General features: G+C 38.1%; 5 protein-coding genes, 1 long non-coding RNA gene and 2 other non-coding genes across 15 annotated transcripts in view; 1 reads left to right on the top strand and 7 right to left on the bottom strand.

The window, feature by feature from the left end:
• The window catches only part of LOC140794874 (uncharacterized), an 18,641-nt gene extending 12,111 nt beyond the window's left edge, over positions 1 to 6,530 (top strand). The window contains exons 6-14 of one of the 2 annotated variants that reach the window (XM_073147139.1): positions 1 to 139; positions 235 to 375; positions 476 to 553; positions 4,294 to 4,406; positions 4,483 to 4,543; positions 5,408 to 5,575; positions 5,691 to 5,792; positions 6,056 to 6,145; positions 6,216 to 6,530. The exon at positions 1 to 139 is cut by the window's left edge and continues 26 nt beyond it. In XM_073147139.1, coding sequence (XP_073003240.1) covers positions 1 to 139; positions 235 to 375; positions 476 to 553; positions 4,294 to 4,406; positions 4,483 to 4,543; positions 5,408 to 5,575; positions 5,691 to 5,792; positions 6,056 to 6,145; positions 6,216 to 6,278 — 955 coding nt within the window. In that variant the 3' untranslated portion in view covers positions 6,279 to 6,530. The remainder of the gene's footprint in view (positions 140 to 234; positions 376 to 475; positions 554 to 4,293; positions 4,407 to 4,482; positions 4,544 to 5,407; positions 5,576 to 5,690; positions 5,793 to 6,055; positions 6,146 to 6,215) is intronic. The other variant, XM_073147140.1, reaches the window with a different exon arrangement.
• A 36,652-nt stretch (positions 6,531 to 43,182) lies between these two features.
• Positions 43,183 to 44,561, bottom strand: LOC140794582 (transcription factor DIVARICATA-like). Its single transcript, XM_073146667.1, has 2 exons — positions 44,162 to 44,561; positions 43,183 to 43,667 (listed from the first exon to the last, which is right to left on the bottom strand). The coding sequence occupies exons 1-2, from the start codon at positions 44,533 to 44,535 to the stop codon at positions 43,469 to 43,471; spliced, it is 573 nt and encodes a 190-aa protein (XP_073002768.1). The 5' UTR covers positions 44,536 to 44,561; the 3' UTR covers positions 43,183 to 43,468.
• Positions 44,562 to 63,867: 19,306 nt separating this feature from the next.
• On the bottom strand, positions 63,868 to 82,044 carry LOC140795259 (uncharacterized). The gene is made up of 3 exons (XR_012110275.1): positions 81,917 to 82,044; positions 65,396 to 65,502; positions 63,868 to 64,204 (listed from the first exon to the last, which is right to left on the bottom strand). It is a non-coding gene; the product is annotated as an uncharacterized lncRNA (long non-coding RNA).
• A 345-nt stretch (positions 82,045 to 82,389) lies between these two features.
• On the bottom strand, positions 82,390 to 85,594 carry LOC140795258 (ubiquitin-ribosomal protein eL40 fusion protein). Its single transcript, XM_073147734.1, has 5 exons — positions 85,425 to 85,594; positions 85,254 to 85,340; positions 85,040 to 85,142; positions 83,408 to 83,474; positions 82,390 to 82,570 (listed from the first exon to the last, which is right to left on the bottom strand). The coding sequence occupies exons 1-5, from the start codon at positions 85,525 to 85,527 to the stop codon at positions 82,544 to 82,546; spliced, it is 387 nt and encodes a 128-aa protein (XP_073003835.1). The 5' UTR covers positions 85,528 to 85,594; the 3' UTR covers positions 82,390 to 82,543.
• Positions 84,407 to 84,494, bottom strand: LOC140795836 (small nucleolar RNA U31b). The gene has a single exon (XR_012110368.1). It is a non-coding gene; the product is annotated as a small nucleolar RNA U31b (small nucleolar RNA).
• Positions 85,595 to 99,692: 14,098 nt separating the features above from the next.
• LOC140795257 (uncharacterized) lies at positions 99,693 to 108,263 on the bottom strand. Of its 6 annotated transcripts, none has more exons than XR_012110273.1 (8): positions 108,090 to 108,263; positions 107,916 to 108,002; positions 107,758 to 107,824; positions 107,374 to 107,661; positions 102,554 to 102,787; positions 100,473 to 100,506; positions 100,074 to 100,231; positions 99,693 to 99,892 (listed from the first exon to the last, which is right to left on the bottom strand). XR_012110273.1 is itself a non-coding variant. In XM_073147731.1 (6 exons), the coding sequence occupies exons 1-5, from the start codon at positions 108,190 to 108,192 to the stop codon at positions 102,598 to 102,600; spliced, it is 735 nt and encodes a 244-aa protein (XP_073003832.1). In that variant the 5' UTR covers positions 108,193 to 108,263; the 3' UTR covers positions 99,693 to 100,506; positions 102,554 to 102,597. The 6 variants fall into 6 exon arrangements, 2 of the variants coding, with proteins under 2 accessions (XP_073003832.1, XP_073003834.1); XR_012110274.1 differs by having other exon boundaries at positions 100,074 to 100,221; XR_012110271.1 differs by having other exon boundaries at positions 100,074 to 100,506.
• On the bottom strand, positions 101,312 to 101,393 carry LOC140795837 (small nucleolar RNA U31b). Its single transcript, XR_012110369.1, has one exon. It is a non-coding gene; the product is annotated as a small nucleolar RNA U31b (small nucleolar RNA).
• Positions 108,264 to 116,691: 8,428 nt separating the features above from the next.
• Positions 116,692 to 139,213, bottom strand: LOC140795778 (vesicle-associated membrane protein 727). Of its 2 annotated transcripts, none has more exons than XM_073148545.1 (6): positions 139,071 to 139,213; positions 126,664 to 126,857; positions 126,381 to 126,576; positions 126,182 to 126,302; positions 117,153 to 117,215; positions 116,692 to 117,033 (listed from the first exon to the last, which is right to left on the bottom strand). In XM_073148545.1, the coding sequence occupies exons 1-6, from the start codon at positions 139,100 to 139,102 to the stop codon at positions 116,890 to 116,892; spliced, it is 750 nt and encodes a 249-aa protein (XP_073004646.1). In that variant the 5' UTR covers positions 139,103 to 139,213; the 3' UTR covers positions 116,692 to 116,889. The 2 variants fall into 2 exon arrangements, with proteins under 2 accessions (XP_073004646.1, XP_073004647.1); XM_073148546.1 differs by lacking the exon at positions 139,071 to 139,213 and adding an exon at positions 126,988 to 127,326.
• Positions 139,214 to 144,179: the final 4,966 nt, after the last annotated feature.

The following is a 144,179-nucleotide window of genomic DNA, read 5'->3' as shown; positions in this document are numbered from 1 at the left end:
CGGAAGTGGCGTTGTCTCTCTCTTAGAGATAGCAAGACTTTTTTCACACCTATATTCAAATCCGAATACTAGGGGGAAGTACAATCTTCTTTTTGGTTTAACATCTGGTGGACCTTACAATTTCAATGGTACCAATAAGGTCAGTCCGGCCATTTCTCTCTCTAGATCAACAAACTATTATGTTCTTCATGAGTTGATAGAACTTTAAGCATAAGCTGTTCTATTTCTTATCAGTGGCTCAGAAGTTTTGACCAACGTGTGCGTGAGAGTATTGACTATGCTATTTGTTTGAATAGTATTGGTTCTTGGAACAATGAGCTATTTATTCATGTGTCAAAGCCTCCGGAAAATCCCTACATTAAGCAGATCTATGAAGTTAGTCCAGTGCCATACTATCCAGAAATTGGCTTTTATTTTCCAATTTAATGGAATCTATGAAATGATAATTGTTCTCTTGATGAACTACCTCTGGCAGAGCTTTTCAGATGTTGCTAAGGAGATGGGGGTTACACTTGGCATAAAACACAAGAAGATAAATGTCTCGAACTCACGAGTAAATATCTGCTCTACATTTTCCCTCAATTTGTACTGCATCAGAAACATTTTTTATATGTCAATCTATAGAGTTTTAATCTAGTATTTAGTAATCATTTAATTGTGTGAAATATGTAGAATAACACCATTAATATGTAGCAAACCATGTTCTTGTGGTTAGAAGTGCTTCTCTACTTTATCGTATGAACTTCCACTTTTTTTCATTTTCCTATATTCTGTATCTGGAATTTTGATATAATTGTTTTCTGAATTCCACGGTAATATCTGGAGGTCAACTAGCTGTAATGGATAAAATAAAGATCTTTGACAAAGTTCCTGACGTTCAATTGCATCATAAATTAAATGAAGACAGTATTATGATTTTGTGGAATCTGCAGATATGTGTCTCGACATTGCATCAGTAGGACATGCTATCCAATGATTTGTGGCTAATTCTCTGACCTATGCCACTTATCTTTTCTCTCATTTCTTTTTTCCTGTCTTCTGTATCTTTCTGGACTTTTGATAATATTTTGTGCTGATTGCACTGATTTTTGAAGCTCGACTAGCTCTGTGAGAGATATAATAATCAGGAGAGTTGTCATTACTTGATTTACATCTGAACATACAGATGCCTTCCTAGGTTTACATAAGTTATCATGTCCAATAGATTTTCATCTTTTGAAGTTACGTATGTTGGGTGAAACATAATTCTAACTCTAGAAATATACAAATTCTTTTGTGGTGCCAAGGAAATTTCCTTTGTCAACTATGTATGGCTGATGCAATACGTAGAACTACTTTGAGTTCTTTGAGATACGAGACACAAGGATCTGCTAATAAGTTTGATCGGAAATCAGAGATCATCTACTTTTCTCTCTTTATTTCTTTTCGTAATTGTATTTTATCAGCTATTAGCCAATCTTGAAATTTGTTCTTTGAGTTGCCTTCTTGCTTTCGATTCTTCTGAATTATCCAGATCACATCTTGAAAGAGAAAATATTATTGTGGCAAAGGAACCTCTATAAAGATATGAATAGGATCAAAATTAACAACGTAGTACTTCCTAATTGATTAAGTCCTCAACCTGAACCCTACTACTGATATCTAGGTGGTAGCTTGCAAAATTTCTGCATTGTTGTGTTTTAATACTACTAGCAGAGCAGCAGAGGTCAAACTTGTAGCCTCATTAGATGATTGTGCAGCCATAGAGGATCCATAGAGGATCCATAGAGGATTTAGCAGCAGGAATAGTAGTAAACAGCCCTATCCATAGCATATCTGAGCAGAAACAAAAGGGAAATACAAGTAGTAAACAATCCTATCCACAGAAGATCTAAACAGAAACAAAAGGGAAATGCAACAGGGGAGAAGAGGCATTGAGAGAGAAGTCTGTTAGGAGAAGGGGAAATACAGCAGAAATACAGTAATAAACAACCCTATATAGATGTCTGTAAGGAGAAGATTAGAGGAGTAATGTGAGAGATGAGGAGATCTTACAGTTTCTCTAATCTAAAAAATTAAAAAGCGTGAGACGTGGAAGGAGAAAAGAGATGTTTTGGTAGAGAAGAAAATGTACTTGACAGTTCTAGAAACTGATTCTCTTATGGACTGCAACAGCTTATGCTGAGGGAAAGACGAAGGAGTTGAGAGAAGTTTAGGGTTTAATTTTCGGAGCCTTATGGGAATTCCACTAGTTGAGAGGAAGCTCAAAGGAGTCCGAAGGCTTGTTGGGAGGTCCAAAGAGCTAGGCAGTCCACTAATGGATCCAACCATGCTAGGTTAAGCTAATCTAACCGTACCAAATCCAAAATGGTTACCTGGCCTAGTGACCAATTGAAAGGAAAATGGTGTGACCACAACATAGTGTGGGCATCCGATTAACCTTAGGAATTTGGATTTCTTAGCACAAACAATTGTAAGTAAATAGGTAGATCAAAATGTAACGGAAATTAATGAACAATGATCACATCAATGATATGAATCATGTGATGATTACAATGCTGCGATGTACAAAACACGCACAAGAACACACTCCCTAAACAACTGTCCAAAAAGAACAGAATGAAAACACAAATTCAGTGACAATGCATTTATGTCATTGGCTAAAAAGAAATTGGCAAACACAGATATGTATCGGATATGAGTACATCTCATATGAGGTATCCACTTCATTGATTATCACATGACTAGGGGTATATGGTCTACTCTAACAAATATTTTTAAAAAGGACTAACTCATATTCAAGATGTAAATTGCCCACATCCTCAGAAAAGAAGGGGGATCCATGACATTTAGTATTTTATGTTTTGTTGGGAGGACCTGATAGTTCCTTATTCTTACATAGACTTACAAACTTTGCTTTGGACTAGCTATCTTCATCACATCACCTGTCCTCACGTTTTTGCTTACGTTGAGAATATATGTAGCCAATTCATCCTTATGTTTCTTTCTAGTTCTATGAGTATTGGACTTCTCCTTGCAACTCAATCTTCAGTTTGATACTACTAATGGAAAGAGAAAGCTTATTTTCAGTTTACAAGTTCTGATACCATCAATTAGAGGAGATGATGAGAGTGCCATTCATCACTGTTATCACAATATACCAGAGGTCCTATTAGTTTCTTAAATATATTAGTCTACCTTGTTTCAGAGAAGCCAAACCGTCCCTCTTATCATTTGAAGGATTCTGGAAGAGAAAGGAGATAAAGAGGTCAATGGTTCAAGCATTATACTTGTTATTACAGCAACCACTTAAGTTCAAAATTTTCATGTCTTCTCACCACTTTGGCTGGTTTCACCTTGCCAGGACCAGCACTCAAGTATTATTGTTGTGCACAAAGTATAGCAAGAGTCAAATGAGAATCACCTAAAGAATTTCTGAACAGGGTTATGTCTTGCCTCCTCTTTGTCTCGATTTACCCTGCCTTGGCTAACTAATTTGTGTTATTGTTTCCTACTCATGTGCACCTATTTCATGCAAAAGTATGATCAAATACTAAGGAACTTCTTCCTTGATATGAAACTTGTAAGTTAGAAGATTTTCTGTGATGACTGGTGATGATTCCCATTGGCTGAGGCATCCCTACATTCAATACGTGAACTTTAATTTGATGAGCCATTATCGTTATAGTATCTTGGGTTTCTCTTATTTTCTTAACCTTAAGTTATCAAATTTTAGTAATCAAATAACACAAAAATCATATAATGAATTCAACTAAGGCACACTAATACTTTCTAGATGTGGTTAAGGTAAGTTATACTTCTTCATACTGCTGCTAATCTCAGTTGTATGGTTTTATGGCATCTTCAGAATGCTAAGAGCAAATCATCTTGTGGATTGGAAATTGCTCTTTAAGTATGTCTAATAGATGGAGTAATATTCCTGAAAAGCTAAATAACCTAACCAATAGGAACAGTAATGCATGGCTTGAATTCTGAAGCATGTCTTATTTCTTGAATTATTATTCAAAACTATTTGGAAGACCTTCCCCCATAAGGGAAAAAAAGAGCGTCGCAATGCATGAAGCTGTTACATATGGGAGGTATGTGCTACTTACCCTCATTTCTAAATAGGTTTTCCCTAAAACTTGAATCCATAACCTCTTGAATGCGAAGTCAAACCTTACCATTACACCAAGTGACCCCTCGATCTTTCTTCATCATAATTGTAGGAATTTTTTTGTTTGTCATTTTGTTTTGTATTATGATATTGTATCTTGTAAATTTTTAAAGAGTCAATATCTGAAACTGTTATAGGTAGCTTGGGAGCACGAACAGTTTTCGAGGTTTAGAGTGACTGCAGCAACTCTTTCTGAGCTTTCTGCTCCAACTGAACTTTTAGAAAGTGCAGGTGGTCTGCATGACACAGGGTAATGTCTTGTGAATCTTTTTCTCTTTTCTGAATTTAAAAATCCCCTTAATTAAAGCTTGAGACTTTTGCTACAGGAAATTGGTAGATGAAAAGGCAATATATAGAAGTGTCAAATTAGTTGCTGAGAGTCTTGCGGTAAGAAATAGCTCTTTTCTTTCTTGTCAGTTTACATATGCATTTTATCTGAATCCTATTTCAATTAATGAGACTCGAGGTATATTTTTTTGAATTGCATTAGCACACTCCTTTAGTATTTGCATCTTTAGTTTGCGCTAAAATTCATTAAAGAACTCTTCTTGGTTATATTTTGATAGTTTGTTTCTCCTGCTTTTTGTTGTATTACCTTCGTACTAGAAGAATTTTATAACACAGAGGCATGCATCAAATATAACACACAGTGCTTCTCTTTACTTTCATGAAAGATCTGAATTAATGTTTTGATCATCAGTTCATCACTCTCTGCTACTTCAGGGATAGTTTCTTGCATTAAGGAACAATATAGTTAAAGAAAATCTTTTCCTGCTTTCTTATGCGCTTATCAGGGAATGAATTTACTGTGAATAACTATTTATTGGCCTCTACCAAGAAGTTGAACGCAAAAACTTTACATGTGCGGCAAGCATGGTCCAAACGAGTTGATTCTGTCCATTGCAAACCTGATTTTATGTAGAATGTCATTGAGAGTCTAATTGAGACATGTAGCTATTATCCGAATCAGGAATTCATGAGACCGATAGCTAGAGCCATGAGAAAGGTGTAATTTGAACTAGGTTTGGTAAATCTATCAGATAGCAAGCTCTTGAATTACCTTATCCTTGTTTGTCCATGGGCTGGATGGTCCCACCTTATCCCCACCTCTTGCAACAGAGTTGTCGACACTGTTGCTATCTCACAGAATAACAACAGTGTCCTGAATGCAATCTACAACTTACATTACATCTTTTTTGACATTGTTGTATTGCTTTTTAAGTTTCAAAGTGACTGATCTCTGTTGTGCAGAGGCATATTTATGGGCATCAAGGAAGGAACATCGACATTTTCGCAGATAATAGTAACTTGGCTGTAAATCCTCATTACATAAGCTCATGGTTGAATCTATTGTCACGAACACCACGAGTGGCACCTTTTCTTTCTAAGAATGATCCATTTATAGCTGCACTACAAAAGGTTCTGCTGCTTCTCATCTCTAAATTTCTGCTGAATGTCTGACTATTTATCATCTCGTGTGCTACTCAAGATGGATATTTTATGTTAAGTGAAGTTTGTTTTCTTTTGGTGACAGGAATTATCTGAGCATACAGTAGAGGTGCATGTACAACATGAGGTGCTTGATGGGATTTTCACTTTCTATGATTCAACAAAAGCAAGACTAAACGTTTACCAGGTATTATGAGTATACTACTAGGCTTGTTTCCTACCTGGATTATTATTTTGAGGTGGTAAACCCCTTTAGTTTCAAGTGATTAATGATGCTGTACTTCACTGACTTTTTGTTATACTTTTACGACTAAACTTCAGAATCACAATAATGAATCTGAGTCCTCATTATCATTAACTGCTTTATTAAACTTTATTCTCATTATCATTATCTGCTTTATTCAGCTTTATTATGTTCTAGAGCAATTTATGAATGATTTTGAGTTGCAGGTTGCAGGTGTTACTTTTGACCTTCTGTTTCTTCTTGTCCTTGGGTCTTATCTAATTATTCTCTTCAGTTTGCTCGTAATTACCACAAGGGTATGTAAATTTGATTTCTGGGTTTTTCTTTTAGCAATTTCATATTATCTTTACAAGGATCTTTCCACAGGGTCTTGATGATCTCATCAACATTTTCCGGCGTCCTCCCTCACGTAAATCCAAGGCAGTGTAGGACATTGTTGCAGTTCGTAAACATAGAAGGCAGAGAGAAACCCTAGTCGTCCATATCAAGTAGATTAGTGATCTGAAGGATTTTGCAAGGGAAATGGGGTAAATTTTGTCACCCACAATCCACAAATCTATTTGTGCGAAATTTGTTTACATTTTGCAGCTGTAGTACATTTATTTTTGAAGGTAGCATTGATTAAACTAGCCTGTAACTTTGTTGCATTGGTAGTAAGTAAATAGAGGAAAATTTTTCCCAGAGGACTTAGACTTTTCTGATTAATATATATTATTTTCGTTTATTTATCCTTTTATCCCACACCCAAGGATGTGAAGATGAACTACCTGCTTAAGTCCTGTACGTTTCCAATCAAAAAACCTTGTAGGAAACACCTTCTATGCTGTCGGTAATCGAGAAAAAACTTTGGTGTTAGCTGAACTAAGCTACTGACAGCTGCCATACTTTACGTTCCTAGAGAAAATTAAGTCCCTGTTAAAGAAATAAGAGTGGAATAGGTATAATTATTTTAATTTTTAATATCAGAAGAGAAGTATTAATATTTGTATAAGCTATTCTAATATTTAGTTCAATACTAGTATAAGGAGTAATAATTATATTTGATATGACATAAAGTTAATATTAAAGTATTACAAAATAATAAAATTATATTGAGAATTGGTGATTTTTTTAAATTAAATGACGAAAATATTGTTGAGTATATGTTAAAAGTAGTAGTAATAGTATTTTTTTTGAAATAATATTATCTTTATGGTATAAATATAGGATTAAAATGCTTTGTATATCTACATTAAATATAAATGCGGACTTACAAATATATAGTAGTGCGTAGCAGTGTGTCATAGTGCATAGCATTGCATGACAATCTATTTGCTATACGGTGATAACGCAATGCGTGACAATGCGCTATAATGCATGACAATGCAGTGCGATACGCTGTAGTGCATGGTAATATGCTGTGGTAAGTGGTAATGTATTATGGTGCGTGACAATATAGTGGCTATGCAGTGCGTGGCAATACGTTGCAGTGCGTGCCAATGGGCTGTAGCTAATATTTATGTGATATGACTAATTTTTAAAAAGAAGAGAGAGGAGAGAGATGGAATCTCAACTATAGGTGAGGTAATATGTAATTAAGTGATGTCTAATCTAAGTCAATATAGTAATTATAAGTTATTATTAAATTATTTTTAAAAAGTTGTATGTAATAAGATGAGAGAGAATGATGAATTATTATATTAGAATAAGTTAAAATGTTTAGTTACTATAGAATAAGAAGGTTTATTTTAAATAAGCTTATTTTTAATCCACAAAAGTGTACTACGGCTAAGAATGTTTGGGATGTCGACCATCCGAACTAGTACAAATATGTGCAACATGTTTGTTTCCTCGGTTCACATAGTACCAAGCTAATCATTATCTAGTCAATACTTTTAACTAACAAGATGTCTCTTAACCCCTCTTTTAAATTTTATTTACTTAAATATACTGCACCTCAAACTTAATATCAAAATAATATGACACTGTAATCATAGGTAAAACATTGATAAGTTCAATGTTTTATCTTTAAATAAAAATATCGAAATTTTTTTTTAGAACACAACTATTTAGCATTTTATGTATAGAAAATGCTGAAGAGTTGAGAGTGTTTTATTGGAAAGAAGTTGTGTGTTTAATTGGAAAGAACTGAAAAAAAATTTCAAAGTAAAATTTGAAGGAGCTACAGTCTCTTTTTTGCTATTCTGAGCACACTTGGCTTCGAGAAATAATTATATCATTTTAACTTATAGAACTTTTTCATATTTTCACAATGATATATTTTATAACTAAAATTGATAACCGAGCACAAAATTATGACGTTACAATTTTTTTAACTATGATCTTTCTCGTTTAGTGTTTTAACAATAAAAAATTAAGCGTTTTATGTGTATTCACTTTTTCTAATAAATCACATAATTGTTCAGTGTTTTTTATTCAATAAAAATGCTGGTATGATTAGTGTTTTACTTGAAAAAATGCTGACATGATTAGTGTTTTATTTTTGGTCGGGTAAAACCTTTTTGGTATTAAGTTTGAGATGTAAGCCATTTCGGTTAATAAAATTAAAAACAAGTCTAGTTTGGTCAAAAACTCCAATATATTCTCTTACTTAGACTCATTACTAAGATAATGTATTGCTTACTTCTTAGTACAATTCCATTGCCATAATAGTATTAACATATCACTTAACAACACCAAAATAGTATTATTTGCCAACGTGGTTCGCCCTAGGGTTTTTTTTTTGTTGAGTAAAGTCCGTAGACAGTCCATTAAAGAGAAGTTCCAGCATATAATAAGGCCATGGTGGATCAGTCTAGTTCTAAGGAGAGTTTTTGAGGGCTAGACTGGCTAGGTTAGGAGCAACACTGTTATCGGCTCTGCTCATGAAGAAAATTTAGATAGATGAGTATACCTAACACATTCTTTAATCACTGGCGCGATAATCCAATTGGGCTCTTTAGTATGGCTGTTAATGGCTCTGACATCTATCAAGCAATTGCCATAGATAACACACTTGGTCTCAGCCCCCCATGGGAAAAGTTTCGTAAGTTTGTGGAGGAGAGCTAAGACCTTACTTTTCAGAGCATTGTTGCAACCTTCTAGAGGGATGGATTTGGAAATGCAGATGTCTCAGGCTGCGTGTTGAATGAAGATGCCAGCCCCTCCATAAGGCCCCCCTTCCACGAAGTGTCCACCCAGCATGCCAATAGATCAGGGCCACAAATTAGGATGATCACTGGGCTTGCCGGGCTAGCCGCCAAGCAAGGCAGAAGCGGGAAGTCTTGGATGACTTACCTAACATGCAGAGCAATGGAAGTAGGGAGCATGGGCTTGCCTTTGAAAATAAGGTCACAAGTGGCCCTTCCAAATGGCCCAGGTAGTGGAGAAGGCATATGCGAGTTGGACCTGGCTAAGCACCTGACGCCACTTGAGGATCCATGTTTTGAGAGAGAGAGATTGCGTGGCTCCAGCCTTAGACCAAGGTAACCAAGCAGCTTGGGCTGAATGGCAATAGAGAAGGATGTGTTCAATTGACTTAGGAGATTCAAAGCAGGCTAGGCAAAGCGCAACCTGGGGCATTCTTCTATTGAGGGCAGTTTTGACTAGAATCGCACCTATAACACATCGCCACATGAATGTTCTAACCTGAGGAATAGCTTGCTTACAACGTTAGATTGCTCTCCAAAGGTAGAGGACATCAAGGCTCGATGTAGATGCTCTCAGCTTCCTTCAGCGAGCACTTTGAACATTGAGAATGGACCTCTAGGTCCAAGACGAATAGCTGCCAGGGTGAGCCTCCTAGAACGCATCACGGATGAAGTATCTAGCTTTTGGCAAGGAGGCCTATAGGCTGTTGGGGGGTAGAGATAAGGCACCAACCAAGCTTCAGCAACAATGATTTGTTTGTCAGTTCAGAGCAACGGATACCCAAGTCATCATTGTCGATGGGCCTGCAAAGAGTTTGCTAGCTTTTTAGATAGATCCTCTTGTCTTCTCTAGTGAAGCCCCACCAAAAATCTCTCATAAGATCATCAAGTATTTTAAGGATAGATAATCTCTCATAAGATCATTGAGAATGTGGGCTTTGCTTTCGATGCAATGAAGGACATGGTGTATATAAGGACAGAACTCTAGGGTGGAGTTGATCAACACCAGTTTGCCTTGCAGAGTTGTTTAGCTTTTCAACTAATACATTTAGTTAGGATATTTTCTTATTGCATTAGTTATTTATTTTTATTAAAATAAAATTCTTGTAGGTCGCATTCGAACGCATGAGGGATCGCGTTTAAACGCCCTTGCGAATATCTGCATCAGGTTCGCAAATATAGAGAACGCATATTGTGCGTTCGAACATGGTCGGGCGAGTTCGAACGCCTGTATCGCATTCGCACATATAGAGAACGCCTTTTGTGCATTCAAATGAGATCGGGCGTGTTCGAACGTGATCGGCGGGAATCTTCTAGAATTATGGTTACTTATTGTTTTAGGATTTGTTGGCTAGCCTCTATATATATGTGGATGGTAGCCAAATTTATTATGCTATTGGAATATTGATTTCTTGCTTCTCTATCATCTATCTACTCTAATCTCCCTCCTCCCTTTTCACCATCCTTTCACCTCTACCATTGGCAAGGTTTCTCCTAACTTCTAATCTCCCTCGACTGTCGAGCCACCCCTCTTCTTTGGGATCTCGACCACTTCATTCCCTTTGTCTATATCCCTAAATCACATCCACAATCCACATTCATCTCCATACCTATTCATAACCCTAACATCCACTCCACCCGTCACTATCACCATCACTCATGTTATTTCATGTTTTCCTCCCAGTTGCAATTCGAATATGCGAAGGGCATAAATATGAAAGTTGCAGATCAGGAAGTTATGAATATAACCTGCTTAGTTTCGTAATTTTCTAACTACCAGATAATATTTGACGAATATTTTCTCACGGTTGCGCGGACTGATTCCTGTAATATATACAGATCTTGAAGGAATTGTTGCGTAGCCTATCTTTGGTTCGAGAACTTATCAAATTGGTATTAGAGCAGACGAATGTCATACCTCCATTAATGGTTGAAACAAGGAAGATGACATCAACAAGGAGACCTATGGAGAGCACACCGACAAGGGAAGAATCAATCCATGATGACCCTAACCGTGAGGCTGATTCCTTTGAAGCGACCACAACAGAACCGAGTCAACCAATGTCTATGGGTGTGAATATGGGCTTGGCGGATAAACTCAGGGGCATGTTCCAAACATTGATGCATAGAGTTGACACAATTCAAAAGCATCACAATAATTTCAAGGAATATGTCATGAACCAATTGGGTTCGTCATCTCAACGATGATCGGAGTTAAAGAAGGACCAGCGGTGGGACCTCATCGAACCGATACCCCACATGTCCAGGTGTGTCATGTGAGTGTCAATGATCCCCTCTTACCTATGCCTACACATCACCCCCACCTCCGTTACAAAACCCAAGACCAGCGGTGGTGGAACCCGAGAGGCATGTGGCACCGGTGAGCTTCGTCGATGAGGAGGATTAGCACTTTGAGGATGAGGTTGATCCCTTTGGAGATCATGACGAACGTGCTCGAGGATTTAGAGAAGGTGATCAACATGCACAAATATTTAGACCTAAACCAATGATCTTTCGCGAATCCGACAATGCTATTCGGGAGAGAACCGCACGCTTGGACTTTCCAAAATTCCAAGGCAGTGATCCAACAGATTGAGTGTTTCAAGTTGAATAATATTTTGATTGTCAAGGTACAGCGGAAGATGCAAAGGTCCAGATGGCAAGCTTTTACCTCAAAAGAACGGCATTGCATTAGTATAAATTGATTACTTATGGTGGAGGATTTACTAAATGGGCTGATTTTTATAGGAGAATTAAACGTAGATTTGGGACAGCGACATATGAAGATTTTGCTGCCACATTAAGCAAGATGGTTCAGAGGACGACCATATTAGAGTACCAAGCTGAGTTTGAAAGAGTTAGTAGTCATCGTGAGCCACCTTGGCTTGAACCGACATTGATGAGCACATTTATTTTAGGGTTGCGGGATGAGATACAGGCGAATGTTCGTGCTCTTTGTCCTACTACTCTTGAGGAGGCCGTGAGGATGGAGCAAAAGCATAAGGCTCTAAAGATGGCAGCGAAAACCAATTGGGGCAACCGAGATGGGCGGTTTGCACCTAAAATGCTGGCTGAAAATTCTACAGGTTCAAAAACAGCGACTGTGAGTACTAGACTGAAAATTCTACAGGTTCAAAGATAGCGGCTGTGAGTACTAGACCACGACCACCTTTGAGACATTCTTTCGATGTTAGAGGAGGCACAAGACCCCTCGTTCGAACTCTCACACCTGCCTAGGTGGGGGAGTGAAGAGCGAAGGGCCTTTGCTTTCGATGTGATGAGCGTTTCACCCCCGGTCATCGGTGTTTTAAATCGATCTGGAGTGTGATGCTCATTGATGGTCTCGAGGAGGATGATGAGGTTGTCGATGATAGAGAGTGTCCAGAGGAGGTCCATGAGGAGGCCGTTGTGGAGGGTGCAGAGGAAGATATCCAAGCTGAAATATCGATGCATGCATATTCAGATACTTCCGTGCCGAGGACATTACGAGTAGATGGACTCGTTAGAAAGCATTGTGTGCACATCCTCATCAATTCGGGAAGTACACACAACTTTCTAGACGAGAGGTTAGTGAGGAGATTGGGTTTGGATGTTGAATTGACCACGAGATTTGATGTTGCTATTAGAGAAGGCACGAAGCTTAGGGCAGAGAGCTTGTGTCGCCGAGTCGGTATTTGGGTGCAAGAACACGACATCATTGTAGACTTGTATTCGTTGGCGCTACGAGGAGGAACATTGTCCTTGGTACTTAGTGGTTACAAAATTTGGGACCCGTCATATTTGATTTTCGGAGCATCTGGATGAAATTTAAACAAAGATACAAAGATGTGCGACTTGATGGCATTTGGTCTTCGCTGATTCCTACGATGTAGCCTATGGTGGGGCTGCCTTATGCATATAATTTGGCCTATCTTCTTCAGTTAGGACCAGCAAGAGATGAGCCTCAAATGAGTTTAGGTACTACCATTGAATTGTCTAATTTATTAGATAACTTTTCTGGACTGTTTGAGGAGCCACAAGAGTTGCCACCGAGGAGAGTGGCGGATCATTGCATAGAGATTGTGCCTGGGGCTGCACCGACGAATGTAAGGCTATATCGGTATCCACATGTGCAAAAAGAAGTTATTTAAAGATGGTAGATGAGATGTTGGAGCAAGGCCTCATTCAACCAAGTCATAGCTCATACTCATCCCCCCGTGCTATTGGTGCGAAAAAAGGATGGGACATGACATTTTTGTGTCGACTATCGGACACTAAATGCTATTACCGTCAAGGACCGATATCTTATTCTAGTTATAGAGGAGTTTCTGGATGAGCTTGCATGGACGACTATATTTAGCAAGCTTGACTTGAGGGCTGGGTATCTTCAAATTAGAGTTCACCTAGCGGATGTGCAGAAAACTGCATTTCGGACTCCGGACGGGCATTACGAGTTTCAGGTCATGCCTTTTGGTCTCACCAATGCTCCAACTATCTTTCAAGGCCTCATGAATGGTATATTTTGATCTCTATTGCGAAGGTATGTCTTAGTATTTTTTAACGATATTTTGGTATATAGCAGGACTGAATTAGAGTATTGGTGGCATTTGGAGAACGTGCTGAATTTGTTGAAGCAAAATCAATTGAAGATCAAGAAGTCCAAGTGCCTTTGGAGAGTACCACAAGTGGAGTATTTAAGCCACATCATTTCAGCGGATGGTGTAGCGGCGGATTCTCAAAATGTTGCATGCATGACCGCTTGGCCTATTCCTACTACTATTACCGGATTGAGAGGATTTCTAGGGCTGACTGGTTACTATCGACACTTCATCGCCGGGTATGGCAAGATCACTGCTCCTCTCACTTCTTTGTTGAAGGACTCTTTTAGATGGACAGATGAAGCCACTACAGCTTTTGAAAAACTAAAAACAACAATGATGACGGCACCCGTTATAGCGCTACCGGACTTCACCAAAGAGTTCATTGTGAAATGTGATGCGTCGGGAGTTGGCATTGGAGCTGTACTAATGCAAGGAGGACGTCCCACAGTCTTCCTGACGAGCCAAGGAAGCCGCAATCAAGCTCAACCAACCATAGCGGTAAGGAATGTTACCAGAGTACCAAGAACCGCTACTGCAATGGTGCCTCCTCGAGCATCCATGAAGCCATCCCAAGATGTGAAGTACGCACCTAGAGGTCCGGGACAAGCACTCACACCTGCTCAAGTGGAGGAATGAAGAGCCAAAATCTTATGCTTTCGTTGTGATGAGAAGTTTGTACCCGGACATCACTGCGCTAAACTGATAGGATCGGTATGCTAATAGATGGATTGGAGGATGCGGAGAAAGAGTTTGCAGCTGAAGATGAAGGTGTAGCTGGACATCAAGGAGGAGTAGCTGAGGAGCGACTTACGCAGGACATGATGGCCGAGATCTCCTTCCATGCCTATTCTGAGACATCAGCGCCAAAGACTTTGCGGGTGAACGGTGCAGTCAAGAAAACCACAGTTAGAATCTTGATCGACACTAGGTCCACTACAACTTTCGTATTTCTGCCCTTCGTAGATTAGAACTGCACTTGGGACGTAAATACAAAATAACGTGGGTGATGGTGATGGTGACAGGTGGAGTGGATGTTAGGGTTATGGATGGGTATGGAGATAAAGATGGATGGTGGATGTGATTAAGGGATATAGACGAAGGGAACGAAGTGGTCGAGATCCCAAAGAATAGGGGTGGCTTGATAGTCGAGGGAGATTAGAAGTTGGGAGAAACCTTGCCAACGGTAGATGTGGAATGATGGTGAAGAGGGAGGAGGGAGATGTCTAGAGAGAAAATATGAGGCAAGAAATTAATAATCCAATAGCATAGTGAAGTTGGCTGCTATCCACATATTTATAGAGGGTAGCCAACAAATCCTAAAACAATATGAAACCCTAACAAACTAACTAAACTAGTATTCCTTATCTTCTCCGATTACCTCTCGGATTATGCTTTCATTTTGTCACAGATAGATTCCGAATCTGGAGAAGTAATGAATATAAAAGATATAGATCTTGAGGTTGGCGACCTTATCCAATTGATTTGATATTATTTGGATAGATGTAGAATATTCTACGAATATTTTCCCAAAGTTGCATAGAGTTGGATTTAGCTAATTAAATAAAATCCTAACCTACTAAGACTCTAACTAAATCAAATAACCAAATAAGATAATTAGACTCAATCCATTGAGCCTAATCTCCTTTTGATGGGATCCAATTTGATCTGATCTGTATCAGTTAGTAATTGCCATTTTTGAATTGTTTGGTTAGCCTCTAAAGGTCCAATTTGATCTGATTTGTATCAGTTAGTAATTGCCATTCATTATTGAATGAATTGAGTTTTGCCTTGTCTCCTACGTCTTCTTCACTCCTGTTCTCTCATTCCCCGGCGTCGCCGCTTCTAGCCTCCCCCGGCCAATCACCCTAGTCCCTTAGGGAGGCCCACTCCTCCCCCTTCTTCCAATCTATCTATCACTTTGTCCTAACCCTTCCATCTCCACGTACTCACCAGTGCCACCGCATTAATGCCGGTCCACCAACCTTCACCAACACCAAGGATCTCATGCCTCCATCCACGGATCCTAAGACGAACTCCCTAACGTTCCTTTACTAATTTGACGATATCTCAAGATTCCATCGTCCGATTCGCGTAAAACTTGATTTGTTGGAAAGATATTTTCTAGGGCTAGAACATAAAATTTCACATCAATCTGACGGCTGAATCTTTCTGGATCTAGTTTCAACGTTCTGTGTCGATCCCTGTCCAGATCTGAAAATTAGAATAGATCGAGCCTTGGCCAAAAGGGGAGATCATACCAAGCTGGTATCAGAGCCACCATTCCTCGGACACGCACTTCCAATGACGACAACCAGAGTCATGGCTGCACGATGAGATGAGGAAGAAGAGATTCTCCCAATAGAGGAGGGGGAAACGGTTGCGGGGACTTCCACCCGCGGAATCGCCCGACCAAATTGGAATACGAAAGAGCCTAGGGTTGAAGCCATGTTTGGGTCTCTTTCTGAACAAATGGCCATCAACAACCATATGATGATGGAGATGATGCATGAATTATGGGCGACAAGGGAAGCCATAGTGAACGGGAATGGACCATCAACCCCCCAACGCGAGTCCACCCCTATGAACCCGCCGCCACCAGTTCAAAATTTGCAACCACAAGAGCCTCTACTGCCACCACCGTATGGGCAGAGACAAGCAAGGATGGTTCCACCCGGCCTAGTTGCAGGTGAGCCCATCTGATGAGCGAACCACTATGGAGATCATCTTGGAGATCTAGACCCGTGGGCGGGGCAATACGAACCAGAATTGCGTCGAGTTAACCAAAATCGAAGGAGAGATCATCAACCATTCATGGTGCATCCTCCTCCGGTTAGACAAGGACCTGGATATGATCCGGATCAAGACAACGGTATCCGTGGGCAAATCGTGCGTCTCGAATTCCCTAAGTTCAAAGGTGGCAATCCGATCGATTGGCTGTATAGGGCGGAACAATTTTTCGCGTACTAGGGTACAGCGGAAGAATATAAGGTGACGCTTGCGAGCTTCCACCTTGAAGATGTGGCGCTTCACTAGTTTCGAGCAGCCAATGCCCATGAGGCTACTAAAACTTGGGCCGACTTTTGTGCCGATATCATGAGACGATTTGGAGCATCGAGGTATAAAGACTTTGATGCTCTCCTCTCAAAGACGGTGCTAAGGACCACGGTTGGGGCATACCAAGTAGAATTTGAAAGGATAAGTAAGCGATGCCAACTCCCATAGACGGATCAGCAAGTTCGATCTGACCACTAAATCTTTCGGGATCTATTTTCAAAGTTCCGTGTTAGATCCTGTCCAGATCTAAAAATCGAAATAGATCGAGCCTTGGCCAAATGAAGTTAGGAGAGACTTCGACAAATAAGGGATATTAGAAGTTAGGAGAAACCTTGCCAACGATAGAGGTGGTAGGTGGGTAAAGAGGGAGAAGGGAGATTAGGGTAGAGAGAAGATAGAGAGGCAAGAAACTAATATTTTAATAACTTAATGATTTTGGCAGCCATCCACACCTTTATAAAGGCTAGCCAACAAGCCAAAATAACAATAATTAAACCTAATTCTAGTGGACTCCCACTGATCACGTTCAAACACACCCGATTGCGTTCGAACGCATAAAAGACGTTCTCTATCAATGCAAACCTGATGCAGACGTTCGAACGCACTCGATCGCATTCGAACGCGCATTTCACACTCTCTGTTTTTGTGAACCTCGTGCATGCATTCGCAAAGGCATTCGAATGCGACATTTCCGCGTTTGAACGGGACCTACATGAAATTTATTTTAATAAAAACAAATAATTAATGCAATAAGAAAAGACTATAATAAGGTGTATCAGCCCACCACGCTACCCTCACCTTGCCCTCAAGGTATAAAGTCAAGGAAACGATCCAAGATATCCCTCTCCAACTCCTATGTCACCTCATTGGATGGCTTGCCAAGCCACTCAACTAGAATCTCAATCTCTAATATGGTACTATTACATCATCGATGCCTAGCAAGCACGTGAACTAGCTCTACGATTCTATCTCCTCTAATGGCTCTGGTAGTGCTGATCCAACGACCTCAAGATCTCCAATGTGCTCCCTCAGTAATTAAACATGAAAGACATGATGCACTCTCGACCCCTTCGGCAGCTCCAAACAATATGCAACCGGACCGATACGCTCTAATACACGAAACAGACTAAAGTACCGATGTGCTAACTTTGAGTTACGCATCAGATGCAAGGTCACCTATCGATATGGTTGTACTCTCACAAACACTCAACTGCCGATGTCGAACTCTTGCTCTCGATGGCTACTATCATAAACTTGCTTCATGCGGTTTTGAGTAAGTTTAAGATGGGCACGCAACCTTCTCAATGTGGCGTCCTTGTCCATCAATGCTAAATTCACCTCCGTCTGATCTGTAGATGCCGCTAGATCATAAACTCGTAATGTCAGAGCCGTGCACCCATACACCACCTCGAACGGAGTCATGTCACTGCTGCTGTAGTAGACGGGGTTGTAAGACCACTTTGCCCATGGTAAGAACTCCAACCATCATCTCGACTTCTCTCTAACAAAGCACTGCAAGTACTGCCCAATACCTCGATTGACCACCTCGGTTTGGCCTTCCGTCTATGGATGGAAGGCCAAACTGAAGTACAATCGAGTCCCCTATAATATGAAAAACTCAATCCAAAAGTCACTCATAAATATATGATCAGGATTAGAGACAATTGTGCGTGGCATGCCATGTAACTGAGCAACATCTCTAACAAAAATTTTAGTCACTGACCTGGCTGAAAATGAATGTGACAATATAGAAAAGTGCGCATACTTGCTCAATCTATCAACCACCACAAAAATAATGAAAAATCACGTACTAGCAGAAGACCTTCTATGAAATCCATAGAAATATCTTCCCAAACACAGTCTAGTATTGGTAGAGGGTGTAGTAATCTGGCCGGTTTCATTGTGGTTGCCTAAGCCCTTTGATAAACTTCGTAAGCACGGACAAAACTCCTCACATCTCGCCTCATTCCTTGCCACGTGCAACTCTAAGATAACCTCCTATAATCCTCAAGACACCCTCATGACCAGCCTCTAGAGTTTGTTAAAAGTGCTCCAATAATTTCTGCCGCAATCCATCATTTACGGGCATCCGAATGCATCCACGGTCCAGCAACAAACCGCCTTGATTCTCCAACTCTAGATGGCGCTCCGGATCATCCAACACCTCCTGTAACAATCTTAAAACATCCGGGTCAGATGTACATGCATACCTTAGCTCGTCATGGAAGGAAAATGGAGGAGAAGAATAGGTTGCAAGCTTGGCGATATTGGGTTGGCGTGATAGTGCATCCGCCGCTCTATTTTTCATTCCCTTCTTGTATTAAATTTCATTATCATACCCGAGCAATATTGTTACCCATCTCTGCTATGCCGGAGTGTGAATACGCTGTCCCATAAAATATGTAAGGCTCCTTTGATCGGTTCGGATAATGAATCGTCTACCGATCAAATAAGGCCTCCACTTTGTCACCGCATGCAGAATTTTTAACATCTCTCTCTCGTAGATCGATAATTGATGATATTTTTATGATAAGACCTTGCTAAGAAAGGCTATAGGACATTCTCCTTGTATTAATACAGCTCATATGCTAACTCCTGATGCATCACATTCCACAACGAACTCTTTGGTAAAGTCCGGTAGAGCTAGAACGGGCGCCGTCATCATTGCTGTTTTTAGTTTTTCAAAGGCTGTAGTGTCTTCATCCGTCAATCCAAAAGAGTCCTTCCTTAGCAAAGAAGTGAGAGGAGTAGTGATCTTGCCATACCCAGCAATGAAGCGGCGATATAGAAACCTTATTTTTATCTGAATTGTTCCGCCCTATATAACCAATCGATCGAGTGACCACCTTTGAACTTGGGAAATTTGAGACGCACGATTTGCACACAAATACCGTTGTCTTGATCCGGATCATATCCAAGTCCTTGTCTAACCGGAGGAAGATACACCATGAATGGTTGATGATCCCTCCTTCGGTTTTGGTTAACTCGACACGGTTCCGATTCGTATTGCCCCACCCAATGATCTAGATCTCCAAGATGATCTCCATTTTGGTTCGCTTGTCGGATGGGCTCACCCGCAACTTGGCCTAGTGGAATCATCCTTGCTTGTCTCTGCCGATAGGGTGGTGGCAGTAGAGGTTCTTGCTAGTGCAAATTCTGAACTGGTGGCGGCGGGTTCATAGGGGTGGACTTGCGTTGTGGGGTTGTCGGTGCATTCCCTTTCGCCATGGCTTCTCTTGTCACCCGTATTTTCCACATTATCTCCATCATCATTTGGTTATTGATAGCCATTTGCTCGGAAAGAGACCCAATCATGGCTTGAATGCTAGTCTATTCAGTATTTAGATTTGATCGGGCAGTTTCGCGAGTGAAAGTTCCCGCGGCCATCTCCCCCTCCTCTATTGGGGATATCTCTTCCTCCTCATTTCACCATATAGCCATAGCTCTGGTGGTTGTCATCGAAAGCATGTGTCCAAGAAACGTTGTCTCTGATACCACTCTTGATACGATCTCCCCTAGGGATAAGGTTCGATCTATTCTATTTTTTAGATCTGGGCAGGATTTGGCATCGAACTTTGAAATTTTTTTTCAGAAGTTTCAATTGTCGAATCAATGTGAAATTTTTATATGTTGTAGTCCTGGAATAGAGCTTTCCAACAAAGCTAATGTCAATCAAATCAAACGGTGGGATCTCGAGATATCATCCGATAACTAGACAAACATCAGGGAGTCCGTCTATGGATACGTGGATGGAGGCACGAGATCCTAAGTGATGATGGATGGTGGTAGACTGGCGGTAATGGGGTGGCACCGGTGAGTAAGTGGTAGTGGAAAGATTATGGATGATGGAAGGGTTAGGGCAAAGTAATAAAGAGATTGGAAGAAGGGGAGGAGTGGGCGTCGAGGGAGGCTAGAAGCGACAGAGCTGGGGAACGAGAGAACGAGAGAGAAGAAGAAGAAGAAGACTAGGGAAAACTCAACTCATTCAATAATCATTCCTTGGTTGCCATCCACATCTTTAGAGGCTAACCAAACAATTTAAAAATGGTAATTATTAACCCTAGAAATAGTGGATTTTTGTCGACTGCGTTCGAATGCGCTCAATCGCGTTTGCGTTCTCTGTATTTGCAAACCTAATGCAGGTGTTTGCAAGCACTTTCGAACGCACCCCACCCGTGTTCGAACACGACATACAGAAAACTTATTTTTTCCCTGAAATAAATACTAAAATAAGAATAAAAGACACCCCTAACGTGTATCGATGCTCGAGACAATATGGGTGAAGCCCGAATCGTTTCATGTCGGCGACCCCCAATCGAACCTAGCCGCCACCGCCCCCCATGCACCCTGTGGCGGTGCCCTAGGCTGAATTACAAATTCAGCCCTACGGTTTAGGTTAGGTTATTGGAATGAAGGAGATGAAGCGCACGATTTTTGAGGGAGGCTTTGTGTGAACCTATTTGGAACCCATGAACAAGACCTTGAGAATGAGTTCAAGCCCGAGGAAGAATGGTGGTGGAATGAACTGGTAGGCCTGCATCATCAGATTGAGCCGAACCTGCGTGCAGCACGAGGGTGGCATGAGCCGAACCCGTGGGCCTATGACCCATAAGACTAGCCTCAACCTTAAGGTCACTTCGCCCGCGAAGACAGACCATATTTTGGGATCCAAGCTCGGACTGTCAAACTTGATTTCCCAAAATTCTCTAGAGAAGACCTACTAGACTAGACCTATCTAGTGGAGTAGTTTTTAAAGTACCATAGCCCGCTCGACCAACAGAAGGTCCAGCGAGCCTCATTCCAATTGGAGGACATGGCGATTAGGTGGTACCAATCGGCTGAGCAGACTCAACTATTCGAGTCTTGACAATACCTTGCGGATGCGATTTGTGCTCAGTTCGGTCCGACCTAGTACGATGACTTTCAAGCCATGTTGACTAAGCTGACTCAGTTAACAATAGTTCTAGCTTACTAGGAGGAGTTCGAGCAGATATGCAACTGAGTCACTAACTGGTCTAACTTGGCCATGAAGAGTACCTTCATTAATGGTCTGAGGCCTGACATTCAGGCTGAGGTCAAGGCTTTGAGGCCCACTACTTTTAACGAGGCCTTCTCCTTAGCTGTTTTGATGGAGTCCAAGTTGAATAAGTTGAACTAGATCCTCAAGGAGGAGAGAAGAAAGGCGGCCCAAGCCCATGACCCACTAGAGACGGCATCTACCCCGACTTAGCCTGCACCAATGGCTCAGCCTAACCGATAGATGATCATGCGCCGCTTTGTTCCCAACGACTTGGAAGAGTGCCAAAGAAAAGGCTTATGTTTTTTACTATGATGATTGATATACCCTCGGTCATAAATGCAAGCGTCAGCCAGCACACATCATCTTCCTAGGTGGACTCGAGGAAGACGAACCCGAATCCACTAATTGGCATGACAAGTTGTATGAGTACAAGAATGTGAAAGACTAGACACCTTGAGGACAAGGTGTCGGAAGTGTGGTGGGTTATTACGATCCGACCACATGGGTTAAGTCAAGTCAAGTCGAGTTGAATCAAGTTAGTTACTTAGCTTTATCTTTCTGTTTTAAATTTTAAATAAATCAGATAATCCGCATATGGATCCAATCTTCTAGGGATTTTACTCCTATAAGTAGAGGTGGATATGTGTTGATAATTATAAAAATGGGAAGAAATATGAATTTAGCATGTTATTATTTTCGTCCTTATCTTTTATCTAGCTTTTAGATCGCTTTATCTTTTTAGGAGTAGATTATAGCCCAACCTTCCAAACCCTAGCCACCTCCTACCTCCAGCAGCCACCTACAATACGGCCATCCACTACCACCCTAGGCCATCCGATGACCGCCGCAACATCGGATATTTACCGTACTGCCCTCTCTAACCTATCTCCACTCTTCTACTTTTAACTTTTCATCTCGACCTCCGATTTAAGTGAAACTAGAGTCATTAGAACCCTAACTCATGAGCCTACCTCCACCTAAATTTTCATAACTTTCTTACATCCAGATCAGTCCAGATCTAGTTCGCAATAATTTTACTATCCTCCAAATATGTGGAAAACCAACCTCTTTGGATTATTTAACATTGGAATTGGTTTTTATCTAGGCTTAACCCATCTTCTCCCTCCACCTTCCTCCTTCTTAGAATCCAACCCGAGTTCTCGTCTACGGCCGAGGTTAATCCTCCGTCGCTTCTCCCTCCTCCCTCTAGTGACTAGCCATACTTGGAAGCTCCCTTCTCCTACCTCATCTAGTTCAAAGCACTAATCCATCCACCATACCATAATCATATCCCCATAAACCTGACCACATATTCCACATCCACTCTACTACCTCTTAACCTTTGGTCATTGTTTTCTATGTAACTTTCGATCTACAACTCTGATCGATGAGATTCTAGTTGTGTTGGATTCGAAATAACATATTTGAATCTCATATCAATCTAATGGTTGGATCGATCACAGTTTCCTTCGCAAGTTCCGTGCTAAATTCTGTCTAGATTATCAAAGTGGATAGAAAATCATCTTCACTAAAAACAACCGTAACACAAACTCAAAGCATATTTTGTCATACGCTAAGAGTATCTCTGAAGATATCATATCCTGCCATACGATAAAGGTTCTTAGTAATAATCATACAATGTCATATGTTAATGGTATATCAATGATAGTTATACTCTATCATAAATTAAGAGTACAACCATTGGCTACCACTATACTCTATCATACGCTAAGATTATGTTCAGAACTATTTTGAACGAGACATTGTTCCAACAATCATATCACATATATATATATTCATGATTTTCTTATATATGATAGATCACATGCATGTATCCACTATGATAACAAGTCGCATATTAGGGATTTAGGTGGTAAATAAGCCAAAGAAAATATGATACAATGCAATCTCCAACCATATAGCCATCACATGCCTACTAATGCTACAAATCAACTTGACAAATAAAATATGCACAAGATCCATTTGTAATCATTTCTAAAACATCTGCTTACTCACGTCTGAGATCCAGCTAACAAATAAATGATAAAATATGCTCAACTATAATCATATTTATATAAGATCACATACTCATGTTGGAGGCCAAACAGAGTGCGTACATATAAATATATAATATATTTTAGGGTTAAATATATTTTACCCCTATACTTGTGCCCAAAATCACTTTACCCATATGTACTTCAAAAAGTTTCCCCATTAGTGGCCACTGAATAGCCGCTGGTGGCCACTCAACAACCAGCCTCTCGCTGGCGGCTCAATTCCCCGTTGACCACAAGCTTGGTAGAGAGAGAGAAAGAGAATGGTAGAGAGAGAAAAGAGAGGAGCATAGAGATAGAGAGGAAGGAGAGGAGCTCACCAGCGAGGAGGAGGTTGACAACAATTCTTCCCAGCGGTCTGCGGTGGAGAGAGAGAAAGAGAAAATTAGAGAGAAGGAGAGAGCGGGGGTGGTGGCGTTGTGGCAACAGAGTGGCTAGTGGGCTTAATCCCACATCCACATGCCATCGTGATGTCAATTGGTAGGGGCTCAGTGGGGGTGCATGGCACTTCCACAAGATATGCTTGCATTGTATGTTAGGCACGATGTTGGCCACAGCTTAGCCAGTCACATTGTGCCTAACCAATTTTTTTTTAAAGCTTGGGTTATTACATTAGTGCTGAAAATATGCTTGCTAAAATAAAAAATCTTCTGCTACAATTGTTAGAAATTTGTTGCAACATTTACTGAAGAGATCTTGTTGAAAATCTGCAACTTATTGGTGAAGATCTCGAAGGAAATATGTTAATGGAGATCACATTTGCTGCTGCTATTACTGTAGATCAACTATATTTTGAGAGGAAAAGAAAAGAGAAATATTTTTCCAAACCCATTCCTATTTGGCAGAAGAATGTGAATAATGGATATAGTTTGATTCCTCAAATTGACTTTCAGTGGATGAGAGCTGAGTTGAGTCAATTAGTATTAACCAATTAGCTTAAATGACTAAGCCCAAATCTGGTTTGAGCCTAAGTTTGACAATTTTTAGTGATTCAATGAGACTTAATTGATCAAAGTTCTACATATAACTGACACATTAATTAATTAAAATAAAATATTAACAGTTGTATGATTTGGACATAACAGATATGATTATTATAAATTTAACAAATACCCTCAAATCTAGATTTTTGTTAGTCATCGAGCAAAACAGAAGAACAAAGACTCAAATAATTCAGAAAAAAAATTCACACTTTGACAGACATCGCGATTGTATTCAGTGTATCAAAAAGCTTGTAAATGCCATAGCTATCTCGTGAGGGTTTATTGTAAATTTAACCATTAAATTTATTGACTCAATTAAACAAAACAAAAGGAAAGAATATGAGACTCAAATAATTAAAATTTTAAAAAGAAATGACAAAGTCACCTAGAATTTGCTTGTTATTGATTATATGATAACATTTAACAAAACCAACCTAGGAATATTAGCAATTACATCCACTCAGATAAGCTAATCTCAAACTTTGCACTTACTCAGAAGACCTCATATTAAGAACAAACACAAGTAAATAATAGTAAATTTTTGCAAAGCAGACATAGCTAGGGTCAAAGAATCTCAAAAATATAGGCAAAGTACTCAATTATCTTTCCATTCAACATTTTATATACACTAAAACCTCATTGAAACCATTCATTCTCCCAAAATTATAATTAAAAAAAAAAAGCATGCTAAAATTAAACACAAGGAAATAAATTTAGATCTAAATCACATTAAAACACTAGGATATAAATGTATAATATGCTTTAATACGACCTTAAGTTTCTCATTAACTTAACTCAAAATTTCATGTATGGTCCTTGTAGTGAGGATTCCGCCGATAGATTAGCCACTAGGTGATGAGATACCCCTCAGGCATCACACCTCAAACCAAAAAGACGGTTTACAACTAGCAACCATGAATTAGAGATAGTAACTCTTCCTTCTTATGCGAACACTTTCGGAGTGCTTATGCGAAGACACGGTTACTCAATAGAGACACCATTGCTTTAACACCAATTATAACATTTTGCATTTCAATCAATTGATATATTTATCAGTAGCATATTATACATTCAACCTACATGTAATCTAAATAATTAGCATATTTCTCCTAAATAATTAGCATAAAACTCTATGATTATAGTCCAAGAATTACTAAGAATATAGAGATTTTACACTAATCTTTGCATTTATTTCAGAAACATAATGGTTATAAGACTACATTTTGATGATTGCATCACTAAAACACATGTCCCATTAGTTTGTTTTTTCAAATAAGTGTCTAAAAGTAGAATGAAGAAAATATGATTTATGCTTCGCTTAATCAAAACATCACTTTGTGATTGATCTCTATTTTCTACCCAAATTGACTCTGCTAATTACCGCTTCCTCCTATCGAATACTACACACATAAAAAGAAAAATAAAAGTTCAAATAACAATGTACAAAACCAATCTCTAGCAAATATAGAGATCAACCATGATAATTACGCTTTCTCTATTTCTAGGTTGTATAATTCTAAAAATACTTTAAGCCTTTGGCCATTCATCTTAAATACCTCACCATTGTTAGGGCTTTCAATCTCAACAGCCCCATAAGGATTGATAGTGTGTATAATAAAAGGGTATGTCAACTTACTTCTCAATTTCCCATGAAAAAGATGTAAATGTGAATTATAAAGTAGGACTTTTTTATCAAGGCTAAAAGATTTTCCAAAATGTGTTTATCATAATATTGTTTTATCCTATCCTTATAGTTTTTTGTATAGTCATTAGCATCATTTCTAATTTCCTCTAACTCATTCAATTGCAATTTCCTATGAGCTCCCCCCTTATCAAGATCAAAATTGAGTTGCTTAATAGCTCAACAAGCACGATACTATAACTCTATAGGAAAATGACAAGCCATACCAAACACCATCTGATATGGGGACATCCCAATAGGAGTTTTAGATGTAGTCTAATATTGTAACAACCCAAGTAGGGTTAAAAAAAAAACTAATGCTTGATGGGCACGACGCGACCGGCCACGCTGTGGCCGGCCTCGTGCCCAGCATGCTGTGGTGCGGTGGGGGTGCCACGCACCTCCACCGAGCCACTCTTCTCCACGTCGCGGCGATGCGTGGAGGTGGGACCCGGCCCACCGGCCACTCCGCCACTACCGCGTGACCCACTTTTCCTCTCTCTAATAATCTCTCTCTCTTCCCCGCATTCTCTCTCTCTCTCTCCCCCTCTAGTCCGCAAACAATTACCAACTGCCAGGAAGAGCCACCGTTGGCCCTTTTGTCCATCGGTGAGTCTCTCTCTCTCTCCTTCTCTCTCCTTCTCTCTCTCTCTCACTCTTGCTCTTCCTCTTTGTTAGTTGCCGTTCGAGACGCTAGAGGTTTGAGTTGCCAGCGAGAGGTTGGCCACTGAGTGGCCACCAGCGGCCGTACCCCTCCTCTGCGGCCTAACCCTCTTCCCCGCTTCTCCTTCTTCTTCTTCTTCTTCTTCTCCTGAGCCCAACACTCTATATAGTTTATATATATATATGTACATTATTGATTTCTAATTATATTTGATTATGTTATTAATTATTCAATTATTTTAGTTAATTTAATGTATTTAATTTATATAATTAAATATAAGTATATCATAGTTAGTAAATAATTCTAATTATATCATGTTTAACAAAATACCTACAATATAAATTACTATTTTAATCCTAGGTAGGTAATAGTAATTATTAGGGTTATGTACCTATATTTTTTTTCATAATTATTTACAGTAACTTAATTCTTATTTTCTTAATTATCAAGGAGAATAATAGGCAGATAATTATATTTTAAATACACTATTAAATAATATAATTATGGTTAATAAATAACAAAACAAATATAGAAATGAAGAGTACATAATTACAATAAGAAACTATCTTTTTGTTGGGTTAATTTTAATTAATAGAAAGACTAACATTATTTGTTATAAATAATTTCAGATCCCAACCCCCATGTTCAAAACCCCATGGACTTGGTTATCGAGGCTTGATCATTATCGTAGCAGCGTGAACGAGTTGTGATTGGATATTTGCAGTGGTGTGAGTAGTCTTATCCCCTAGACGCTCATACACTTAGTTAGGATCTTTTCTTATTGCATTAGGTGTTTATTTTCATTAAAATAAAATTCTTGTAGGTCGCGTTCGAACGCAGGTGGAGTCGCGTTTGAACGCTTGTGAACCCTTGTGAACGTATGGTATAAAATCCAAAGATTTATGTTTGGTTAGATTCATTTGTGAAAGAGTAAAATGAATGAGAAAGATAATGAATTGTGTTTGAACCATTGATTAAGAAAATAGGATAAAGACTTAGCTTAGTAAGTAAAATGGACTTTTTTTTGGGGATAGAGGGACTTGAACCCTCACGATTTCTAAAGTCGATAGATTTTCCTCTTACTATAAATTTCATTGTTGCCGGTATTGACTAACATGTAGAATGGGACTCTGTCTTTATTCTCGTCCGATTAATCAGAACGCCTTGTGAATGCTCGTGAACACCTTGTTAACGCCCGCGTTTGTGAACACATTGTGAACGCGTTTGTAAACACCCGCATTTGAACGACTTGTGAACATCTGTGTCGCGTTCGCAAATCCAAAGAAGGGGCTTTCTGAGTGCGTTCGAACGCGATCGGGTGCGTTTGAACGCGATCGACGGATTTCCTCTAGAATTAGGGTTTCATATGTGGATGGGAACCAACTTCATAATGGAATTGAATTCTTAATTTCTTGACTTCTATCTTCTCTCTAGACTCCTCCCTCCTCCTTCTTCACCATCCTTCCATCTCTACCGTTGGCAAGATTTTTCCTCGCTTCTAATCTCCCTCGTTTGTCGAATCACCCCTCTTCTTTGGGTTCTCGACCACTTTGTTCCCTTCGTCTACTTTTCTTAATCACTTTCACAATCCACCCTCATCTCCATACCCATCCATAACCCTAACATCCACTCCACCCGTTAGCACTACCATCACCCACGTTATTCCGTGTTTTCGTCCCTACTATAGTTCGAATTTGTGAAGGGCCAGATTAGGAAGTTACAGATCTAACTCAATTAGTTTCACAATTTTTTGACTATCGGAGAATATCTGATGAATATTTTTCCTCGATTGTGCGGACTAATTTCTGTAATAAATTCAGATCTTAAAGGAATCTTAGCGTAGCCTATCTTTGGTTCCAGATCTTATCAAATTGGTATCAGAGCCTAACAATTAATATTAGAGCCTAACAATTGGTATCAGAGCAGTTGAACCTCAGACCTCCATTAATGGTTGAAACAAGGAAGATGATATCAACAAGGAGACCTATGGAGAGCACACTGACAAGGGAGGACTCAATGCACGATGATCCTAACCATGAGGTCGATTCCTTTGGAGCGACCACGGCAGGACCGAGTCAACCAAGGTCCATGGGTTTGAATATGGATGAACTAAGGGGCATGTTCCAAACATTGTTGCATAGAGTTGACAATGTATAAAAGGATCACAATGAATTCAAGGAATATGTCGTGAATCGATTGGGTTCGTCATCTCCTCGATGACGAACGGAGTTTCAAGAAGGACCAGCGGTAAGACCCCAAAGAACTGATACCCCATAGGTCCGCGTGCGTCATATGAGTGTCAATGATCCTCTCCTACCTATGCCTTCACATCATTCTCCACCTCCGTTACAAAACCCAAGACCGGCGGTGGTGGAACCCAAGAAGTGTGCGGCACTAGTGCGCTTCATCGATGAGGAGGATTGGCACTATGAGGATGAGGTTGATCCCTTTGGAGATGGTGATGGATGTGCTCGAGGATTTAGAGAAGGTGATCAACATGCACAAAGATTTAGACCTGAACCAAGAATCTTTCGCGAACCCTACAATGCTATTCGGGAGAGAACCGCACGCTTGAACTTTTCAAAATTCCAAGGTGGTGATCCAACGAATTGGGTGCTTCAAGTTGAACAATATATTGATTGTCAAGGTACAATGGAAGATGCAAAAGTCCAGATGGCAAGCTTCCACCTTCAAGGAACGGCATTGCATTGGTATAGGTCGGTTATTCATGGTGGTGGATTTACTGGATGGGCTCAATTTTGTAGGAGGATTACATGCAGATTTGGGGCAGCGGCATATGAAGATTTTGCTGCTATATTAAGCAAGATGGTTCAAAGGACTACCATATTGGAGTACCAAGCTAAGTTTGAAAGAGTTAGTAGTCGTCGTGAGCCACCGTGGCCCGAACGTATATTAATAAGTTCATTTATTTCAGGGCTACGAGAGGAGATACAAGCGGATGTTCATGCTCTATGTCCTACTACTCTTGAGGAGGCCTTTGAGAAGGCTGTAAGGATGGAACAAAAGCATGGGGCTCTAAAGATGGCAGCGAAAACTAATTGGGGCAACTGAGATGGGCGGTTTTCACCTAGAACGTCGATTGGAAATTCTTTGGTTTCAAAAATAGCGGCTACGACTACTAGACCACGACCACATTTGAGACATTCTTCCGATGTTAGAGGAGGCACAAGACCACCCGTTCGAACTCTCACACCTGCCCAAGTGGAGGAGCGAAGAGCGAAGGGCCTTTGCTTTCGATGTGATGAGCATTTCACCCCCGGTCATCGGTGTTCTAAACTGATCGGGAGCGTGATGCTTATCGATGATCCGGAGGAGGACGATGAGGTAGTTGATGATGGAGAGTGTCCAGAGGAGACCCATGAGGAGACTGTGGAGGAGGGCGTGGAGGAGGATATCCAAGCTGAAATATCGATGCATGCATATTCAGGTTCTTCTGCGTCGAGGACGTTACGAGTAGACGAACTCGTTAGAAAAAATTGTGTGCATATCCTCATCAATTCGGGGAGTACACACAACTTTCTAGACGAGAGGCTAGTGAGAAGATTGGGTTTGGATGCTAAATGGACTACGGGGTTTGACGTTGCTATTGGAGATGGCACGAAACTTAAGGCGGAGAGCTTATGTCGCCGAGTCGGTATACGGGTGCAAGGACGCGACATCATTGTGGACTTGAGGAGCCGTAGGAGTTGCCACCGAGGAGAGCGGCAGACCATCGCATAGAGATTGTACCCGGGGCTGCACCAGCGTACGTGAGGCCATATCGGTATCCATATGTGCAAAAAAAAGTTATCTCAAAGATGGTAACTGAGATGTTGGAGCAAGACCTTATACAACCAAGTCATAGCTCATACTTATCCCCCGTGCTTTTAGTGCAAAAGAAAGATGGGACATGGCGTTTTTGTGTCGACTATCGAACACTAAACGCTATTACCATCAAGGACCGGTATCCTATTCCGGTTATCGAGGAGTTGTTGGACGAAGCTTGCAGGGGTGACTATATTTAGTACGCTTGACTTGAGGGCCAGGTATCATCAAATTAGAGTTCACCCGGCGGATGTGCACAAAACTGTATTTCGAACTCCGGACGGGCATTATGAGTTCCGAGTGATGCCTTTTGGTCTCATCAATACTCCAGCTACCTTGCAAGGCCTCATGAATGATATATTTTGACCTCTCTTACAAAGGTATGTCTTGGTATTTTTTGACGATATTTTGATGTATAGCAGAACTAAATTGGAGCATTGGCGGCATTTGGAGAATGTGCTGAATTTGTTAGAACAAAACTATTTGAAGATCAAAAAGTCCAAGTGCCTATGGGGAGTACCGAAGGTGGAGTATTTAGGCCACATCATTTCAGTGGACGGTGTAGCGGCGGATCCACAAAAGGTTGCATGTATGACTGCTTGGCCTATTCCTACTACTACCACCGGATTGAGAGGATTTTTAGGGCTGACTGGTTATTATCGTCGATTCATCGCCGGATATGGCAAGATCGCTGCTCCTCTCACTTCTTTGTTGAAGAATGACTCTTTTAGATGGACGGATGAAGCCACTTTAGCCTTTGAAAAATTAAAAACAACAATGACGACGGCACCCGTTCTAGCGATACCGAACTTCACCAAAGAATTCATTGTTGAGTGTGATGCATCGGGTGTTGGCATAGGAGCAGTACTAATGCAAGAAGGATGTCCTATTGCCTATCTTAGCAAGGCTTTATTGCAAAAATATCAATAATTATCGACTTATGAGAGAGATGTTGGCAATTCTGCATGCGGTGTCAAAGTGGAGGCCTTATTTGATCGGTAGATGATTCATTATCCAAACTGATCAAAGGAGTCTTCCATACTTTATGGGATAGTGCATACACACTCCGGCACAGCAACGATGGGTCACAAAATTGCTGGGGTATGATTATGAAATTCAATACAAGAAGGGAACTAAAAATAAAGTGGCAGATGCACTATCGCGCCAACCCGATACCGCCGAGCTTGCAGCCTATTCATCTCCTACCTTTCCCTTCCTTGATGAGCTGAGGTATGCATATACATCTGACCCAGATAATTTGAGATTGTTGCAGGAGGTTATGGATGATTCGGAGCGCCATCCCGAGTTGGAGAATCGAGGCGGTTTGTTGCGTATTGGTCCGGTTGCATATCGTTTGGAGCTGCTAGAGGGGTCAAGAGTGCAACCTGTCTTTCATGTTTCATTATTGAGAGAGCGCATTGGAGATCATGAGATTGTTGGATTAGTTCTACCAGAGCGATTGGAGGAGATAGAGATCGTACAACCAGTTCGAGTACTTGCTAGACACCGACGACGACATGGTACCAAATTGGAGATGGAGATTCTAGTTAAGTGGCTTGGCAAGCCATTTGATGAGGCGACATGAGAGTTGGAGACTGATATTTGGAGCATTTCTCTGACTTTTCACCTTGAGGGCAAGGTGGGGGAAGCGTGGTGGGCTGATACACTTAGTTAGGATCTTTTCTTATTGCATTAGGTGTTTATTTTCATTAAAATAAAATTTATGTAGGTCGCGTTCGAATGCTTGTGAACCATTGTGAACACTTTGTGAACACCTTGTGAATGCCTTGTGAACGCCCGTGTCTATGAACGCCCTATGAACGTGTTTGTGAACACCTGCATTCGAACGACTTGTGAACGCCTATGTCGCATTTGCAAATCCAGATAATGGGCTTTTTGAATGCGTTCGAACACGATCGGGCGCGTTCGAACACGATCGGGCGCGTTCGAACATGATCGACGGGAATCCTCTAGAATTAAGGTTTCATATTATTTTAGAACTTGTTGGCTAGCCTCTATAAATATGTGGATGGCAACCAACTTCATATTGGAATTGGATTCTTGATTTATTACCTTCTATCTTCTCTCTAGACTCCTCCCCCCTCCCTCTTTACTATCTTTCCACCTCTACCATTGGCAAGGTTTCTCCTCGCTTCTAATCTCCCTCGTTTGTCGAATCACCCCTCTTCTTTGGGATCTCGACCACTTTGTTCCCTTCGTCTATTTTCCTTAATCACTTCCACAAGCCACCCTCATCTCCATACCCATCCATAACCCTAACATCCACTCCACCCGTTACCACCATCATCACCCACGTTATTCCGTGTCTTCATCCCTGCTACAGTTCGAATCTGTGAAGGGTGTAAATATGAAATTTGTAGATTAGGAAGTTATAGATCCAACTCAATTAGTTTCATAATTTTCTGACTACCAGAGAATATCTGACGATTATGTTTCCTCAATTGTGTAGACTGATTTCGGTAATAAATTCAGATTTTGAAAGAATCTTAGCATAGCCTATCTTTAGTTCCAGATCTTATTAAATTGGTATCAAAGCCTAACAATTGGTATCAGAGCCTAACAGACGCCTTTCTCAAATTAGGTTATATTATATATTATGTACATACATGTTTTGGATTCTAGTATGATTATATGACTTTATCTAGAGATAATTATGGTCGAACATATTTTTATCATGCATAGAATTAGGCTGATCTTGGATATGAGTATGATGATGATAAATAGAGATGATTAGAGATGATTATACTGTTATAATTTTATATGAAGATGATCTTCTAGTATGAGTGTGCATGTGATAGACTAGTAGGAGTATGCATGTGTTAGATACATAGTTGGAGTCTACATTGCATCATTTTTCTCTTAATTCCTGTTTCACATAAATTTCTGTTATGCATTGCCTCATTATCGCCCTAGATATATGCATGTGATCTGGCATTTAGAAGGAAAGCATGAAATATGATTAATAGGATAGTTAATAGAAAGCGTGAGAATACCCGAGTAGGCGCCAGGGTTAGGGGTTCCTGAAATGATGATTATGGTCGCTGATATACGATATCTCATAGCCCATATCCGAGGTCAGTTGAGTCTGTGCGCACAGACAATCGGACATATGTCGTTCGCTAGAGCATATGTGGCGAGTTATCCTCACGATGTTTTTATCAACTATGTGGGTGCCCGGTCTGGATAGATGTTGATACCCTAGCAGGTGGCAGGGTATGATTATATTTGAGATACTCTTGCGGGTCGCGGAGTATGCTCTGAGCCTTCATACATGATAATGAGACCGGGTACCGGGTGTTGACTGTGCACGATAGTCTAGTGTAATGATGGTATACCGAGATGTCAGTATTGATTGTGATACAAAGAATTTCACCTGATTATTGAGTAATTATCATAATTTATACACCATTGCATTTGACATCATGACGTAGTCGGCATGCATCATGTGTCATATTTGAGAGAGAGTTATGATGATAGTATGACATGGAGATCTATTTATTCATTGTCGAGGATTATATACTTCTATCAGTTATGACATGTTATTTACTTTTCAATTATGTATTATTGAGGAACATTCATATACTCATTCATAACATAATACTCTTTCTGATTTATATTATCCAGTACTTAATTTATTCTCTGTTTGGCTTCACTGATTCGAAGTAAGGTCTATTCACTAAGCCTTTAGCCCATGACTCTCTTTGTTTTCTCCTTTCCAAAAACCCAGGTGAATAAAAGGAGTAGGATACTCCCTTAGAGATTTTGCCGATGAGTGAGGAGTAGAGTGTGGTTAGTGTTATATGCCAGATAAGTTATCTTATCTGATGTATTAGGGACATCCTCTAAAGTGTGTTAGTATCCTTGTCTTATATTTTAGCAGATAACTTTGTACTTATATAATTATGTATATACCACCGTTGTGTATATGTGGTTGTGAAAAACTCTTAATGATGTGTTGTGGCCTGTGTGGGGCCCAAGTAGGGTTATCTATATGCTGTTGACAGTTAGACTTGAGTTATTCTTAATTTAAATGTTGTGGATAAAATTATGATGTTGTTACAGGTTTATTTGATTGTCAGTAACTAACAAAATGGTTAGGTGCTATGCACGTGTCGTGTGGGCTCGTGCCATGCACGTGTTTAGGGTTCGGGTGTTACAAATATGCTCACAATGCATCACTAAGCCTTAAAGATCAATAGTGGGGTTAACCTTCTTCTCCAAAATTCTTTTGATCTCTCTATTAGATATCTCGATCTGGTCACTAGTCTAAGGGTGACAGAGAGTGGCAACTTTATGCATGACAAAATATTTAAGCACAAGTCTAATAAATACTTGATTGCAAAAATGCTTCCCCCTATAGCTTATAATGGGACGCGGCGTACAAAAGCGAGCAAAAATATTGTCTTTTGAAAACTTCATTACAACTTTCTGATCATTCGTTCTACAAGCAATGGCTTCAACCCATTTTGAAACATAATCTATGACAACAAGAATGTACTCATAACAAAAAGAATTTGAAAATAGTCTCATGAAATCACAAATTTTAATAATTAAAATCGGATTGAGCGGAACCACATTCCTCTTTGAAATACTTCCTGGCTTTTGACATCTCTCTCAAATTTTGCCATACTTCTGAACATCACAAAAGATGGAGCACTACTAAAAACTGAATAAAATTATAGACACGTGGATATATATATATATATATATATATAAACCCTAAGCATGACTTCTAACCCTTTGCTTAAGTTAAATATGTGAAATAATAATCAATAAATAAAATAAATATGAAAACCCAAGACTTTTACATGGAAAAACCCCAAACCGAGTAAAAAAGTAAGATCCAAACTTAGACCAAAACTAATCACTAAAACTTATAGCAGTTAACAAGAAGCTTATAGATCACACGGCAATTCCCACAACTCAAACTATACCAACATTGTTGGCTAGACCCAGCAACACACTGCTTCCCGTGATAGGTTTTCAAACTTCAGTGACCCTTGAGGTTAACCCTTGAGGTTGATCATTTGGTCTTCGTGACACACGAGACATAGTTCTTCTAGATATGTAGATATGATAAGACAAGAATGATTCAATAGGTTTTGTCTAAAGTAGAGAAGTTATTTCTAATTAATAGTCTAAAAAGGATGATCGCAAAATAATAATCGACGATCTTAAAAGATGATGTTAAACTGGATACTTTCAAGACAGCTTTCACATTAATCACATTGTAGCTATTTTTATTAATCCTTTTACCAAGGAGAAATATTAGGAGTGTAAAACTAAGTCAAAATATCAAACAGTGAATGTCAACCTAATAAATAAGATATCTAGATTACACTCTATCAGATAATGCTCACACAAAAATTAAATCACAATAACTATAATGGATGAATGAGCATAGAAGTAATATCCAAGAGTAAATAAGATACTTAGAGATAATATACCAAATATTAACACAAATAACTATGACTCTCATGAAAACTCTTTGATAAGATGACTACATGTCATAAGAGTCACTCTATTTCAATAAGTGCATCAAAATTTTTAACTTTCTTATTCTTTTTAAATATAGCAAACTATAATCCAAAGAAAAAATAAAAATAAGAAACCCAATATAATTAAATCTAAAACAAATCATAAAATGCACAAATGAGCAACCATCGAAAAATAATCTAGAACTAAAAACTCAGATATACACAAAGCATATATCTAGAGAATATAAATAAGTAACTAAACTCCCCTAGCTAATATATCCCACTAAGGGATCACTCAACGGCACCACTCCTAACGAGTGCCAAAATGTCTTCTTTTTCAATCCAAATTTTTCTAGTTTTTAACCCATAATAAAAAATATGTTTATGTTTTTGTACAAATTTACAATGTGGCTTAATATGTATTTAACTCCACAATAATAACAAATAGTAATATAAATTCTACCCTTAGTTCTATTCCTATATATCTTTGCATTCATATTATACTTCTCATTATATTTCTTAATATTTATCTTATAATCGAAATGAGAAGTACTAATGTGATGACAAGATAATTTAATAAAATTATGAGAAGAATATACATTACATTGCACTTTTGGAGAAAAAATATTTGATTGTTTGCCATCATATCCTAACCCTTCTTTTTCTTTTCCCTTCCTTTGTGATCCAAGGATTTAGACTCTATAGTAAATTTGTCAAGTGCAATTTTAGCATTATGTAATTATTATCAAGACACCTGATTTTTTTCCAATAAACTCTTTTTAAGAACAATTTGCTCATGCATTTAACCTCCAAATTTAATTTAATCTTGTAATAAATAATTTTTAGAAATTAAAGAATTTGAGTTTAAGTTAGTGTTATCCATTTTTTTTTACAGCTTTAAATTTTCTTATTTGAGATGCTCTATAATTTTCTCTTTTGGATTCAGAATCATCATAATTAGATTTATCAGTAATATCCCAAGTGTTCGTCAAAAATTTCTTAAATTTTTTTTATGAGAAGTTTCATGATATCAAGGTCTAACTCACAATCCTTATCAGACTCCTCATCTTCATCAATAATAGTGGTCAAGACGTGGTTTTAGACTTTCAATGTTTATGATGAGAGGACTCAAAGATTTACAAGTTGCCTACAAATTGTTCCACTTTCATTGAGTCTATGTCCTTAATTTTCTCAATAATAGTGACTTTGGCCTAAAACCTTTCGGGCAAAGATCTAAGAATTTTTCTAACAATTCTATTCTCAAAAGTTCTTTCTCTTAGATTAAAACTTGAATTCACAATGTCACTGAGTTTTGCATAAAATTTATCAAAAGATTCGTTCTCCTTCATATGAAGAGTTTCAAAACTTGTTGTCAGCCTTTGTAGCTTAGGTAGCTTGACAACAAATATCCCATGATAAGTAATCTCAAGGAAAGCCAACAAAATTCATCCGGAGAGACATAATAGAATATAGCATTTATTGTCTTGTTATCCCAATGAACTTTCTCATCTACTTTATTCCATATATCGGCTGGCTTTTCGATAGTTTTTGTAACACCCCTGCCCGGCACGGACACGTGCACACCCACGCAGGCTCGTCACGCGTGGCGCACGCGATAGGACGGGCGGGGCTCGTCGCATACAGATACACTCCTGTGCACATACAATTATGACATCATCAAATACTACATGCTAATATATCCATGCTCACATAATCCAATACCAAATAAATCATATTATTAATCAAATAAATCTGTTAACAGATGAATATCCAAGTCCACAATAATATACACTAGACTACTACAAAATCTGGTAGGACCCACCCACACAAGCCACGATAAACCATCAAGATACAACTAAATAATTGATACATGAGTACACTATAATCTGACATATATTATACAAATTATCATCTGATACAATAAATGACAAATATAACAAACAATGATACAACTCAATTCTTATACAAACTATCATCTATACCGTCCCGCACCTATAGCTCACCTCATCAATCTAAAATATTTTATCGGGATATCTCAGGTCACTATCACGTACCACAAATCTGAGAGGGTTAGAAAATAAATAAAGAGTCATGAGCAAAAGACTTAGTGAATAGACCTTAACCCGAATCAGTGATACCAAATAGAGAATAAATCATGTACTAGATAATATGAATCAAAAAAAGCATCATATCATGAATGAGTATATAAATGTATTCTTAATAATCTATAAATAAAAAGTAGATAACATGTCATAACTGATAAAAGTATGTAAATTTCTATGTCATACTATCATCATAACTCTCTCCCAAATGTGACACATGATGCGTGCCAACCATGACTATGCTATGATATCAAATGTAACTATATATGATGTATATTTACCACTCGATAATCAGGTAATCAGATGATAATGAAATCATATGCATTTCTCAACATCTTAGTCATCAATGTCATCTCTATATGTCATCATCATACTAGACTACTGTGCATAGTCAACACCTGGTACCCGGTCTCAACATCATATCCGAAGGCTCAAAGCATACTCCATCACCCGCAAGAGTATCTCAAATATAACCATAGCCCGCCACCCATAAGGGTATCAATATCCATCAAGACCGAGCACCCTCCTAGCTGATAGAAACCTCGTGAGAATAACTCGCCACATATGCCTTGGCGAACGGCATGTGTCCGAATGTCTGCTGCGCACACATACTAACAACATCGGACGTAAGGCCAATAGGATCGCGACTATGTTGAGCGATCAATCATCTCTAGGCACGCCCTAACCCTCGCGCCCACTCGGGTATCCTCACGCTTTTTATCAACTATCCTATCAATCACATTTCATGCTTTCCTTTTAAATGCCAGATCATATGCATATATCCAGTACAATAGCAAATCAATGCATAATAAGAATTTAGGTGGAACAGAAATAAAGAGAAAAATGATGCAATGTAGTCTCCAACCATGTATCTAACACATGCATACTCCCGCTAGTCTATCACATGCACACTTATGCTAGAGATCATCTCGGTATACAATCATAACAGTATAATTATCTCCAATCATCTCTATATATCATCAATATACTCATATCCCAGATCAGCCGTATCAAATGTATGATAAAATATGCTTGACTGAAATTATCTCTAAATAAAGTCATATAATCATGATGGAAGCCAAAACATGCATGTACATAATATATAATATATCCTAATTCGAGAAATGCATCTAGGGGATAAGACTACTCACCTCTAATCAAAAGACACAACTCACGTATCCCTCATATTCGGTAACCGAGCGACAACTCGTCCTCACAAGGTCCACGGGGCCTCACATAAGGGGTTCGGGATATAAAAATATTTAAGTAGCATGAAGTTAGCCGTTTATCTAATTAAAATCTTTGTTAGGTTTTAGAATTTCTACTTATCTTTATAACTAGCTAGATTTTTAATTATAAATAAAAATAAAAAAATATAGATAAAACCTAATTATAGTTAAATTATATCTTGATTAATTAGGGACTATGTAGTCATTACTTTATAAAATAATAAATAAATTCATAAGCCTAGTATTTTATTTGTTACAAAATAATCATGTATAATAAATTATTAGAATTACTTAAAATGTATCTCATAAGAATATTAATATATAATTTGATAATTATAAGTTACAATCTATATATTAATCTAATAGAGAAATAAATAATAAATATAAGTATTACCTATATTTATACCTAATTAATCATTAATTATATAAATTATAATTAATAATAATCACATTGAAGAATATATAATAATCTAATATCTGAATAATCTATTTGCATTAATTAAGAAGGAAATACCTAAATGATTAACATAAATAAAATAAAATAATATAAATAAATAAATAAATCAGTGCTAGGCTCGGCCCAACATTGCCTGCTACAGTGCTGGGTCGAGCCTAATACTGTGCAAAAAGAGAAGGAGAAGAAGTTGAGGAACAAGAAGGAAGAAGAAGAAGAAGAAGAAGAAGAAGAAGAAGAAGAGGAGGAGAAGGAGAAGAAGGGAGGAGGGGAGGGAAGTGCAGACCCGGGCTGGCGGGGAGGGCACCGACAACTAGTGGCCAGCTAGCTGCCGGCCTCTCGCCGACGGCTCGGCTCCGACGACCCCGAGCCCAAAGCAAGAAAGATAGAGGAAGAGAGAAAGGATGAGAAAAAGGAAAGAGGGGGAAGTGACAGACCTCACCGGTGGCGGCGACGGTTTTAGAGGAGGTAGCGCCGGCCGGCAAGCCGGCAGGGTGGCAGCGGTAGTTGTTAGAGAAAGGGAGGAAGAGAGTTTGAGAGAGAGAGGAGAGTGAGCGAGAGAGGGAGAGAGAGAGAGAGACCGAAAAAGAGAGCGAGAGAGAGATATATAGAAGGAGAAAGAGAGGCGGTGGAGGGGAAGGAGCAGCAGCGACGGTGGGTGCGTGGCGCCTCACCATGCAAGCTGCATGGGCACGAGGCCGGCCACAGTGTGGCCAACCACGTCGTGCCCAATTTTTTATTTTAGGGCAAGTTGTTACAGTTTTATTTTCCATTCACTACCGACAACCGAATTCTTTCATCTATGGATTTTAAATATGCATGCATCCTAGCCCTTCGATAAGCATAGTTTCTCCATCTAATACGGGAGGTGCTCTAATTGAAAATGATGATTGTCCTACAAAAATGTACATGCCTAATAGATCTCTCTCTAAATTAAGAGAACCTACTCTAATACTAATTGTGAATACTTAGACACGAGTATGTATTTATAAAAATCCTAGGCATGATTCCTAATAATTTTCTTAATTAAAAAATACAGACTAATAATCAATGAAAAAAGCAAAGATGAACACTAAGAGTTTTACATCGAAAAATCTCAAACTAAATAAAAACCACAAATCAAAACTCTGATCAAATTAATCACTAAAACTTATACTAATTAACAAGAAACTTACAAATCACTCGTCAATGACATACTACATCATGTGAGAAGTTTCGAAACTTTAATGACCCTCGAGGTTAATCCTTCCATCTCAGCCCTCGAGATGTAATTCTTCCAAATCTAATATAAATACATTGAAACAAAAATGATTCAACACGTTCCATCTAAAGTAGAGAAGTGATCTCTAATAACCTAAAAAATTATCTCAAAATAATAATTGACGGCCTCAAAAGATGATCTTCAAATAATGATCGACTCAAAAGATGATCGCCAAATAATAATCGATCTCCCATTTAGGGTTAGATTAAACACCTTTATATACCTATTAGAGATAAGATAAGTATCTTTTAGAGATAAAGTAAATAACTTTTTTAATTAATACCGACATCCTCTAAGGTTAGGGTATCCCAAAGGTAAGACCAAATCCAAATGAAATTAAATCAAGTCTCACAGAATCCCAAATATTGCAAAGTTCTACGATCCCATTCGAGTACACACCAAACCCGTTCGAATGGCCAAAAGTGTTCCACTATATGTGTGAACGTGTTGCGAACTAGGATGTATTTGAACGCCTCCAAACGTTTACGCACTGTGAATGCGCTATGAATGCACTAACATAAATATTTTAAATCTTAAAAATCTTCAAACTAAATCCTATCAAAACTTGTAGATATGCTCATATATATGTATAAAAACTTAGAATGTGACTTGCGGATGATCAAATGCTATAATCAACAAAAAGAGATAGCATTAGTGCTATGAGTAGCTAAAAAGAAATGGATAAAGATTTACTTTCAATGAAAGAAAGAAGACAAAGAAAATTAGTAAATATAATTACAAAATTCATAAATTAACTACAAAATTTGTAAGTAAAAAATTCGTAAATTTACTACAAAATTCTAACTCACCGATTTTTTTTTAAATTTATAGTTAATTTTAAAATATTATAAATTAACTATGAAATACGATAAAAAAAAGAAAGAATGAGAAGAGTGAGATAGATACTGCCCTATTCAAACTTTTAGAGACATTTGCAACATAGAGTAAGTTCTTGTGAGAGGAAACCAAACAATTTGAATAAGCAATTCTCTCTTTTTAAACGATTGATTATAGAGCTTCTAGTTTTTTAACTAATCTTAATTATCTAACCACTATCTCTGATTATTTTTTATTTTATTAATTAAAAAGTGATTAAAAAGATTTATAAAAAAAGATAAGGATTATAAGATAGAAGAAGAAAAGGTAGCAGCAGAAAAAGAAAAGAAAAGAAAATAGTACGGGTCACTTTTGTCTATTTTTATATTGTCTTATCAGATAGTACTGAATGACTCACTTTTGTCTATTTTTATATTGTATAGTACTAAACAACAGAAGAGCAAATTTGAATGAAAAAAATATAACTCGGATGCAAAGAAACCAAAAAACGAGTTTGAGTGACACAAAAATAAAAATCTACCTATATTTTGTGCAAATTTCCTGATGTACGCTGTTGCATAAATATAATATTCTAAATTTCAGATATGAAAAAACTAACAGGAGGTTCATCATGACCTTATTTGACCTCCTAATTGAGGCAGAGCTGTTTATTAGTATCTATTAGCAAAAGTGCCATCCCAAATGAAAGCGGTATAGAATAAAGCTTCCACTTTACTCTAGCGCCGACTTTAGACCTGGCGGACAAATTAAGACAACCGGATGGAACTTGCTCGGTTGCACCACGCGCCATGATCAAGATTAGTAACGTTCATGTACAACTCGTGGATGGCATGCTTCAAAGTATATTTTAAACTTAAGCTAAATCAATCACTTGGCCTCCAAACGAACACTGGAAATAGCCTTAAAACTTAAACAAAACTCCTCAGCACTCTAAACACATCATAGGATGCATGAGGGAAGATGTAAGGATGCCAAGTTGCTAACTCCATCAATTACAACAATTATACAACCACAACGTTACCATCAAGCAGAGTTTCAAAGGCAAGGGTTTTCTGTACAATTACTCAGTCATATATTCCCTTTTCTTTCCTCTACCTTTCTCTATTCTTTTTCCCCATATCATAAAAACAGAGAGAAGGAAAAAAAAAGAAAAAAAAAAGAAAATTAACTGATGTGACCAACTGCAGAAGAACTTCATGCAATCGGGGCTGCAGAAGATCCTGGTGATCAATCCTTGTTAATTAATTAACTAAGGATTAGTGATGTCATGGATGCTCTTCCTCTTGGACTCCTTCCCGCCGCCACCGTTGTTTGCGTTCTGGCTCCGGCGAATGAAGTACTTTTGGGCGTGGCTGGCCACCTGGGTCGGCGTCCGGGTCTTCACCGACCACCTCGATATGTTCCTCCAGTCTCCCTTCCCGTACTTCGCTAAGCCCTCCAAGAACAACCTGCATCACATCAAAGAACGATATATGCTTTGAGATTCGCGGTGATGCCCACTTTAATAATTTTGAGGTGACAATGACACCCATGCTTATATATATGCATCGGAGTTAATCCCTTCCACTGATGCATATGGAGCAAACCTTGAGGACTCCGAATGGTGAGTCTTATTTCGCCAAGTTTTTAATTAAAAAAGGAAAAAAAAAAAGACAACAGAGCTCGTATAACAATCGACCTTCTTCTTTTGTCACCTCGGCTAAAGAGACTACTTTGCCAAGATTTTATTTTTAAATACTATCCATCCTCCTTGAAATAGAAAAATACCACACATAATAATAATATATTTTAAAAAAAAACTATGACTCTGAAACCAAGTACGCTGGTCTCGAAATCTCCATAGCAGCCAATCGTTTAAATAATTTAATTCTCCAAAGAAACAATTTTTTTATTATTATTTTATTAAAAGAGAAGAAGGCAAACAAAGGACAAAATTACTCACCTATGCTCCTCCTCCGTCCACGGCACTCCTCGCCTCCTTTCCTCCGCCCTCGCCCTCGTCCTCGCCGGAATACTCCTCTCCTCCTCCTCCTCCTCCTCCTCTTCTCTGCCGTCGTCTGCATAAGGCGGTATCTCCACCGCCCCCTTCTCGATCATCTCGAGATCCGCGAGCAGCGTCCGATACCTCTCCCACACCTCTCCCTGGGTCCTCCCGGGGACCTGATCGGCGATCAGCGACCATCGATTCGGCGTCCCGTCGGGGTATATCACCAGAGCGTTCTCGAATTGCTTGTCCTCCCTTTTGCTCCAGGAAGAGAAAGCCATGGAATTTTTCCAATAAGACCAACTTCTAATTAAGAAGAAGTAATAAAGCATGTATAAATATGAGTAAAAGAAGGGGGTGAAGTGAATAAAGAAATGGAAGGGTACACGTTTTAATTGTTCGCTGACAGCGTGAGTTGGATAAGTTTACACGCAGTGCATGCACCCGTGTAAGTCATACATGCTGATACTTGTAAAAAAAGAATATTATTTGGTCTGGGTACTAAACTGCACCACGATAGGTAGTGATGACTTGTTTCATTCATTGATGAGTTTATGGTTATGGGTATGAGTAAATGGAATAGAACACGTCCATTGCATCTGGGACTACATGTTCATGCATCATGCATGCATAATCCAAGTAAGTGAAGAATTATTTTAGTTGTCTAGGAATTGACATTTACAGAGCTAGCAAAAGAGAAAGCACTACTGAACGGGCGCAGATTCGGTGATTCGCATTTATCCTCTTTAATTTTTTACACAAATTACAAAGGAGTTATAATAAGATTTAAGCAAATCTCAATCCTTATCAAACATGGTGTTATTTGAGGATCTCCTAATGAAAAGCGTATGAACTATGATAAGTCAACAAAGAAGGGTGCAGAATAAAAATTTGCCTAAAAAAACAGAGTGAATCACAATTATATGCTTGTTTTATATGATCTATTTATTCGTTCAGATTCCCCTACTCTTAGACCTATTAGAGGGTTTGTTTGCATTTTATACATTTCCTTGTGCAAATGTCATCAATCCTTCAGAAATGACAGCCAGAACTTGTGAAAAAGAAAAATATATCCAAGAATGATTGCGAATAATTGGTCCGCGTAACCTGAAATGGAAACATCCACCAACTCTCTGAACAGAGTTGCCGAACTCATTTCTGGCGTGATCTATGAAGACATCAATTTTATTGCACCAAAAAAAAAACCCTGCTGTACAGTGGCAGCGGAGCTAGGAATTTTTACGGAAAAGTAAGATTATAAAGTTTCTTCTATGAAAAATATATTAAATTATATTTTTAATTATAGAAAATGTAAATTATATAATTTTATTAGTATTAACCAAAGTTTTATGTCTACGATAATAATAATAATAATAATAATAATAATAATAATAATAAATCAGATAATCCCCATGTGGATCCGATCCACTAGAGATTTTACTCCTATAAATATGGGTGGACATGTGTTGATAATTATCATTGGAAGAAATCTGAATTTAGCCGGTTATTATTTTCGTCCTTATCTTTTATCTAGCCATTACCCATTTCCCCATCACATTTTTTCTAAGTTCATCTCTAATGCTCAATATGGCATGCCCTGGCCATAATGACTAGTGTCTAGACTTTGCTTCCTAGAATAAGTAATTCGAGAAATACTTGCCCTTGAGAAGATTAACCCACAAACTTTTCGGCTCAGAGAGCAGTCTCCAAGCCAGCTTGAGGACCAAATGCCATGCTTGATGATAGAACCCCGGATATGAGTGGACTATGAAGCACCAATTCTTGGTTCTAAATCTCTTTTGTATAGGTATGAAAACTGGCAATGTCTCAAGGAGGGGATTATGGCCTAAAGAAATTACAGGAAGATGTAAAACCCTGGCTGTTGGAAATAGATTATACCATGAGGGGATATTAATACTCGATTGAGATGTTCACATATGAGACTATTGAATGCTCTCCTATTTGATCAGGAGACGTTAGCCCAGAGAAACCCAAATCCAATAGGCCCGCCTTGTTGATGCATTTAGCGAACCTTTTTGCTTGAGAGAAAGAACAGCGAGAGGCTAATCCTTGTTGCCCTAGAAATTGAGCACAATAAATAGTTGCTTTCACATGAATCTAGTATTAAAATTTATCACGATCTATTTATTTATTAATAAATATTTTAATGTGTTGATTTTGCTTCAACAAAATTTCAACTAATTACTATACTCTTTGAGCCAATTAGGATTAAATCGTCGATATATATACCAAAGTTTATTTTAGTAAAGTTATGATTAATTAAATGACATTGACCCCTTTGTAAATACTCCCTTCTAATTTCTAGTCAAATATTCTAGTTCTTAATCCAGGATCAGATGGAAAAAATTTTATATCAATATTTTGATGGCTTCTTTTAATTTGTTTGTTTCATTATCACCAATTTTCCATTTGATCAATCATAATTGAAATAATGAGCTAACAATAGTAGGAGAAGAATCAGTTGGATAAAAAAGTTTAATAACTAATCATAACAATTATATGTATAAAAAGTAAGTACTTGGTATTATTTGCGTTTAATGCAATGGCTTTAGAGAAGAAAAAGTTATTATCTTGTACATGGGGTTCGGGGATTCCATTTCTTTGAATATAACAGTGGGGATCGCTATTTAATCAAAAAGAAAATTTTACAAATCACACATTATATTTTATCTATTTTATAAGTCACACTTTGTCTTTAAGAATTTTATAATTGACTCTTTTTTTTATTAATAATTTTTATTTAACACTCAGGGTTATCGTGATCGGTACCAACAAAGAAATATTCTATTAATATACTAAATATTTTATAAAATGTCTAAATTACCTTTATCTCATTCATCATCTTATTCTCTCCCATCTTCTCTATCGGATTGCTAGAAGAGAAAGGGGAAAGGAGGAGAAGGAGAGGGGAGGCTAGGGAAGGTGGCAGTGGCGGTGACCACGAGAGGAGGTGGTTGGGGGGAAAATGAAAGAAAATGATGGAGGGATAAAGAAGTAGGGTAGAGAGATGATGGTATTTTAGTAATTTAGTTAACGTTAGTTAGCTAAAATAATATCAGGGCTATAATAGCCAGTTTTCATACCGGATACCGGTTCCAAAACCACATTACGTAAGAAAAAAAGTATATTAAATAAGAAGATTTAATTACGTGTGCCTAATTTCTCAATTTTCTTATTATACCCTTGAAGATCTTAACTATTAGATCTTCATCAAACTGATTAATAAACAATTAACTTTACGATACGGAAGAAGTGCTCTACATTTTTTTTTTCTTCCGTTAAGATTTCTCTCTTAAATATAATTATGCCTTAATTATAGAAGATATTATTTAATATTAAATAATTTAAATTTGATTATTTGGAGATAAACTTCAATTTAAATATAATTCTCTATCTCTATCTATTAAAATTTAATTAAAATCAATCTTAAACTAATAGGAGATATATGTAAATAATCAAAAATAATCAAAAAGATAAAATGTAATTAAACTTTCATCAAGTTAATTATAAAAGACATTAATACCCTTATTTTGATATATATACATTACTCTCAGTTAATGATATATATGTCTTTTATTTGATAAAATATTAAGATAATATAATTGTCAAAAACTAATGTGTAAGATTATATATCTAAAAAAATTACCTACTGAACCGGTAATATCTTTCATTCCTATTATACCCTTAAAAATCTTAACCGTTAGATCTTCATCAAATTGATTGATAAAGAATTAACTATATGGCATGAAAGAAATGCTAAAAGAAAATTGATAAAGTGAGGGTGGAAGGTTGTGCATGGTTGGAGGCCTCTTTTTCTCTCCCTCTGTCTCCATCACTGTAGCTAGTATTTAAGTCTTACCAAATTTAATTCTCTTATAAATATTGGAGTTGCTAAATAGGTTGACATACTTGTCTAATTTGGTATATACCAAGGAGGGCTTGTCTTTTTGTTTAATCTATAACTTATAAGTTCCTAAAAATAAATAAATAAAATACTCTTACTTATTTTTAAAAAATAAATCAATAAGAAAAGGGAAAATAAATAGGAAAAATCTGACTATTGATAAGTTTTGTGTGCTGTTGTAAATTGATTGATTCTGGACGGTGAAGCCGATATCCTGTCATTGGAAAGAAAAAATTATTGCCCCTCTAGTAAATATTTTAAATTATTTTATGAAAATTATTATAATTTTTTCTAGGTAGCTGTATAGGTTTTTGTAGGTAAATTAATCTTAGATAAGTCGTTTACAAAGTAGCTCCCTCTGTCGGTGACTAACTAATAATTTAGGACAATTTTTCTTCAGGACAGTAGGACATTAACATCAAATGGGCGGATCAGAGATTTACCTTAGACTCCTACTCACTGATGTGGCACTTATGGAATAATAGTTATAGCATTTTGATAAATAATTTACATATTATACGAAAATAGTGACAATCTTTTTCCACTCAGTTAAAATTACATATGATTTAAAAGTTGGAAACCCTTTTGTCACTCGCAACAATCATAGGAAGGAAAGCCATTAATTATGCTGGGGAAGTTGTCGGGTGAGCGAAACATTCTTTACAAAATAAATTGGCAGTGGAATCTACAGGGTGTGACGAATAGAAATACAGCGGCGGTCGACGGGTGGTGCCGATGTCGGCGAGCGGCCGCGAATTATTTTAATTCTCGGCCTTTTGCGTATCGAGCTGCCGCCACGTGTCAGCCGCCTTTCTGTACGGATTCGGAGGAGGACGTGGCGAACTAGGAATTGGACTCTGACGTGGCCGGTCGAATCCACTGCACGCGGAGTTGGGGTGTTTTACCAAACTAGTACTCTTTCAAATATTATTTACTAATTAGGTTACACTTCAAACTTTACTAATTAAGTTACACTTCAAACTTAATAAATATAGCATTTTACTTTTAGATAAATTCACCGTGTACTCTTATTAGTAAAACATAAATTTTATCAGTTGATTTTATTTTATAAAAAAATGCTAAAAAGTATAGGGCTTTATTAGGGAAAGATAATTCTATTTTTTTTATATAAAATACTAAACAGTTAAGCATTTTATTGTTAAAAAATTTGATGTCGTATTAAGATATCTAAGCTACTCAATTTTCAAGATCATAACATTCTAACGAGTAATTTGTTTTGAATATATGATATGACATTACAAAGATGGAAGAGAAAAACGAGACTTCAAACGAGAATAGGTAAATATTTTAAAAACTTGTTTAGAATATTATAACTTATTATCTGTTTTGGTCACAAAATATATCATCATGAATATATAAAAAGATCTATAGGTTAGGATGACATAATCATTCTCTATAGTAAATTACACTCAGAGTAAAAAAAAAGGAAAATAGCTTCTCTAAATTTTAATTTAAAATTCGTCCACTATTTTGCTAATAAAACACTAGATTATTTATCATTTTGTAAAAGGTAAGATGCTTTTATTAAAAAAAATTTGGTGTTTTCATCTAAAAGTAAAAGTGACAAACAATAAAATAGACATATTTTGATATTAAATTTGGGTTGTGTTATATTTAGGTAAATAAAGTTTAGGAGAAGGCTAGTTTGGTCAAAAACTCTGAGGTGTTTTTTTTTATCGAACTAGCTTTTTTTTTTAAAAAAAATTTATTTACTCAACTAGACAACACTCCAAACCTACTGAAGCCCTAAATAAAACATTAAAACGTATGGGCGTTTTACTTTTAGATAGAAACATCGAAATTTTTTTCTAATAAAATTTTAAAGTGGTCAGCATCTTATGTTTTAGAAAATGCTAAACAATTATAAAATTTTATTAGAAATTTAGATGAGCTACCGTCTTTTTTTATTTAAATGGACTATTGGTTTATAAAGTTATGACCTACGAAATTGAATAGTTCACCTCTTAATAAGATGCTGAATAGTTTAGTATTTTTTAACAATAAAATATTTAATTATTCAATATTTTATGTGTATCTTTTTTTTTCTAGTAAAGCGCTGAATTTTTCAGTAAATTTTCTTTCTTTTGATAAACATCTATTAAGATTGGCATTTGACTTTAAAAAAATGCTTATATGATTAGCATCGGGCTCATCTAAAAGTAAAACACTTAATAGTTCAGTATTTTACTTAGGACTATGATTAGGGGTGAAAATGAATCGGATACGGATCAGATAGTGCTTAACCCATATCTAGATCTATATTTTGAGTTCTGATACGGATAGAGGATTAAATCTTAAATGAATGCTATTTTGAGTTCTGATACAAATAGAGGATTAAATCTTAAATGAATGCAGATCAAACTTTAAACGAATTATTACCTTTCTTTTTAAGACAACTAATACAAAATATTAAGAGTTAAAAAAAATTTACATTTCAAATACATATAAATTTAGCAAAATCAATCTCTACAAATAATATAGAACACCTTATTATTAACAATATCAATATTTATTCTTTAAATAAATAAACTAAAAATTATAAATTATTCAAAATTATGTAGGTAAATGGATATCTGGTATCAATATATGTATTAAAATTATGTCTGATCTGTATTTGTATTCGAGTTCTTTATTTTGTATTCAAATATTTTTTAAAAATTCTATCCGTCTTCGAATCCATATACGAGTTAGATAGAACCTTTTCACTTTAGCTACAGTAAAATAAAATTATTTTGGTATTAAGTTTAGGGTAGGGTTTTTTTTAGTATAAAATTAGAAAAAAAAGGAGAGGCTAATTTGGTCAAAAACTTCTAATTTGGGCATCACGTGTACGAAAGGTGTACGGTGACGAGGAGCTCCGGAGATTCGGTTGATAGCGATCGATGGGATGATGTGATTCCAGCAATCGATCGGCCTACGTGGGCCTCGGTTACGCCACTAACTTGATCGACGTCGTTGCCAAGTTTCATTGGACGAGGGTGACGTACGCTATTTGAGGGTTGACAGGGAATCGGATCTGTATATTGGACTGTGAGGACGTGGACACGTGGTCTAATGGCCCACATTATATATATATATATATATATATATATATATATATATATATATATATATACATGTTTGTGGGCCAGGCTGAGCTAAGATCGTAGACCACTAATACGTCTCTAAGTGGCTTTAGCCTTTAGGTGGTCAAAGAATCCAATTAGGAATACACCTATTTGCGACCTACAAATCCCCTTTCTAATATATCCTTCGGCTTTTTTCACGTAGATAGTCACCTTACTTTGGGCCCTTAAAAAAGGTTTGCTGGCACTAATGCGAGGCTCGTGAGCTAGGCTTGATTACAATTTGAGTTTGATTTTTTTTAACTAACTAATCAAGCGGGGTCCATCCAAACTTAGCTCGCTTGTGCTCAGTTCAAATTAGCTTGATATATATTGTCTATTTTATAATTTATATTAATGTCTTGCAGCACGGTTATGTCGAATCCTAGGTTTTACAATTTAATCAATTTAATTTTATAGCTCAAACCAAATTTTATCTAAAAAATTGAGCTAGCTAGATACCTAGAGAGATCATCAAGCGGACTAGGCCTACCGAGCTGGGCACTGTTTTTGTCGGCTCGCCTATTACCATCTGTCAACTCGTGAGAGAGTGAGCTGGCCTGGCCGGCCTCCGCCTCTTTCCTCTCTCGCTCTAGCTTCTTCTACCACCGGGCAATGGGATATTGATGTGGATGACCAGCTCCACAACAACGACCAATGCAGCTCGCCGAGGATAGAAAGATGGCCGCATCTAGCGTGACAAGAGGGCCTCCTCATTAGCTGCTCACCCTAAATCAAAGCTCTAGTCGGTAGAAGTCTAAAAGATGTTAGAATCTAATATATTTAACTATTTTAAGATATTATTTGAAGAAATAGTTAATTAGATAACTATATAAGCATATCATTCTAGGCCGTTAGATATTTGATGGAAACCACTAGTGTGATCTGACGGTCTAGAATCACTAATCTGAGTGACACTGAGTATTCGGGACGGGCGAGCAAGCTTTTGTGAGGTCTGATGGACGGGCCAATAGGTGGGCTGATAAGGCTTCGGACCAGGCTTTTGGGTTGATCCGATGGATGAGCTGGGCAAGCAAAGGGCTAGCCTGTGGTGCCCATTGGTAGTTCGGGCTCGGGCCAAGCTGGGCATGGGTGAGCTAGGCCGCTCGATCAAGTCTATTGATACTTGGGCAAGTCAAGCTCGAGCCCATGTTTGCTGGCTTGGGCTCAAAGTCAAGCAAGGGACCCCTTATCAGGGATATTTACTATTTTGACCCTATATTTTGGTTTTACTATCTCAAAAATTGTCCTGATATTAGTTTTCTTATTATTGAACCTATGGACTTCCAAAAGCACTGGACTCCTAAATTAGTGTTATCGTGGATGCTTCTCCTATGCGTCTCCTTCTACGATTTTAGCTTCTCGCAATACCTTTCCAATAATTTCTTTCATATAATTGTGAGTGTAATTTACGAAATATATCTTAATATTCGTAAAATATTAACAAGAAAGATCTATAATGTAAGACAGAATTTGAGTTTCATTCCTAGTAAATATGCTATTCCTAGATCTAAAAGTCCACTAAAATACAGTATCACGTTATAATCTGAATCTATTTTGGACTTAATTAGAATACAAATTTCAAGCCAAATGATCTATTTGTTTTGTGATATAAAAAGAAAATTCAGTTGCATCTCCAATCGCAGGTTGGATGAATTTTAAATGTATTTTACCTCCTTATAATTTAGATAAAAGTTATTTAAACCTGTGAGCTTTCATTTATATCATTACGTCTTCTTAAAATTTGTTACATCGTTTTTTGCAATAAGTGAACAAAAACTCCTACCATTAATGTATTTAGAATGTCTTATAAGAGCATGATTATATATGAAAGACTTAAAATATGTAAGAGTTGCAATCAAATAAAAGTGTTTGCTTTGCTTCTCGATTTCTGGTTATTTACTTATCTTTAAGTTTTCAATGAAAAGTCTTTTCTCCTAAATTAGAATTAGCCTAAGATTTTCAAACTTTTCATCTGATTGCAACTATAAAATGTCATTAATGGTGAAATAACTTCTTGGGGAGAGAATTTTCAAGATGGTATGTGAGTTAAAATAAAAGTAAAGTGGTTTTTGTTTTAATTAGAAATATCATTTAAGATTAAAAAAAATGAATATTGCAGTTTATATTGAAAAAACAAAATCTAACAGTTGCAATTAAATCAAAAATTCGGAGAGTTTAGTAATACAAAAAAATTCGAGAGGGTAAATTGACTCTCATCCTAACAAAAGGGGCATTAAATATATTCAACCGAAAAAAAATCATATAATATAACGGGAACAAATATTAACGGAAATTTTAAAAAAAAATTGCTAACTTCTCTTTTAAACTGCAGCATTTAGACAATATGAATTTTACTGAACTGCAGCTCTAAATTCATTAATAACCCTATGGATTGGAAAAGAATATTCAAGGTAGCGTAGTGGTTCAAAAAAACGTTCATGCGGCACAATAATTTATGTTCAATCTGCAACAAATTTACAAATAAAAAACACTTAGATTGTCAAATTTGAATGGAAAACCTAATATTCAGTTAAAAGTTTAGGAGGTTTAGTGTGATAAAAAAAGAAGTTCATGGAGTAAACTGATTTTGATATAACATACATTTAATTCAAGTTTTTTTAGAAAAATCATAAAAATGAAAAAATAAGAAAAAAATAAGAAAAAAATTGGTAATTTGTGTTCCCTCATCTCTCCGAGCCATTGTTCTCATCTCAAGAATTAAAAACAAAACGTGAGGAGATCGAAGTACAACCAAGTGTCTTGCTTCCCGCACTTAAGTATGGTATATAGTATATCTTGTCAATTCACTTCTCTGAGGATAGAAGTCCGAATCCTTCCCAATGACTCATGAGATTGTATATTCGACTCTAACGCTAAATAATTTGTTACGATCGTCTTTATTGAAGAAGATTGTCTATCGAATTTGTTAATCTGGATAGAACTCAATATGGAACTTGCAAAGGTAATAAGAATTGATCCTACCGTTGGAACAATATGATATTCAGATATGTTGTTCCTCTAGAAGTTAGGAATCCAACGCAACTAGAATCTCGTCGATTAGGTTAGTAGATTGAAAGTTATGTAGGAAACAATTATTGAAAGTCAGGAGGTGATGGGATGGACGTGAATTATTTGGTTAGGGTTATAGGATATGACAATGGGTATGGTGGATGGGTTAGTGCTTTGAACAATATGAGATGGGGGGGGGGTGTGGTTGGTCGCTGGAGGAAGGAGTGAGAAGTGGCAGAGGATTAACCTCAGTCGTAAATGAAAGCTCGGGTTAGATTCTGAGGGGGAGGAGGGAGAAGTTGGCTCAAGCCTAGATGCAAAATAAGTTTTAATAATTTATAATCCAAAGAGGTTGCTTTTCTACATATGAGGCTAGCTAATCATCCAAAAATTCTAAACAAATACCATTACGACTCAACTTAGTTGTCGCAGATGTGCGAACGTAAAATTAGGTGTTCAAACGACCAAAACCGGTTCTCTATATGTACGAATACGAATAAGGCATTCGAACGCCATCTATTGTGTTTGAATACACCTGCTAGAAACTATCTTATTTTTCTAAAACATAAATAAAAATTTGATACAATTTGAAGTGAATTAATCTTGTCTACTATGCATCTAAATAAAAAACCGCAACAATCCACCACGCTTCTCTTATCTTGTCCTCAAGGTGCAAAGTGAGGAAAATGGTCTGTCAAGTCATCCTTCATCTCCCATGTCGCCTCGTCGATTATCCACCCATGCTGCTCTATTAGAACCTCATTTTTCACGCTCTGGTGGTAATCTCTTTCGCTCCTTAGAGAAGACCGATCTGTGATAGACGAGCAAAATCATCAGCTACACCTACCTGGTGTGTCTTCTCAAGCTCGGTAGGAGCCAACTGCATCAAATAGGCTTGGTCAGTGATGCTCGATAAGGCTTGAAGTGGCTGCAAGACTACTCCCTGATGCGGTTGAATACCATCAAAGCCACACTCTCCTACCATTGTGCTTGAAGGTAAGGCACATCTCACCAAAATCCAAAGTAACTGGCCCCAAGCTCTACAACCACTGTGTCCCCAATACAATGTCTGCCTCTCGGTGTGCAATTAGATACAAGTCCATGACAAAGGAATGCCCTTGGATTCACACTTGAATATCCCTACAAATACAGTCAGCTCGAAGCATCGACCCATCTCCAATGAGCCCAATCTTTTGAACTAGTCGCTCATCTAGGAAGTTGTGCGTACTCCCCATGTCAATGAGGATACACACGGTATGCTCCCTAATGATGTCATCCACCCGTAGGGTCGTCGACAATGTCGCAGCTCCTAAGTAGGCATGTAACGAGTTGCCTGCTCGTATTTCCACCGAGTCTAACTCCTTTTTGGTCACCAGCTATTGCTCATTCTCGTGTTATTCGCTAATAGCTACCTCATCCTCGGGCACGTCCTCCTTGATCTCCATCAATAAGCACCACTGAACTGGTTTGTGATACACTTAGTTAGGATCTTTTCTTATTGCATTAGTTATTTATTTTCATTAAAATAAAATTTATGTAAGTCGCGTTCGAATGCAGGTGGGGTCGCGTTCAAACGCCCTTGCGAATGCCTGCATCAGGTTCGCAAATACAGAGAACACATATTGTGCGTTCAAACACGGACGGGCGAGTTCGAACGCCTACATCGCATTCGCATATACAGAGAACGTCTTTTGGTGCGTTCGAACGCGATCGGCGGGAATCCTCTAGAATTAGGGTTACATATTGTTTTAAGACTTGTTGGCTAGCCTCTATAAATATGTGGATGGCAGCCAACTTCAGAATACTATTGAAATATTGATTTTTGCCTCTCTATCATATATCTATCCTAAAATCCCTCCTCACTCTTTACTATTCTTCCAACTCTACCATTGGCAAGGTTTCTCCTAACTTCTAATCTCCCATGACTGTCGAGTCACCCCTCTTCTTTGGGATCTCGACCACTTTGTTCCCTTCATCTATATCCCTTAATCACATCCATAATCCACCTTCATCTCCATACCCATCCATAACCCTAATATCCACTCCACCCGTCATCACCACCGTCACCCATGTTATTCTATGTTTTCATCCCTACTACAATTTGAATCTGCGAAGGGTGTAAATACAAAAGTTGTAGATCAGGAAGTTGCGAATCTATCCTAATTAGTTTCGTAATTTTCTGACTATAAGAGAATATCTGACGAATATTTTTCCACGGTTGTGTGGAATGATTCCTGTAATACATTCATATCTTGAAGGAATAGTTGTATAGCTCATCTTTGGTTCTATATCTTATCAAATTGGTGTCAGAGCATATTAAATTGGTATCAGAGTAGGAGAACCTCTAATCTCCATTAATGGTTGAAACAAGGAAGATGACATCAACAAGGAGACCTAAGGAGAACACACCGACAAGGGAAGACTCAATCCACAATGACCCTAACTGTGAGGCCGATTCCTTTGGAGCGACCACGGCAGGACCGAGTCAACCAACGTCCATGAGTGCAAATATGGATGAAGTTAGGGGTATGTTCCATACATTGATGCATAGAGTTGACTCAATTCAAAAAGGATCGCAATAATTTTAAGGAATATGTCATGAACCGATTTGATTCGTCATCTCCTCGACGACAATCAAAGTTTCAAGAAGGACCAGCGGTGGGATCTCATCGAACTGATACCCCACAGGTCCAGGTGCGTCATGCGAGTGTCAATGATCCCCTCTTACCTATGCCCACACATCATTCCCCATCTCTGTTGCAAAATCCAAGACCGGCAGTGGTGGAACCCGAGAGAAGTGTAGCATCGGTGCGCTTCATCGATGAGGAGGATTGGCATGTTGAGGATGAGGTTGATCCCTTTGGAGATGGTGATGGACATGCTCAAAGATTTAGGGAAGGGGATCAACTTGCACAAAGGTTTAGACATGAACCAAGGATCTTTCGCGAACCCGACAATGCTATTCGGAGGAGAACCGCACGCTTGGATTTCCCAAAATTCTAAAGCGGTGATTCAATGGATTGGGTGTTTCAAGTTGAACAATATTTTGATTGTCAAGGTACAGCGGAAGATGCAAAGGTCCAGATGGCAAGCTTTCACCTCCAAGGAACGACATTGCATTGGAATAGATCGGTTATTCGTGGTGGAGGATTTACCGGATGGGTTGATTTTTGTAGAAGGATTACACATAGATTTGGGACGGCGACATATGAAGATTTTGCTGCCACATTAAGCAAGATGGTTCAAAGGATGACTGTAATGGAGTACCAAGCTGAGTTTGAGAGAGTTAGTAGTCGTTGTGAGCCACCTTGGCCCGAACCGACATTAATGAGCACATTTATTTCAGGGCTGCAGGACGAGATTTAGATAGATGTTCGTGCTCTTCGTCCTACTACTCTTGAGGAGGCCTTTGAGAAGGCTGTGAGGATAGAGCAAAAACATAAGGCTCTAAAGATGGCAGCGAAAACCAATTGGGCCAACTGAGATGGGCAGTTTGCACCTAGAACGCCGGCTAGAAATTCTGTAGTTTCAAAAACAGCAGCTGCGAGTACTAGACCACGACCACCTTTGATACCTTCCGATGTTAGAGAAGGCACAACATTCGAACTCTCACACCTGCCCAGGTGGAGGAGCGAAGAGTGAAGGGCCTTTGCATTCGATGTGATGAGCATTTCATCTCCGGTCATCGATGTTCTAGATCTATCGGTAGTGTAATATTTATAGATGGTCTTGAGGAGGATTATGAGGTTGTTGATGATGGAGAGTGTCTAGAGGAAGTCCATAAGGAGGCCGTTGAGGTGGGTGAGAAAGAAGATATCCAAGCTGAAATATCAATGCATGTATATTCGGGTACTTCCGCGCTGAGGACGTTACGTGTAGATGGACTCGTTAGAAATCATTGTGTGCACATCCTCATCGATTCGGGGAGTACACACAACTTTCTAGACGAGAGGTTAGTGTGGAGATTAGGTTTGGATGCCAAACTGACCACGAGATTTGACGTTGCTATTAGGGACGGCACAAAGCTTAAGGCGGAGAGCATATGTCGCCGGGTTGGTATACGGGTGCAAGGACACGACATCATTGTGGACTTGTATTCTTTGGCGCTGCGAGGAGCGGACATTGTCCTTGGTACTCAGTGGTTGCAGAGTTTGGGACCCCATCACATTTGATTTCTAGAGTATGTGGATAAAATTTAAAAAATGAAACATAGATGTGTGGCTTGATGGAGTTCGGTGTTCACCGATTCCTGCGATGCAGCCTATAATAGGGCTGCCTTGTGCATATGATTTGACATATCTTCTTCACTTAGAATCAGCAGGAGATGAGCCTCAAACGAGTTCAGGTACTTCCATTGATTTGTCTAATTTATTAGATAACTTTTCTAGACTATTTGAGGAGCCACAGGAGTTGCCACAGAGGAAAGCGGCAGACCATCGCATAGAGATTGTACCTGGGGCTACACCGGCAAACATGAGGTCATATTAGTATCCATGTGCAAAAAGAAGTTATCTCAAAGATGGTAGTTGAGATGTTGGAGTAAGGTCTCATTCAATCAAGTCATAGCTCATACTCATCCCCCATGCTATTGGTGCAAAAAGAGGATGGGATATGGCATTTTTTTGTCGACTATCGGGCATTAAATGCTATTACCGTCAAGGACTGGTATCCTATTCTGGTTACTGAGGAGTTGTTGGATGAGCTTGCATGGGCGACTATATCCAGCAAGTTTGACTTGAGGGCCGGGTATCATCAAATTAGAGTTCACTTGGTGGATGTGCACAAAACTGCGTTTCAAACTACGGACGGGCATTACGAGTTCCGGGTGATGCCTTTTGGTCTCACCAATGCTCCATCTACCTTTCAAGGCCTCATGGATGATATATTTCGGCCTCTCTTGCGAAGGTATGTCTTAATAATTTTTGACGACATTTTGGTGTATAGCAGGGCTGAATTAGAGTATTAGCGACATTTGGAGGATGTGCTGAATTTGTTAAAGCAAAACCAATTAAAGATCAAAAAGTCCAAGTGCCTATGGGGAGTACCACAAGTGGAGTTTTTAGGCCACATTCTTTTGTATGCATGACCATTTGGCCTATTCCTACTACTACTATCGGATTGAGAGGATTTTTGGGACTGACCGGATATTATCAATGCTTCATCGCCAGATATGGCAAGATCACTGCTCCTCTCACTTTTTTGTTGAAAGACTCTTTTAGATGGACGGAAGAAGCCACTATAGCCTTTGAAAAACATAAAACAGCAATGACGACGGCACCCATTAGCTCTACTAGACTTCACCAAAGATTTCATTGTGGACTGTGATGCATCGGGTGTTGGCATAGGAGTTGTACTAATGTAAGGAGGACGTCCCATTGCTTATCTTAGCAAGGCTTTATCACAAAAATCTCAACAATTATCAACTTTTGAGAGAGAAATGTTAACAATTCTGCATGCGGTGACAAAGTAGAGCCTTATTTGATCGGTAGACGATTCATTATACAAACCGATCAAAGGAGTTTTCCATACTTTATGGGACAGCGTATACACACTTTAGCACAGCAGAGATGGGTCACAAAATTGTTGGGGTATGATTACGAAATTCAATACAAGAAGGGAACGGAAAATAAAGCGGCGGATGCACTATCGCGCCAAACCGATACCGCCGAGCTTGCAGCCTATTCTTTTCCTATCTTTCCCATCCTTGACAAGCTGAGGTATACATGTACATATACCGACCGGATTACTACAATCTTTACCTATATCTGATTGTGTTTGGGAAGATATTTCTATGGATCTCATAAAGGGTCTTCCGCTGGTATGTGATTATTCCGTTATCTTTGTAGTGGTTGACAGATTGAGTAAGTATGCGCACTTTTCGGCATTGTCATATCCGTTTTCAGCCAAGTTAGTGGCTAAAATTTTTGTTACAGATGTTGCTTGGTTACATGACATGCCACGCACGATTGTCTCAGATCGTGATCGTGTATTTATGAGTGACTTTTGGATGGAGTTTTTTATATTGCAGTGGACTCGATTGAAATTCAGTTCGGCCTACCATCCATAGACGGACGGCCAAACCGAGGTGGTCAATCGAGGCATTGAGCAGTATTTGAGGTGCTTTGTTGGAGAGATGCCGAGACGATGGCTGGAGTTCTTATAACACCGCCTACCATAGTAGCATTGGCATGACTCCATTTGAGCTGGTGTATGGACGCATGGCTCCGACGTTATGCATTTATGATCCAGTGGCATTTACAAATTGTACGGAGGTGGACTTAGCTTTGATGGATAGAGACGCCACATTGAGGAGGTTAAGTGCTCATCTTAAACTTGCTCAAAATTGCATGAAGCAACTTTATGATCGTAGCCATAGGGAGCAAGAGTTTGACATCGGTAGTTGGGTGTTTGTGAGGGTACAACCGTATCGACAGGTGACCTTACATCCGATGCCAAACCAAAAGTTAGCACATCGCTACTTTGGTCTATTTCGGGTGTTGGAGCATATTGGTCCGGTTGCATATCATTTGGAGCTGCCGGAGGGATCGAGAGTGCATCATGTCTTCCATGTTTTATTGCTGAGGGAGAGGATACCAAGATCGTTGAGCCAGTTCGTATACTTGCAAGACGCCGACGACAACATGGTACCAGATTAGAAATGGAGATTCTAGTTGAGTGGCTTGGCAAGCTATCCGATGAGGCTAAATGGGAGTTGGAGACTAATATCTTGGAGCGTTTCCCTGACTTTTCACCTTGAGGGCAAGGTGGGGGAAGCGTGGTGGAACGATACACTTAGCTAGAATATTTTCTTATTGCATTAGTTGTTTATTTTTATTAAAATAAAATTCCTATAAGTCGCATTCGAAAACAGGTTCGGTTTGCCTAATAGATTTGTTGGAAAGCTCTTTTTCAGGGCTACAACATATTAAAATTTCACGTCGATCCGACGACAGCATCTTTCATGATCTATTTTCAAAATTCTGTCACATCACATCCAGATCTGAAAATCGGAAGAGATTGAGCATTGGCGTAAAGGGGAGATTGTATCAATTTGGTATCAGAGCCACCGTTCCTCGGACAAATGCTTCCTATGATGACAACCAGAGCCATGGCTGCACGGCGAGATGAGAAAGACGAGATTTTCCCAATAGAGGAGGGAAAAATGATTGCGGGGACATCCACCAGCAGAACCGCTCGACCAAATCTGAAAACGGAAGAGCGTAGCGGTCAAGCTATGTTTGGGTCTCTTTCTGAACAGATGGCCATCAATACTCGGATGATGATGGAGATGATGCGGGAAATATGGGCGTGGCCAAAACCTTCTTCAACAAGCATGGGGAGCCCTCCATAGCATACCCAACATCCTCCACGGCCTCCCCATTCCCCACAAAAATAAGGGAGAGTTCGGCTATCCAGCAAGATCGAGCTTCTACACCCCGACCCATGGTTAGCCACAATGAATCACCACCGACTATAATGGAATCCTCAACCATCGTAGCAGCCCTCGGAACCACCACATTTTCCCATGTACCAGAGACCTGGCCGACAAACTGTGAAAGGCTGGCTGCATCCTTCCCAATCTTTGCAGAAATGGCAAAGAGTCCAGCTTCAAGGCAGCAGTTTCCTCCAGCGAGCTCGACGATTGGAAAGGTTCTTTCGACGTCAGAACGAAGTTCTTCAATGAGTCGACAACCGTGCGAACCACTATTGAATGGAGGAAGACTACGCATGGTCGCTGGATATCCGTCATCAGGAATCATCATCAGTGGTGAGGGAGATGATTCGGAACCGTGAGTTCCGACACTTGGGCCGCCTTACATCACCTCCCTTTGCAATCATGGCAAGTCGGCAACTAGGAAGAAATCGCGTATGGCCTCCAGCGGTCAATCGACGGTCGACTGCAACAGCGTCATCACCGGAGATGACGTTGCAGCTCCCTGTCGAGCTACAACTCGAAGAAGAAGGCTGCGATCTTCCACCCACAGCAACACCGGCCACTGATAGCCTCGTAAAGACCTCGTTGGCTGCTACTTTTCTCATCCAAATGGCCGAACGCTTCCTGCCATGGCTGCGACTAAATGAAGAAGAAGGAGATGAAGATTTTGTTTTTGTCAACCTTAGCCTTGCACATCAATCAACCACTGCCACCCCAAGAGGGACCTCATCAATAGCTATTTTCATATTCCAGACCGTCGAAGGCTCCATGTCGTGGCTGCGACGAGACAGAGAAGAAGGAGATAAATATTTCATTTTTTTGGGCCAACTTCGGCCTTCCATCGCCGCCAATTGCCGCCACACCGCCGGGAACCCTTCCAAAGCAACTACTGAAGGTGGTCACTACTCAGCCATGGCTGCCACGTGCCAAGGCAACTCCTATGGCAACGACTGATGAAGCGGGAATTATGGGAGAAATATTAGGGATTTCAATTTTTTTTTGAAAACCCTAAGTGGTTAGAATTTCAAGATGGCTACATGGTTGGGCTTGACCAAGTTGAATTGCTAGACATAAGCTAGGTTGGACCTAAGAGCCAAAGAGGTCAAGTCAAGTGTGAGTCATCTCTGGACTTGGGGACTCAATTAAGTCAAATAAGGGATCTGATCAAAAACCCTCTACTTGACTTAAGTCGAGTTTGCTTGTACCAAGATACAATTGACTTGGATCCTAATCCATGGGTAGAACAATTATGAGCACAACCAACAGTTAGTTCAGCTGGTTGAACCTAACTCAAGTCACTAGGTGGACCTAATCAGGATCCACCAACTACATCTAACTCGACCTCCCGAGCGTAATCGGATGCAGCAAATTTCTATAGCTGAATTGACATTGAGTCAGTTGGTTCGACCACTCGAGACCAAGTGGACTCAATGTAGACAGACCCGAATCCCTCATTGGGCTAATAGGAGTACAAGTATCCATGCTCAACTAAGGATGACCCACTAAACACAACAAGTTTGACTCGAGTCACCTTGAGGACAAGGTTGCCGAAGCGTGGTGGATTGATACAATTTGGACTTCACCAATGTCGTCTCGAGCATGGATACACTTTAGGGGTGTCTTTTATTCTTGTTTTAGTGTTTATTTCAAAAAATTGTTTGTGAATGCCTGTATGTTGCGTTCGAACGCGGGTGGGGTGCGTACGAACGCGTTTGTGAACGTCTGCATCAGGTTCGCAAATACCGAGAACGCAAAATGTTCAAACACGATCGAGGACGTTCGAACATGATCGGCGAAAATCTACTATTTTAGGGTTAATAATTGTCATTTTTGAATTGTTTCGTTAGCCTCTAAAGGTGTGGATGACAACCATGGAATCATTATTGAATGAATTGAGTTTGCCCTTGTCTCCTTCGTCTTCTTCTCTCTCGTTCTCTCATTCCCTAGCGACGCCGCTTCTAACCCCCCTCGACCGGCCACTCACCCTAGTCCCTTATGTAACGCCCCCGCCCGGCACGGGCACGTGCACGCACACGCGCCCACACGGCACGCGTGGCGCACGCGACAGATCGGGAGGGCCCCGTCACGCACAGATACACTCCTGTGCACATACAATCATGACATCATCAAATAACACCTGCTAACATATCCATGATCACATAATCCATCGCCAAATAAATCATACTATTAACCAAATAAATCTGTTAACACATGAATATTCACGTCCATAATAATATACACTATACCACTATATAATCTGGCAGGACCCACACAGGCCACAATAAACCATCAAGATAGAACTAAACAACTGATACACGAGTGCTATGAAATTTGACATATACTATACAAATCATCATCTGATACAATAAGGTACAAATATAACAAACAACGATACAACTCAATGTCTGGTTAAACTATTTTCTCTACCGTCTCGCATTAATATCTCATCATCACTCTAAAATATCTTCTCAAGATATCTCACGTCGCTATCACGTACCACAAATCTGAGGGGTTAGAAAAGAAACAAAGAGAGTCATGAGCAAAAAGCTCAGTCAATAGACCTTACCCCGAATCAGTGATGCCAAACAGAGAGTAAATCATGTACTGGATAATATGAATCAGAAATAGTATCATCTCATAAATGAGTATATGAATGTGTCCTCAATAATATATAAATGAAAAGTAGATAACATGTCATAACTGATAAAAGTATATAATCCTCGACCATGGGTAAACAAATCTCTGTATCATACTATCACCATAACTCTCTCTCTCAAATATGACACATGATGGATGCCGACCATGACCACGTTATGATATCAAATGCAATCATATATGATGTATATTGACCACTCGATAATCAGGTAACCAAATGATAATAAAATTATATGCATTTTTCAACATCATAATCATCACTGACATCTCGGTATAATATCATCATACTAGACCACTATGCACAGTCAATACCCGATATCCGGTCTCAACATCATGTCCAAAGGCTCAGAGCATACTCCGCCACCCGCAAGAGTATCTCTAATATAACCATACCCCGCCACCCGCTAGGGTATCAACATCCATCTAGACCGGGCACCTACATAGTTGATAGAAACCTTGTGAGGATAACTCGCCACATATGCCCTAGCGAACGGCATGTGTCCGAATGTCTGCTGCGCACATAGACTAACGACCTCAACGTAAAGCCAACAGGATCGCGACTATGTCGAGCGATCAATCATCTCCAGGCACGCCCTGACCCTCGCGCCCACTCGGTTATCCTCACGCTTTCTATCAACTATCCTATCAATCATACTTCATGCTTTCCTTCTAAATGACAGAGCAAATGCATATATCCAGTACAATAACAAGTCAATGCATAACAGGAATTTAGGTGGATAGGAATCAAGAGAAAATGATGCAATGTAGTCTCCAACTATATCGTCAACACATGCATACTCATGCTACAGATCAACTCGGTAAACAATCATAACAGTAGAATCATCTCTAATCATCTCTATATATATCACCAATGTACTCATATCCCAAATCAGCATAATTGAATGCATGATAAAATATGCTCAACTATAATCATTTCTAGATAAAATTATATAATCATTCTGGAGGCCAAAACATACATGTACATAAATATATAATATAACCTAATTTGATAAAGACGTCTAAGGGATAAGACTACTCACCGTCTGATCAGAAGATACAAACCATGCATCTCCCACGTCCTTCAGGTAACCGAGTGACACTCATCGCTAGCAAGGTCCACGGGGTCTCAAATAAGGGGGCTCGGGATCTGAAATATTTAATTAGTATGATGTTAGGCGTTTATCTAATTAGAATTAATTCAATTAAAATATAAAGGTTTATTAGGTTTAGAATCACTTTTCTTTATTTTTGATTACATAACTAGGTCTATAATATAGATACGATTCAAATATTATAATTCTTTATTATAAAATGTTAGTTATAACATAAGGAGAAGAGGCATGTTTTCTTTTATATGAGAGTATTTCTGAATATATAATTATAAAATAAAATAAATGGCTAAATAAGTATAGACAATGTCTAATTTTAATTAATTTTATAATTCATACACTATCTTAATTAATTAGGGACAACGCAATCTGTAATCGATAAAATAATAAATAAATAACTAAATAGACAGTATTTTATTTGTTGTAGAATAATTATAAAATTAATAGAAATACTTAAAATATATATGATGGGGATATTAGAATATAAATCTAATAATTATAATTTACAAATCTATCTATTAATCTAATAGATAAGTAAATAAATAAATAAATATAAGTATTACCTATATTTATACCTAATTAATCATTAATTATAAAAATTATCATTAATAAAATTATATTGAAGGATATATAATATTATTAAAATAGTTAATGTCTAAATAATCTATTTGCATTAATTAAGAAGAAAAATACCTAAATAAATAACATAAATAAACTAATTAAATCTACCATCAGTGCTGGGCCGAGCCCAACACTGTGCAGAAAGAAAGAGAAGGAGCTGAGGAAGAAGGAGAAAAAGAAAGAAAGAAAGAAAGAAAGAAAGAAGAAGAAAGAGAGGAGGTGAGGGAGGAGGTTGCGAACCCGGGCCAGCGGGGAGGGCACCGGCTCCGACGAGCCCAACCTCGGGCGAGAGAGAGAGAGAGAGAGAGAGAGAGAGAGAGAGAGAGAGAAGGAAAGAGAGGGGGAGTGAGAGGTCTCACCGGCGATGGCGACGACATCTCTAGGGAAGGTGTCGGTATAGAGAGAGAGAGTAGAGTGAGAGGGTGGCCGAGAGAGAGAGAGAGAGAAGGCGGTGGAGGAGGAGTAATGGCGGCGCCGGGGCCCGCCGTAGCCGGTTAGCTGCGGCAGCGGCCGCAGGCGCATGGCGCCCCACCAAGCTGCATGAGCAGCTGGCATGGGCACGAGGCCGGCCATAGTGTGGCCGGTCGCGTCGTGCCCATAATTTTTTTTTTTTAGATTGGGTTGTTACACCTTAGGGGCGGCGGCCCACTCCTCCCCCTTCTTCCCTATCTATCACCTTGCTCTAACCCCTTCCATCATCCATAATCCTTCCATCTCCACTTACTCACCGGTGCCATCCCATTATCGCCGGTCTACCACCATCCATTAACACCTAGGATCTCATGCCTCCATCCACGGATCCAAAGATGGACTCTCTAATGTTTATCTACTAATCGGACAATATCTCGAGATCCCACTATCTGATTCGCCTGAAACTAGATTTGTTGGAAAGCTCTTTTCCGGGGACTACAATATATCAAAATTTTACATTGATCCAATGGCGGCATATTTCAGGATTTATTTTCAAAGTTCCGTATCACATCCTATCCAGATCTAAAAATTGAAAGAATCGAGCATTGGCCTAAAAGGGAGATCATATTAGGAAGTTGGGCTTGGATGCTGAACTGACCGCGGGGTTTGACGTTGCTATTGCAGACGGCACGAAGCTTCGGACGGAGAGCTTGTGTCGTCGGGTCGGTATATGGGTACAAGGATATGACCTCATTGTGGACTTGTATCCGTTGGTGCTGCGAGAACCGGACATTGTCCTTGACACTCAGTGGTTGCAGAGCTTAGAACCCGTCACTATTGATTTCTGGAGCATGTGGATGAAATTTAAGCAAGGAAATAAAGATGTGCAACTTGATGGCATTCGATCTTCGCCGATTCCAACAAAGTAGCTGATGGTGGGGCTGCCTTGTGCGAGTGATTTGGCCTATCTTCTTCAGTTAGGACCACTAGGAGATGAGCCTCTAATTAGTCTAGGTACTACAATTGATTTGTCTAATTTATTAGATAAATTTATTGGACTATTTGAGGAGCCAAAGGAATTGCTACCAAGGTGTACGGCGGACTATCGCATAGAGATTGTGCCCAGAGCGGCACCGGCGAACGTGAGGCTGTATCGGTATCCACATATGCAAAAAGAAGTTATCTCCAAGATGGTAGCCGAGATGTTGGAGCAAGGCCTCATACAACTAAGTCATATCTCTTACTCATCTCCCGTGCTATTGGTGCGAAAGAAGGACGGGATATGGCATTTTTGTGTCGACTACCGGACACTAAACACTATCACCGTCAAGGACGAGTGAGCTGCTGGACGAGCTTGCAAGGGTGACCATATTCATCAAGCTTGACTTGAGGGCCAAGTATCATCAAATTAGAGTTCACCTGGCGGATATGCACAAAACTGTATTTCGGACTCCGGACGGGCACTACGAGTTTCAGGTGATGCCTTTGGGTCTCACTAATGCTCCAGCTACTTTTCAAGGCCTCATGAATGATATTTTTCGGCTTCTACTGCGAAGGTATGTCTTTGTATTCTTTGACGATATTTTAGTGTACAGTATGACTAAAATGGAGCATTGGCGGTATTTGGAAGATCTGTTGAATTTGTTGAAGCAAAACCAGCTAAAGATTAAGAAGTCCAAGTGCCTATAGGGTATACCACAAGTGGAGTATTTAGACCACATCATCACAGCAAAAGGAGTGGTGGCGGCTCCTCGAAAGGTGGCGTGCATGACCCTTTGGTCGATCCCTACTTCCATCACAGGATTGTGAGGATTCTCGGGATTGATCGAATATTATCGCCACATCATCGCCGGGTATGGCAAGATCGCTGCTCCTCTTACTTCTTTGATAAGGAAGGACTCTTTTAGATGGATGGATGAAGCTAGTACGACCTTTGAAAAATTGAAAACAGCAATGACTTCACCAAAGAGTTTGTTGTGGAGTGTGATACGTTGGCAGTTGGCATAGGAGATGTACTTATGCAAGGAGGACATCCCATAGCCTTTCTTAGCAAGGCTTTATCACAGAAATCCCAACAATTATCGACCTACGAGAGAGAAATATTAGAAATTCTTCATGCGGTGACAAAGTTGAGGCCTTATTTGATCGGTAGGCGATTCATTATCTGAACCAATCAAAGGAGCCTTCCATACTTTATGGGACAGCGTATTCACATACCAGCACAGTAGAGATGGGTCACAAAATTGCTAGGGTATAATTATGAAATTCAATACAAGAAAGAAATAGAAAATAGAGCGGCGGATGCACTATCGCGCCAACCCGATACCGCCGAGCTCGCAGCTTATTCTTCTCCTACTTTTCCTTTTCTTAACGAGCTAAGGTATGTATGTACATCTGACCCAGATATTTTGAGATTGTTACAAGAGGTGTTGGATGATCCAGAGCACTATCCAGATTTGGAAAATCGAGGCAGTTTGTTGCTAGACTATGGGTGCATTCAGGTGCCCACAAATGATAGATTGTCGCAGAAATTATTGGAGCACTTCCACCAAACTCCAAAGGCTGGTCATGAGGGTGTATCACAGAGTTGCACGTGGCCAGGATTGAGGTGAGATGTGAGAAGCTATGTCTGTGCTTGCGAAGTATGTCAAAGGGCTAAGGCAACAACATTAAAACCGATCGGATTACTTCAGCCTCTACCGATACCAGACCTTGTTTGGAAAGATATTTCTATGGATTTCATAAAAGGTCTTCCACTGGTACGTGGTTATTCCGTTATTTTTGTAGTGGTTGATAGGTTGAGCAAGTATGACATTTTTCTGCATTGTCACATCCATTTTCGGCCAAGTGAGAGGCTAAAATTTTTGTCAGAGATGTTACTTGGTTGCATGGCATGCCACGCACGATTGTCTCGGATCATAATCATGTATTTATGAGCGACTTTTGGATGGAGTTTTTCATAGTACAAGGGACTCGATTGAACTTCAGTTTGCCTTACCATCCATAGACGGACGGCAAAACTGAGGTGATCAATCGAGGCATTAAGCAGTACTTGCGGTGCTTTGTTGGAGAGATGCCGAGACGATGGTTGGAGTTTTCATCGTGAGCGGAGTGGTCTTACAACACCGCCCACCACAGCAACATTGGCATGACTCCTTTCGAGGTGGTGTAAGGTCGCACAGCTCCGATATTACGCATATATGACCAAGTGGCATCTGCAGATCTGACAGAGGTGGACTTAACTTTGATGAATAGAGACGCCACATTGAGGAGATTGTGTGCCTATCTTAAACTTGCTCAAAACAGCATGAAGCAAGTTTATGATCGCAGCCATCAGGAGTAGGAGTTCGACATCAGCAGTTGGGTGTTCGTGAGGGTGCAACCGTATCGACAGGTGACCTTGCGTCCGATGCAAAACCAGTTCTATTGCAAATCATTTGGAGCTGCTTGAGGGGTGTTAGAGCGTATCGGTCCGATTGCATATCGTTTGGAGCTGCTTAAGGGGTCGAGAGTACATCCTGTCTTTCATGTTTTATTGCTGAGGGAGCAGGTTGAAGATCATGAGGTCGTTGGATCAGTTCTACCGGAGCCATTAGAGGAGACAGAGATCATAGAGCCAATTTGTGTACTTGCTAGGCAACGACGACGTCATGGTACCAGATTAGCAATGGAGGTTCTAGTCGAGTGGCTTGCAAGCCATTCGATGAGGAGACATGGGAGTTGGAGACGGACATCTTAGAGCATTTCCCCAACTTTACACCTTGAGGACAAGGTGGGAGAAGTGTGGTAGGCTGATACACCTTGTTATAGTCTTTTCTTATTGTATTAGTTATTTTTTTTATTAAAATAAATTTTATGTAGGTCATATTCAAACACGAAAGTGGGGCGCGTTTGAACGCCTTTGTAAATGCCTACATCAGGTTCGCAAAAATAAAGAATGCGAAATGTGCGTTCAAACGCAGTCGGGCGTGTTCGAACGTCTACATCAAGTTTGCATCAATAGAGAACATCTTTTGTGCATTCAAATACGGTCAGGCGTGTTCGAACTCGATACTCTACCCTAATCTCCCTCCTCTCTCTTCACTAACCAGCCACCTCTATCGTTAGCAAGATCTCTTATAATTTCTAATCTCCCTCGTCTGTCGAGTCCTCCTTCTTTCTTGGGATCTCGACAACTTCTTCCTGTTCGTCTTGATCTCTTAAACTACATCAACCATCCACCCTCATCTCCATTATCATCCATAACCCTATCATCCACTCCACTCGTCATCACCACCATCTGATAGGGTCTATGATACCAAATTGATAGGCTCTGATACTAATGATAGGGTCTCCGATACCAAATTAGTAGGTTCTAATACCAATTATAGGCTATGGAACGATCTCTTTAAGATCTGAATTTATTGTAAGAAGCAGTCTGTGCAACCGCGGAAAAATATTCACCAAATATTCTCCCTTAATTAAAAAATTACGAAACTAAGTGGAATCAATCTATAACTCATTGATCTACCTTTTTCTTCACAGATTCGAACTTAAACTAGGACAAAAGCATGATATATTACGGATGATGGCGATGGTGATGGTGATGGGTGGAGTGGATGTGAGGGTTATGAAAGATAATGGAGATGAGGGTGGATGGGTGATGTTGTTTAAGGGATAAAGACAAAGGGGAAGAAGTGGTCGAGATCTCAAGGAAGGGGGAGGACTCGACAAGCGAGGGAGATTAGAAGTTAGGAGAGTTCTTGCCAACGGTAGAGGTGATAGGTTGGTGAAGAGGGAAGAGGGAGATTATGGTAGAGAGAAGATAGAGAGAATAAACCAATATTCCAATAGCATAATAATTCTGGCTGTCATCCACATCTTTATAGAGGCTAGCCAACAAGCCAAAATACAATAATTAACCCAAATTCTAGTGGACTCCCGCCGATCGCGTTCGAATGCACAAAAGGCATTCTCTTTCAATGCGAACGCGATGCAGGCATTCGAACACGGCGTTCGAACGCGGTCGGCCGTGTTCGAACGCACATTTCGCATTCTATGTTTTTGCAAACCTAATGCAGGCGTTCGCAAGGACGTTTGAACATGACCCCTTTCACGTTTGAACGCGACCTACAGGAATTTTATTTTAATAAAAATAAACAACGAATGCAATAAGAAAGGACTCTAACAAGGTGTGTCACCATCATCCGCACTTTATCGTTATTTTGTCCCAGTTGCATTTCGAATCTACAAAGGGCATAAATATGAAAAACGTAGATGTAGGAGTTTTGGATCGATCCCACTTAGTTTAGTAATTTTCTGATTATGGAATAATATTTGGTGAATATTTTCCCTCGATTACGCGGACTGTTTTCTGCAATCAATCCAGATCTTGAAGGAATCGTTCCGTAGAGACCTATCAAGTTCCCGGTCCTCCATATTTGCTCCTTCCTCATTCGTCTTAGATCACATAGAACTCTGGACTGATTTGGACATATGAAAATTAAGAAAATTTAGGTGGTAGCAGCTTCATGAGTTAGAGTTCTATGGCTCTAGTTTCACTTAAATCGGAGGTCGAGATAAAAAGTTAAAAATAAAACAGTAGAGATAGGTCAAAATAGGATAGAACAGTAAATATTCGACGTTGCGGCGGTCGTCGGAGGGTGGTAGACGGCCAAGGGTGGTGGTGGATGGCCGTATTGTAGGGTGGCTGCTGGAGATAGGAAAGTTGGGATATTTCTACGGCTATGATCTACTCCTAGAAAGATAAAGCAATCTAGCGGCTAGACAAAAGATAAGGACAAAAATAATAACTTGGCTAAACTCATATTTCTTCGATTCATCATTATCAAGACATGTCCACCCCTATTTATAGGAGTGAAATTTCTAGCAAATCAAATCCACATGTGGATTATCCAATTTATTTGAAATTCAAAATAATAAGATAAAGCTAAGTAACTAACTTGACTCGACTCGACTGGACTCGACTTAACGCAAGTGGTCGGATCGTAGCACTTCACACGGGAGCAATTGCCATGGAAGGGACTCGACTCATATAACACGGCTCACTACACTGCTATTGGGATGAGCCCTTTTGAGACTGTCTATGGACGCATGCCCCCAACATTGCGATCTTATGACTGACCGAGGGCATCTGACCATACAGACATAGATGAGGTGCTAATGGAACGGGATGAAGTACTCAAGCCGCTCAAGCTTCACCTAACAGAGGCAAAAAACCGAATGAAGCAAGTGTATGATCGCAAACACCATGATAGAAGCTATGAAGTTGGCGATTGGGTCTATGTTCGACTCCAACTGTGTATCAGCAAATCTCATAATGAACCATTCAGAACTAAAAGCTAGCGCATCGTTTCTTTAGTCCATTTAAGATTTTAAGGAAGATGGGAGCGGTTGCATATAAGTTGGACTTACTCGAGTCATCCCGAGTTCACCTGGTCTTCCATAAATCTAGCTTGAGAGCCCGAGTTGGTCCAGTTGAGCAAATTGCGTGATACGATCTCCCCTTTTGGCAAAGGTTCGATCTATCCTGATTTTCAGATTTGGATAGGATTTGACAAAGAACTTTGGAAATAGATCCCGAAGGATGCCGCCGTCGGATCGACGTGAGATTTTTTATATGTTGTAGCCCTAGAAAATATCTTTCCAATAAATCAAGTTTCAAGAAAATCGGGAAGTCTGTCTTGGGATCCATGGATGGAGGCACAAAATCCTTGGTAATGGTGGAGGTTGGTGGACTAGCGTTAATGGGGTGGCACCGGTGAGTACATGGAGATGGAAGGGTTATGGGTGATGGAAGGGTTAGGGCAAAGTAGTAGATAGATTGGAAGGAGGAGGAGTGGGCTGCCCTAAGGTAATAGGGTGATTGGCTAGTCGAGGGAGGCTAGAAGCGGCGACGCCGAGGATCGAGAGAATGGGAGAGAAGAAGACGAAGGAGACAAGGCAAAACTCAATTCATTCAATAATGATTCCATGGTTGCCATCCACACCTTTAGAGGCTAAACCCAACAATCCAAAAATGGCAATTATTAATCCTAAAATAGTATATTTTCGCTAACCGCGTTCGAACATGCCTGATTGCATTCGAATGCATATTGTGCGTTCTCTGTATGTGCGAACGCGATGCAGGCGTTCACAGGTGCGTTTGAATGCGACGATCGAACGCACATTTCGCACTCTCTAGATGTGCGAACCTGATGTAGGCGTTCACAAGCGCATTCGAATCCACTCCACCCGCGTTCGAACGCGACATACAGAAAACTTATTTTTTAATAATTAAACACTAAAATAAGAAACAAAGACACCCTTAAAGTATATCCATGCTTGAGACGACATCGGTGAAGTTCGAATCATATCAATTCACCACGCTTCCACAACCTTGTCCTCAAGATTTGAAATTAGGGAAGCGATCTTTGAACTCTGACTCAAGGTCCTCCATGATTTGATCCTCTACATTAGTTCCCCACATATCTAAAAATAGAGGAAGGGTTGATGCTAAAAAGGAGGCGAGCTCACTTGTGTCCGGTTGGCACGAAAGGGCATCGGCCGCTCAGTTCTCGATCCCTTTTTTGTAGACTAGTTCGTAGTCATACCCAAGGAGTTTCATGACCCACCGTTGTTGTGCTTGGGTGGGGTGTGCACACGTTGCTCCATGAAGTAGGGTAAGCTACACTGGTTCGTGCGGATAGTAGTTGGTCAATCAAGTAGGGTCACCATTTGGTGACGACGTGTAGAATTGCTAGCATTTCGCAGTCGTAGGTGGATAGTTGTCGCGACCGGTTTGACGTGCATTTGATGGTACATCTTTTGGGTCGATGCGGATTTGATGGTACCTCGCTCTTAAGTCAAGTTTGCTGAAGTAAGCCAACCTTGTAAGTTCATCCAGCAACTCCTGGATCACCGGTATTAGGTATCGGTCTTTGACGGTGATCGCATTCAAGGCTTGGTAGTCGATGCAAAATTGTCAACTCCAGTCTTTCTTCTGAACTAGTAACACCGGCAATGAGTAGGCACTTCTACTCGATTGAATAATCTCTTGAGCATTTCCACCATCAATTTGTTGATCTCCTCATTCTAGACATGCGAGTATCAATATGGTCGAACATTTGCTGGTTCAGCCCCTAGAATGATCTGAATGCGTTGGTCGTGTCGATGGGTCGACGGTAGTCCTCGAGGCTCCTCGAAGAGATCCTTGAATTCCCGCAGTAGTTCTTGCATGTCAATGGGTATTTTCCTCGATGGTGGATGTTCTGGTTCAGCAGCAACCATTTGTAAGAGTAGAGCTCGATCCCCTGCACATGGAAGTCCCAATAGTGGTTGCAACGTCGGTTCCCATTCAACAGCACTCTTCGACCATTTCTCTGAAATGTAAGTGTGAGGTTTGAAAAATCAAATGTTATGGGCTCCAAGCTTTGAAGCCATTGGATCCCCAAGACAATGTCGGCACCTCGCAAAGCTAACGCATTTCGGAGGAATGGTACCCCGCTCTTAAGTCAAGTTTGCTGAAGTAAGCCGACCCTGTAAGTTCATCCAACAACTCCTCGATCACCGGTATTGGATACTGGTCTTTGACGGTGATCGCAATCAAGGCTTAGTAGTCGACGCAAAATCGCCAACTCGCATCTTTATTCTGAACCAGCAACACCGACGATGAGTAGGCACTTCTACTCGGTCGAATAATTCCTTGCTCTAGCGTCTCCACCACCAATTTGCTGATCTCTTCCTTCTAGACATGCGGGTACCGATAGGGTCGAACATTTGCTGGTTCAACCCCCGGAATGATCTGGATGCGATGGTCGTGCCGACGGGTCAGCGGTAGTCCTCAGGTTCCTCGAAGAGATCCTTGAATTCCTGCAGCAGCTCTTGCATGTCAGCGGCTATTTCCCTTGATGGTGGATGTTCTGGTTCAGCAATAGTCATTTGCAATAGTAGAGCTCGGTCCCCTGCACATGGAAGTCCCAAAAGTGGTTGCAACGTCGGCCCTTGCCGCGGTTGGTTTCCATCCAGCAACACTCTTCGACCACTCCTCCGAAATGTAAGTGTGATGTTTGAAAAATCAAATGTTATGGGCCCCAAGCTTTGAAGTCATTGGATCCCCAAGACAATGTCGGCACCTCGCAAGGCCAACGGATAAAGATCCAATGTGAAGTTTAGCCGTGCACCTTCAATTCCACACCTCCACAAATAAAATCTGCCTACAATGTGGTGCCATCGTCAATCGTCACGTCGAACCCTTCTGTGGGTTCCAACTCGAGCCCAATCTTCCTAAGGAGCCTCTTGTCAATGATGTTGTGGGTGTACCCAGTGTCAATCAAGATTCTCACTGTTGTTTTCTTGATTACACCGTTCACCCGCAAAGTCTTTGGCGCGGCTGTCCCTGAATAGGGGTGGAGGGAGATTTTGGCTATCATGTCCTCCACGGGTTGCTCCTCAGCTACTCCTCCTTGCTGTCCAGCCACCCCTTCATCTTCATCTGCCATCTCATCCTCAGCCTCCTCCAATCTGTCGATTAGCATCACTGATCCCATCGGTTTAGTGTAGCGATGCCCAGGTACAAACTTCTCATCACAATGAAAGCATAGGCCTCTGGCGCTCTTCGTTCCTCCACTTGAGCAGGTGTGAGTGCTCGTCTTGGACCTCTAGGCGCATACTTCACATCTTAGGATAGCTTCAGAGGCACTTGAGGAGGAACCATTACAGCAACGGTTCTTGGTACGCCGGTAATATTTCCTGCCGCTATGGTTGGTTGAACCAGATTGCGACTTCCTTGGCTCGTCCAATTCTATTTCAGGTGTAACTTCATGGCCCGATGTTTGTCTTCCATGAGCACTGCATCTTCGAAGGCCTCCTTTAAGGTTCTAGGCCTTAAAGCCCTCATGTTGGCTTGTATGTCTCCCCGCAGCCCGGAGATGAAGGTATTGCGAAGTTGCTGATCCGTCCATGGGGGTTGGCATCAGCTACTAATCCTCTCAAATTATTCTTGGTATGCCCCAACCGTGGTCTTTTGCACCGTATTTGAGAGGAGAGCATCGAAGTCTTCATACCCCGACGCTCCAAATCGCCGCATCATATCAGCGCAAAAGTCAGCCCAAATTTTGATAGCCTCATTGGCATTAGCTACTCGAAACCAATGAAGCGCCGCATCTTCAAGGTGGAAGCTCAAAAGCGTCACCTTATATTCTTCCGCCGTACCCTGATATGCGAAGAATTGTTTCGCCCTATACAACCAATCGATCGGATCACCACCTTTGAACTTGGAGAATTCAAGATGCACGATTTACCCACGGATGATGTTGTCTTGATTCGGATCATGTCCAAGTCCTTGTCTAACTGGAGGAGGATGCACCAATAAATGGTTGATGATCCCTCCTTCAATTTTGATTAACTCACCGCGGTTCTAGTTCGCATTGCCCCGCGCACGAATCTAGATCTCCAAGGTGATCTCCATAGTGGTTCGCTCGTCGGATGAGCTCACCTACAATTGGGCCTGGTGGAATCATCCTTGCTTGTTTCTGCCCATAGGGTGGTGGCAGCAAAGGCTCTTATGGTTGCAAATTCTGAACCGGTGGTGGCAGGTTCATGGGGGTGGACTCGCGTCGTGGGGTCGATGGTGCATTCCCGTTCGCCATAGCTTCCCTTGTCACTCATAATTCCCGCATCATCTCCATCATCATCTAGTTGTTGATGGCCATTTGTTCAGTGAGAGACCCAAACAAGGCTTGAAAGCTAGGCTCTTCCATATTCTGATTTGATCGGACAGTTCCGCGGGTGGAAGTCCCCACAACCGTTTCCCCCTCCTCTATTGGGAGAATCTCTTCTTCCTCATCGCGCCGTGCAGCCATGGCTCTGGTTGTCAACATAGGAAGTGCATGCCTGAGGAACGGTGGCTCTGATACTAGCTTGATACGATCTCCCCTTTTGGCGAAGGTTCAATCTATCCCAACTTTTAGATCTGGATAGGATTTGATACGAAACTTTGGAAATAGATCCTGAAGGATGTTGCCATCCGATCGACACACCCCAGAAAAAAGCTTTCCAACAAATCAAGTTTCAGGCGAATTGGATGTTGGGATCTTGAGATATCATCCGGTTAGTGGAGGAACGTCGGGAAGTCTATCTTAGGATCCGTGGATGGAGACACAAAATACTTGGTGATGGTGGAGGTTGGTGGACTGGCGAATTGGATGTTAGGATCTTGAGATATCATCTGATTAGTAGACGAACGTCGGGATGTCTATCTTAGGATTCGTAGATGGAGGCACGAAATCCTTGGTGATGGTGGAGGTTGGTAGACTGGCGTTAATAGGGTGGCACCGGTGAGTACGTAGAGATGGAAGGGTTATGGGTGATAGAAGGGTTAGGGCAAAGTGATAGATAGATTGGAAAAAAGGAGAGGAGTGGGCCGCCCCCTAAGGGACTAGGGTGATTGGCCGGTCGAGGGAGGCTAGAAGCGACGATGCCGGGGAAGGAGAGAACGGGAGAGAAGAAGATGAAAGAGACAAGGCAAAACTCAATTCATTCAATAATGATTCTATGGTTGCCATCCACACCTTTAGAGGCTAACCAAACAATTCAAAAATGGTAATTACTAACCCTAAAACAGTAGATTTTTGCCAACCGCGTTCGAACGTGCCTGATCGCGTTCGAACGCACACATCGCATTCTATGTATGTACGAACGCAATGCAGGCGTTCGAACGCACATTTCGCACTCTCTGTATGTGCAAACCTGATGCAGGCGTTCGCAAGCGTGTTCGAACGCACTTCACTTGCGTTCGAACGCGACATAAATAAAACTTATTTTTCTATGAATTAAACACTAAAAAAAGAATAAAAAACACTCCTAAAGTGTCCATGCTCAAGACGACATCGGCGAAGGCCGAATCATATCATGGAGATTCTAGTCGAGTGGCTTGGCAAGCCATCCGATTAGGCAACATGAGCGTTGGAGACTGATATCTTAGAGCGTTTCCCCAACTTTGGAAATAGATTATGAAGGATGCTGTCATCAGATCGACGTGAGATTTTGATATGTTGTAGCCCCGGAAAAGAACTTTCCAACAAATCAAGTTTCAGGCAAATCAGATGTTGGGATCTCGAGATATCATCCGATTAGTAGATGAATGTCGAAAAGTCTATCTTAGGATCCGTGGATGGAGGCACAAAATTCTTGGTGATGGTGGAGGTTGGTGGACTGGGGTTAATGGGGTGGCACCAGTGAATACATGGAGATGAAAGGGTTATGGGTGATGGAAGGGTTAGGGCAAAGTGATAGATAGATTGGAAGAAGGGGGGAGTGGGACGCCCCTAAGGGACTAGGGTGATTGGCCAGTCGAGGGAGGCTAGAAGCGGCGATGCCGGGGATCGAGAGAACGGGAGAGAAGAAGATGAAGGAGACAAGGCAAAACTCAATTCATTCAATAATGATTCCATGGTTGTCATCCACACCTTTAGAGGCTAACCAAACAATTCAAAAATGGCAATTATTAACCCTAAAACAGTAGATTTTCGCCGACCGCGTTTGAACGTGATGCACATTTTGCGTTCTTTGTATGTGCGAACGCAATGCAGGCGTGCGCAGGCGCATTTGAACACGGCGTTCGAACGCACATTTCGCACTCTCTGGATGTGCGAACCTGATACAGGCGTTCACAAGCGCGTTCGAACGCACTCCACCCGCGTTCGAACGGGACATACATAAAACTTATTTTTTAATAATTAGACACTAAAATAAGAAACAAAGACACCCCTAAAGTGTATTCATACTTGAGACGACATCAGTGAAGTCTGAATCGTATCATTGTGATAGAACTACCCGAGCCCGAATTAGAGGCAGTTGAGCCCACCCTAGAGAAGGTCCTAGCACAAAGGAGGGTCAGACACAAAGGATGAATAGTCATAGAGGTGCTGGTTAGCTAGGTTGATTAGACACAGGAGCAAGCCACATGGGAATCTGAGGCATCATTGATGGTATCTTGGATTTGCACCTTGAGGACAAAGTGAGCAGAAGCATGGTAGAATGATGTGATTCAGACCACACTGAGTCATCTCGTGCATGGATACAACCTATGGGCCTTATTTCTTATTTTATTTTAGTTGTTTTCTTCATAAAATAAGGATTTTGGATGTCGCGTTCGAACTCGGGGAGGTCGTGTTCAAACGCCCATTGCAAACACCTGTATACGTTCACATTGGAATAGAACGCAAATTGTGCGTTCGAATGCACTTGACCCCGTTTGAACGCACGCGTGCGAACGCCTGCATACGTTCACAACGATAGAGAACGCAAATTGCGCGTTCAAACGCGCTCAACCCCGTTCGAATGCGCTCGGCGAGAATGCACTGTTTCTAGGGTTATTACTTGTTAGTTTGGTTAGTTAGGTTAGCTTCTTAAGATGTGGATGCCAACCTAAGGGATCATTATGAATAAATATTGATTTTCTTCTCTTTCTTATTTACCCTAACTCTTTTACCTCCTCGTTCAAGCCCTAGTCGTGTGTCATATCGATGCCAGATACCTCTAATCCCTCTCGATTGTTAAGTCCTCCCTCCTCCTTGGGATCTCGACCAACTTTTTCCCCCTCATCTTTATCCCTTCAACACCACATGCCACCAAATCCATCACCATTATCACCACCTTTATCACCATCATCACCATCACCCATCATCTCCACCTTCACCACAATATTGCATATTTTCGCCCCAAGTGCAGCCAGAATCTATGAAGGGCATGAATATCAAATACGAAGATTAGGAAGATACAGAACGATCACCATTGGTTTCGCAATTTTCTAACTACGAAAGAATATTTTGAGAATATTCTTCTCCGACTGTGCAGATTGCTTCCTTGCATCAAAGCATGGTCAAGAATGGACGCACGATCCATAACAAAAACGGTTTAATCATGTCCATTACACACATAAATCAAGAACGCAACATAATTATTGTAAAAAAAAAGAATTTAGTAGCTTGGTAGCTTAGTTCAACGGCTCAACCCGATTAATAACTTAACAATATTGTTGACTTAGAGAAGCAGCTTAGCAAAACGACGACTTGGAACAATGTCTCAACGTTGTTTAGTTCAAAACGATAGTTCAATGATGACAAAGCTTGAATCTTAAACTAGACAATTTAGTATATTTACTAAAGCTTTAGTACATAAATATCTCTATATCTAAAAGAGTTCACTTTGTTTAGCCCATATCTACTATTCGGGTTCTTAGATGATTAGAAAAAATATGGCCAAGTAGAATGCTTCATGAATAGTTCTATTAGTAACTATATACTTTGGTTAAATACATTTGTGAAAGCAATTCCAAGAATTTGGAGCCCGGTGCTCCCTCCAACTAGGCTCCATTGGAGCTAGCAAAAGTGGGGCTCCAAATAAATAGAGCCCGGCTTCATTCTTCTTTAAGTTTTTTAAAAATTTTAAATTTGTCAAATAAGTACTGCATTCAACAATGTTAATTCCCTCTATATTTTTTATTAAATAATCTAATTAGTTAAACTAAGTATATAATTAATTTTACTAATTAATTTTTAACAAAATTAGTATCGTTGAAAAGGTCTAATCGAAACCTTTAAAATGAGTCTAATATTAAATTACTTTTGAGCTAATTAAAATTTTCCTAATATAAATATTAAAATAGCATTTCGAAACTCAAAATATCTCTCTATGATCTCCCTATGTCGTGCAAAGGATTATTGTTCAATTAGTACCATAAGTATTCGATTAGTGATATTTTTAATTAATGACATGTAATATTTATTTTAATATTTATTTCGTGTAATATAATTTCGATGCGTTTAATTAAAAAATTAGTAATTTAAAATTACTTTTGAAACTATTAGATATTAGTCTTATTTTAAAAATCTAAATGAGAGTTTTCTAAACATATATTTGCATAAACTGAACCAACAATTGGGATAAGCACGAAAATTAAAACTTCGATAAATACAGATACACCCAATACATCGAAACTCATTGCCCATTATTAAAAAATAATAATACTAAGATGACATATTAAGTAATTTTAAATATATAATATATATATATATAATTATTATTTTAATAAATGAAAATTAAAGCTTCGATAAATACAAATACACCCAATACATCGAAACTCATTGCTCATTATTAAAAAATAATAATACTAAGATAACATATTAAGTAATTTTAAATATATAATATATATATATAATTATTATTTTAATAAATATAGAGCACGGTGCGTTCCATACTCCATATTTGGAGCGTGAGAATCGATTGGAGATGCTATAAAGAAATTTTGTTTTGTTTTGTTTTCTTTTACAAATTTTGTTTTGTTTTCTTTTCTTTTACTATGCCCCTCCGCACTTTTGACTATACTGCAACAAAGATGGCAAAATTACTTACTGCAACAAAGACGAAAAAATGACTTACTGCAACAAAGATAACTCGAACTCTGTTAAACGACAAAAATAAACGCTGTTCCACATTCAGTCCAAGTGCTCCATTCTTCCATCTCCTAGTTTGGGTCCCTGACCACCAATGCCTAATCCCTATATACTATCAAAGTAGAGTTTCCATCAGCGAAAATTTAGAACCATCAGTGGAGTTTCTTACTTGCTTTGCAAGAAATTTTGATTTCATCTTCATAACAAGAGACTCCATTCGCTATAATCAAGATACTTAACAACATAATCTTAACTAATAATTAAGGTACTTTGGAAGCTTTATATAAGAACATCACAAGCGAGATGTTTATTGACCAACCCAGGGAGCATTCTAAAATCGAAGAACACTGGGGTTGGCATGGTCGATTAACATCCAAAAAAGGAAGTTTCTCTTGGAAGAAAAAATTACCAGACCATAAAAGGTAAAAATGAGCAAAAAAGAGCCAGCGGGCTGAGAAATAACAAAACACCAGTACATTATCCAACAATATTATCCAACAATATAACTACACAAGTTAAACGTTCAAGTGAAATAGCAAAGGACAGTAAGTAATTTTTAAGGCTAATCCATTTTCAACTCTTAGCTACGGAGGTTGATCAGGAAAAAGACCGTCTACTTAATCTTCTTCTTGGGCCTCAGCTGCAAAATTATAGTAGGGAGGTCGTTTATTAGATTCTCATATTTAGAGATAAGAGAAGTAGATATGCTTGCAATGTTCAGAATATAAAAATAGAGATAAGAATATCCTTATCAGGATAACATCAAATTACATTACTGAGGAATAGAAGTGGTTAAGTTGGCACTTAAAAGACTTAAACTACATAAAAATGTAAAAGGTACATTGAAAACTTGATATGATAGTGCAGTTTCTTACATTCCCCTAGAATAAGTTCTGTCAAAAATTAATCTCATTGTATACTAACAGATGGTGCACGTTGTGATGTTTTTAGATAGTTTAAGGGCAAATTGTATACTTCCATGCTCGGGAGTGTAAAGTAATGTATAGATTATGATATATGCAATAACAAAGTTCATCACCATCTCTATTTCTCCACAGTAGGGGTATGAAAACCCACAAGAAGCAACTAGCCAAATTGTGTCTGATTGCCATTTAGCTAATAAGTCTATGGATATAGGAAGCTATATAAAAGACAACAATCCCATAACGCATAGCAACGATACAGATTACACTGACAGTTTAAGCTGTGAAAATGTAGTTTAACCTTTTTATTATTTACACAAGGAAATATCCTTCTAGAAAAAAATACTGTAAGTAAAAAATTTGAATAGAGTTTGGCTCTAATACTATCTTATGAAATGATTAAATTCTACATGTATCAAGTATCAACCATTAAACAGAACTTGAGTAGCAGAGATGATAATCTTGAGTTAATTTATCGGATCTCAATAGTGTGAGATCTTACATGATAATATGAATGAAATTAAAGAGTTAACGAGAACTGAAGGTGGTTTTACCTGGTTGCTGTGACCACATTTCTTCTTACGGCAATTCACAGCCCTTGGATGTAACCTAGCATAGCACCTACATCAGAAACAGATTGTTACCTTGTGGAAAAGAAAAGGTCAGAAAAATGGGGACTGGAACATAACAACAAAAGAAAGAGGTTAAAATAAAAGGAACACTCATAAACAGCAATAGAGTTCTACATTTACTAATACTCAAAATTGCCACAACACCATATAAATAGAGAACAATAGTGATAATTCAAAGCTGAACAATTCAACACTAGACCACCTAAACAAGCAAATGTAATTCATCACTGAATTGATAAGTGTAATTCATTCTTCAGTTTTTATTACTCCATGCAATTGATGACTCAGTAGCATACACAAGAAACAACATAAGCAAGTCGCAGTAGGAACTATAAAAAAAACTTAAAATATTGAATTGATGTACAGTCCTATAAAAACAAGATCAACACTGAACCAGCAGAAGAAAAGCTTCCAAAAAACTCAATTAATAAAAAAATCAATAACTAATGTTTTGCAACAAACCTAACCAAAAGGAACTCGGAAAAAAATATGAAATAAAAGATACTGACAATTCAAAGCAAGAAATTTGGCAGTTAAACCAGAACCAAATGCATTTCTTACTTGACAAATGTATTCAGGAGTTTTACAATAAAATCTGATTGCAATTCTATAGATCTGGCAAAATTTACACTTTGAGAGAAATAAAACCAACCAGAAAAATATATGCTAGAATATTAACCAACAGACAGTAATGTTTTATGGAATAACTGCTCACCGTTAATCACATGCCCAATTGATAACCATCCTAAGTACTATAATGATGAGTATATGCAATTATGCCACGTCAACTGAAAATATTGGCAAATTAGTTAATTTGTTAAACCAAAGGTAGATTGATTTTTGAAAAAATGCCAAAAGTATATTAAAAAAGAGATACCAGATTCACAGACTAAATTTCAGCAAAGATAATACCAATAAAAGGGGTCAGATAAAACTGTCAGTCACCATTGTCCGCTAGACAATTAAACAGATCAGAAGACTAGGGCGACATTAACACATCATCATACTCCATAAGTCGTCTCATGAATTGACCATGTCACGAAAGGACTAAAAATGAGGCAACTTGGGAGAACCAGAATTTTGGGGCCCATGGCTGATCCAAACTGAGCAGATGAAAAATCTAAGAGAATACATAATGCTATCAAAAGCTCATTTAGTTGGGTTATCAAGATTTATTTTGTTAACTAACATTTCCATTCATGTTCCACCCATGAAAATCAACTGCGACTAAATCAAGAGCAGATGATAAAGTTAAGGGAGGGAGTCTCTATATTTGGACCGATGGAGACCTCTATAACATTTTTATCGTCTGGAGGTAATAAACCACAGTTCCAAGAAGACACAAACTTCCAACCAAAAACAAATTCTACAATAATTTTACCATAAATGTTACAAGAACATATTTATAACATGAACAAATCCAAGATCACCAAAGAAACGAAATAAAAAAAAAATCTTTGCATTAGAACAAACTTTACATTAAAATAGGAAGTCAAAGCTAAAACAATTAAATATTCGGTAAAGATATAGGCAGAAGAGATCGAGAGGACATACTTTCTGCAGATCATCTTATCTTGGTTGTACTTCCGAGCCAAAGCCATGAGCGAGGGCTCAATAATCCCACCCCTAAGCCTCAGCACAAGATGCAGAGTCGATTCTATACCACAACAACAACCAAAAGATCGTCAAGACCTTAATATACCAAAGTAAAAAAGGCAGCTAAAATAAAATAAAGAACTGGAAACCAATCAACAACTGAAAAGGAGACCTTTTTGGATATTATAGTCGGCTAGGGTTCGCCCATCCTCGAGCTGCTTCCCGGCAAAGATCAAACGCTGCTGATCCGGAGGAATCCCTAGAAAAACAAGAGAAATGCATCGGATTTTATTAAAAGGAAGCGAGAAAGGAGATCGAAGTGGAAACCGGAGCGAATTGAGACCTTCCTTGTCTTGGATCTTGGCCTTGACATTGTCTATGGTGTCACTGCTCTCGACCTCGAGGGTTATGGTCTTCCCCGTTAGGGTTTTCACGAAGATCTGCATCGTTGCGAATCTTCAGCTCTGGGTAAACCCTAGGGATGCAAGAAGAGGAGGATTTTATAGTGGCATTGGCTTGGCGGCTGGGCGTTGTTAGGGTTTCTTTCGAGGCGGAAATTACGTAATTACCCCGAATTAGATTTCGGGTCCGATCCAGGCCGTTTCGGTGGAACATAACTGATTGGATGGGACCACATGACACCATTGGTTGGAGATTTAGGAGGGGTCTCATGTTGTTGCATTTACAAATTTTACAAATCAATCATATATTTTATCTATTTTATAATTCACATTCCGTTTTCGAGGATTTTGTAATCCTATTTAACACCCTAGGTTAACGTGAACAGTATCAATAAAGAAATATTTTATTATAATATACTAAATATTTTTATAAAATAACCAAATTACTCTCGTCTTATTTATCCTCTTATTCTCTCCTCATCTTCAAAAGAGGAGGAGGGGAAAGAAGAAAGAGGAGGAAGAAGAGAGGGAAGGTGGTGGTGGCGATAGGAGTAGACGGTTAGGGAAAAATATATATAGTTATCAAAATTGAACCGAACATTGATTATGCTGAGTTGGTCACTAAAGCATTCATTATTGAAAGGCTTTTAGAGGAAGCTAAGTTGGAGAGAGAGAGCAAGAGCAAGCCAAAAGACAAAACCAAGCCTTTGCAGCCGAGCAAACCAATCAAGCAAGTCAAAGAATGTTAAGCCATTTGAGTAGTGACATCATACACTTAGTTAGAGTATTTTCTTATTACATTAGTTATTTATTTTTATTAAAATAAATTTTCTGTAGGTTATGTTCGAACGCAGTTGGGGGCGCATTCGAACGGCTTTGCGAACGCCTGCATCAAGTTCGCAAAAATAGAGAACATGAAATGCGTGTTAGAACGCGGTTGGGCGCATTCGAACGCCGCATTCGAACGTCTGCATCACGTTCACATCGATAGAGAACGCCTTTTGTGAACGCGATCAAGCGTTCGAATGCGATCGATGGGAGTCCACTAGAATTAGGGATAATAATTGTTATTTTGGTTTGTTGGCTAGCCTCTATAAAGGTGTGGATGGCAGCCAAAATCATAATGCTTATGGAATATTTTTTTCTTACCTCTCTATCCTCTCTTTAGTCTCTCTACCCTAATCTCCCTCCTCCCTCTTCACCAACCTACCACCTCTACCGTTGGCAAGGTTTCTCCTAACTTATAATCTCCCTCGTCTATCGAGTCCTCCCACTTTTTTGGGATCTCGACCACTTCTTCCCCTTCGTCTTTATCCCTTAAACAACATCAACCATTCACCCTCATCTCCATTAGTATCCATAAACCTATCATCCACTCCACCCATCACCACCACCATCATCCGCATTATATCGTGTTTTCGTCCTAGTTAAAGTTTGAATCTGTGAAGAGCGTAAATACAAAAAATATAAATGTGGGCATTACGGATTGATCCCATTTAGTTTTGTAATTTTATAACTATGAGATAATATTTGTTGAATATTTTACCTCAGTTGTACAGACTGCTTCCTACAATCAATCCAGATCTTGAACGAATCGATATGTATCCTATCATTGGTATTAGAGCCAAGCGAACCTCAGACCTCTATTAATGGTGAAAACAAGAAAGATGGTATCAACAAGGAGATCAATGGAGAACACACCGACAAGAAAAGACTCAATCCACGATAACCCTAACTATGAGGCCGATTTATTTGGGCGACCACGGCAGGACCGAGTCAACCAACGTTCATGGGTGTGAACATGGGCTTAGCGAATGAACTTAGAGGCATGTTCCAAACATTGCTGCATAGGGTTGATGTAATACAGAATGACCATAATGCTTTAAATGAATATGTCATAAACTGATCGGCTTTGTCATCTCCTCACGAAGATCGGTGCCTCAAGAAGGACCAGCGGTGGGACCACACCAAATCGATACCCCACAAGCCCAGGTATGGCATGTTAATGTCAATTGCAAGGAGCTCAAGTCTTTTAGAAGATTGATTTGAGATTTGGTTATAACCAATTAAAAATCAAGGAGGAAGACATTACTAAAATAGTGTTTAGGACTCGCTATGGTCACTATGAATTTTTTATTATGCCCTTCAGACTCACTAATGCACCAACAACATTTATGGATTTGAGGAACGGAGTATTTAGGCCTGAATTAGATCATTATGTTGTTGTCTTCATTGATGATATCTTGATCTATTCTAAAAACAAGAAGGAACATGAGGAACATTTGAGGACTATCCTTCAAACTGAGAGAGAAGAAATTATTTGTTAACTTAAAAAAATATGAGTTTTGGTTGGATAAAGTATCTTTTTGGGGTCATGTGATTAATAGAAAAGGAGTATGTGTTGATCTAAAGAAAATTGAAGTTGTAATGGATTAGCCTACACCTACCTTTGTAACAGAAGTGCATAGTTTCTTGGGATTAGCTATGGACAGATGATTGTGAGAATAGCTTTTAGGAGCTCAAAATAAAATTTCAGCACCAATCCTTTCACTCCCAATAGTAGGTGGCAATTTCATCATTTATAGTGATGTTTCACAGTATGGATTAGGTTGTGTACTTATGTAGAATGATAAAGTCATTGCTTATGCATCCCAATAATTAAAACATAATGAAAAGAATTATCATAACTTGGAGTTGGTGGCAATTATTTTTCCTCTTAAAATTTGGCATCATTATCTTTACGAGGAGAATTATTCTATCTATAAAGATCATAAAAGCCTTAAATATATATTCACATAGAAGGAGCTAAATCTTAGACAATGGTAATGATTGGAGTTAATAAAAAACTATAATGTTAGCATAAATTATTACCCAAGCAAAGCAACTATAGTGGCAAATGCTCTAAATAGAGAATTGTCAATGACACTTATTTCATCGCTTACAATTTAACATCACCTTTTAGAGGATCTTAGACAACTTGAGGTGGAAGTAATATTTGAAGCTTTATATGGCCAACTTACAGTTAGATCTACACTTGTAGACCACATCAAGGTAATGCAATAAAAAGACACTCAGTACAAAAGGATCAAGAAAGAATTAGAGGCAAGTAAAGTACCTAAATTTTTAGTATTTGCAAAGGGATTACTTAAATTTTAAGGTCAAATTTGTGTTCCTGCTAATGAACAGCTGAAGAAAGAGATTTTAATAAAGCTTATAATTCAAGTTTCAATATCTACCCTTGAAGCACAAAGACATACAAGGACTTATGAGAGCAGTTTTGGTAGAATGGTATGAAAGGAGCATCACTAAATATGTAGCTCAATGTGTTACTTGCCAGCAAGTTAAAATTGAATGCCAAAGGCCTACGGTAAAGTTGCAATCTTTGTCTTTACTAGAGTGGAAATGGGAAAAGATCACTATGGATTTTGTTTTAAGTTTTCCTTGTACTAGATCTGGCAATGATGCAATATGGATAATTGTAGATTTTGACTAAGTCAACTCATTTTATTGCTATCAAGATGACTCATTCTCTTGACCAAGTGGCCTAGATTTATATAAATAAAACGATTAAGCTATATGGAACACTAATATCTATTATATCTAGTCATGATCCAAGTTTCATATCTAAATTTTGGAAAAACTACAATCAACCTTGGGGACCCGCTTGGATTTCAGCTCCGCCTACCATTCACCAACAGACATACAATTTGAGAGAACTATTCAAACACTTGAGGATATGTTAAGAGCTTATTCCTTAGAATGGAAAGATAATTGGGACAATTACTTGCCATTAATTAAGTTCTCTTACAACAATAGTTACCACTCCAGTTTAAGTGTGGCTCCATACGAGGCTCTTTATGGCCATAAATATAGATCACCACTTTGTTGGTTCTAAGTTGGTGAGAGAAAATTATTAGGACTAGAATTAGTCCAACATGCTACTTAGAAGATTTCTACCATTCGACAAGAATTATTAACTGCTCAAAGTCGCTAGAAAAGTTACGTTGATAATAAAAGAAGAGAATTAGAGTTCGAAGTGGGTGAAATTTTGTTTAAGAGTCTCACTTTCAAAAGGAGTTATTAGATTTGAAAAAAAATGAAAGCTAAGTCCTTGTTACATTGGGCCACCTAAACTAGCAGAAGTATAGAAAATATTTTTCATGTGTCTATGTTGTGGAGGTACGTATCTAATTCAGACCATATTATTGATTATGCACCCCTCCAAATCTGCAAAGATATGACTTATGAAGAAAAGCTTGTGAAGATTTTATATAGCATGAATAAATCACTCCATGGGCATGTAGTACCTCTTATGAATAAATCACTCCATAGGCTGCTACAGTACTTTTTTTTTTAAATTTTTGTTTTTTTTCGTTTTATTTATTTATTTATTTATTTATTTTGCAGAGCTCTTCCTCATGTGGTTTTTTTTTGTTGGATTGATCCTCCTACTTCTTCGAGGGGTAAAGACATTGGGAATGCTGAGATCGCTTGCTATGGGAATGCTGAGTTAATTAAATAGGTTGAGATCCTACGGGCAGACAAAATAGATCTAGAGAGAATGCTTGTGCACATGGAAGAGGGATACGAGAAGATCTGCAAGAAAAATGATAATTTGTTAAAGAAAATAGAGGCCGGAAAGAAGAGAGAAATGAAATTAAAATATTTGTGTCTTATTTTGGTTACATTAGTTTTAGTAATGTTTGTTAAGTAAGAATAATAGTTACATTGTATAGCTCTATTGATGACTCTATTGTTAAAATCTAAATGAATGAATTTTATGTGAAGCTTGCTGTATAGCTTTCTTGAAGAATAGTAATTAAAATTTGAATGATGGATGAATTTTACAATTACTACAACAACCAATACAGTCTGGCTGTGATGAAATTCATTTGTTCAGATTGCTACAACAATCAATACACATTACAACTGATAAGCAAATGTCTAAAGCATTGCACAACCAATAGACCACGACAAATCCATGAACAACTAATATAGTCATAGATAAACAAGTGCATAATCCAATTAAACCACCAAACAAGCTTCATATAATAATACTCTAAACACATGATGCATTCAAAAATGCTCATGATTGACCAAAATACCTCATGAGTTAATTTAATATAAACAAATTGCTGAGTTAACTTAGTATAAATAAGTGATATGATTCAGACTTCATCGATGTCGTCTCGAGCATGAACACCTTATGGGTGTCTTTTATTATTATTTTAGTATTTTATTTAGAGAAAAATAAGATTTCTGTAGGTTGCGTTCGAACGCACCCACCCGTGTTCGAATGCGCTTGTAAACGCCTGTAGGCGTTCATAAATACAGAGAACGTATTTGGTGCGTTCGAAAGTGTTCGACCCCGTTCGAATGTGGTCAGCAAAAATCCACTATTTCTAGGGTTAATAATTGTCAATTTTGAATTATTTGGTTAGCCTCTTAAGGTGTAGATAGTAACCAAAAAGTGGATATCAAAGAATTGAGTTTTTGCCCTAATCTTCTTCTTCTCCTTCTCTCCTGTTCCCTCATCCCATAGCTCCGCCGTCTCTAGTCTCCCTCGACCGGCCACTCACCCTAGTCCCTTAGGATGGCCCACTCCTCCCCCTTCTTCAAATCTCTCTATCTTCGCCCTAACCCTTCCACCATCCATAGTCCTTCCACCACCACCTTCATTACCGGTGCCACCCCATTATTGTAGACCTACCATCTCCATAATCCACCTAAGGTTTCATGGCCCTATCCATAGATCTAAAGAATGAACTCCCTGATGTCCATCCACTTATCCAAAGATATCTCTAGATCTCGCCGTTCGATTCAGCTAAAATTAGATTCGTTGGAAAACACTTTTCCAGGGCTACGACCTATCAAAATTTCTCATTGATCCGATTACTATATTTCTAGGAATCCTCTTCTAAAGTTCCGTGCAAGATCTTGTCAAGATCTGAAATTGGGATAGATCAAACCTTAATCTAGAGGAGATCGTATCAACAAGTTGCTGAGTTCACTTAACACAGACAAGTATACAGTCTCAAACAATCTAGTCTCAAACTCAGACAAAATAGCACAAATAATTTCTAAAGTTTTGTCTGGCTGCTTGTGTGGGAGGAAGTCCTGTTTGGTTGCTTTGTGTTGGAGGAAATCCTGTCTGGCTGCTTTTTGTGGGAGGAACTCTTGAAATAGTAGAAGCTGAAGAAGTTCTGCCTCGTTGTGATGAAAATACTCCATCTCTAATTCTTCTGAATTTTTTGTCCTCCTAAAAATATTGAACCAGTAACAATTTACTAAAAAAGTTGAACCAGTAATAGTTTTACTAAAAATTGAAGAGTAGTAGATCTTACTAGATGAAGAACCATCTTTCTCTTTACTTTTGGCACATTTACAGATGTAGGAACACTACTTGGTGGACTAGTAGCTGCTGGAACACTACCTGATGGACCACTAGCTGGTCCACCACTAGCTGCTGGAACACTAGCTACTCCACCACTGACAGATGCACTAGCTGGTAGACCACTAAATTTCTGAGCATAACCCAGTAAGTGAAATATGACGGTATAGGAAAAAGGTAATTATTGTACAGAAATAAGTGAAAGTGATTACTTGTCTCTTTGTTGATTGTCCACATGTCCTTACATTATGTCAATGTTGATTGCATTTCTTACATCTTAATGTTGTAAAATATTTTCTAACTCTAAGGGGGGTTTTTGGCTCATCTATTGCAATGGTGCCTCCTCGAGTCATATTATTGAATCTTGGCAAGGATCACAATAAAATGAGTTACTCTATTTCACACTTACCTGAAATTACAAATTAATCTTGGTATTCTTGAAAGACCAAAGAAAGGTTCTTTTAGATTTGAATTGTTACTAAGTCTTGGATCCCTTCTACGCTCTCGGATAACCTGATCTCACCAATGAAATATTCTTTGCATTCAAATCGTCTTGGGGTCCCCAGCAACCTCTCATTTTGGAATTGTAACTCTCTAGGCCGGCTTGAGGTTAACCTTGCTAAGATGCATGTTGCCATCTCGAATCTAGAAAGCAAAGAAAGAGCTTCTCCTATGTGTGAGGATGGTAGCCATTCCCTTACTCTTCTTAATCGGAGATGCATAGCCCTCCTTAAAGGGGCAGAGCAAGGCTAAGGTGAATTGAATTTAAGATGAATATGCTATTTAAATATCTGCTAAAATTAGAATCAACAAAATTTTATTAAGAGATTAGATTTTTTGGAAGTTGATTTATTATTGACTCTAATAAAATTAAGAATGAATTTGCTGACTTTTACACTTTTCTTTGAAATGTTGATTCTTTTGTTCAAAGTTTGGAAAATTGCCCCCTTACCTATGCTTAATCTTCATTGCCATGATGACCTTCTCAGACCTTTTATGACTACTAAGGTGAGATTGGTTGTGTGGTCTATGTTGGCAAGCAAGGCGCCTAGTCTCTGATAGGTTTTCCTGTAAATTTTTTTAAAAAATATTGGGATATTATTGTTATTGATTTAGTTGATGTTCATTATTGCTTTCAATTTTGTGATTTTCTTCCATCCAATTTGGTGAGGGCAAACATTTTTAACTTTTATTCTCAAAAGTGCTTGTCCGTCTAAGGTTGTTGAATACAAACCGATCTTTCATTGTAATGTTGTTTATATGATCTTGGTTAAATTGTTAGATAATAAATAGGATGAAGTCTCTCTTGACCGATCTGATTGGGTCCAAGTAGCCTACTTTTGTGGTAGGATGCCACATCCATGACAATATTATGATGGCTCAGGAGGTGATGCATTATATTTTCTCTTATAGAAGAACCATTGATAATTATATTATTATTAAGATCAATTTAGAGAAAGCATATGATAGAATTGCTTAGAATATTATTTTCAATGTGTTGAAGCTTACGGGTTTTTTCAGATGAGTTCATTAAAAGGATTCAAGCTTGCATAACGAATGTCTCCGTTGCAGCTTTTATTGACAGATCTCCTTCATAGTGATTGTGTGGGTACTCTGATACTGGGGAAGGAGACCATATCTCTCCTTATTCAATTTGATTTCTTAGGCCCTCAACTGCTTTGATTAATGTGGTTGTTAATAATGATAAGATTATACCTTTCTCTATTTGTGAATTTAAGCTCAATCATTTGCTTTATGTTGATGATTTGTTAATTACTATCAAGGATAAGCCTAATTCCTATATTGAGTTAATGCATGTCCTTAATTTATTTGAGAATCTTACTAACCTAAGGATTAATGTCTATAAATTTGTCTCTAGGCTTTAATGTCTCAGCCTCTCTTGTTAGTACTCTTGGGATGAGAATTTGATATGTTTCTTTTAAATACTTGGGTGCTAAGATTTTTCCTAACCGCCTCTTAATTCATGATCATGAGAATCTTCTCGCCTGTATTATTCAATAGATGGCAAGGTGAAAAAAGTAAACTTTACCTAAGCTGGTCACCCTTCTTTTATCAACTCTTTCCTCAACACTATCCTAGTCCACATTTTATCTTTCTTGAGGACTCCTCTTACTATTATTGTGGATAGAATTCCTGAAACTGCTCGACAATTCTTTTATCTAAAGGTGCTAGCCTGTAACCTCCATCTTATCGGTTGGGACAAAGTGGTCCAATCTAAAAATCATGTTGGGTTTGCTATTAGGGATTTGTGCCTACTATGAACTTCCTTGGTTACGAAGAAGGTCCTCCCCCTATTGAATGATCATAATAGCTATTAGGTTAGGCTGGTTTAGGCTAAGTATGGTAAAGCTCGCCCATGGACATCCATGCGTAAACCCAATTAAGCTTGGACATATACCATACTTGTAAGGGTTACTTCAACATTGTTCAACATGGCAAGTTCACTTTTGTCCTCTCTGATTCCTAGCTCACTCTTATTCCGTTGGACGAGTAGCATACTTTTGTGAATGTTAATATGTCTTTGCACTCCGAGAGAGTGTCTAATCTACTCAAAGATTGCACTTGGAACGAAATTTTTGATTATGCACATGTATAGGGTAGAGTTATGTGAGAAAATCTTCAATATTTATATTCCTCTATTGAAAGGTAAAGACTCTTGGATCAAGGCCCTAAATCCATTCAGCCTGGCTACGGTTAAGTCAGTATATACTTACCTTAAGAGTCTTAAGTCCCCTGCTCTCTCCATGTAAGGGTTGGAAGGCTCTTTTGAAATTACAACCCTCTTACCATAAATTAAGATTTTTCTATAGACTTACATTAAGTGGGTTGGGATTGGTTCTAATAAGGATTGTCCTATCTTCAAGAATAAGGAAGAAATTACCTCTCATGTGTTCTTCTCCTACTCTTTCACCCAGACTCTATAGAATGTGCTCAATGGAATCTGACTCATTGGGCAGTTGGACCCTAGATGGGTCCTGGCTGCTTGAGAATACTTTACTACTTGGCCACAATAGCCTCTTGCTGCTTACGGTAATTAGTATTTTATTATGTCAAATATTGAATTACCAAAATACCTCATTTTTAATTATATAAAAGAATTGCCTAACTTAATATGGAATAGAACTCTAGCCCTTGTTTATGAGTACTTTGAGAATCTGGCTCCTTACTCTAACGAGTTCCACTCCACCTCACTTTATCCACTAGGAACTCTCTCCTCTCGGGTTCCTCAAGCTTAACATTGATAGTTTATATTTGGGTCCCAATGATTCCAATCGGGCGAGCATTATCTTGCGTTCCCTCTCCATTAGGCTCCCCAGTTATAGCCGATAGTGCGGTTTCTACACCTCCTTGCTCGCTATCGAAGCTGTTGGTCTGAGAGGTCCCCCCATATGCCTTCAACACCGAGGCATCTCTCATTTCCAGATCGAGATTTGTTTACTGCTCCTAGTTAATACCATCAATGGATTTTACCCAACTCCTTGGACTATTGCTTCCATTATTGACAATTACAAATATTTATTATGCTTTTATTATTATTTTATATAAACTATATTTACTACGAAACTCATAAGTCTGCATACTGACTCACAAAATCAAGTAGAAACATGGCTTTGACATTATTTGGGAAGGGTCCAACCCTGCCCCTTAGTAAATAGTTTGGCTACTTATGTTAGTAACACTCTTTATAACTATGGCGGCTAATTAATATATCTTTATTTCCTTAAAAAATAAAAAAAGGAAATTTTAATAAAATTTATAATATTCCTTTTTGGCTACTTAACCAAGTAAATATGCTTTATTTTATATTATTAATTTTTATTAGCTTTAGTACTATTACTATTATTGTAATAATTATTATTATTACTATTTTTTCAATATATTATTAGTTGCCTATTTAGATTTGTTCATTTACTATCTTTTATTACTATTATTACTATTATTATTATATTCTTACTCATTCTAGGTTGTTACAGTATGGTGATGCGAACCAGGTTAGATCGAGTCATATCAAAAAGGGAGATTGAGCTCAATGGATTGAGTCTATTATCTTATTTGACTATTTGGTTTAATTAGAGTCTTAGCAGGTTAGGATTTTATTTAATTAGCTAAATCTAACTCTGCGCAATTTTGGAAAAATATTCGCAGAATATTCTATACATAACCAAATAATATCAAACTAGTTAGATAAGGTCTTCAACCTCCAAATCTACAACTTTGATGTTCATGACTTCTTCAGATTCAGAATCTAGCTACAACAAAACGAAGGGTTAATCGGAGAAGATAAGGAAGACTAGTTTAGTTGATCTGTTAGGGTTTTAACTTAATTGTCGGTTTGTTTGGATTTGTTTGGAGTTGTTTAACTTAGTTGATGAGTACCTAGGGTGAGCTTCTATATATATGTGGTGGAAATCCTAATTAGAGTTGTATAATGATGATTATTGGAATTGGCTTTAGCCTTATCTCCTTCTCTACCTGACTCTAGCCATTAGCGCCCTCTCTCACCTCCTTTCTTCCACCGCCTAAGTCTTTGATCGGCCTCTTCCAGCCTCTATCCCCCCTCTTTCATAACAACTTCTCTTCTTTCACACCAAAAACTAACCCTAGCATCCATCTAGCCATTGGAGGGCTATCAAACTAGGATCTAAGTTTCAGAACCGTTGCGGATCGGATTATGCCGGTTTGTAACAACTGGTATCAGAGCCAACAATCCTCGGACCATCATGGCTACTACAAGATCGAAGGTAGCAAATAAAATGAGCGAGCAAGGTATGGAGACAAACCACACGGCTCTGTCAAGATCGCCATCTCGACAGAGCTCACGAGGTCAAACGAAAGGCCCTCCCGATCTCTCGCAAACCCTAATGCTCATGGCACAAACATTGTTGGAGATCAAGGCGATCCTTGTGGACACGAACCAAAGTCATCCAAGGCATACACCTAATCATACCAACCGTGGGGAAGGTAATCAAGGCGACACACTAACGAGAGCAAGCGCAGCCATCAAACTAGATCAAGCCATGGCAACATGGGTTGAACTTGCACCGAGGGCACCTCCACAACATGACGAAGGACCACTAAGGTATACATCACCATCAAAAGAAACCTTGTTGCCCACACTGACAACTAGGAATTCCAAAGCAGTCGTCAGCCATCACCAATTGCCACCCGAGCCATTGATTGAGGGCATTAAAGCTTTGAAAAATATCAAGGATCTGATACCTCGACGGCCCGATCCTGTGGTCATGGCTGCCTATCAAGTTTTTACCGATCTAAAGGACAACCTCCTCAGCCCATAAGCAATGTGCCAAAGCCTAAATAGATCAGCTATTGCGCGAGGCCTAGACTAGACTCGAGCTTACGTTGGATTGTGGGTGAGTTAAATCTTAGCCTTGGACTAATTGGACGAGCACCAATCAGTGGGCTACATTGTGTTACACTTGGCCGAGCCATGGCCTCCTCCACAAGTCTTGCGCTCTTGGACTCGAATCAGATGTTGGTGGGAACGATTCAGCAAATACATAAGGTTTGTAAACTACCATGGACACCTTGAGGACAAGGTGGTCAGAAGCATGGTGGATTGATCCGAACCAGGTTAGATCGGATCATATCAAAGGGCAATTGGGCTCAAGGGATTGAGTCTAATTATCTTATTTGGCTATTTGGTTTAGTTAGAATGTTAGCAAGTTAGGATTTTGTTTAATTAGCTAAATTCAACTCTGTGCAGTTTTGAAAAAATATTCACAGAATATTCTACACATATCCAAATAATATCACCTAGTTGGATAAGATCTCTAACCTCGAGATCTACAACTTTGACTTCTCCAGATTCGGAATCCATCTACAACGAAATGAAGGGTTAATTGGAGAAGATAAAGAAGATTGGTTTAGTTGATTTGTTAAGAGTTTTAATTTAATTGTCGATTTGTTAGGATTTGTTTAGAGTTGTTTAACTTAGTTGATGAGTCCCTAGGGTGAGTTTCTATATATATGTGGAGAAAACCCTAATTAGAGTTGTATGATGATGATGATTATTGGAATTGGTTTTAGCCTTATCTCCTTCTCTACCTGACTCTAGCCATTATTGCCCAGCCTCTATCCCCCGCTTCTACAATAACTTCTCATCTTTCACACTAAGAACTAACCCTAGCATCCATCTAGTTGTTGGAGGGCTATCAAGCTAGGATCTAAGTTTCATAACCGTTGCAGATCAGATTAGGCCGGTTCGTAACATATGGGTACCAAATTTCAATGAATATTTTTATAGGTATGCTTAAAATTCCAAAACGTGAAGGATAGATAATTTTTAGATAGTATATACTAAAGACATATAACCTGAGATGAATCAAAGTTCACAAGATTACCTCACAAAAATAGAGTGCATGTCACATTTAGAATAATAGTAAAACAAAATCATTGGTATTGGTGTATAAGTAAAAGTCCTTCTATCACTAATAATATTTTACTTGTTGAAAAATTGAAACATAATTTTTGACTATTAGTCAACTATTAATAAAGAAAATAGAATTATATTTTTAGCACTCTTATTATAATATAAAAAAATTAAAAATAATACGTCTTTGTTTATTGCATATAGATTAGAAAATGTTTGCATTGTTGATATTAAAGATATTTTTTTAATATCAAAGATTTGTTTGCTATAAATGATAATGGTTTTCTATGATATAGAAGACTTGCTCATTCTAGTATGGATTTGATTCCAAAACTTATAAAATAAGAGCTAGTTATTGATCTTCCAAAATTTAAATTTGAAAAGAATAAGTTTTGTGATGCACGTCAAAAAAGAAAATAAATGAGCTTTTCTTTCAAAATAAGAATGTATTAAGTGGGTTGGTGAGGTGATCTTGGTATGTTTGCTTGCTGCTATTAGTTTTTGTGTCTACAAATATTTTGTGATGAAGCTGAGTCACAGGGGTTTTGTTAAAAGAAAAGAGAGTAAGAATGTGATTTCTAATTATTGCATATGGACCCCTAGTCTCGATGAAAAATAATATATATATATTTATTATTGATAATTCACATAGAACATCTTGCTTTTCAAATTATATTTTTAGACTTATAAAAGCTTTATATAGTTTAAAATAAGCACTTAAAGTATGCTAGAAAAGATTAAGTTTCATATTGATAATAGTTTCACAAAAGAAAAACTATGGACTGCTATAAAATTAAAAAATTATGACATACTTATTTTTGATGATATTATATTTAGTGCTACTAGTGAAAATTTGTGCAAATTTATTTTAAGTGTTTGTAAGATGAATTTGAGAGGAGCGTGATAGGTAAGTTAAATTTTTTTGCATGAACTCGAAATCAAGCAACTAAATGATGCTATCTTCATCAACCATTCAAAATACACAAGAGATTTGCAAAGGTTCAGAATGAAAAGTGTAAAACCAATTGGAACTCCATTCAGTCCATCAACAAGGCTAGAGAAATATCATAATGGTAAAAGCTAGTAGAGAAAAGAAAGTACCGATGTAAGATGGATATCATATTTAGTGCGTATATCTGTGCTAGATTTTAATCATGCCCAAACAAATCTCTCGCAAAAATTATAAAAATTAGAAACATTTAGTTTGAGGTATTACTAATTTGGAGTTACAAACCTGTCCTAGGGCTTAGAGTTTCGAGTCGGGCCAATCTAAGAGAGGCTAAGCCCAAAGGAATTAGTGACGGGTCAAGCTCAAGTCAGCTCAATTCACCAGACGAAGAAAGTTCCTCTTTCCCTCGTTGCAAGAGATTATTAGCAGACAATCAAAAGTAGCAACGATCAATGGACTAAGAAGTAACGAAAGACCACTAGATTATCCAGAACAGCTTCGCTACAAAAGCCACTGCAGGGCTACAACAACTATACAAGCCAAACGTTCAAGTGAAACAATAGCAAAAGACAGGAAGTAATCCATTTTGAACTTGCAGCTAAGAAGTTCGATCATAAGAAGCACCCTAGTTCTACTTGATCTTCTTCTTGGGCCTCAGCTGCAAAATATCGTCAGGAAGGTCCATTAGATTCTCATTTAGAGGTAAGAGAAGTAGAAATGCTAGCAATGTTCAGAATATAAATATATAAAAAAATACCTTATCGGGATAGTATCAAGTTACATTCCTAGGAAACAAAAGTGGACAATATGCCCCTTCAACTATATAAAAATGGAATAACCTGCTTGCAAAATTTGTTGATGTCGTAGTGCAGATTGCTAAAGATGGGAGCATGCCAAATTGTATGTTTCAATTCTCCAATGATGATGATATGTGTAATAGCACAGGCAGATCTGTTTCAAACTTTTATCTCATTTCCTTCAGCAAACCTAAAAGCAACTAGCCAAATTGTATGTGCCAATTGACATTTAGCTAATAAGCTCGTGAATATAAGAAGCTAAACAAAAGATATGACAAAGCCAAATTGAGAGAGAATAAAGCAAAAGCAATAGACTATAATGCAATACATAGTCATAATTCAAGACCTGAAAATGTAGTTTAGCATTTTATTTTTTAAGCAGGCCAATATCCTTGTAGACGAAACACAGGAAGTCTACAATTACCATATGAAAAATTGTACCTGTGACCACGTTTCTTCTTACCTAGCTTAGCACCTACAATAATAGGATACGGTTACCATATGAAAAAATAAAGGCCAAAAGTTGAACCTAAAGAAATGACGTTCAAAAGAAAAGAACCCTCATAAACAACAAGAGTTCTATATTTAACAGTACTCAAAATTGCCACAAAACAACATATAAAATAAAGAACAAACAATAATGATAATTTCAAAGCTGCATCTTCCAGCGACAGCCAGCTAAACAAGCATATGTAATCCATCTCTAAATTGATAGAGTAGTTCATTCATTCTTCAGTTTATATTCCACCATGCAATTGCTACCTTTAACATTAAAGTACGCATCAGAAATGAATACAAGCTAACATTTACAAGTAGCAATACCAAGTAATAAAAAATAAAGAGATCTAAATAGTTGAACTAACGTATGGTGAATATAAAAACCAGATTAACGCCAAATCAGCATAAGCTTCCCAAAGAACTTGAATATAAAATATAAAGTAAATGATTGATAATTCAAAGACAGAAATTTAGCAATTAAATTTGAACTGACTGCATCTAGTACTTGACAAATGCATATACAAATTCTGGTCACTGTACAATAATATATGATTGTCATTCTATAGATCTGGCAAAATATATGCATTCGAGAAAATAAAATGAACCAGGAATATGTTTGGAATATCAACCAAAAGAGGATGATGTTTTATGGGATAATTGCTCACCATCAATCACATACCGATTGAAAATTAGTTAATTTGTTGAACCAAAAGAAAATTGATATTTGAAAGAGATACCAGCACCATTACATTAATTTCAGGACAGGTTGTACAAATAAAAAGGAGTCAGGTAAAAATGTCGGTCACCATCATCTGTTAGACAATAAACGGATTGCTGGGGCGACATTAACAGGTCATCATACTCCATGAGTCATCCCATGCATTAACCATGTCACAGAAAGGATGAAAAATGAAATAACTTCTGAGAATCAGAATTTTTAGGCCCCATGACCCTTCCAAACTGAGCAGAGGAAAATTCTAAAGGATACACAATGCTAACAAGAGCGTTAAGAATTTAAAAAATAAATGCCTTTCATGTTCATGTTCCACCCATGAAAATCATCTGCTTTTGAAACAAGAGCAGATGACAAAGTTAAGGGAGTTTCTATATCCGGAACCATGGAGACCTCCATAACATTTTTATCACCGTGGAGGTTACAAACCACAGTTCCAATAAAAAACAAGTTACATTACATTCCAACCAAAAATGAATTTATAGTCCTAAATTTGCACTATATATTACAAGTTCACAACTTATTTCAAACATGAAGAAAACCAAGATAAATAAATACAAATTTAGCATTAAAACATACTTTACTTAAAATAAAAAAAGTCAAAGCTAAATTAAATGGAAGTAAACTTTAGATTGAGAGAATAGCTTCTTTTTTAGATTTTATATGGAAGTAAATTAATTTAATCCATTTAGTTATTATTAATTTCTAAACTATAGAATTTTTTATGTATTTTAAAATAGTTTTTAGAATTTTTACATAACTAAAAATAGTCCAATATCGAAATTCAATATTGGTGGCCGAAATGGCCGATAGCTGATAAAACCAATAAGTATCATTTTTTTCAGGATCCCAAGTTTTGGAATCTTGAAAAAAAGTATCACCTTGTCCAACTCGAGGCATGTCTGCTTATTCATATATTTAAGGGCTGTTTGGTGCTTATTTCTAGAGGTACATATGTATTCAGAGATATAGATAAATTGATTAAAAACTTTGAATTAGCCATTGTGATTGGAACTTCTTACATCATGAAACAAAAGCTCTTATGTCAATGTATGAAAATAAATAAAATGAGTTTCTTTTGAAGCAAAATGTTGCAGCATATATACCTTTTGAGATTTAGAAAAATGCATCTTATAAATGAGTATATCATCAATATGTCAAACACAATGACATGTTGAACAATGAGATGAATCTCATTACCCCAAACCTACAAACATAATGACCTTAATTGACTCTAGCTAAAGTGTTCAAAGGCTAAATACTCAGAAGCAAGAAATTCAATTCGCATTACCACAAAGGAGAAGATCAAATTACTCTTCTAAGTAACTCAATCTTCTATTCTGGATGAGTGATATCATGGATGCTTCTCCTCTTCATCTCCTTCTTCTGCGCTATTTGCTCTTGTCGAATGAAATATTTCTGTGCATGACTTGCTACTTGGCATGCTGTTTTCGTTTTCACCCCATTTCTTGCAATATTTTTCCAATCACCCCTTCCATATTTCTCTAACCCTCGCAAAAATGCTCTGAAATGAATGATGAAAAACTATTTTGGTGAAGAGAAACCAACCCAAAGTTTAGTAAACAAAATCTTATCATTCCTAAAATATTAATAAAAAAGTTTTATAATACAAGTTAGAAGTTGAGTATTCCTAGTTTAGTTAGTACACTATAATAAAGTATTAAACCGATGGATACAAATTTCAAACCAAACAATTTATTGATAAGGCTGCATGAATTTTAACTGCATTTTACCTCCACATAGTTTGGACGAAAAATTATTTAATCTCATAAACTTTCATTTGTATCACTATACCCTCTTAAAATTTTAACAGAATTGCAACTATAAACATTGTTGATAGTAAAATGACTTAAATAACCTTGCTTCTATAAAAAGAAAATTTAGGGTAAAATGATTTTTGTTCAATTTAGAAATACATTTTAGGATAAAAGATACAAAGATTGTAGTCTAGACTAGAAACCTTAATAGTTGTGATGTATTTAACCAAAAAAAAAAGAACTTGAAAAAAAAAACAACAGGAAAATGTAATTGGAAAAAAAAATTGTTAATTTCTAGTTTAATGGCGAAACCACTTACATAATCTTGCTTCTATATTGATTGGGAGATGATGTTCAAGATGGTCTAGTGATATAGAAAAGAAAATTCAAGGGTAAATTGATTTTTGTTCAAATTAGAAATGCTTTTTTTAGGATAGAAAGCACAAATATCAATATTTTAAAAAGCGGCCGCGGGTGGCAGCCTAGCGCCTAGGCGGAAGGCGGGCGACAAGACGAGTGACAAGGCGGTCTAGCATTTTTAATATAAATAAATAAATAAGTATAGTATATACAGAAATTTTAATAGTGCACTAAACCAAAACACTAAATAACATAATCACATTGGCTAATTGCTTATTAGTGATAACTGAATAACTGAGATATCTATTTACTAACTCTAGTTTATTCACATGAATCACATTTCAAAATCCTCTAATCAGAAATTATATACTTAAATAGCAGGCAATTAGTAATTCCCCCAATTAATAATGCATGACAGTGAAAAAAAATTCCTTCTCGGTAATCTTAATTCAATAATTCATAAAGCAATTAGCAATTAACTCCTCTAAATTGGTTAGTTTTATTAAACCCGGTCGATTATAAAACCCGACCCGCTCACTAATAACCGCATCTCGACTTGGCGGGCCAAAGCGCTAGCTCGCCAAGTCAGGCCAGGCAGCCCACCTAGCACTATTTAGCGCCTAGGCAGCCCGCCAAGGCACTTGGCCGCCTTTCCGACGCCTTTCAACATGGCGGGGCGGCCGGTGCACCGCCCTGCCATGGCGGCCGCCTTTTTCGCTTTTCAAAACAGTGACAAATATTATACTTTGGACAGAAAACCTAATAGTTGCAACCAAATCAAAAGTTCTGAGTTTAATAGTAAAAAAATGTTCAAGGGCTAAATTGACTCTCGTCCTAACTAGAGGGGTGTAAAATGCATTTTACATAAGAAAACTATAAAAAAAAAACTTCTTAACTTCTTTTTAGAGAGGAGCATTTTGATTAGATAGCTGCACAAGGTCATATAATTTATTAATTTATGATGGAGGAAAACAGGAAGAGAAAAAAAGAGAGTTACATGCATTATACCTTGTGCAACAATAAATGTTATTAATAATCCTATAGACTAGAAAGAATGTTCAGGGCGACTTAGTGATAAAAAAAAATTAAAAGCATGTTCATGGGGTACAGTAATTTTTGTTCGAGCTTACAACAATTTTAAATATTTTCTGTATAAAACATATTTAACTCAAGAAAACCATGTAAAAAAAGAAAAAAATATCAAAAAGAAGAAAAAATATTTTAAACTTGTGTTCATAGTCTGTCCAAGCCAATGTCCTCGAGTACAACCAAGAGGCAAGGGGGCCTGGTCCCACATCTATTAATTTAAAGTATGCATTATACAATATACCTTGTCAATCCACTTCTTGTAAAATAGAAGAATGTGCTCCTTTCACAATGGAAAATGGTGAGTTGAGCACTTCTACAATAATTAAATTAGGAAAATTTTATACTTTTGGTTAAATAAACATTAACCATTTACTTTGCATGAGAATCAATTTACTCCGTAAACATTGTTTCATATTGTTATTCACTCCTGGACTTTTGACAAATACAACTTCGTTAACAGAGATGACAAAATGATTTAAATAACTCTGCTTCTATATATATATATATATATGAAGAGAAAGTTCTAAGTGACCTAAATGATTTAAATAACTCTGCTTCTATAAACAAATATATATATATATATATATGTGAAGAGGAAGTTCTAGGTGACCTACTAGTGCAAAAATAAATTCAGAACTTTAATCAAACTAGTAACGATTTCTAAGATAAAGAAGTAGCATGGATGCCATTAGTTTTGGACAGAAAACCTAAAACTTGTACTCAAAACTTTAGGGGTCACAGTTGATACAAAATAAATTTCAGAAGTATAAAATGATTTTCATCCGAAGTATAGGGGGCTAAATGTATTTAACCTATATACTTTTCATCATCTCTATTGCATTCCTCATCTAGGAATAGATTCTAGTACTATTCAAACTGACAATATTTTTTAGTATACAAGACAAAGTATATGAATTTTGGATGAAAAATATTAACAATTACAATTCAATGAAAGGTTCAGCAATACAAAAAATAAGTTTGAGGTGGTATACTAATTTTCATGCTAACTAGTAACTACATGGGCATAAAATATATTAACCCAGAAAAAGTTATGAAAGATTAAAGAAAAAAATAAGAAAAGTTGCTCCTCATCTATCCAAGCCATTTCTCTCTTCTTCCTTCACTTGCCACCAAGGCGGATGACCGGATCCATATAGAATCAAGGGGGCCATCACAACCGAATCCATATGAACTTAAGAAGCATGTGCCCTGCACAATAAAAAATGGCCTTGGCCCTTTTTCACCTAGTTTTATTTATTTCAAGAGGGCATGATTACTTCTATAATAACTCTATTAGTAACTATATAATTTTTCACCAAATAGTTTCCCTATCTAGGAGTTACATGTTTTACTCTTTTCAGGTGCTTAACAAAGTTGTATTTTCCTCTTAAGTCTTCTGATCTAAACCTTGTTATATAAGTTTCTAGAGTTAAATTAAAGGGGCAACATTAATCTATATGGAAAATCAGATAAAGTTCAGGATAGATTAGCCATACAAAAAAAAACGGGGTGATTTTTGTTAAATTGCTGTTTAGAATAAGAAAATAAGAAGACTACCGATTTTGGATGGTAAACCTATCGAAACTACGAATTATCCAATAGGAACCTAAGATTCCTAACAATAAACCAAATCCCCTACATGATTAGCTACTGTAAATCTCTAGTAATAAATAGGAACACACTCCCATAGATTTCCAAAATATATAAATTTGTACTATATTTGGATAGAGAGAGAAAAAACAAGAAGAAAATTAGAGAAATAAAGATCCCTTTCTCCTCTATTAAGTTCTAAAAATTAGTGATATGGTCGAACTAGAAACACTTCTTCACTTTTTAGGGTAAAAAATACAAAAGTTAAGGTAAAAAACACAAAAGGGATGGGGGCATAAAATGTACTTAACCCAAAAAAATGAACCATAAAAAATAAAAGGAAAACAATTAAAAAAATGAGAGTTGCTTAATTGTGATCCTTAATGCTTGTTTGGTTGAGAAATAAAGGACCCTTATCTATAAATGAAGGATTCCTCATTTATGGTTCGTAAACAAACACCACCTAAATCTATTGTAATTAATACCATTATTAACATTCTCATAGTAATAGTAAGGCCATAGATACCATACCTCTTATCTATATTTTCCTATTCCAACTTGGAGTTGAAATAAGGTAGATGAGACTTAACCGAGTTTAAGATTAATATAGATATTTACCAAAATACTTCTAAAAATAAAGAACATCTAAACTCTTTCAAAAGCATTAGGTTAATTTTTATATATAGCCTACTCATCCTCCTTATTTTACATTTTAACAATCAAATATCTCTTTATCCATGACACTCTCTATTCTATTATTGCAACCAAACAAAGTAACTAACTCCTTTAAACCATGAAATAAAAAATAAGTATAATACTATTTATGAATTACTTTATTCTTCAACCAAACAAGGCCGAGTGTTTCTCATTTGCCCATTGTTCTCTACGATCCTACTATCTTCTCACTACCTTGGGGTCCCCTTACTATCAAAATCGCAAACCTCCCCAACCCCTTTTCTGCCTCCAACATTTTGAAGCCATGCACTATACACATTATCATTCTAATTCCTGTAATTTTCCTCTTCCTTGCTCTTCTTTTCTCGGAGTTTTGGAAAGAACAATGGTAAATCTTAGAGGAACTCTTTTTCTCTCTTTCTCCTTAAATCTCTACTAAAAGTTATATCTTAACATTTTATTTTTCTTAATGATTAAAAAAAAGATTGCGAGAAGAAATTACTTTTCGTGCTAATTATATGAGAATAATATATTTAACCAAAAAAAAAAAGAAAACCATGAGAAGTTATAAAGCAAAAAATTAAAAAAATAATAACAGAATAAACAAAAACTTGTTTACCTGTGTTCCTCTTCTGTCCAAGCCACAGCTCTCCTCTTCTTCCTCGTCTCACTACTTTGCATCCCATCACCACTTGGTTGGTAACTCGCAGAACCCGGCTCCACCCCATGCTGCTGTTCTTGTTCTTCTTGTTCTTGTTCATCTTCCACCTCCATCGTCACCTCCACCCCTGTCTCGTCTACGTAAGCCGGTAACTCCACCTCCCCTGCTTCAATCATGGCTACATCATGCGTTAACTCCGCAAAAAATTGCATCACCTGCTCTGAACTCCACCCGTGGGGTTTCGAACTTCACTTCAAATAAATAGAATCTTAGAACTAATACAAACTTTACTTTAAAATAGGAGATAATAGCTAAAACTTCGGCAGATATAAGAGGACATACTTCCGAACCAAAGCCGAGTTCTCAATAATCCCACCCCTAAGCCTCAGCACAAGATGCAGAGTCGATTCTATACCACAACAACAACCAAAAGATCGTCAAGACCTCCATATACCAAATGTAAAAGGGCAATAAACCAATCAATAACCGAAAAATGAGACCCTTCGGGATGCTGTAGTCGGCTAGGGTTCGCCTATCCTCGAGCTGCTTCCCGGCAAATATCAAACGCTGCGGGTCCGGAGGAATCCCTAAAAAGACCAAGACAAATGCATCGGATTTTATCAAAAAGAAGCGAGAAAACAGATGGAAAAGCAGAAACCGTGGAGATTTGAGACCTTCTTTGTCTTGGATCTTGACTTTGACATTGTCTACGGTGTCACTGCTGTCGACCTCGAGGGTTATGGTCTTCCCCGCTAGGTTCTTCACAAAGATCTGCATCGTTGCGGATTCCTCTTCAAATCTCGGTAAACCCTACGGATGCAAGAGGAAGAAGAAGAGGATTTTGGCGCGGCATTGGCTCGGTGGCTGCGCCTTTTATAGTTTCCTTCGAGGTTGGAATTACGTAATTACCCCTAATTCGCTTATGTTAAGATAATCCAGCCTGCTTGAGCTAGGCTCTTATTTGGTACGAATCATTGGATCAACTTGAAATTAATTTTTAGCCGAGCTGCCGGCTCGATCAAGCTAAGATTGATAAGACTTTGATCCTGATTTATTTATTTATTTAATAAATTTTAGTTTAGTTTCATATTTAATTTAATTCATAAACTGTAGACCATTCAAGATTCAATTCTCTAGATTCAAGTTAAACTTATTCAAACTTGAATTAAGCTTGCTTGAATTTGCTTATCAAGCGGCTCAAAATAGAATGGACTTGAATTGAATCTAATTAATACAAGCTTGATATTTTACGTAAGGTTTGAAACTAATTTCATAAAGCTTAAACAGAGCTCAACTTGATATTATATTGCATTATACATGCACGGATACAATTTTCTCAAATACATTAAATCAAATGACTTCGAAGCTTTTATGTCAAAAAACTCTGGATATGAATTCGATGCCGGTGGAATGTTAGTGTTGAATATATGTTATCTCGTCGATCGTGCACATCCAATGACTTTGATCCTCATAAAATCCGATGGCTCCCATATATTTCCTTTCGAGTGTGATCGATATCTTGGCATACATACGATAATACACTTGCATCGGCCCAAATGAATCAACCTCACTAAGTACTCACTCGAAACTTTTAGCTCAAAAATAATTGCAGAATTCTATTTCATCCTTTAAACTTGGGAGTGTCCTAAGATTGAAAATGCCAAAAAAATAAAATATTGTTTCTCTAAAAAAATGTTTGCTCACTTTATTGATTTTGATTGGAAGCTATGTAAACAAGTAATTATTTTTTGCTAATTAGAATCTCTACACATTGATGTTGCTATTGCAAATGCTATAATTGGATGCCTGATTAGTTTTTTTTTTGAAGGGCCTGTAAACCAATTTCATTAAGTAGAAGGGGTACAATCAAGACTTAGAGGTAGATTAGTCCATCCTATACTAGTATATTCTCGAATGGCTAGACCGGCAAGAGAGTGGGCCTTGGTATTGTTACATTTGCCCATAAAGGCTACCCTAATAGAGGGGATAGAAGAAATCCACCTGAGACATTTTTGAACTATCGGACAAATGGTCCAGTTGATACAAGAATTTTGATCGTTCACAATTTTAATAATCTTTTGAGAGTTTGAAATGACCCAACAGTCTTCATCCGCAACATAAGTCTGCATAGCCTTGAGCTCACATAGAAGAGCCAATGCTTCCCCATGAAGGGCGCTCAAGCAATTGTCTAAGTAGATGGCTTTGCCCCTAATGAATCGATCTAGATATGAGCTGATGAAGAGTCCTATACTGTTAGGTTTTTATTTGTTGGCAATTGTGTACAAAATATTCTAAGTGTATTTTTTTCATGTATATGAGCTTTACACAAGTCTAGAATATCTCTGGTTTGAAGAATTGCAAGATTATTGGAGAAAAGCCGTCGAGTTCACACCGCGTTCACACAGACCGAGAGCTGCATTCACAAACGCATTCGAACGCAACCTGAAGAATTCAAGCTGTCACGTTCGAACGCACTCGAGCCCATTCGAACGCACCAATAAAGTTTAAGAATATTGGACTTTCGTGAGTACGGATAAGACTCGGATTTAGCTCTATCTTGAAGATCATGAGTACGGATAAGACTCGGATTTGACTTTATCTTGAAGATCATGAGTACGGATAAGACTCAGATTTTGCTCTATCTTGTACTTTCGTGTGTACGGATAAGATTTGGATTTGGCTCTATCTTGTACTTTCGTGAGTACGGATAAGACTTGGATTTGGCTCTATCTTGGAGATCATATATAAGGATTGTGAAACCCTATCTCTAGGGTGGTTGAAGAAGCATTATTGAAGGAGACTTCTTGAGACTACATTGGTTCTTTAACTAACAAGGTTTCACTCATTTATAAGAATTTAATCTTTCGTCTTAAGGGCTATCTAGACAAAAGATCAATCTCGAGAGCTACTGAGATTGGACTTCAATCACAAGAAGCAGTGAATCGTGGGTTCTAGCGATCAAGACTGAGAGGAACAAAGTCGTTTGGATCGACGGGTTGTTTTGTGAGTCAATCTTGTAACTGCTACTATTCTAGTGATTGGTTTTGATCCGAGTTTGGATCCGTGGTTTTTTCCCGTTTGGGTTTTTCCACATTAAAATCTTGGTGTTCATCTCTACTTCCGTTCTTAATATTTCTACGAACTTTTACTTAAGCGAACGAGTGATGTAATTCGCATAGGGAGACCACTACTTTAGTTCATCTACTTTGGCACAAACGTCAACGGGTTGGGCTTGTTATCTCTAACAATGACATTGTTTCTAGCTTTCCAAATGTATCAAAGAAGACAAAAAGCATACTCAAGCTGCTTCACCGAGATCTAGCCTTGTAATGAAAGAAATGGTCCAACCTGGTCCATGGTTTCTCTAGCTTCAGACCAAGGCGGGAGTGAAACCAAGCTGGCTTGGCGAATGGGCATCTTAGGAATAGATGTTCTACTATCTCAGCTACTACTAAGCGATAGAGGATGTAGGTGGGGTTAGATTTAGGGATGCGTTTATGAATTGTCGCTTTGACTGGAAGTGCATCTACTAGGGCTTTCCAAAGGAAGGTCATCACTCTAGGAATAGATCATTTGGTATTCTAAACCATTTTCCAGAGGCACTTCTGATCAGCGAGGAGGTGGAGCTGAGCAAACTTGTAACGCCCCCGCCCGGCACGGGCACGTGCACGCCCACACAGCACGCGCGGCGCACGCGACAGGTCGGGCAGGGCCCGTCCCACCCAGATACTCTCCTGTGCACATATAATCATGACATCATCAAATAAAACCTGTTAACCTATCCATGATCACATAATCCATCACCAAATACATCATGCTATCAACTAAATAAACTTGTTAACATACGAATATCCAAGTTCATAATAATATACACTAGACCACTACATAATCTGGCAAGGCCCACACAGACCACAACAAACCATCAAGATAAAACTAAACAACTGATACACGAGTGCTATAAATTCTGATATATACTATACAAATCATCATTCGATACAATAAGGCACAAATATAACAAACAGCGATACAACTCAATGTCTGGTTAAACTATCTTCTATATCGTCTCCCATCAATAGCTCACCTCATCATCACTCTAAAATATCTTCTCAGGATATCTCAGGTCGCTATCACGTATCACAAATCTGAGGGGTTAGAAAAGAAATAAAGAGAGTCATGAGCAAAAGGCTCAGTGAATAGACCTTACCCCGAATCAGTGATGCCAAACAGAGAGTAAATCATATACTGGATAATATGAATCAGAAAGAGTATCATGCCATGAATGAGTATATGAATGTATCTTCAATAATATATAAATGAAAAGTAGATAACATGTCATAACTGATAAAAGTATATATAATCCTTGACCATGAGTAAACAAATCTCCGTATCATACTATCATCATGACTCTCTTTCAAATATGACACATGATGCATGCCAACTATGACCACGTTATGATATCAAATGCAATCATATATGATGAATATTGACAACTCGATAATCAGGTAATCAAATGATAATGAAATCATATGCATTTCTCAACATCATAATCATCACCGACATCTCAGTATAATATCGACATACTAGACCACTGTGTACAGACAACACCCGGTACCCGGTCTCAACATTATGTCCGAAGGCTCAGAGCATACTCTGCCATCCGCAAGGAGTATCTCAAATATAATCATACCCCGTCACCTGCTAGGGTATCAACATCCATCCAGACCGGGCACACACATAGTTGATAGAAACCTCGTGAGGATAACTCGCCATATATGCCCTGGCGAACGGCATGTGTCCGAATGTCTGCTGCGCACACAGACTAACGACCTCGAACGTAAGGCCAACAGGATCGCGACTATGTCGAGCGATTAATCATCCACCAAGCGCGTCCTAACCCTCGCGCCCACTCGGGTATCCTCACGCTTTCTATCAACTATCCTATCAATCACATTTCATGCTTTCCTTCTAAATGACAGAGCAAATGCATATATCTAGTACGATAACAAATCAATGCCTAACAGAAATTTAGGTGGAATATGAATCAAGAGAAAATGATGCAATGTAGTCTCCAACTGTATCGTCAACATATGCATACTTATGCTACAGATCAACTCGGTAAACAATCATAACAGTAGAATCATCTCTAATCATCTATATATATATCACCAATGTACTCATATCCCAAATCAGCATAATTGAATGCATGATAAAATATGCTCGATTGTAATCATCTCTAGATAAAATCATATAATCATGCTGGAGGCCAAAACATGCATGTACATCATATATACTATAACCTAATTTGAGAAAGGCATCTAGGGGATAAGACTACTCACCGTCTGATCAGAAGATACAAACCACGCATCTCTCACGTCCGTCAGGTAACCAAGTGACACTCATCGCTAGCAAGGTCCATGGGGTCTCAAATAAGGGGTTCGAGATATGAAATATTTTAGTATGATGTTAGTCGTTTATCTAATTAGAATTAATTCAGTTAAAATATAAATGTTTATTAGATTTAGAATCACTTTTCTTTATTTTTGATTACATAACTAGGTCTATAATATAGATACGATTCAAATATTATAATTCTTTATTATTATAAAAAGTTAGTTATAATATAAGGAGAAGAGGCATGTTTCTTTTTATATAAGAGTATTTCTAAATATATAATTATAAAATAAAATAAAAGGCTAAATAAGTATAGAGGTGGTCTAATTTTAATTAATTTTATAATTCATACACTATCTTGATTAATTAGGGACAACGCAGTCTTTACTCAATAAAATAATAAATAAATAACTAAATAAACTTAGTATTTTATTTGTTGCAGAATAATCATAAAATTAATAGAAATATTTAAAATATATATGATGAGGGTATTAAAATATAAATCTAATAATTATAATTTACAAATCTATCTATTAATCTAATAGATATGTAAATAAATAAATAAATATAAGTATTACCTATATTTATACCTAATTAATCATTAATTATAAAAATTATCATTAATAAAATTATATTGAATGATATATAATATTATTAAAATAGTTAATGTCTAAATAATCTATTTGCATTAATTAAGAAGAAAAATACCTAAATAAATAACATAAATGAACTAATTAATTAATTAATTAATTACATCTGCCATTAGCGCTGGGCCGAGCCCAACACTGTGCAGAAGGACAGAGAAGGAGCTGAGGAAGAAGGAGAAAAAGAAAGAAAGAAAGAAAGAAATAAGAAGAAGAAGAAGAGAAGAGGAAGAGAAGAAAGAGAGGAGGTGAGGGAGGAGGTTGCGGACCGGGGGCGGGGGGGCACACCGCCGCCGGCGCCCAGCCCGGCCGGCGCGCCGCGCGGCTCGGCTCCGACGATCCCAACCTCGGGCAAGTGAGAAAGAGAGAGAGAGAGAGAGAGAGAGAGAGAGAGAGAGAGAGAGAAGGAAAGAGAGGGGGAGTGAGAGATCTCATCGGCGGCGGCGATGGCTCCAGGGAAGGTGCCGGTATAGATAAAGAGAGTAGAGTGACAGGGTGGCCAAGAGAGAGAGAGGGTGGCCGAGAGAGAGAGAGATTTAAAGAGAGAGAGAGAGAAAGCGGTGGAGGAGGAATAGTGGCGGCACCGGGGCCCACCGCGGCCAGCTGGCCGCAGCCGGTTGGGCTGCGGCAGCGGCCGCAGGCGCGTGGCGCCCCACCAAGCTGCATGAGCAGCTGGCATGGGCACGAGGCCGACCACAGTGTGGCCGGTCGCGTCGTGCCCATGAAATTTTTTTTTTTTTTGGATTGGGTTGTTACACAACTTCCTTTAGATAGCGAGCAGTACGTAGACTTGCAAGTGAAGGCTCTTGACGGCTTCGGCATCCAGACTAGTTTGTTAAGCGATGAGATTGTGGCTAGGCCGATGTAGATATTGAGAATGAGCCTAACAATATTTGGAGGAAAAACTCTTCTAATCAACTCCAGATTCCAACCAAAACCCCTAATAAGATCCTGAACCTTGCAAATGCCATTGGGGAGAGCAAGGTCAGATAAGTCTGTGTGGGGGAGCTAAGGTTCTTTAGTGATCACAATGCATTTGCCATCTCCAACAATCCACGTGACATTACCCTTAAGGATCTCTTACAGTTTCAAAAGAGCAAACCACATCCAAGTTGATTCATTTCATAACCTGGCCATCCCGAAGGAAGAGTTTTGAAAATACTTGGCTTTGAGAAGAATAGCCCAAGGGCTATTTGGCTCGTTTACCAGTCTCCATATAAGCTTGAGAACCAGGCTCTTATTTGTCAGCTCCGGTGTGCGAATCCCAAGCCCCCCATTGGCTAACAGACGACATATGAGGTCCTAGCTTCTATAGTAAATGTGTGATTGTCCTGGCTTGAGACCACTAGAAGTCCCGCATTAAGCTTCTAATTCTGCTTAGTAGAGTTTTTGGAAAGATGGTGGCATCCATGAAGAAAACAGGAATAGAACTTAGGATAGATTTGATTGGAGTAAGTCTGCCAGAATAAGAGAGCATTCTAGCTTTCCATCTTGATAATTTGCTTTGAACATTGCTTACCACAAACTTGAAGGCTTCTAATTTGGATTTCGGAGTAAGAAGGGGACAGTCGAAGTATTTTTCACCAGCTTCTAACTGTTTCACTTTTAGGTAAGAGTAAATTTGAGAGCGTTGAGCTCATATTATGGTCGACTTCTCTAAGTTAATTGTCTGGCCAAAAAAGTTACAGTACTGCTCAATTGTGCTCCTTAGGTTGGTGGCATCCCGAGTCGAGGTTCTATAGAATAGTAGGAGATCATCAACGAACATTAGGTGAGAGACTTCAGGTGCTCCTCTTGCTAGGGTGATGTCGTGAATGTTACCTAGTCGAGCTTCCTCTAACAGAGACAAAGATGAGATATTAAACACTAAGATAAAGAGATATGGGGATAATGGGCATCCTTGTTGAAGACCTCTAGTGGGCAGTATTCTTTCGCATGGTCACAATGGCAAAGGATGATGAGGTGATGCAGCTCATGATCAGATTGGAGAAGGAATCAGAGAATTTGTATAGCTTTAAACAATTATGTAAGAATGGCCACTCCATTCTATCAAACGCCTTAGTTAAGTCGGCCTTGAGGATGAAGCTTCCCTTACTGCTCTTCGAGGTCTTGAATTGATAATCTACATTTGTATGATATTGATCATTTTCTTATTAAATTGATTATTATTTCTTATTTATTATAGTATCAATATTGTTTTAATAAATTTTTATTACCATTATAATAGGTGGCTTCATGTGTTGAGCTCAGGTTCCTTGATTCATGTATTAGTTTTACGTTTATATTTGGTTTGAATTAATGTGATACAATTGTCTTGGTTAATTTGATCAGGATAGAAGAGATTCAAAATGATGATTTGTTGTTAGAGAAGTTGGAACTTAGAAATGAAGATGTATTTGCTGCTTTTGATGATATTGAGGGATGTTAGATTTGTTCAATTTAAGAACTATGTTTCTATCTCAACTTAGTAGAAATATTTTTGTTTAATTTAACTTTCTGACACAATTAAAATGTTGCTTGTAATTTATATTGGTTGCTTGTTTTTCTGACACAATTATTTTTGTTATTTATAATTTATATTTTGGTTGCTTGTAGTTTTCTAACACAATTATCACTATAACTAATATTTAGTAATATTTATATATTTATAATTGAATTACATTGTATTCAAACTTAATTTGAGCTTAATTCAAACTTAAATCAATTCAAACTTGATTCAAGCCTAAATCAATTCAAATTTGCTCAGACTCGAAAATGACTTGAATTGATAAAGCTTAAAATTGCTAATTGAGCAACTCGTTTATGCTCGAGCTTGGCTCAAGTTTAAAATAGGTTCGAATTAAAATTATTTCAATTCAAACTTGATCACAGAGCCAAGCTTGATCAAGCTCTGCTCGTTTACACCCCTATCTGTAAGCGAGTAAAATATATTTTCTCCATTTGTTTTAATAAAAGGAAATATAATCCACGAAATGAGCAACGCTTTTGCCTCCTGGCAACGATTTATAAGGACGTTGCCACCAGCAATTCTTCAATAATCCATCAAGACATGAAATAGAGAGAGCAAATATGATAAAATAATAGAAAAAGAGAACCAGAAAAACTAGCTGACCCAAGTCATTATAAATCCTTGAAGCTGCACTAGAAACTTGGTGAGGTTTAGGAATATATAAAATCACCTTCACACTTTCAGCATCTAAGTTCCAAGTGCTAAAAGAAATCCAACAGATACACCTTGCTATGTCTAGTGAAATTTCCCTTATAGGTTGGAAGCAAAATACAACTTACATTTGAATCATGTAGCACACTAACATATTAACATCACCTGACATCATATACATAGGGCATCAACTAACATATTAACATCACCTGGCATCATATACATAGGACATCATTCACTTCTAGTATAAATAAAAGACAAGAACCCATAATTCTCTCGTTAGCACTTGAATCCCCTGCAAGTCATTAACCAAACAACAAGTATGAAGACAATGAGAGCACCCGCCACCATTAGCTTGAATCTGAGGTTCTGAATCCACATCTTCCGTCGAAGCTGCCTGCCATGCCTCTGGAAGCTATCCGCCTGAAGGAAACCAAGAAAGACAAACAAGAGTAATTCTTGAAATTAATTTCCTCTTTCTTAACTTTTGCCTTATAAGCAATAAAGGATCAATTTAAACCAATCCTCAAGCATAAAGATACCTGAAACTGTAAGTTTTCAGTCTTATCCACCAAAAGCTCAATCTTCTCCCCTCGATCAAGAACCTAATCAAATTCAAGCTATTTTAAATCATCACATCATAAAATATATCGATGCAAACATTCAGATATATTTCTAACTTTCAAGTACTTATTTAACAGTTTATCTGATTGAATAAAAAAAAAGATAGCTTTTACTAATTCACTAAATGCAGCATTTACAAACTCCCCTGCTAATATCCAAAAAGGGTTCAGCATCACCTGAACAAACTCACAAAGTACTATCAATCTTACAGAATGATGTCAAAGTGACAAAACTATTATTCTAAATGATAAACACAAGTACTACTCATGAGTCTTAAACCTCCAGCAAAAGAATCTGAGATTACCATTACCTCAATTCTTTATTGACCACAGTGTATTAAAAGGCAACCACGAGTGGCGGGCGATCACCCCACGACCTAGCACCTACGCGTACAGGTTTAGCATTTTTAATATATAAAAAATGATAAATAATTATTTATAATTATGTTATATACTAAAATAGTATATATAAATTTTTTAATAGTCCACTAAACCCTAAAACCTAAACCTAGCCCACTTTCCACCTCAAATGTGGGCCCATTCAAGATAAATAGCTCTCTTTCCATCATCTGACTCCATCAAGCCCACTTCCCAAACAAACTGCTATGTACAACTAGGCAACAAACCTCCAACAGAGTAAAAGACAAGTTTTTAAAGTTGCTAACGGGTAATGGGTTGGTCAGCTAACAAGTAAGCAACTTGAAACAAAACAAAAACCCTCAATCTCTTCTTCTCCCTCACTCCCTCTTCGATCTGAGCCCTAAATCTCCCCTCCCCCCCTCACTTCCTCTTTCGATCACTCCTTTCACGAGCAACATTAAGCGGAGGTGGCAAGCAGATGAAAGCGAGAAGCGAATGACAACGGGTAACTCTCAAACTTATCGTTTCTTCTTCTTTTTCTTCCCTTTCACTCTCTTTCTTTATTTCTTCTCTTTCTTCCAAATAGGGCATAAACAAGCTGAGTTTGAGCAAGCGGGCTCTATCTCAGGCTCGGCTCAAAATTAATTTCGAGCATAGCTTGGGATTTAGGCTCTGTTTAGCCCAACTCAAGCCGAGCGTGAGCTTGAATTGAGCTGAAGTCACGCCAAGCCAAACTGAGCCCGAGCTGTGTCGAGCCTAAGCCTCAAACTAGGGTTATTTTCAAGTCAACTTGAACCAAGCATATTATTCAACTTGAGTTGGACCGAGCCCAAGCTGCCAAGCTTTAAAATGAGCGAAGAACTATTCAAGTTGAGTCAAAAACTATTTAGTATATATATAATATTAATAAATATTATATTTGAGCTGAGCCAATTGAGCTTGAGCCTAAGTAAGCTAGCTTTGACTCAGGCTCATCTCGAAATTCAAATCGAGTACAAAAATAAAGCTCAGCTCAAGCAGAGTTGAGCCAAAACCAAGCTAAGTTCGAGGCGCTCGTTTATTTTGACACCCCTACTTCCAAGGTGGTGGAGATCCTTGCCATAGATCCGATCCAACGCCTTAGCGACCACAGACCTACCAGGCAACATAGCAACGTGCCAAAAGAGCCATGGCAGCCCTCTCGCCTTGTGCCAGCCGCATTGTCGGATGGCGGGACGGCCGATGTGGTGGCCACCAAATCTGCCTTTCAAAACACCGATCGACCACAACGGGGAAGACAACGAATCAATTACAAACTAATATCATTGGTGTGTTTGGTTTCTGATGAGTATGAGGGTGCAATTGTATATAGGATTCAGTTATTCATTGGAATCTTACAAACTGCCGAATACACACATTATATCATACAAGATTGACCCCCACCAAATTCATTTCAGGGCTGTCTGGAAGTTTGTATTTCAAGATGCTGTATTTGTACAAGCAGCATATATGATAAAATCAACAGCAGCTAGAAATATTCATCAAATCTCTCTGAATAATAGTAAAAACTACATATCTAACACTTTCTTTCATCATAGAAGGTTATAAACCTATATTTTGACATCCAGTTAATTTCAGTGGATGTCAAAATACAGCATATGGACCTTAATTGACACTTCAAGATACAATTTTATAGGACTTATAAGCCAAATAGTTATTTAAAAATGTATAGTAATGCAGCATCTGCAAACACATTGCATCAAACCCCTTCACTGAACATAAAAGTTTGAAGAAAAATGATAATTCTCTACTTCATTCATCTGAAGAAGAGAAACAGGTTACTTGAGCTCATCTGTATATGTTTGCAGAAAACAGTTCCTATAAACATAGGAAAAAGAAGCACCAGTGGTGTCCCTATTAGTATTAAACTTATCTGACCTACGTTGATGGATTCTAGAGATTGAAAACGAATACAACGAGCAATGGAAGTATAAGGAATCAGTTCTTTGGCTCATGATGGGAAGTATATCTATTTCTTCATGACAGGAACTTTTCCTTTGCAAATGGAGTTCTCAGCAGGAGTTTTACTTCATAGGGATTGATAGGTGACATCATGTGTTTGTGTCTTCAATATTTAAATTGTATAACTGGTACTTATCTGAAGAGCTGAACCGCGAAAAGCAGTGACAGCCTAATCATAACACTAATTTTCTCCTCCTAGATGTCACATACTAAAAGATGAAGCACGCAATTCAAAGCTCAAATAAAATCCATGCTCTCCCTTCTGGCATAAAAATCCAAATGTCATAGAGTTGTTTTACAGCCTTCCTAGCTTTGTTTCTCAAATATATGTAAGAAAACAAAAAATTATATTTCCAAAGTGTAAGGACATCTCCTACTGGACCCTCCTCCGTAGGCATAAATCCAGATCTACAATAAAATTTCCAAAATGCTAGTAATGTACTTCACATAATATTGAAATTTGCACTAAAGAACAACTAACAGTACATCTGCCAACATAAAGCATAATGTGCAAAAATCTAGATCAAAACTTGTCATTAGATCTCTGGCAGAGGATTTTGTAGAGTTCCCCACCTAGAAAGTTGTATGCTGAGTGCCTAAGCGAAGAAAAATTAGTCAACTTTTAATTACGTATACCTTTGTCTTATTACTTGTCGTGAAATCCTTTTAATTGGCATTTAGGTCACATAAGCATGTGCACATGCATGTCTTTTGTGCCTAAAGTTCCAAGGACACATACAGTTCTCCAAGATACCTCCATCTGCTCTTACATTTCAAATATTCTCCAAGTTACAAATACTTTCTATGAATAAACTCCATCGCAAGTAAAAGGAAATTACAAGAAATGTATCTAATCACCTGTGCAGCTGATAATGTGATCTTTAGTACAAATGATCTATACAATCTTCGGACTAGTAGCAACTGTGATAGTGCCAACTTGTATTTCTCAAAGTTAGTTCTAGTTGTCCTATAGATTTCTGAAGGCCTAGAATGCCACAAGGACCCTATAAACAATATTGTATATCATCAGAGTATCTAAAGGAATTAAAATAGTGAAAAAGAAGAATACAAGAGAAGGTAGAAGAGAGAAGAACTTCACAATGGTGGGGAAAGAAGGAGACAAGCATGTCATGCAGCTATTGCTTGAGTAACACCACACTTTTCTAAAAAGTGTTCCATGTGCCTGCATATGCAGCCATATATTCCTTGCTAGTCCCTATTCTTAACTAATGTAGGACTTGCAAATAGGGGTGAAAACGTTTCGGATTTTATCCGATCTGCTATCCAACCCGGGTCGGATCGAATATGGGTCAAAATACTTTACCCAGTCCAGATAGGATACAGATACGACGAATAGCTTAAAATATCTGGATCCAGATCCAGATATGGGAATATTATATTTGTTTGGATACGGATTCGGATATTAGATATTCGTTTACCCGTATACTATATAATATTAGCAAACATCTAACCTGTAAAAACTAACTGACCCGTTAATATAAAACCCTCACCCACCCACCATAGCTTACCCTAACTCCTAAATCGGTCTCATTCCCTTTTCACCATCAAGCCGCATCAATCTCAAAGACTCAAATCCACCCCTATTTCTCTCCCTCACTCTCTCCAGCGATCGGTCGTCTCCCGCCTCTCTCTTCGACGAATCGCGTTGCGGGTACTCCACGATCGTTATGCCGTCACCTCCTTCCCCTTCTCCTTCAACATGTCGCAGCCAATCTTGGAGTGGCAGAACCCTCCGGTCACCACCATCGTCAGCGGGTACCACTCCGCCTTGATCTCTACCGCATAGGCTGTCACATGCTGTCGGGTGATTCCGATCTACCTTCGACAGGAACGCCTTACAAATCCAGTTCGTCCTCTCCATTGACACCAACAATACTCCTCGAACCATCAACTCCAATGACTCCAACGACTCCCACGCCATCCTCATCTCAAGCATGCATTTTTATTTGGCTTTCATTTCAACCTTATATATACACATTATTTCTATAATGTCTATTTTTAATTTTTAGGAGTAGTTCTAATTCAATCTGTACATAGGTTGAACTTAATAGTTCTAATTTTTATGAGTAGTTCTAGTTTGTAGGAGTCGTTTTTTAAATCTTCTCAAGTTAGGTCTCCATGATTCTGTCTAATATCAAACTTCATCTTGTCCATTTGATGATACAGTTACTAAATTTAAGTGAAGTTTACTCTGTCTCATAAGAAGTATTAGATTTAACTCTGTTCTATTTGCATCATGTTCTATTTACATTATACTTGGACATTATATTATAATTTTCTGTAGTAGTTAGAACATGTTTTGAGAAATTTATTTCTAAGATAATATAGTTGAGAATTTTTTTATGGCATCTATAATTTTTTAATGTAGTAGAGAAAATTATAATGGCATCTATAAGTACGTTGGTTCAAGATGACACCAGTAATAGTGTTACTCAAGATGATTGAACAAATAGAAAAAAATTGACATCAGATGTCTAGAATAACTTTGATAATGCTGAAGTGATAGAAGTAATCAATGGAAAACAATGAGCAAGTGCGAAACAGTAGCAAATTTTGTCAAAAATGATTTAATGGGGAAAATTCTATGAGAATGATACACTTGAGGTACCATTACAAAAATAAGCATGGTAGAGAAAGAGGACAATTGTTACTTAATCTTGCAAGAGTCAGAGAAGATGAAATTTTAAAGATACCAATATGAAGAGGAAGTACAAAAAAACTTCTAACAACAATAGTTATGCATGAATACCCTTTTTTTATTGTAGAGTATGGTATTTTCTTAAATTTATAAAATCTAAATCTCTACAACCTGTTTTTCCAACAAAGTCACGGATTACTATTAGAAAAGAGGTCTTGGAGTTATATATTGAGTAAAAAAAGAATGTATATGATATGTTTGGATCACTTTTATATTGTATCAGTGCTACTATAGACAGAACAAGAATTATTTGTGTTACAGTATATTTCATTGAAGATAATTGGAGAATTAAAAAAAAATGTAAATTTCATACATTTAGAAAGAAGATATACATGATTAAATCTATGTTAAACATTTCTAAAGAATATAACTAAATGGAATATTGATGGGAAACTATTTTCCTAAACTCTAGATAATGATTATGCTAATGATGTTTGTGTTAGAGACATGGTTAGTCAGGTCAATGATCAATAATCTCTTGTTTATAGTGGCATAATTTTTTATGTTAGATATGTCATGCATATTATCAATTTAGTTGTGCAAGATGGTTTGAAAAACAAAAAAGGATGCAGTAGAAAATATTTATTGTATTATCTTAATTCTCACAAATTTACCTTTGCAATGGGAGAATTAAAAAGAGAGCAAGGAAATTTAATTTAGATACCAATAAAGCTCTTTTTATTGATATATCTACAAGATAAAATTTCACTTATTTGATGCTTAGAGATACTATAAGAGGCTTCACTGTGCTGATTCAATTAAATTTGTTGCATATTCAACAAATGAGCAATAGGATAATACTAGAATATTATGCAAATGTTTGAAAACCTTTCATACAATAACTAAATTACTTTTAGGAACTTTATACCCAACAGCTAACTTATTTTTGAAATAATTTTTGTGATATTCAATTGCAAATTAGAGAATGGTGCATAAGTTTGGATGGACTTGTTCTTTCTACGACAAGATCAATGAAAGAGAAATTTAATAAATATTGACGACAATGCAATCTTATATTAGCAGTGGCTTTATTTCTAGATTTTTGATATAAAATGAGTATTATGAAATTTTACTTTCCTCAAATTTCTTCTCTTGGTGGTGTTAAAAAATTTGAGAAAGTTCATCAAGTCATAAAGAAGTTGTATAATAAATATGCATCTAAATTTTCATATCCTTTTGATTATGATGTAAATATAAGCATTAGTGAAGTTTTTTAAAATAGTGAGGTTGTTCTTAATGAGTTTAACGAGGATAGAAATAGAAGATTTGAGCAATTTTTAATTGAAAAATCTCAAGATCACTCAAGAAAGATTAAGATCTATATATTGAGGAGAACTCACTTTTATGGCAACGGAATAATATTATATTTGATATACTATCTTGATGGAAAATAGAAAGTGCAAACTATCATATATTAACATGAATTGCTCGTGATGTGTTTGCAATTTCAGTTGCCCCAGTTGCCTCTAAATCTGCATTTAGCACAAGTTGTCGAGTAGTAGATGATTATCACAGTAGGTTGGATCATGAAGTCATGAAAGCTCTAGTATCCACTGAAGATTGGATAAAATTTACAAGAAAAGGTAATAGTTGTTTCATTTCTTTAAATTTTGTAAATTAGTATTGAATACTAATTTCAATATATATATATATATATATATATATATACTTTTTGCTTATTAGAACAAGTAGCATCAATTATTAAGGATGTTGAAGAATTTGAAATATTCGAACACATTTCAGATTTTGACATACGAGGCATGTTCACTAGATTAAAAGTAATGCAATTAATTTGAATTGCATTTGAAATTGTATGAAAAATTAAATGTATTACTTGATATGTTTCAATTCATGGATTTTTAGTTCAATGATTAAATTAATGTCATATATTTATTTCTGCGGATCCTCTTTAAAGTGTATCATTGCTAAATTGACTTGATTGAAGATTAGAAAAATATGAAATATCATGAAATTGTAGTGAAATTGATGGTCACTTAAGAATATTGGTTTTTTTGTAATATCTAAGTTTAACTATTGTACTTGCATTATTTTTTGAGCCTTAGTTTAGTATGGTTATTATTACTATGCAAACAAGGTGCTCTTTTTTTTATTATATCTAAGCATGTATATCATGAAAAGTATTAAAATTGTAGTGGAATTGATGGTCACTTTGAAATGTTGGTTTTTTTGTTATATCAACAATTTGTTAGTTGATTTTGTGAGTTTTCCTATTTATGAGTAGATCCTAGTAATAGATTTATTTTGTATTCATTTCCGCTTAAAATTCGATTTGTATTCATGTCCGATTAAAATTCGATTTGTATTCGTATCCGATTAAAATTCGATTCATATCTGATTCGTATTCATATTCCTATTCGTTTAATATCCAATCCATATCTATTTAGTTAAAATATGGTTTTACATTTTGCTACCCGTCCAATATCCGTATCCGTATACGGAGCAAATATATGGATCCAAATGTGGTTTGAGTATTATTCAATTTGTATCCGAACCGTTTTCACCCATACTTGCAAGTGACTAACTAATGCCTTAGTCTCTTTTTTTTAACTATAATTGTTGAGACATATATAAGTCCTTGTATACAGTAGTCTCTATATTGCTTTCGACTTGGAATTTGCATTGCATATATTTATCAATATAGATACATATTAAATATCAAATGCATATGCACCCATATAATGCATACATACTATGTGCTCTCTTCTTCCCCCACATGCCACGGGTGCCATTTATAGCATTGTCGTACCATTAAGTCATATTAAGGAGAGAGAAGCGAAACATATAGGAGTTGCATGGTCCTATTGTGGGTGGGAAGAGACTTGAAATAGGGATAGGCTAGGATTTTCTCTACGATTGACAAATATTTTATTAACTGCTGTGGCTCCACAACGAAAAATATGTTAAGACTCCTAAAAAGAGTTATGATAGAAAATCCTTTTGAGTCCAATCAAGGAAATATGACCTAGATAGCTCTCCCTAGCCCGAATCTTAATTGGCTCCTAGACAATGGTTTATTCCATTTCCATAATTAATGGTATTAAATTTTCTTTTATATATCGGATGTATTTTCTATAAAAAATTATATATATTTTTTAAAGTGTCTTATTTGGTTGCAACTCCTAAATCTAGGAGATTAGATTGTTATTTTGTTTTTAGATAAATTTTGATAGAATTTGGTTGATCTTTAACTTAAAAGACTCCTAATTTAGCTAGATTAGTTTATAAATTCAAGTTATATTCAAGTTATGATTTGATGTAATTTCCTCATGTCTATAGAGGTAACGGAATTCCAATAATAAAGAGAAAAATCATGAAAAGTTGAAAATTACCATTCTTGTGGAGGATTCAAAGTTTATCTCTTTCCCCTTTCTCCTCCTCCCTCCTCTCTTTTGTGGTGGATTCCCTACTTTCATCTTTCCCCAACAAGATGAGTTGATCTTCTTTCCCCCAAAACTAGGTGGGTTAATTTTCCTTTTCTTATGATTTCCTCAATTATCTTCTATCTTTCCTATCAATCTAATTATGCTAGTATGGAAAGAGTACTTGGAGTCAGAAAAGCGATTCACATAAATCCTATCTTTTCTCCTTGGAGGCGGGTGTAGGTGTCTCCTTATCTTTTCTCGTCCCTAGGCACATCAATAACCTAAATAAATTGGTGCGGATAACCTCAATTTAGACCAATCCAACTAGTAAAATTTAACTACCTTAAGATGCCCAAGTAAATAAAAAAAAATCTAAATAAAATGAAAAGAGATATTTCCAATGAAATTGGGCCTAACTGAGCAAGATGAACAATGGGTAAAATTCTTGTTAGTGAAAAGTAAGGGCACAGAGTTAGCATCCACACCTTCTCAATGTTATCCATCATTATTCCTTTAACCTCCATGATTTGAACTTTCAGCTTGGATAGCTTGCTCATCTCTTCAGGATGATCTATGCAATATTGCATGTGGTCCTTTAGTCTTGGACTGTTCCAACAAGGAAAGAGGTCAGTTCAACCCAAAACTCACACTGCAAAACCTAGACTAAAAAGCTTTTCTACATACCCAAATTCCCGATCAAGATTATAAGCAATGCTAAACCTATCTTCAAACAGATCATCATCCTCATCATCAGCAAGTGGATGAGAACCTTTAGCTCCGATGCTCGATCCATAACGCTGCATGAAATCATCTTTAATGCGCTCAAGAAACACAAACGGTATGCTCCTCCCAACCACTTCACCGGCTACAACAAGGAACACTACACAAACAAGACGCAACTAATCAAACACGCAATATGGCATAAACAACACAAAGTAAAGAAAGATGCCACTCCATAAGGCCATACCAAATCCTTTATCGACAAGGAAGTTAAACGTATGGCCATCGCACGAGTAAGTGAATTTGTTGATATTTGGGGGCAGTTTCTGTAGGCATTGGATGGCAATGGTACTAAAATTTCCCGAGAAGGAGGTGTGCTCGGCCAGAACAACAGTGCCTTTGGCCACAAAACTATATATCAACGGTTGCATGTTCATATCTCTGATCAATATGAAGATAAAGATCCAAACTTTAGTACTCTAAGCATTATTTAGCAGCAAATCTTCATGACATGACACAAATAATTCATGCAGATACTCAAATCACACAGAAAAGAGTTTATTTAACCTACCACCTATAAACAACACGCGATCCGACAAAAAGGGAGTAAAGTGGACTAAAATAAGAGTAAAATTGGTACAGATTTGGTCAATCGTTGCGTTGGGTGTTGCAGCAATTTGTCCAAATTAGAAAAGAAGAGCGGAAATTTATCAAATTAAGAGAAAAAGATCCGCAAGAAAAGTAGCAAGGAAGAGAATCGCAAGTGAGATCGAGAGACAGAGAGGAGCTTTGGGGCCCTACTCCGGAATCCGGATTGCTTTGTTGCGAAGGATACTATTCTACAGTTATTAACTCTTTTCTTGTTAACTAATCCGATGAGGAACCAAAAGTGCTCATAATGACTCTATCTAATTACAACCTTGCCCTCAATCACATATTTATTTCTTTGAAATTGAGAAACAGGATTAAATTCACTTTCACCCCTATAATTTAATAATTTTATAATTATATGTAAACTAAAAATATTATTTTTTATTACAGTTGATTAATCTATAGGTCGAATTTGAGAATACTTATTAGATACAAAGCTTTATAAAAATTAAAAAAGTTTTTCAATATATTTAAAATAATACTGATCAGATTTTAAATAATAAAAATATAATATAAATATATATTATACTTAAAGTCAACTCGTAGATAGGTCAAATTTGAAAGGTAAAATAATTTAGAACTAGGGAAAATCTGAAAGTCGAATAGGAAAGGAAACAAATAAATATTATATGATGAGTCTTTTCCGGTAGGAAATTTAAAGCTTATAACCTGTGTATATTTTGAATGGTAGTTAAGAAAGACGAGATCAGATGCCTGGGTTCTTTTATTATTTTACAAAAAGGAGGGGTTTGCAATGCATCGGGATTGTTTAGAAAAGAGCAAGTTGAGGTACCAATAATTAAAAACAAAACTAAAAACGAACTTTTTATGCAACGATATATGTGATTTGGGTATTTATTTGAAACATAGAGAAGAGTGTAATAAATAAGAAGTGATTTGTATTAGTAGAAGGTAAGTGTGTAATAAATAAGAAGATAGTAACTATTAATTTAGTGACATGACATATCACATGTTACATGGATGTTCGATACTAATATCTCTTTTTTGGTCTAATTATTCTTTGGGTGATTTGCACCACAAACTAATTTCTTTTTTTTTTTTAATTTCTATCCATTTTGGTTTACTTTTCACACTTTTACGCACTCCAAGTATGGAATTACTATAATACCCTCTTATATCTATTCTAAGAGAATTAAAAAATCAGCATCTCACTCCAGCGTTAAGTTTGAGTTTTGTCTTTTCTACTGTAATACTTTTCCATGGTAAATATTTATTTTTTATTTTTTGTGAAATCATGAGGCAAGTATGGAGATTGCTAAAATGTCCTCGGACTTCTCTATTCTTCTCTCTACAATAACATAGCAACTTCTATTACATTTAACCAAAGCAGCTAATATGGCTCTATAAAAGTGGAACAAGTTAGGATTTTATTAGAGGTTAAGTAGTGTATGTCACGAGTTAGCCGAAGAGTATTTGGATATACTCGAATATGTTTATTAATTCCTGATCTTTAAGGAGTTTAGTTATAACTAGCAAGTTTTTATCTTATGCTTTTTGTTCTATTTAGGAGAATGCTCTTGGAAATAAAAGGTAGCAAAATATTTAGGGATCATTTTATTTATATTACGTATCAGATCTAGATCGATCTGGACGTAAGAAAATTAAAGTTTTAATGGCTTTAATTTTATGTTAATCGAAGGTCAGGGTGAAAAGTTAAAAATAAAACGGTGGAAGAAGGTTAGAATGGGACATAAGTGAAATATCTGATGCCGCGACGGTTATCGAAGGGTGGTGGAAAACCAAGGGTGGTAATGCACAGCTATATAGTAGGGTAGCTTGTGGATACAGATGGTGGCTAAAATTTGGGTGCTTTGAATGAATCTAAAATTAAAATTTATTCCTACAAAAATAAAAACAAATTATCCTAACTTGTTATCTTAGGAGCTTCTAAGGGCCCTCATATAAGCCATATATCTAGATCACCCATTACAAGCTCTCCTTATTTTATGTGAGCATCACCATCACCAAGATAGGCAATCAACGTGAAACAGATCCTTCATCCCTTCTAGTGAAAAGACAATATCATAACCTTTTATAGGTATCAGAGCCCTCAAATTAATGATTGGATAATAATTAGGGGTGGAAAATAATGACCCTATAACTTGACACGATAACCCGACTCATAATCAGATTTGAGTTTAGTTTAATCAGGATATATATATATGACCCTATAACTTGACACGATAATCCGACTCATAATTAGATTTGGGTTTAGTCTAATCGAGATATATACATAACTTTTAACCTAACCTACCCTATCTCACGCTCTCACCATCTCACCCAGTTGCCTCCACCTAATCACAATCCTTCCCTCTCCACCCTCATCCTCTCCTCTACACTACCTCTCACTCTCCACAACCGCAACCTGCCCTCCCCAATGCTACCTCTCACTCTTCTCCCCGACCCTCCTCTCTGGCAACATATCTACTCTACCCTCCTCCCTTAGCTAACTCTCACTCCTCTCCTCCCCCCTTTCGCTACCTCTCACTCTCCTCTCCAATAGTTCATCAAGAGCAACCTCCTCTCCAACAACATCCTCGCCCTCCCTTCTAATCAGGCTCTTCCTCACCTTATTTTCCTCAACAAATTCAGAGATTTGAGGACCACTAAAGGAATAGCCTCCTCTGCGGCATCATCCTGACCCTCCCCTCCTCTCTCTACTACCTTTCTCCTCCAACTGCCTCTCCATCTTTGGCCAAACTGATCACCTCTCCTGCCTTGTCTTCCTCGATAGACTTGGAGCTCACCACCAGGGGACCTAGCTCTTGGAGCCTCACCTTTACCGATACCTTGATCTCCATAGACGCTTCACCAACTATGACGATGCCTCCATCGCTCGAAGCCAAGCCAATTAATCTTTTTACTAAATATTGTTGTAATATTGTAAATATGCTAGATTTGTGATATTCTTTTTTGTTAGTTTGGTTAGGAAATTATGGATGCATTCTAAAATTTTTGTTGTACAAAGTTATAGTAATCTTGTAAACAGTGAAGTGTTTTTGTAAATGGTGTTGTGTTAATTGGTTAATTGTACTTTGTGTGTCGTGTATACGAGTTAAATGGGTTAAAAGAGTAGTGTCAAGTTAAGTAGGTTATATAAAAATATAACTCATTTATTAAACGGGTTATGTTGTGTTACTCGTTTAATAATCGGATGGTGTTCGTGTCTACCAAATGTTACTCATTTATTAATTGGGTCGTGTTCGTATCAAAATAAAGTTGACTCAAACTCGAATCCTACTCGACCCAAATCTAACTAACCTGATCTAATTGTCACCCATAAGCATGATGTTGCCTCATCCAGCAAAGAAGACAATTCTAGATTGAACAAACTAGAATGTGATGTGCATTCTCTTTGTGTTGAACTAGCTTGTTTAAGCTCCATCCTACAAAAGACTAGCTTAAGGAATAATGTAATTCCGGAAAGGGACCTTTATTCTACAATCGAGAAAATTGCACCAAGAGATCACACATTTTACATCAGAATCACGTATTTCTATACCTAAAGTGGCCAGGCTAGATTTTCTACTCTACAACGGCAAGTGATAATCCAACTAGCTGGATTTGCCATAGTAACAACTCTTTTAGTATGAAGACACTATAGAAGTTGATAAGATAAAGCTTGTTGGGTACTATTTGAAGGGCAAAGTGCAAAAAGATCATGTTACTTGGAACATGCTAAAAGAGACATTACATGCTCGATATGGCCTAGCAGATTGTGAGATTTCTTTAGCAATCTTATTAAGCTTCATCAAACGAGATTTGTTTGTGATTGCCAAAAGCATTTTTGAAACATTACCTCTAAATACACGTGCCTCTCACATGGGTAAAATCCACAAGATTTCCATGTGACATGTTGGTCAATATTTATATTTAATATACAGGACAAAACCTAATATTTTTACAAATAAAACAAGCTAAATGGAGTCTAAATTATCACAGGCCACAATAAGTCCCAAAAATATATATACATACACCTTAGCAAGACAAATGTCCATGCAGAGGCTACAATCCATATAACTTACTGTACAATACTAAAATAAACAAAAAACCATAATCAGATCTTTACCATTTCCTCCAAAGTCTCGGGATCTACTAATTTGAAAAAAATATTTTCATAAAAAAGTGGTGAGCATAAAGCCCAACAAGTATACATCTCTACAATCTAAAAATAGAATAAAGAAGGATGTCACATGATACATATGTATGCCAACATGATCATGGTAATATGTCCATGCAACATATTCATATCAATAATTCACATGTATTAATAAAAGAACACATGATATGTATAATTTAAGCTATCAAATTATTTATATCAAGCTTACATTGAGCCATAGCCATAAATTATCATAACATGCTCAAAGAGCTATCTAACACATAATAAACATAGGCTCACACATCATCTCAAACATCAAGGAGAGAGACATCTAGCGGTAATGCTGCCTGTACATGCCTAGCGATGCCGTATATGATTTGTTGTTTGTGGCCATCGACTAAGTACCCCCAGTCATAAGCCTATATCTCAACTCTATCATCAATGCTCTAGGAAATCATCACATATAGCAAAATCGTTACTTGTAGCTGAATCATTGCATGTAGCGAGATCATCGCTCATAGCGAAAACAAGAGCACACTACTCATTGACGCCCTAACCTTGCATCATCGAGTATTGCTAGGTCTATGATCTCTATCTCTCAATCATAATTTTAAATCACCTAGTCTAGTCTTCGTACTCGGCAGTGTTACACCTACTTAGACCAGCGCAAGCTTGTGCTTGATAGTCCTATCCTGACCTCACAACCTTAGGCATTGATCGATATAAATATATGTAATAAATATACACTCTGCTCCCTAATCCTAGGCTGAGCAGGTAAATAGGCATTGTGATACACTTAGTTAGGATCTTTTCTTATTGCATTAAGTATTTATTTTTATTAAAATAAAATTTCTGTAGATCGCGTTCGAACACAGGTGGAGTCGCGTTCGAATGCTTGTGAACCCTTGTGAATGCTTGTGAACGCCTTGTGAACGCCCGCGTTCGAATGACTTGTGAACGCCTGTGTCGCGTTCGCAAATCCAAAGAAGGGGCTTTTTTAGTGTGTTCGAACGTGATCGGGCGCGTTCGAACGTGATCCATGAGAATCTTCTAGAATTAGAGTTTCATATTATTTTAGGACTTGTTGGCTAGCCTCTATCAATATGTGGATGGCAATAAACTTCATATTGGAATTGGATTATTGATTTCTTGCCTCCTATCTTCTCTCTAGACTCCTCCCTCCTCCCTCTTCACCATCCTTCCACCTCTACCGTTGGCAAGGTTTCTCCTCGCTTCTAATCTCCCTCATCTGTCGAATCACCCTTCTTCTTTGGGATCTCGACCATTTCGTTCCCTTCGTCTACTTTCATTAATCACTTCCACAATCCACCCTCATCTTCATACCCATCCATAACCCTAACATCTACTCCACCCGTCACTACCACTATCACCCACGTTATTCCGTATTTTTGTCCCTACTACAGCTCGAATCTGTGAAGGGCGTAAATACAAAAGTTGTAGATAGGAAGTTACAGATCCAACCCAATTGGTTTCGTAATTTTCTGACTATCGAAGAATATCTGACGAATAGTTTTCCTCAATTGTGCGGACTAATTTTTATAATAAATTCAGATTTTGAAAGAATTTTAGCGTAGCCTATCTTTGGTTCTAGATCTTATCAAATTGGTATCAGAACCTAACAATTGGTATCATGGCCTAACAATTGGTATCAGGGCCTATCAATTGGTATCAAAGCCTAACAATTGATATCAGAGCCTATCAATTGGTATTAGAGCAAGCAAACCTCAGACCTCTATTAATGGTTGAAACAAGGAAGATGATATCAACAAAGACCTATGGAGAGCACACTGACAAGGGAGGACTCAATGCACGATGATCCTAACCGGGAGGCTGATTCCTTTGGAGCGACCACGGCAGGACCGAGTCAACCAACGTCCATGGGTTCAAATATGGATGAACTAAGGGACATGTTCCAAACATTGTTGCATAGAGTTGACAACATACAAAAGGATTACAATGAATTTAAGGAATATGTTGTAAATCAATTGAGTTCGTCATCTCCTCGATGACGAACGGAGTTTCAAGAAGGACCAACGGTGGGACTCCATAGAACCGATACCTCATAGGTCCAAGTCCGTCATATGAGTGTCAATGATCCCCTCCTACTTATGCCTTCACATCAGCCCCCACCTCCGTTACAAAACTCAAGACCAGCGGTAGTGGAACTTGAGAGGCGTGCGGCACCGCGCGCTTCGTCGATGAGGAGGATTGGCACTATGAGGATGAGGTTGATCCCTATGGAGATGGTGATGTACGTGCTCGAGGATTTAGAGAAGGTGATCAACATGCACAAAGGTTTAGACATGAACCAAGAATCTTTCGTGAACCCGACAATGCTATTCAGGGGAGAACCGCCCGCTTGGACTTTCCAAAATTCTAAGGCGGTGATCCAACGGATTGGGTGTTTTAAGTTGAATAATATTTTGATTGTCAAGGTACAATGGAAGATGCAAAAGTCCAAATGGCAAGCTTCCACCTCCAAGGAACGGCATTGCATTGGTATAGGTCGATTATTTGTGGTGGTGGATTTATTGGATGGGCTAATTTTTGTAGGAGGATTATATGCAGATTTGGAACAGCGGCATATGAAGATTTTACTGCCACATTAAGCAAGATGATTCAAAAGACTACCGTATTGGAGTACTAAACTGAGTTTGAAAGAGTTAGTAGTCGTTGTGAGCCACCATGGCCCAAACGTACATTGATGAATATATTTATTTCAAGGCTGCGATAGGAGATACAAGCGGATGTTCGTGCTCTATGTCCTACTACTCTTGAGGAGGTCTTTGAGAAGGCCATGAGGATGGAACAAAAGCATAGGGCTCTAACGATGGTAGCGAAAATCAATTGGGGCAACCGAGATGGGCGGTTTGCACCTAGAATGTCGATTGGAAATTCTGCGGTTTCAAAAACAGCGACTGCGACTACTAGACCACGATCACATTTGAGACCTTCTTCCGACGTTAGATGAGGCACAAGATCCCCCGTTCGAACTCTCACACCTGCCCAGGTGGAGGAGCGAAGAGCGAAGGGCCTTTGGTTTCGATGTGATAAGTGTTTCACCCCCGGTCATCGGTGTTCTAAACCGATCGGGAGCGTGATGCTTATTGATAGTCCTGAGGAGGATGATGAGGTAGTTGATGATGGAGAGTCCAGAGGAGACCCATGAGGAGACTATGGAGGAGGGCATGGAGAAGGATATCCAAGTTGAAATATCGATGCATGCATATTTGGGTACTTCCGCGCCGAGGATGCTACGAGTAGACAGACTTGTTAGAAAGCATTGTGTGCACATCCTCATCGATTCCGGGAGTACACACAACTTTCTAGACGAGTGGCTAGTGAGAGATTAGGTTTTGATGCTGAACCGACTATGGGGTTTGACGTTGCTATTAGAGACGGCACGAAGCTTAGGGCGGAGAGTTTATGTCGCCGAGTCGGTATACGGGTGCAAGGACACGACATCATTGTGGACTTGTATCCGTTGGCGCTATGAGGAGCGGACATTGTCCTTGGTGCTCAGTGGTTACAAAGTTTGAGATCCGTCACATTTAATTTTCGAAGCATGTGGATGAAATATAAACAAGGAAACAAAGATGTGCGACTTGATGGACTTCACTAATTCCTACGATGCAGCCTATGGTGGGGCTGCTTGGTGCATATGATTTGGCTTATCTTCTTTAGTTAGGACCAGCAGGAGATGAGCATCAAACGAGTTCAGGTACTATCATTGAATTGTCTAATCTATTAGATAACTTTTCTGGACTGTTTGAGGAGCCGTAGGAGTTGCCACCGAGGAGAGCGGCAGACCATCCACATAGAGATTGTACCCGGGGCTGCACCGGCGAACGTGAGGCCATATCGGTACCCACATGTGCAAAAAAAAGTTATCTCAAAGATGGTAGCCGAGATGTTGGAGCAAAGCCTTATACAACCAAGTTATAGATCATACTCATCCCCCGTGCTTTTGATGCAAAAAAAGGATGGGACATGACATTTTTGTGTTGACTATCGAGCACTAAACGCTATTACCGTCAAAGACCGATATCCTATTTCGATTATCGAGGAGTTACTGGACGAGCTTGCAGGAGAAACTATATTTAGTAAGCTTGACTTGAGGGCCGGGTATCATCAAATTAGAGTTGACCCGGCAGATGTGCACAAAACTGCATTTCGGACTCCAGATGGGCATTATGATTTTCGAGTGATGCCTTTTGGTCTCACCAATGCTCCAGCTACCTTTCAAGGCCTCATGAATGATATATTTTGGCCTCTCTTAGAAGGTATGTCTTGGTATTTTTTGACAATATTTTAGTGTATAGTAAGACTGAATTGGAGCATTATCGACATTTGGAGAATGTGCTGAATTTGTTAGAACAAAACCAATTAAAGATCAAAAAGTCCAAATGCCTATGGGGAGTACCGAAGGTGGAGTATTTAGGCCACATCATTTCAGCGGATGGTGTAGTGGCGGATCGTCAAAAGGTTGCATGTATGACCGCTTGGCCTATTTCTACTACTATCATCGGATTGAGAGGATTTTTAGGGCTGACTGGTTATTATCGTCGATTCATCGCCGAATATGGCAAGATCACTGCTCCTCTCACTTCTTTGTTAAAGAAGGACTCTTTTAGATGGACGGATAAAGCCACTTTAGCCTTTGAAAAATTGAAAACAGCAATGACGACGACACCCATTCTAACGCTACTGGATTTCACCAAAGAATTCATTGTTGAGTGTGATGCATCGGGTATTGGCATAGGAGCAGTACTAATGCAAGAAGGACATCCTATTTCCTATCTTAGTAAGGCTTTATCGCAAAAATATCAGCAATTATAGACTTATGAGAGAGAGATGTTGGCAATTCTACATGCGGTGTCAAAGTGGATACCTTATTTGATTGGTAGACGATTCATTATCCGAACCGATCAAAGGAGCCTTCCATACTTTATGGGACAGCGCATACACACTCCGGCACAACAGCGATGGGTCACAAAATTGTTAGGGTATGATTATGAAATTCAATACAAGAAGGGAATGAAAAATAGAGTGGCGGATGCACTATCGCACCAACCCAATACCGCCGAGCTTGCAGCCTATTCATCTCCTACCTTTCCCTTCATCGATGAGCTGAGTTATGCATGTACATCTGACGCAGATATTTTGAGATTATTGTAGGAGGTGATGGATGATCCGGAGTGCCATCCCAAGTTGGAGAATCGAGGCAGTTTGCTACTGGACCGCGGATGCATTCAGGTGTTGGAGCGTATTGGTCCGGTTGCAAATCGTTCGGAGCTGCCGAAGGGGTCGAGAGTGCACAATGTCTTACATGTTTTATTATTGAGAGCACATTGGAGATCATGAGATTGTTGGATTGGTTCTACCGGAGCCATTGGTGGAGGTAGAGATCGTAGACCAAGTTTGAGTACTTGCTAGACGCCGACGATGACATGGTACCAAATTGGAGATGGAGATTCTAGTTGAGTTGCTTGGCAGCTATCTGATGAGGCGACATGTGAGTTGGAGACTGGTATATTGGAGCGTTTCCTTGACTTTTTACCTTGAGGGCAAGGTGGGGGAAGCGTGGTGGTATGATACACTTAGTTTGGATCTTTTCTTATTGTATTAGGTGTTTACTTTCATTAAAATAAAATTCATGTAGGTCGTGTTCGAACGCAAGTAGAGTCGCGTTCGAACGCTTGTGAACCCTTGTGAACACCTTGTGAACGCTTGTGAACGCCTTGTGAACGCTTGTGAATGCTTGTGAACGCCTTGTGAACGCCCGCGTTTGTGAATGCCCGTGAACGCGTTCGATCGACGAGAATCTTTTAAAATTAGGATTTCATATTGTTTTAGGATTTGTTGGCTAGCCTCTATAAATATGTGGATGGCAACAAACTTCATATTGGAATTGGATTATTGATTTCTTGCCTCCTATCTTCTCTCTAGATCGTTGGCAAGGTTTCTCCTCCCTTATAATTTCCCTCGTTTGTCGAATCACCCCTTTTCTTTGGGATCTCGACCACTTAATTCCCTTCGTCTACTTCCCTTAGTCACTTCCACAATCCACCCTCATCTCCATACCCATCCATAACCCTAACATCCACTCCACCCGTCACCACCACCATCACCTACGTTATTCCATATTTTCGTCCCTACTAAGTTCATATATGTGAAGGGCATAAATACAAAAGTTATAGATTAGGAAGTTACAGATCCAACCCAATTAGTTTCGTAATGTTTTGACTACTAGAGAATATTTGACGAATATATTTTTTTAATTGCGCAAACTGATTTTTATAATAAATTCAGATCTTGAAGGAATCTTAGCGTAGCCTATCTTTGGTTCTAGATCTTATCAAATTGATATCAGAGCCTATCACACTGCCGAGACAAGACTTTAACTATATGGTGATACATGCAAGTGGTGTAGTGATTAACATTATCAATCATAAGACATGCACATCGAAGATATCATAATGAGAAATAGTTTAATAATCAATGACTAACTATAAAAGTAGTAAATTAAGTATAATTATGCTAAACAATGAATAAACATCTACATATTTATGATATGAATGCGATAAACTCATAAAGTAAAATATCACTTTAATATTATACTATTTTTAGACTATAAAGAATTCATTTTCCGGACATTGCTTCCATGTTAATAAACTCCAATTGCGTCATGGTTCATCCTTACACAATAGTGCGTCTACCTCAATAATGAAAATAATATACAAAAGCACAAGTCTACTTAAATTAATTAATTAATTAAGCCATGGTTAGAAATTATGGGTTTGGGGTATGTTCACCTAAGAATCCTTATATTTATTAATCAGGTAGAGTGGTATATTAATTATGACAGCCTAATGCAATAATAAGGGCTATTAATACATTTATTATCATAATCACTATTCCCCTAAGAATTGTTGATTGAAAGTAAATTAAAATAGAACGCAGTAATTAACTTATTAATTATTAAAGCATGTGTAATATGATTATTATTTATTAATATTGATTTATAAAAATGATTAAAACTAACCGAAACTACTCTCTAAAGATGATTAATAATAATTAAGGCTCAAGCTGATAAGAATAAATAAATAAAATAGTTAAAATAAATTGAAACAGATTAGAGGGTGATTAATCTACTTGGGCCAGCTTAAAGCCCAAAGACCCCAATGCAACAAAGCATAAAAGCCACATGGGCTGAGCTGTAGACATGGACTTGAATAGGTTCAATTATTTGTCTAATCAAAACAACTATTAAAAATACTAAACCTAATAGTTATTATAAATAATTTATTTCAATAAAATATTATTCACAATTACTTTGGCTCATGACCTCTAATATTCTAAACAAATGGATTACGATTGCTTGAAAATTAAATTTATATGATTCAATTCAATAAAGTCAAGTTTAACAAAATAACTAAAGAAATTAAAAACTAAATTCAGCTAATTGGGTTAGCCCAAACCTAAATAAAGGGATGGGTTGTGGGCTGTCCACATCCCACCACCATCAACTCTTGGGTTGCCCAAACCTGAGCTTGCTTATTGTCCAAGCTCAAAAGGAGGGGGTTTGGCTAGGCCAAATACCATCTCGTTCACCTTCTTCCCTTCTTACCCAATGGAGTCACGGAGAAAAGAGAAACCTCAATTAATGGAGATGCCAATCTATCCTTGGCTAGGTGATTGCGGCCCAAAAACCCCACAATAAGATAGAGGATGGTAAGAGGAATAATTTGGGACCAGTATGAGGAGGCACGAGACCGTCGACAGGTCGGATTTCCAGCAAAATCAAGAGAAAAAATTGGGATAAAATATTAAATAATTTATTAATCCTAAATTACTCATACCTAGTTAAAGAGGACGCTTTGATGAGAGTCATTCCACGGGGTGGACGTCCTCCAATGACACGACGGGAATCAAAAGGGGGTAAAATAGAGAAAAGAGAGAAGAAGAGAGGGAATGGGAGAACGCGGGGGAGTGGGGAAGTGGGGCATGTGCCCCACACATGCACATGCAATATTTTTTATATCATGGTACCGGATGCTACAATTTTGAAGTGCTTTCAAGCTGTAACAATAACTTCATTGTCTTATTAGTGGCCCAAAAAATCAAATTCGATTGGATGTTCAAGTTGTTAAGCCACAAAACTTGACTTCTGCTGTGCGACTCTGTACGGTTATGTGAAGCTCGATTCTTAGTTATAAAGCATAGTTCGAGGACAAGCTTTAAATCCAAACACCCAATTAAACATGCTAACCCTTTATTTGAAGACTTAGTCCAATAAAGATGCAAGAAATAAGATTGAAAGACTTGTACTTCAATTGCGATGAGCACTTTTCTTAATTGAAGGGCGATATGTAGAGGAGGAAGATGAAGAAGCAACCGGAGAAAATAATGATGTTGAAGCCTAGAAATTTCTCTTGTTGCAATTGTAGGTATGACTACATCTCCTCAAACTATACACATCAAAGAGCTTCTAAGGAAGCAGGTGATGTGATTTGGACCTAATCAACTCATAACGGAGGACACTGAACTTGATGGATCTAGTCTATTTTCCTTATTTTATTAGCTTGCATGGTTTAGTTAAAAGTCCTAGTTATTTAAGTCATTACTTATTTGCACGTGCTAGTTTCCTTAATTATTTAAGTAAGAGTCATAGTAGGCTAGAACTTATTTAATTAGTTAAGTTCAATTAAGTTAAGTTATATGTAGTTGTAAAAAAATATTTATAGAAAATTCATAAAATGTCCAAATAATATAAAACAAATGTAAAAGATTGGTGACATAATGATCTATAACTTTTATATGCAGAGTTTCTTTAGATTTGGAATCTATTTGCAACTAAATAGAAATCCAATCCGAGGGAGATATGGAGACTAGTTTAGCTAAGTTTATTAGTTTTGTTTTATTCGGTTTATGACTCTCTTATTTATTCTCTATAAATAGGGCATTATGGCTTGTATCTTAGGCATACTTTAAAATTATTGAATAGATTAATATTTTCTTCTATCTCTCCATATCTCTTAACTCTAACCGACTTCTTCCTCTTTCTTTTTTCACTTTGTCCCTCTTTATCTTAACTATCTCTGCCTCTCATACAGTTTTTATCTTACCTGCTACCACAATTGTTGGCCAATCATAGCCTTCAGCTATCTATTAGATCCGCATAAGCCACCACCACCCACTAACATCTATTGCTGAGCCACCTCCATCATCACCTCTACCCTACCACCAACTTCCATCACTAGTTGCACCATACCCTTAGCCATAGCTACAAAGTCATGTATGGTGTGCCCAAGTACGAGTCTATATTCATCCCTTATTCTTTTGGTTAAAAGCATGAATGGTTCACGACGACTATACGTTGAGTATTGTGCATTAAGCCAAATAACAATCATAGATAAATTCTCAATACCAGTCGTAGATGAAATCCTTGATGAGCTTAATGGTGCAAAATCTTCTCCAAATTGATCTTTGTTCCTATTATAGTTATTAGATTTGTATATCATTTATTTATCTTATTTTATGGTGACATTGTATAAATAGGGCTTTGCACCCTCTTTCATCATCAAGCAAACTCAAAACAATTTTCTCCAAACTCTTCTCTTCTTCTTCTTCTTCTTCTTCTTCTTCTTCTTCTTCTTCTCTCTTCTCCCTTAATCCAATCTAGGGTCAATGCTAATATCGTTTCATGGTATCAAAGCAATCTCAATCTCTAGGGACATTTTAAATTGGATCTCTCTGATAGGCTCTAATACTAATGATAAGCTCTGATACCAATTGATAGGCTCTGATACCAAATTGTTAAGCTCTGATACTAATTGATAGGCTCTGATACCAAATTGTTAAGCTCTGATACCAATTGATAGGCTCTGATACCAAATTGTTAAGCTCTGATACCAATTGATGAGATCTGGAACTAAAAGATCGGCTACAAAATAATTTCTTAAGATCTGAATTTATTGTAGAAAGTAGTCCGCGCAATCGTGGGAATATATTCGTCAGATATTCTAAAATAGTCATAAAATTAAGAAACTAATTGAGTTGGATCTGTAGTTTCTTAAACGTTTGTATTTATGCCCTTCACAGATTCGAACTATAGCAGGGACGAAAATATGGAATAACGTGGGTAATGGTGGTGGTGACGGGTGGAGTGGATGTTAGGGTTATGGATGGGTATAAAGACGAGGGTGGATTGTGGAAGTGATTAAGGAAAGTAGATGAAGGGAACGAAGTGGTCGAGATCCCAAAGAAGAGGGGTGACTCGACAGACGAGGGAGATTAGAAGTTACAAGAAACCTTGCCAACGGGAGAGGTGAAAGGATGGTGAAGAGGGAGGAGGGAGGAGTCTAGAGAGAAGATATGAGGCAAGAAATCAAGAATCCAATTCCATTCTTTTTCCTACTCCAATTAGGGTTTCCTTCACATATATATAGAGGCTCACCTAGGGACTCATCAACTAAATTAAACAATTCTAACAAATCCTAACAAATCAACAACTAAGTTAAATCCCTAACAAACCAACTAAACCAGTCTTCCTTATCTTCTTGGATTAACTCTCGGATTAAGATTTCATTTTGTCACTGATAGATTTCGAATCCGGACAAGTCATGAATATCAAAGTTGTAAATCTGGAGGTTACCGACCTTATCCAATGGTATGATATTATTTAAATATGTGTAGAATATTTTGCGAATATTTTCCCAAAATTGCGTAGAGTTAGATTTAGCTAATTAAATAAAATCCTAACCTACTAAGACTCTAATTAAACTAAATAACCAAATAAGATAATTAGACTCAATCCATTGAGCCTAATCTCCTTTTGATGTGATCCGATTTGATACGATTTGTATCACTCTCATTCTCCAACAGTATCTCTCTTCATCTCCCTCTTCGATTGTCTTTTTTTTCACCATTATCGAGCACAAGAGCTGCCCCCTCATTCCTCAAGCTCACCTATCGCTACAGCAGCAGTAGTTTGCCACAACAATTGCAACAACTATGTGCTTTTCAGCCTCCTCGAGCTCAATCAAAGTCAGAGCACCCCGTCATCTTCTTCTTCCTCGGCACGAGTTCCCTACAAGTATAGTAGCAACCACAGCAGCCATAGCCACCACAGCGGCAACTGCCACTATTTTTAGCATCAGCATAGCCATTGATCTCTACCTTCTTCATTTAGCAATAGCAGCGTAGTAGTCCTTTGCAGCTGTTGTTCTAGATCGTGCAACCACCATGGTCTCATCTCTTCAATCCCACAGCAGCAACAACATTATTTTTCAGCAAGTACCCACTAAGTGTTCGCCAAAGGTTTACTATATTCACAGCTCCCATCTTTTTTCTACTATAGTATTCAAAAGTTCTGCTCACCAAGTGTTCGATGAAAGGCTTGAGTGGACTCAAGTTGGAAAATCTTGAATTGCTTTCAAGGTGTTTGATAGATTGTCGTCCCTTCCAGTGACGTCTTACATCTCGGACAATCATGAGATCGCATTATTAGTCGATTTTCTACTTGTCACTCATCGAGATTGGATCATATAAACCTCTTCCATTGAGACAGTCTTATTCGGTCAACGTTTTCTCAAGCATATCAATGGCATCTCTAAGGGGTGTGCTCCCTCTCGCACTATCATCCAAACCACCATTGTGGCCTCTACTAAGTCTGATGCACCCAAGGCTGTTTAGTTGGAAGTTCCATCTCCAGAGTATGATGAGTGAGCCCTGCGTGACATAGAGGTTTGCACCTACCTTATCTTATAGGTCGATCAATCATTTCATCCTTAGCTCCAAACCTTATATTTTGCTCAAGCCATCTAGGCCTATCTCATTCAGCGATTCATTTAGTTGAGTCTGATGCATTGCTTTCAAGTCCGTTGCGAGGCTTGGAGGTCAATTAGGGTTAGCTCTCTATTAAGGACTTTTACGCCCACATGACTGGCATATGGCGTGAGCTTATGTTAACAGAGCCTACTTTTTGCCTCTCTAACACGATGTCTGCTTAGCGCCACCATGACGAGGATCATCTAATGGATTTCCTAAATACCCTTCATTCAGAATTCGAGGATTTGACTAGGCATCTATTACATCGCTCCACTCTCCCGAGCTTGGACAGTGCCATAACTGAGCTACAGGGTGAGGAGCTTAGGCAATGTCTCTTGCCATCTCAGTAGGTCACCTTTACACCTACTTTTGTTGCCATAGAGAGTGTGCTTGGTGTTGCCCCTGCTCTTATATCAGTCACACTTGATATTTTGAGTACTGCTTGCTTCACTCATGTGCTTGGATGAGATCATCACTTATCGCGTCCTACATGCACTCATTATGGTCGTCTTGGTCATCTTGCCGCTTGGTGCTATCAACTTCATCCTTTGCTTATTCCCTATTCTGACAAAGGGAGATCAAACAAGGATAAGAGTCATCACTTGGCTTCCTCGACTGTTGCACCGAGCATCGATTCATCTGATCACTACAGCAATTCCACTTTTGGTAGTGTGCAACTCCAATAGATTTAGTAGCTCATTCATGGAGCTTTTAGCTTCACTAGTGCCTCTACTTCTACCTCTATTGTCTCAAATATGACTAAACCTTGGATTTTTTATTCTAGCACCTCATATCATATGATTGGTGACTCTTCCATCTTTACTAGCCTCACTTATAATAACCCAAGTAGTTAAAAAAAATTATAGCTAGGCACAACGCGACCGGCCACGTTGTGGCCGGGCTTGTGCCTAGCATGCCTTGCATGCTATGGCAACGATGGAGGTGCCACGCACCTCTGCTAAGCCTTTGTTGCCTAGCGTCACGGCGACATGTGGAGGTGGGACCGAGCCCACCGGCCACTCCGTCGCCGCCACGCGACCACCCGAGGTCTCTCTCTTCCTCTCTCTCTCTCAAATTTTCTCTTTCTCTTCCTCTCATTCTCTTGAGTTCTCTCTCTCTCCCTCTCTAGTCACTCAGTG

This window comes from Typha latifolia, chromosome 9, assembly GCF_019914945.1.
Source record: "Typha latifolia isolate L0001 chromosome 9, TyphaL0001v2, whole genome shotgun sequence".
Classification (NCBI taxonomy): Eukaryota; Viridiplantae; Streptophyta; class Magnoliopsida; order Poales; family Typhaceae; genus Typha; species Typha latifolia.
Note: the sequence above shows the minus strand (reverse complement) of the source record. Positions and strands in the feature narration are given on the sequence as shown.

Bases quoted from the DNA above. Each gene is read 5' to 3' on its own strand.
- LOC140795258 (XM_073147734.1), bottom strand. From the start codon at position 85,527: ATGCAGATCTTCGTGAAAACCCTAACGGGGAAGACCATAACCCTCGAG. The intron at 85,341-85,424 runs GTCTCAATTCGC...TTGTTTTTCTAG, and splicing joins CAAGATCCAAGACAAGGAAG to GGATTCCTCCGGATCAGCAG. The intron at 82,571-83,407 runs GTAAAACCACCT...ATAATTTTGCAG, and splicing joins AATGTGGTCACAGCAACCAG to CTGAGGCCCAAGAAGAAGAT.
- LOC140794582 (XM_073146667.1), bottom strand. From the start codon at position 44,535: ATGCTTTATTACTTCTTCTTAATTAGAAGTTGGTCTTATTGGAAAAAT. The intron at 43,668-44,161 runs GTGAGTAATTTT...GATGTGATGCAG, and splicing joins TGGACGGAGGAGGAGCATAG to GTTGTTCTTGGAGGGCTTAG.
- LOC140795257 (XM_073147731.1), bottom strand. From the start codon at position 108,192: ATGCAGATCTTTGTGAAGAACCTAGCGGGGAAGACCATAACCCTCGAG. The intron at 108,003-108,089 runs GTCTCAAATCTC...TGGTCTTTTTAG, and splicing joins CAAGATCCAAGACAAAGAAG to GGATTCCTCCGGACCCGCAG. The intron at 102,788-107,373 runs GTAAACAAGTTT...CATTCATTTCAG, and splicing joins TGGACAGAAGAGGAACACAG to AGCATTTTTGCGAGGGTTAG.
- LOC140795778 (XM_073148545.1), bottom strand. From the start codon at position 139,102: ATGACTCTCATCAAAGCGTCCTCTTTAACTAG. The intron at 117,216-126,181 runs GTGTGGATGCTA...GAATTTGATTAG, and splicing joins TGATGGATAACATTGAGAAG to GTTCTTGATCGAGGGGAGAA. The intron at 117,034-117,152 runs GTATCTTTATGC...GGTTTCCTTCAG, and splicing joins CTGAAAACTTACAGTTTCAG to GCGGATAGCTTCCAGAGGCA.